Raw genomic sequence first — 144179 nt, 5'->3', positions numbered from 1 at the left:
TTTTTGTGCCAGTACCATACTGACTTGATTACTGTAGATTTGTAGTAGAGTCTGGAGTCCGGGAGCCTGATTCCTCCAGCTCCATTTTTCTTTCTCAAGATTGCTTTGGCTATTTGGGGTCTTTTACGTTTCCATACAAATTGTGAATTTTTCTGTTCTAGTTCTGTGAAAAATGCCATTAGTAGTATGATAGGGATTGCACTGAATCTGTAGATTGCTTTGGGGAGTAGAGTCATTTTCACAGTGTTGATTCTTCCAATCCAAGAACATGGTATATCTCTCCATCTGTTTGTATCATCTTTAATTTCTTTCATCAGTGTCTTACAGTTTTCTGCATAAAGGTCTTTTCTCTCCTTAGGTAGGTTAATTCCTAGGTATTTTATTCTTTTTATTGCAATGGTAAGTGGGAGTGTTCCCTTAATTTCTCTTTCAGATTGTTCATCATTAGTGCATAGGAATGCAAGAGATTTCGGTGCATTAATTTTGTATCCTGCTACTTTACCAAATTCATTGATTAGCTCTAGTAGTTGTCTGGTACTATCTTTAGGATTCTCTATGTATAGTAAGATGTCATCTGCAAACAGTGGCATCTTTACTTCTTATTTTCTGATTTGGATTCCTTTTATTTCTTTTTCTTCTCTGATTGCTGTGGCTAAAACTTCCAAAACTATGTTGAATAATAGTGGTGAGAGTGGGCAACCTTGTCTTGTTCCTGATCTTAGAGGAAATGGTTTCAGGTTTTCACCATTGAGGACGATGTTGGCTGTGGGTTTGTCATATATGGCCTTTATTATGTTGACGTAAGTTCCCTCTATGCCTACTTTCTGGAGAGTTTTTAACATAAATGGATGTTGAATTTTGTCGAAAGCTTTTTCTGCATCTATTGAGATGATTTTATGGTTTTTCTTCTTCATTTTGTTAATATGGTGGATCACATTGATTGATTTGCATATACTGAAGAATCCTTGCATTCCTGGGATAAACCCCACTTGATCATGGTGTATAATCCTTTTAATGTGCTGTTGGATCCTGTTTGCCAGTATTTTGTTGAGGATTTTTGCATCTATGTTCATCAGTGTTATTGGCCTGTAGTTTTCTTTCTTTGTGAAATCTTTGTCTGGTTTTGGTATCAGGGTGATGGTGGCCTTGTAGAATGAGTTTGGAAGCGTTCCTCCTTCGGCTATATTTTGGAAGAGTTTGAGAACAACAGGTGTTAGCTCTTCTTTAAATGTTTGATAGAATTTGCCTGTGAAGCCATCTGGCCCTGGGCTCTTGTTTGTTGGAAGATTTTTAATCACAGTCTCAATTTCAATTTAGCCTCCATGTGTTTGTACTTTTTACAGATTTTTTCCTGTAATTGATATCTAGTCTCATAATGTTGTGGTCAGAAAAGATACTTGATACAATTTCAATTTTCTTAAATTTACCAAGGCTTGATTTGTGACCCAAGATATGATCTATTCTGGAGAATGTTCCATGAGCACTTGAGAAGAAAGTGTATTCTGCTGTTTTGGGATGGAATGTCCTATAAATATCAATTAAGTCCATCTTGTTTATGTATCATTTAAAGCTTGTGTTTCCTTATTTATTTTCATTTTGGATGATCTGTCCATTGGTGAAAGTGGGGTGTTAAAGTCCCCTACTATGATTGTGTTACTGTCGATTTCCCCTTTTATCGCTGTTAGCATTTGCCTTATGTATTGAGGTGCTCCTATGTTGGGTGCATAAATATTTACAATTGTTATATCTTCTTCTTGGATTGATCCCTTGATCATTATGTAGTGTCCTCCTTTGTCTCTTGTAATAGTCTTTATTTTAAAGTCTATTTTGTCTGATATGAGAATTGCTACTCCAACTTTCTTTTGATTTCCATTTGCATGGAATATCTTTTTCCATCCCCTCACTTTCAGTCTATATGCGTCCCTAGGTCTGAAGTGGGTCTCTTGTAGACAGCATATATACGGGTCTTGTTTTTGTATCCATTCAGCCAGTCCATGTCTTTTGGTTGGAGCATTTAATCCATTTACATTTAAGGTAGTTATCGATAGTTATGTTCCTATTACCATTTTCTTAATTGTTTTGGGTTTGTTATTGTAGGTCTTTTCCTTCTCTTATGTTTCCTGCCTAGACAAGTTCCTTTAGCATTTGTTGTAAAGCTGGTTTGGTGGTGCTGAATTCCCTTAGCTTTTGCTTGTCTGTAAAGGTTTTAATTTCTCCGTTGAATCTGAATGAGATCCTTGCTGGGTAGAGTAATCTTGGTTGTAGGTTTTTCCCTTTCATCACTTTAAATATGTCCTGCCAGTCCCTTCTGGCTTGCAGAGTTTCTGCTGAAAGATCAGTTGTTAACCTTAGGGGGATTCCCTTGTATGTTATTTGTTGTTTTGCCCTTGCTGCTTTTAATATTTTTTCTTTGTATTTAATTTTTGATAGTTTGATTAATATGTGTCTTGGCATGTTTCTCCTTGGATTTATCCTGTATGGGACTCTCTGTGCTTCCTGGACTTGATTGACTATTTCCTTTCCCATATTAGGGAAGTTTCCAACTATAATCTCTTCAAATATTTTCTCAATCCCTTTCTTTCTCTCTTCTTCTTCTGGGACCCCTATAATTCGAATGTTGGTGCATTTAATGTTGTCCCAGAGGTCTCTGAGACTGTCCTCAATTCTCTTCATTCTTTCTTCGTTATTCTGCTCTGTGGTAGTTATTTATACTATTTTATCTTCCAGGTCACATCCATTTTTCTGCCTCAGTTATTCTGCTATTGATTCCTTCTAGAGAATTTTTAATTTCATTTATTGTGCTGTTCATCATTGTTTGTTTCATCTTTAGTTCTTCTAGGTCCTTGTTAAATGTTTCTTGCATTTTGTCTATTCTATTTCCAAGATTTTGGATCATCTTTACTGTCATTACTCTGAATTCCTTTTCAGGTAGACTGCCTATTTCCTCTTCATTTGTTTGGCCTGGTTGGTTTTTACCTTGCTCCTTCAGCTGCTGTGTGTTTCTCTGTCTTCTCATTTTGCTTAACATACTATGCTTGGGGTCTCCTTTTCACAGGCTGCAGGTTTGTAGTTCCCGTTGTTTTTGGTGTCTGCCCCCAGTGGCTAAGGTTGGTTCAATGGGTTGTGTAGGCTTCCTGGCAGAGGGGACTGGTGCCTGTGTTCTGGTGAATGAGGCTGGATCTTGTCTTTCTGGTGGGCAGGACCGCATCCAGTGGTGTGTTTTGGGGTGTCTGTGACCTCATTATGATTTTAGGCAGCCTCTCTGCTAATGGGTGGGGTTGTGTTTCTCTCTTGCTAGCTGTTGGCATAGGGTGTCCAGCACTGTAGCTTGCTGGTTGTTGAGTGGAGCTGGGTCTTACCATTGAGATGGAGCTCTCTGGGAGGGCTTTTGCCATTTGATATTACGTGGAGCTGCGAGGTCTCTGGTGGACCAATGTCCTGAACTCAGCTCTCCCACCTCAGAGGCACAGGCCTGACACCGGCCAGAGCACAAAGACCCTGTCAGCCACACGGCTCTTTGGAGAAATCCCTCAGAGCTATGTAGAGGCTGTCTCCCAGGCCTATGTCCTCAGTATGTCTGCTGAATAAAACGTAATTCTGAACTTTTAAGTTGTGCATTTTTTCAGTCGACACTGCCAATTAGCCATCTCCATTCCACCCTTGTGATCTGTGGCTGTTCCCCATACAGAGACCTGAATAACAGCTTGACTAGGAAAGGGATGCTGTCTGGGAGGGGGATGCAGGATTAGTGGAGCTTCATCCCAGAGCTAGCAGAAGCTTTCCCACTGCTGCAAGAGACCTACTAATCTGTTTTCGTAAATAAGGTTTTATTTGGACACAGCAGCCCACTCACCATCCCGACTGCAGCTGCTTTCCCATATCGTCTGCCTGGCCCTTTACAGGAAACGTTTCACACCCTCTGCTTTACTCCTTCTGCATTGTTTGAATGAGTCCTGTGGATGTGTTGGATTTTCATTAGAGAAAAGAGAGACACAAGGGAAAATATTGCCATTTGTGTTTGAGTTCATTTCCACAGTTTGTTAATACATCATTTTCCTTATCTTGGTGGTCCAGCCAAAGGTCGAGGTGGCTATAGAGGACCCCCTTGTCCCCTGAGTGCCTCCTTCAGTGTTGCTGATCTGAGGTCCCCCTGAGAAAGACACTGATGTTTTGAGGACCCTTAGCAAGAATTTCTTGGGAGACTTAAATTGATGGGGTTTGGAGGGGTGTTTATTTATTTATTTTGCTTTCATCCATATACCTTGTGGATCACAAAGGCAGTGGGCTTCACTCCCTGATTGGATGATTACTTAGAGGTAAACTTATTCAGTATTGGTCTCCAATAAATGAGATTCTTTCATACATCAGTGAGTTTCCTATAACAAATTATCACAAAGTGAACAGCTCAAGAAAATGTATTATCTTATAGTTCTGGAGGTCAGAAGTCCAAAACCCAGGTCAAAGGGCTAAAATCAAGGAGTTGGAAGGCTTGCATGCCTTCCAGAGGCTCTAGGGGAGAAGCTGTCTCCTTCCCTTTCCTAGTGTCCGAGGCCACCTGCTCTCCTTGGCGTATTTCACCTTCAGCGCCTGCAGCACACCATCTCCCAACCTGTCCCCACCTCTCTCTCTGACTCCAACTCTTCTTACTTCCTTTTTCTTTTTAAATTTATTTAGTTTATTTATTTATTATTTTTGGCTGTGTTGGGTCTTCGTTGCTGCACACGGGCTTTCTCTAGTTGGGCGAGCAGGAGCTACTCTTCGTTGCGGTGCGTGGGCTTCTCATCGCAGTGGCTTCTCTTGTTGCGGAGCAGGGCTCTAGGCGCGCAGGCTCAGTAGTTGCGGCTTGCGGGCTCTAGAGCACAGGCTCAGTAGTTGCGGCTCGCGGGCTCTAGAGCACAGGCTCAGTAGCTGTGGCTCGCAAGCTTAGGTGCTCCGCAGCATGTGTGATCTTCCCAGACCAGGGCTCGAACTGGTGTCCCCTACGTTGGCAGGCGGATTCTTAACCACTGCACCACCAGGGAAGCCCTGACTTCCTTTTATAAGGACCTTTGTGATTACACTGAGCTCACCCAGATAGTCCAGGATAATCCTCGCATCTCAAGATCCTTAACTTAATCACATCTGCAAAGTCTTTTGCCACATAAGGTCACCTATTCACAGGTTCTGGGGATTACAAAATGGACACCTTTGGGGGGTATTATTCTGCCCACCACAGCATGTACAGTCTTATTTCTGGCTTTGTTTTATATTTCTATTATATCCCTATTCTTCTTCATCTGTTTTCCTTTTCTCCTGACTTCTGATTTATGTTTTTACCTTATGTTTCATATACCCTGCAAGCATCTTTGCATTTTCTTAGAAGGAAAAGTAAAAATAAGTTGATAAATATTTCCAAACGCAGCAGGTACTTGCTAATTTGACACCTAACCACTTGCATTCCCAAGCTTGGTTATGGGGCTGTGAACGTCAGTTTGCTGAATCAGACTGTATGCTTGCCCCCAAGAAATGAGGTGCTGCTTGGGCACACCTGTCCACCAGCAGGCGTGACCTCAGGACTCCACAGGATTGGACCAGGTGGAGAGCTGGGCCACCCAAGCTTTGAAGTGGGCTATGAGAGGACTGCAGTGACTGCAGGCCTTGCTGGAGGAGGAGGACTCTGAAGATTAGAGGAGAAGGAGGCAGCCACGTGAAGGGCTGGCCTCCCTTCCCAGGCTGACATAAAATCAACCTCAATCATCAATGGCTGTTTCCTGAGCAGCTCCAATGTCCTCAGGAGAAGCAGAATGGTGGATGTGGGATGCTCAAGGCAGAAGAGGGCTCTGAGAGGAACTAGCCTTGCTCCAAGCCTGCTCTGCCACCAAGGGACGAATCCCTTGGTCCCCTTGGGCCTCAGTTTCTTCTCGTGTAGACTGCAGGTAATTACAATGATGCCTGAAAAGCTCTTGGAACTAAATCTGGCAAACAGGGCACAGAGGGCCAGCTCCAGGATTTGCAGGGCCCGGTGCAAACTGAAAACCTGGGCTCTTGTTCAAAGAGTATCAAGATCCATAAAAAGTATTGAGAATTTCAAGACAGCCATAGCAGAGCATTAAAATGTGTGGCCCTTTTGGGTTCAGGGCCCTGTCCCACTGCCCAGGTCACACACCCAAGAAGTCGGAAAAAAGAATTGGCCACAAAGAGATGCAGATGGGAATCCCTCTACCTGGCACTGGGCCTTCCAGGGAGCCAGGGGGCTGGGGTCATCAGGGGCCTGGTGCGGGGTGGAACCAAGTTAGGAAACCGCAGGGGGCATCTCCTCAAACCATTCAGCTCCACATTTGCACAAGCCCTCAGCTAAGGCCGTCTCAGCCTCTCGTGTTGCACACAGACACGGGCCTCTGTGGCTGGGGCGTCAGTGTCCAGAAAGGGCAAGTGACGTGCCCAAGTCACGATGCTGGTGATGGAGCCCAGCCCAGGACCCGAGTTCTCTCCTTCCTGCTGGCAGTGACCTTGAGCAAAGCGTATTAAGACTTCTGAGCCCTTGTGCTTCACCCCGTTGTTACTGCATCCATTAATACCACAGATTCCGATGGCGAGCCAGCCGTGAGCCTGGCACGGCTCCCTCCCAGTGAGGAACAAGGCAGCCTGGCCTCGTGGTCCCTACCTTCCAGGGGCAGACAGACGACAGATCAATAAACGAACGTGCAGCCAAGATCACTTAGGATGGTGTGCGGCGCTGCGAAGACAATGCAACAACGGGATGGGACGGTGAGTAACGCGGGATGTGGGCGGGCGCGGGGTGAGGATGCAGCGGCGCTGGAGTTATCCATGGGCCCTCTGGGGCAGCCACGGTGAGAAAGGCAGAGCATAGACTCCCAGGCGAGGTGGCGCCCTTTGCCTGAGAGCATCCCTCTGGAGAAGGAGACAACTGGCGGTTCTTAGCAGCCAACACTCAGCAGCCGGGTGCCTGAGACCCGTGGGCTCTGAGGAGGGGACAGCTGAGCAAAGGCATGGGTGCGTATCTGAGGGAAGAGCGACTCATGCAAGTGCGGAGGCCCTGCGGAGGGAGTGAGACTGCCGCCTCAGAACAGGGGGCAGCGAACCCCTCTGCCTGGCCACTTGACTTCATGAATGAAGTTTTATGGGCCCACAGCCACGCCCCCCCAGTTTCCTCTCTTTTCCAGCTGCTGCAGCATTTCAAGGGCACAGCTGAGCAGTTGCAACAGAGCCCAGAGGGCCTGCAAAGTGGGGTGACCAACCGTCCCTGCTTGCCTAGGACCAAGGGGTTCCTGGGGACGCAGGTTGCAGTGGTACCGGTAGGAGAGCAGCCACTAACCACGCCACCAAACATATCAACCATCTGGCCCTTTACAGAAGAACTCTGCCAGCTCCTGCCTGGGAGCCACTGAAGGCAGGCCGGTGTGGCTGCAGCAGAGCAGTGGGAGGTGAGGCGGCACAGACAGGCAGGTGGCGGCGCGGTGACAGGCCCTGCAGGGAGTGTGCGGTCACAGTGCTACCTGCCCCTCCTGGATGCGGACAGCACCACGTGAGCAAGCGTCCGCCAAGTATCCACCGGGCCCAGGCTCAGAGGAAGCCCCAGAGAACAAAGGGGATCCTGTCTGTATTATCACCTCCCTTGAGGGTGCTGTCCCCCGCATGCCTCGCCTCTGCCACTGCTCGCAGATCCCAGAGCTCGCTGTCAACTTGCATCCCAGCCGGGACACGAGGAGGCTGGGGCGCGGGGAGGGGGCTCACCAGAAACTGACTTCAGAGACCAGAATCCCCGAATCTGCAACATTTCACTCAACCTCTAAACAGGCCGCAGAGCCTGTCAAAAGCATCCAACTAGGAGAAGCTCAGGGGAGGGGAGGAAGTGTGCAAACGAGACACAGTCGTGGGAGGTCCGTTACCAGCAGCCTTTCCTACGCGATGTCGGCGAGGGGGCAGGGGCCGTCCGCAATGTCAGCAGTGTGGAAGGAAACACTGATGTTAATTCTAAAGAACAAGGTTTTGTTTTATTTACTTTCATCCAGAGCAGAGCATTTTCAACATAAGCTCATCATCCTGACCACCACTAAGCCCACAGCATTTTCCCACACACGGCCTTCTTCTCTGAAAAAGGGGGTGGGAGGGTGAGCGTGTGTGGCTCTTCTGTGTGTTTCTGGAAGGGCTGGCTTCAAGTGAGGGCGCTGACAGCTGTGTGGAATCAGGTTTGTGACTTCAGATGAATCTATTTTGAACTCTTAAATTCCTGTAAGGGGCAGGAAGGGGAGAGAAATGAACTTTGGAGTGATCTGAGAGATCAGGGGTTTGCATGTCAAATAAAAATTAGGGGGTTAAGAGGAGACACGGGATTAGCATTATAAACTGTCAGCTTCTGTTGTTCACTCACTCAACAAATATTGAACAAGCTGCTATTCAATGGAAGGTTCCAGAAAACAGGTCCTTTGGTGGACATAAGAATAAGTACATGAAGAAACCCATCCACACCTAGAGACTGTCATACAGAGCGAAGTGAGTCAGAAAGAGAAAGACAAATATCGTATAATATCACTTATATGTGGAATCTAGAAAAATGGTACAGATGAACTTATTCGCAAAGCAGAACTAGAGTCACAGATGTAGAAAACTTATGGTTACCAAGGGGGGGAAGACGGGGTGGGATGAATTGGGAGAATGGGACTGACCTATACGCACCACTATGCATAAAATAGATAACTAATGAGAACCTACTGTAGAGCACAGGGAACTCTACTCAGTGCTCTGTGGCGACCTAAATGGGAAGGAAATCTAAAAAAGAGGGGATATATGTATACGTATAGCTGATTCACTTTGCTGTAGAGCAGAAACTAACGCAACATTGTAAAGCAACTATAGCCAATAAAAATTAATAATCAATCAATAAATAAGTTCTTCCCACCCATCGAGGCTCAAAGGAAAAGAGGATCCCATCCACCCCTCGGTGGTCATCGCAGACTGCTCACTCCGAGGCTGCAGACTGGGGCCTGGGGTGGGCTTTCGTCTGTCTCACGTGGTATTGGCTGGCACTTTTTTAAAAAGTGGGTTATTTGGCAATGTGAAATGTGAGGAGTTTTGTAGACTCGGAAGATTCAGGAACGGTGAGCCTGCATCCCCACAGGGCAGCCGTCGCTGGAGGTGAGGAGGGACGGCTGCTCCCTAGAGACCGGTGTTTCTCAGCTGGGCGGGAGTTTACTCTTCAGGGGACGTTTAGCAACAACTGGCAACATTTTTGTTTGTTACAAATGGGGGGAGGGTGCTCCTGGCATCTACTGGGTGGAGTTCAGGTATGATGGTAAACATCCTACCGCACCCAGGCCAGCTCCCCAGAATGAAGACTACGCAGGCCCAAGTGTCGACAGGGCCGAAGGCAAGCAGCCCTGCTGCAGACAGTGTGCAGGGCCCAGTTTGCCACAGTCTGCACCGCTCCCTATTGCTTCCCAGAGAGCGAAGCCCAGAGTGAGTTGCCCTTTGTCATCTTACATGGGGTCCCGTCATTAGTTTTCATTACTGTCTGGCCCTATTTTAACAGGATCCTATTTTAACACATGTTTCTACTTTTGACTCTCTGGCCAGTTCCCACGCATGCCCCCTCTTACCTCCCACTGCAGGCCGCTCATCTTTCTATAACTTAAATCTGATCCTGTTACATCCCCATCCCTCAGGCTAGACTATGGAATGGATGTCTCTTATTGAAGATGGAAGAGGACAAAGGGAGAAGGAGCCTGGACCCCTGACCGCATCAGCCTGAACAACCGCACTGAGATACAGAAGGGAAACCAACTTCTATCCAGCCCTGGTCACTGTTAGTTTGACCTTTGGTACAGCAGCCACTGTAGTAACCTAATAAGGTAAGTTAGTGTCAGAGGCTCAAGGATGTGACCCTGGCTGATTTCGTGGCCTTAGGCTGACATCTCTGACTTCAGTTCCCCGGAAACTGAAATGGAGCATTTGTGTAATTTCTGGGGCCTTTCCAGTCCCAGTTTCCTAGGTCTTGCTTCATCGCCATTCCCATCCCCAGTTTCCATGAGAGAAACACACCGGGCTGTGTCTCCTGTGTCACTGGGGCCCTTCTCACGGCCCACCTGGGGGCAAAGAACACAATTTGGGAAGTGCTGCCTGGATGACCCCTTCCTTCTGACACTCTTACTCTGTCATCTTCCAAGGAAAGCTGTGTAGAAACGGCTGCACTGGAGACTTCTCCATCTGGTGTGGGAATCCTAAGGAAGACAGGGGTCTGAGAGGTTCCCCCGCAGGAAATGAAGGAATAGTGACACTACTTCATTTCTTCCAGGAAAGAAAGCTATGACTTGAACTCAAAAGATTGCCTCAAACTATAATACCTGCCAGGAAAACCTTGACATGCCGGAGCCTGGGGCAGTCTTCACAAGCTACCAGGGGTGAAGGATCATTTTTTTCTATTGTCAACACATTGCAGACCAATATGTGGTCCTACCGTGCGTGGCTACCAGCCGCACCATCTGTCTATCCTCTGTTCAATGAAACGAGATGCTGGTCGGAGGCTTCGATGTGGTACAGGGTCCGACAGCTGTACAGGTTTCTCAGCATTCTCCCCTAAATCCCTCAAAGACAAGTAGCCCACTTTTCTCCGATGGGCGCCAAAACCTCAAACCACACTTTGAGTGGGCATGGTCTAGGGCATTTGCTTGCCCTCGGGAGAAACTCACTGGAGCTAGAAGGTACAGGTCAGGGTGTAAGTTGAGCCAAGCTGGAGGCTGTCACTAACTAAGCTAACCATCTGTAACTTACCTCTTAGAGTAGAAGGTGTTGTATTGGATAAAACACATTTCCCCCCAAAGAGGTCAACACCACACGGAGCTTAAGCGAAAGACAGAACTCCTAAAGGAGTGGTGGTATCTGGGAGATCCAATAGCTGCGTGTTGCCAGGCCTGGGGAGAGGGCTTGACCAGGATGTAGGATCCCAAGCCTTTCTCTCTCCAGCTCAGGTCTGTTTTTCTCCCCATCACTGTGTGAAGCCCTATGACCCTGTTTCTCTGCTGCTCTTAGAGGTGACCACCCAGCTCCTACTGTGGCTACTTATGGCCTTTGAGGTTGTACCTTTGAAGAAAAGAGAACCCCCCTGCCCCTACCACACACCAGCAAACTGAGGCCTGGATCCTTGCCGTCATGCTGACGTCAGCCAGGGGTGGGGTGCTCTCAACTCCTAGAGGCCGCTCCCAGGTCTTTACCAGGTGGTCCCTCCATCAGCAACAAAACATGATCTTTCAATGAGTCCTTCTCACATGTTGGATCTCTCTCACTTCTTCTTCTGCTACCTGCCAGAGAAAGCTCTCTGCTTTCCAGGGGCTCATGTGATTAGAATGAGCTCGTCCAGGTAATCTCCCTTTCGATGAGCTCAAAGTCAACTGATCAGCAGCCTTAATTACATGTCAAAATCCCTTCTGCTGTATAAGGTGCCATGATCACAGGAGTGATAACTCAGCATAGTCACAGTTCTGGGGTTAGGGCAGGAAATCTTGGGGACACCATTTTGGAATTCTGCCAACCACAGAAGGACCGTGCCATCAGAGATGTGTCTTTTTTTATTACGGAGGGAAGGCTTTCCAAGGATACCCCTGCCAGATTCCCCTGGGGTCCCACTGGGCAGGACTGGGTCACATGCCCATCCTGGCTGCAGAGGAAGCTGGCAAACAGGCCTCTGGTACTTTCAGCCTCTATCACGGACTTAAAGGGTTTGGTCAGAAAGGAAGAAGATGGAGGGAGGAGATGGCTGTTGGGAGGCAGCAATCTTGTCGGCCACACATGCTCAGACCAAGGGTTTTCTAGTCCTCTTTGTCCAACTCATTTCCTTCATTTTGTAATGAAGTATTGACTGATTTACTCCTTCATTGTCTGTCTTTCCCCAAAGACTGGTCTTTATCTGTGGAGTCTTCCAAGGAAGCAGCACCAGTCACTCATGAACAAGGTCCTTAATACCCACCGCCCCCAAATGTAGGAGGAAAGTGCTCTGACATTTTGGTGGTAACTTGTATCAGTTAGCCTTTGCTGTGTAACAAATCATTCCACACTTAGTGGTATCAAACAGCGAATGTGTTTTTTAAACTTTTCATGATTCTATTGGTTGGCTGGGCTGTCTCTGGTCTGGGTTGGCTCGGCAGGTGGCTGGCTGATCTAGAATGGCCTCACTCATGTGCCTGGGGTCATGTCTGAGATGGCTGAGCATGTCTCCATGTGCTTGTGCTCCTGGTGGCAGAAAAGTCTCCTGCAGGAGCAAGGGATGGCAAACCCAGTGCAGAAGCACTTTTCAGTCTTCTGCTTGTATCATGTTTGCTAACCTCCCATTGGCCAAAGCAAGTCACACAGCCAAGCCAGATCCAAAGGGTGGACAAATAAACTCCATTTCTTGATAGGAGAAGCAACAAAATATTGTGACCATTTTTCCCCCTACTGGGGTCTTTATTTAGCACAGATTTCTGTGAAGCAGAACATTGTTTCCCAGTGGCCAAGTGATACTCACACGGATGTCAACTCTATTCTCATACATGAAAAGAGGCAAATTCCAACCATTCAGCCATCCAGCCCTGATGGAAATAGTTCTTAGACAATCAAACAGTAGGAGCCAGGAACACTTAAATGACTTTTCCTAAGAAACATTCAATCCTGGTTCCAATCATCTCTACTCCACTCAAGTTTTCCATTTTGGGGGAAAATCCATTTTATGCCCGAAGTTTTCATATCTCGACATTGTGAAGTCACTGTTGTTGACAACTAAACCGAACTTCTCACGAAATGCAGCCACATTCATCTGTCAGAGAGAAGGTGTCCTTTCAGACACCTTGACCACCTTTTCATCACAATCTGCAGGCATCTGTCAAAATGTACTGTACCGTATAAATATGTATAATGCCAGTTCTCATATTTTGTGCTAGGAGAGGGTATCAATGCTACAATTAATTAGTCTAATTTGCATTCAAGACTGTACATAATTAATTTCTTCATTAAAAGCTTTCAACATTTCTTTGCGGAAAGTGCAAAAGATCATTGATGAGGTTTGAAGAAGCAATTAGTTACAAAATACGTCAATGCCGGAATGGGAAGGTAGTAACAGGAGAACCCCATGCCATTCAAAGCCGAGGTGATCCTGTGACTTAGAGATGTTTGTTTTTCACCGGATCTGTTCCAGGTTGTCATTTTCAGGTGAAGACAATTCTTCTCATTTTTTCCTCCTCCCCAAGCTGTTTTTCCCCTTATGTGGTGTCTATGAGCTGCTGGTGAAGAGCTTTAATCAGAAATATCTGACAAATAGAAGATTCTTGGCCTATCCTTGTGGTGTTCTGTGGGGCAGACTCCTGGAAGAATCAAGTACATTCCTCCTCATATAACCACTGCCATAATGTTGATTAAGAAAATAATAATAAACTATACTGGGCGCTTGCTATTTCTAAGGCACCACTAGAAGTTTTATATGCATGATTTCATTTCACGCTCACAAAACATTTTACTATTATTACTCTCTATTCAATATGTTAGGACAGGAGTCGACACATTATGGCCCGGGGGCCAAATCTGGCCACGCTCATTCATTTACCATCAGTGGCAGAGGTTGCGAAAGAGAACATACAACCCTCAAAAATGAAAATATTTACCATCTGGCATTGTATTAATTTGCTGCTGCTGCTAAAACAAATTACCACAAACCTGGTGCCTTCACACAAATGTATTTTCTTACAGTTCTGGCGGTCAAAAGTCTGAAATGGGTCCCACTAGACTAAAATCAAGGCGTTGACCCAACATTGTTAATCAACTAGGCTGCAATATAAAATAAATTTTTTTTTAATTTTCAAAAAATTTAAAAATCAAATAAATTGAAATAAAATAAAATCAAGGTGTGGACAGAGCCGTCCTTCTGGAGGCTCTGGGAAGAATTTGTTTCCTTGCCTTTTCCAGCTTCTAGAAGCTGCCCACATTCCTTAGCTCGTGGCCCCTTCCTCCATCTTCAAAGCCAGCAATGGCCAGTGGAGCTGTTCTCCTCTTGCACTCTGACACTACACCTCCTGCCTCCCTTGTTCCCTTATAAGAATCCTTGTGGTTACATTAATCCCACTTGGATAATCCAGGATAATCTCCCCGTCTCAAGATCCTTAACCCAATCACATCTGCAACGTCCCCTTTTGCAGTGAAATGAAACATATTCACAGCTTCCAGGGATTAGGATACAGACATCTGAGAGCGACTGCTCCACTGAACGTTAAGTCCTTTGCAGAAAAAGCTCTCGATAAGGAAGCTGTTTAGTTAGTTGACGGTCTTATCTTCCGGGCGCATATATCTCTTGCAGCAAGCAATTCTGTTTGGCTTGGTCTCTGTATTGTTTAAAACAGACACAGGGAATTCTGTTGGCTTCATTTCTCAAATACCTAGTGTGTAGCAGGAGTTCAGTTAATATTTGTTGAGTAGATAGATGGATGGATGGATGGGTGGGCAGATAGACGAATGGCAGCATGACTTACCTAAAGTCCTATAACTAGTTAATGAAGAAACCAGAATTTGAATTCAGGGCTGTTTGACTCCAGACAGGTCACTCGTTCCAATGTTCTTACACCCTAAGCTGCCCACATTCCTTAGCTCACGGCCCCTTCCTCCATCTTCAAAGCCAGATGGCCTCTTAGGGTGGAGGAAAGGCAGTATCTCTCTCCCTCTACCTACTTACAGCTACTTACCATTTACATCTGAGCTATTTCCTTATTTAAACTGCAGTGGACTGGAATTTTGCTTCATAACTCATGGACAGTCGGGAGTGGAAAAAATTCTCTATCCATGCTAATTCTTGTTGTTCTTTGCTAACTTCTACATTGGTTAGGGCAGAGATGCCACTAGCCTGAGAGATACCATGAAACTAGAAATCAGCAAGATCTGATCTTGCCTCTGTTTCCCTTCTGCACATCTTCTTTCCTCCCCCTCCAATTCTTTCCTCTACAGTGTGTTGCAGCAGAGGCTCCAAAGAGAAGAGCGTGGCTCTGTCTCTTTAGTCACGCAACAAACATTTGCCCAGTCAACAAACCACCCAGGAGAAATGGACATTCAAGTACCTTCTTTGTCTCTTGATGGTGCCCACAACACACTTTCCCCTCCCAGGGCCCACTTATGGGAGGGAGGAGAAACGGTGACAGTCCCGAGCTCTCCTAAAACAGGCTTACCTGCTGCTTGTCGATTAGGAGAAGATAAATAAGCCACTTTACCCCTCTTGAACCTTTCTTTCCTCCTCACTTAAACAGCGATAACTGTATCTCATAGAGTGGACATGAAGACACCCTCCCTCCACTCCATTTTAAGTAAATTTTTTTTTAATATTTATTTTATTTATTTATTTGGTTGCCCTGGGTCTTGGCTGCGGCGGGTGGGCTCCTTAGTTGCGGCATGATGTGGGATCTAGTTCCCTGACCGAACTAGGGATCGAACTCGGGGCCCCTGCTTTGGGAACGCGGAGTCTTCACTGTTGTGCCATCAGGGAAGTCCCCATTTTAAGTAAACTTTTGATTGAAGCGTAGCATCCGGTAAGTCTGCACAACATTTTGAATGAATGACTCGGACTGACTGATGCATAAGCCACTGGGCACAGGTGCTATTCATTCATTCATTCATTCATTCATTCAGCAAATATCAATTAACCACCTGCCAGTACCGAGCACATTTCTAGGAGCCAAGCAAACATCAGAAAACAAAACGTTGTCATGAAACCTCGTCCTCCTGCGGCTTACAATTAAACAAAATTTTAAAATAAAGCAGGGGGTGTCTGATAGCAGTAAACTGCCTAGAGAAAAACAAAGCAGGGGAGGGGACTAGAGGTGAGCATTAAGGGCGGTGGTCAGGGTGACAGTCAGAGGAGACCTTCAGAGGTGAGTCTGTGGCTCCCTGGGACGTGCAGACAGAGGGGACAGCAGCCCACGCTGAGAGCAGGCCTGATGGGTTCCAGAAACGCAAGGAGGCCAGCGCGGCGGGCTGGAACGTGCAGGGGGCTGGTGTGAGCAGAGGGAAGGGGGCCAGGTTCCAGGGTCCTGGGGGCCTTGTTCTACCCTGTGTGTAAGGGGAGTTGCTGGAGCCGCAGTGAGATCCTACCTGGCTTAACAGGGCTCCTCCAGCTGCCAAATTAACAGCCAGCAGGGAGCCTGGCGGAGGCTACTCTGGAATTTCAGTGCTCTCTATGTACTGTTGCTGCTGTAACAGAAAACCTTGTGAAATGAATTCTGCATATTTACCGCTTGCAGTACGTAACACATGTCTCCACACATTATACGTTGATATATACCTATTACCCTACAGGACTGGGTGCACAAGCCAGCACTCTTAGGAGATCTCAGGGATTTTCAAGGCTACGTTTTGCCCTAGAAGATGTTCGCCTTTCTCGCTGACTTTAGCATCCTACCCTAGCGTTATGCCACACTAACTGTATACACCTGCCCAAGTTTATATGCCCTTGCCCCAAAGACAAGGGCTCTTCCCTGGCTCTAGCTCATCCAACTACAAAAAATCCCCGACAAATATTTGAATTGAAGTAGTCCTACCTCCTTGCACATTAGGGAGGCATTGTGCAGAGTTCAGTCATTAAGAGATCCTCTGGGTTCAAGCAGACCTTGCCTGTCTCATCATAGCCGTGTTCCAGCCCTAGAACAGTGCCTGCCACACAGAGACTCTCAACAAAGATCTGTTGAATGAATGGATTCCTTCAAAGCAAGAGGTAACGTGACATTCAGAACAAATGAAAATAGAAAACTGAAGAGTTTAGGATTTTATGCATCAGGGTTTTGGGGGGATAACAGTGACTTTTGCTAAGATCTCTTGAAATCCGGTGCAGCTGAATTAAACAACATGAAAGAGCAGGTAAAAGGGCAGGTGTGTGTCTCCAAGTTGAGGTCACACCTTGCACAAAACCGTAATGGTTTGACTGACAGTCTTAGGAGAATCCTTCATTCCCTTTGTAGCGAAGGAGGAGATTAAAAGATCCTGGCTATTAGTGGGCCTGGCATTTCAAATGCTTTCAGCCACTCTTCACAAGAGCTTATGCTTACAGGGGTCAGGAGGATCTGGGGTGTTGCTAGCCACTCAGGCAAGAAGTCCCTCCCTCTAAGAACATGCTGGAAGGCTGGTGATTGGGCAGGCAGTGAGGGGTACGGAGAAGGAAGAAGCTGGACCCAGACAGAATCGGGCACGTCCTGCCCCCAAAAAGTGTCTGGCCTGTCTGTGTACAGAGAGTTAACAGACTCATTCATACGTTGACTTGCTGCATGGTACCGGGGCCTTGAGTACTGGGAAAATACAGATGATTAAGAGACGATCCCTTCCCTGGGGGTTCAGGGACAATTTAGAAATACTTGATTGTTTATTTACACAAACGGCATTCATTTCTGAAGTTTTGCAAGGTTAAATAATCTACACAAAAAGGATTACAAAAATAACAAACAGAAACATCACAATGTGTGATGGGGTAGGGCTAGGAGGGGGTGATCTTCCAATGAAGTCTAGGGCAGACATGAAATCCCCAACAGCAGTCATACCCCACCTCCAGCCACATCCTCTAGTAAAACAACGAAGAGCCACAGCCACAAACCGCACAACACTGAGAAGCAGTGAGCGCAAGTCTCGGCTCCAACAGAAGAATCCTCCAGAAATCATCCTCTGGCAACAGCTTCTTTACTGGGGAGAGAGATTATTGGGTGGGAACTCAAGGCCAGCTCCGAGGACCTCATTAGCCCAGGGATCCCTGCAGCCCCCAGACCATACACCTTACTCTTTCTGCCCTTGGAAACAGTGAGGAAGTATCCCCAAAGAATACACTGCTCAGACTTTGTTGACGATTAAATTGCACCCCAAACCCAACAGAGTGTGAGCTCAGAATCTGGGGAGCATGCAAAGATCAGAGAAGATGGGGGATCATTCTAAATAGTGCATAATTAATCATGATGCTTCAGTTTTCCAAAACTCCTACTCAGACAATAAAGGGATTCATGTACTGGCTCAGAATCAGAAAAGTCAAGAGTAATGTTAGTTTCAGGCAAGGCTTGATCCAGCAGCTCATGCATATCGCCAAGGACTTGGTTTCTCTCCACCTCTTCTTTCTTCGTTCTGCAGTGAGTTTGTCTCCAGGCTGCACCGAGCAACTGCCAGCAGCTCCAGTCTCTCCCTCTTTGGTAGCTAAACGGTGCACTCAGTTTTAAACTCCAAATCTTTACACTGTACACATGATGCAGCACAAGAGAGCTTTCTTTTTCCAGAAGCCCCTATAAATATCACTTCATATCACATTTTTTAAATAATATTTTTTTAAACTTTAGGATAGTTTCAGATTTACAGGAGAAAATTGCAAAGATAGTACCGGGAGTTCCCATACACCCCACACCTTGCTTCTTCTATTGTTAACATCTTAGATGAGTGTGTGTCACGATTAATAACCAGTGTTGATACAAGATTATTAACTAAAGTCCAAAGTATATTCAGATTCCCTTAGCTTTTCCCTAATGTCCTTTTTCTGGTTCAGGATCCCACCCAGGACGCCACATGACACTTAGTTGTGGTGTCTCCCTTGGCTGTGACAGATTCTCATTTTCCTTGCTTTTGATGACTTTGGCAGTTTGGAGGAGAACTGCTCTGATATTCCCTAGACTGTCCCTCATTTCAGATTTGTCTGATGTTTTCTCATGAATATCCTGGGGTCATGAGTTTGGGGGAGGAAGACCCCACAGGTAAAGAGCCCTTCTCATCACATCATATGGAAGGTCCACACCAGAAATGTTGTTTATCACTGTTGTTGACCTAGATCACCTGGCTGAGGTCATGTTTGCCAGGTTTCTCCGCTCTAAAGTTACTCTTTTTTTCACCCTTTCCATCCTGTGCTCTTTGGAGGGACATCACTAGGTGCAGCCCACACTTAAGAAATGGGGGAGGGGCTTCCCTGGTGGCGCAGTGGTTGAGAGTCCGCCTGCCGATGCAGGGGACGCAGGTTCGTGTCCCGGTCCGGGAAGATCCCACATGCCACGGAGTGGCTGGGCCGGTGAGCCATGGCCGCTGAGCCTGCGCGTCCGGAGCCTGTGCTCCGCAACGGGAGAGGCCACAACAGTGAGAGACCCGCGTACCGCAAAAAAAAAAAAAAAAAAAAAAACAAACACACACAAACACAAAGAAATGGGGGAATTATGCTCCATCTCACTGGGGGTGAAGTATCTACGGAAATTATTTGGGATTTTTCTGCATGGGAGATTTGTCTATTTTTATGTATTTATTTATTCATTGTTCAATCATTTACTTATATCACTGTGGACTGTACATCTTTTTATTTTATACTTTGGGTTATAATCCAACACTACTTCACTTTTCTGTTCAAATTGTTCTAGCTTTGACCATTGGGAGGCTCCGGTGTCCCTTTGACATGCCCACATTATTGTGGGGTTCTTTGTTTGTTTGTTTTTTTAACAGTTCCTTACTTTCTGACACTGTAAGGTGCTGCAGGCTCATCTTGTATATTTCCCACCTGGGCCCTGGGATCAGTGATCTCTCCAAGGAGCCCTGGTTCCTTTTAGTTGAGAATGACGTTAGAAACTAAGATCTAGACTCTAGGTGAGCTTCTTGTTACTGGGGTGCCATTGCTTCTAAGCCCTCTCAGCTGACAGAGCAAGGAAATATATGTATTCTTCACATCGTCTTGATGTGGATTTGTTGATGTGCCCATCCACTGAACCAATCCTTGTGTCCTGGGGGGGTCGAACTTGACAACCGGTTTTAGCCAATCAGGGTCCACCCGGAGGCCGGTGATGGGATACTCTTGACTCAGAATTCAGGGCTAAGAACAGAGGAGGTGCGGTTTCCTCAAGAACACACAACATGCCCATAGGAAGAGTAGAAATTGACGTTCAAGGGCAACAACAGATAACCATCGCCCTGGGGGGAAATCAATAACAAACACCAGAAAGAACTACAAAGTCTCTTGAGCCTAATGGTCTAGAGCCACGTTCCTTTGGAGAAAGTGCTGGGCAGTAAGTGACTTGAGAAAATGATAAATTCCTCGGGCGTCTATTCGCATAGTCACATGTGCGTTAATGAAATATTTTTAATCTTGTCCTTCAAACCAGCTGGGTTGTCTCCTAATAGGTTCCAATTAAATCCTTTTTTTCAAATTCCATTGTTGTTAAAGACTTTGCTGTCTTCACATGATTTTCCCCCCACCCCTTCTGGCCTCAACCCTCTCAAAATTGCCTTGCCGTCCCCCCTTTCCTATTAAAAAATGGAAAATTGCACAGTTCACCTAATTAGTCAAATTTGAATTGTATGTGGCTATCACAGCCATTCCCAATGGCTGAATTTCACACACCATTTGAAAAGATGTGGTAGAAATGTCATTGTTGATTTCCACCCACACTCCAGTGATACTGTTCAATTACAAAAGGAATTATTTGGCTTTTTGCCATTGTGATGCTCCAGCAATATGCTATTAACCTTTATTGATTTTTGCTTAAATATATTCAAGATGGGTACATTTTTGCAAATCTAATGTGCTGGTATTTAAACAGAAGTATTTCATTAAATGGATTTTCTTTTTAAATGAAACTTGCCAAATGATTATAAATGACAGAAGATGAGTTTGGAACTTGAACGAGATGTGCGGAGAGATTCTAGGAAGAGGCTTTTCTGTGCTACCAAGTGGCTTGGGAAGTTGGAGAAGATTTTGAGAGGAATACGTGCAGCACAGAAGGAAGATTCTTGCCCCGACATGCATCTAGGGCAGGGAATGTAAAAACAGGTCCCTTGCAGGTAGCTGTGTGTCTTGGAGCCGACACAGGTGAGGGGCTGGCTGGCTGGCAGAAGATAGCCATCAAAGATGATGATGATGAATACTGGCCCCCATCAAGTACCAATCACTCATGCCCATCATGGACTATTACTAGTCAGGGTTTTAGAAGAAATGTCTACAATTTGAGGGAATCTCACAGAAGTCCAATCTGCTGTACTTTATTAACTGGACACACCACGAGGGCAGCCTCCTGGGGAAAGGACCTCCTTTCCACTTTTCCACCTCCCTCGTGGCCTCACCTTACATTTACAAAGATTCCTCTACCTTCAGGGAAGGTTTTTTTTGTGTGGTTTTGTGTGTGTTTCTTTGTGTGTGGTGTGTGTTTCTGTGGGCAATGATGTTGTATTGTTCTTCTGTGGTTTAGGAAATGTTTACCAAGGAAACTTCAGCTCAACCAACCCGGGTGTGGAGAGGACACAGTAAAACATTCTAATGAATTTCCATGCACCTGTATATACACCTATGTGCACCTGAAATACATTCAGGTCTTGATTAGCACCATCCAGAGCGAGGGGCATTGAAACTGAAAACTCCAAAGCCACCCCTTGGGTTTGACCTTGGGATGTACTAGGTATAAATGGGGTTGGAGAAGGAGCTGCTTTCCAAATTGCTCTAGAATATGCACAACTTGAGGAAATACTAAAATGGGTGTTTACAAAGTGGGAAGTCCCAGGGATACTGTCTTGGACAATTGACAACTTTCAGTGTTTGTCCAGAAAGTCAAGTTTTGGGACTTCCCTGGTGGCGCAGTGGCTAAGACTCTGCGCTCCCAATGCAGGGGGCCCGGGTTCGATCCCGGGTCAAGGAACTAGATCCCACATGCATGCTGCAACTAAGAGTTCGCATGCCACAACTAAGGAGCCCGCATGCTGCAACTAAGACCCAGAGTGACCAAATAAATAAATAAATATGAAAATAAATAAGTAAAATTAAAAAAAAAAGTCAAGTTTTCCATAGGTATGGACACAAAGTGATTCCCTCCTGTAGAAGGCGAACCAAACTTACCCTTGCTTGACATTTCTTATTCAGACTAAAACCCCTTGCCTTTGTGAGGGCTGACTTAACCCAGCCAGTGAGCTTGGGGCTTGAAGAGCTTGTATTACTCTGCCACAACTCTTAAAATAATTCAATGATAATTACCATTGATGGTGTTACACTCTGTGCGCTGCCCCCATTTAGGTAGTCGGCTCCGCTTTCACCTGGTTAGACCAAAATCTTAAGAGCTGCCATTGACCTCTCACTTTCATATGCTCTGTCCCATCTGTCAGTAGTTCCTACTGGCCACATCTTCAGAACGGATGCAGGATCTGACCACCTCTCATCACTTGCGTCATCCGGGCCCCTTTCGAAGCCACCATCACTTCACGTCTGGACCCCGCAGCCTCCCAGCTGGCTCCCTGCTTCTGCCCTAACCCCACATGCCTCACTCATGCAGCGACCAACAGAGCCTGTCACTCCCCTGCTCAGAAGCTCCAGTGGCTCCCACGCCACATGGAATGAAAGGCAAGGCCGGCAGTGGCCTGCCTCACTGGCTTCTGCCCTTTTCCAGCCTCATCACTTGCTCTCGCCTTGATCCCCAAGCTCCAGCCGCAACGGCCTTGGACTTGCACCTGACAACTGTGCTCTCGCTCGGGGCTTCTGATGAGCTGTTCCCTCTGCCACCAGACTCGCCTCCTCCCAAATGTCCACCGGGCTCTGTCCTTCCGTCTTATCACCTCCCCCAGGAAGCTTTCCCCGTCCTCTCTACCTAAAATAGCACCCACAGCGCCCTCTCATTCTGCCCAGTTGTGTTTCCCTGCTTTGTCTGTCCTAATAATAATAGTTCACCCTTACGTACCACAAGGCAAGGGATACACACCTACTAACTCATCTAACGTTCACCGTGATGCCATGAAGCAGGCTCTCTTATCACACCAACTTCACAGGTGAGAAAACCAAGGCTTGGCAAGGCCAGATATCCCGAGGAGGGTCCTCCATCCCCCCGGCATTTGACTGCAGTGTCTGCATCGTGAACCACTAAACACACCACACTTCCCACTGCCAAACATTCTCTTCTAGATCCATCTGTGGACTGTCTGTCCTCCAGCCAGGAAGTGGCTTTGTCGTTTTCGTTCTTGGATGTAGCTCTGCAGATGCAGTGCTCGGTGAACAGTAGGCGCTCACGAAATGTTTGTTGAATGAATACCGGACGCCATGGTAAGGGTGTGACACACACTCATTCACGTCATCCTCAGAACAGCGCTTTGGGAGAGGTGCAGGTTTACCTCTGTTTTACAGTCATGGAGATGGAGGCCCAGGTGGGTTTCAGGATTTGCTGTGCTATGGTCGGCCGGGGCTGGGGTGGAAATGCTCCTTGGACTCCAGACCCTGCTTTGTCCACAGGCCTGGGGCCGGGGGTGCCGAGTTGGATGGGGCAGCTTCAGGGCCTCCCCTCAGCGGCCTCAAACTGAGAGAAGTGGCTGAAGGAGAGGCACGTGGGCCCAGAAGGGGAACTTTCAAAGCTGAGCTAGACCAGGGGCCCCGGAAAGTTTCCCTGGGGTCAGCGTATAGAGAGCACAGATGGGCAGAGCAAAGGTCCAGTGTCAGGAGTGGGGGATGCAGCCCAGGAGGGGGCAGTGTGGCAGGCGAGTGGTGACAGGATGAAGCCCCGGGAGGTTGTTGTCCTGCAGGCTAGGCTAAGGTGCTGGCCTTCCTTCTAGGAGCACTGAGAAGCCAGGAAGGGATTTTCAACGGTGTTTAAGTTGGGAGAGGATCATATCTTGAAAGTTACTGGCCCTTGCCTTGCACCTCTAACTGAGTGTTACCATGGAGAAAGGCAGGTTCTTACGATGCAGAGTCCCAGACCAGCTCCTAGAGTCCCCCCCGGGAAGGGCTGGGGAGGGGCCCTGGAGTCTGCATTTCAGAACGGCATCCAGGTTCTCCCAGATGGGAGGTTTCAGTACAAAAGTGCCCTTCTGGCCCCAACTGGCTGCTTTTCACCCCTTTTCTCTGAACTAAAGTGGAGAGCCGGTTTGGAAGAGAAGTGGAGGAGAAAAGCAAGGCTCAAAGCCAATTTCAAAGGTGCTGGGGGACACTCAGACCATAGTCCCCTTTTCTTCTCACCTACTTCTCGAAAGTCAGCACAGGATCCCTTCTTCTGAATGGCAAAGTAAGGGGCTCTCCAATTCCTGGGAAGGCCCGGGAGCTGGGAAGGTGGGAGGAGACCCCCCACTGTCTCTCGAGTTGGGGTTCTGGGCCACATGGCTCTGAGTCTGCTCTACCCTTAGTGGTCCCCCCACTCCTGCAGCAGGCCCAGAGTCTTCTGCTTGGGGCCCCTTTTACCCTCCCCAAAGCCCCAGGAGGGCCTGAGATGCTTGCTCAGTATGTGTTCTTTAAGAGGTACCACAGGCATAAGCATTCGGACGGGTCCCAGGTAGGGGGGGCGGGTCTGATGTCCAGGAGGTCCATGGATGGGTCTCCTAGCCCAGCCCGGCTGTGCAGATACAAAGCGGGAGGCCAGGGGAGATTTTTAAGCTACCGCCTACTGAGCACCTAACAGGTATCTTCCATTCCTGGCACTGAGTGCTTTCAATGATGGCGAGGAAGATGAGCCTTACAGACGGCACAGTGCAGGGGCTGAGCGCTTCACGTGTGATTGGCACTGGCTCACCCCTTTACGCGAGCTACTTCTGTTCATGCCCCCAGCCTTTAGATGAGCCCCACCCAAAGCCAGATCCAGAGTCACTGCAGACACGCAACACTGGATGCTAAGTCCTGAGAGGCAACTAGAAAAGCTGGAGGATTTCTGAGAAGGTGGAGATCATAAGAGGTTAAAATAGGCAAGATTTTTGTAGGACAGAATAGTGGACAAGGGCAGGGGTTGGGGGTTTGCCCTTCCCAGTTCCCACTCCTAGCTCTGCCTCATATCAGCTGTGTGACCTTGTGCAAGTCACTTGGCCTCTCTGAGCCTCCGATTCTGCACAGTAAGAACTGAGGCCAAGGGACTTCCCTGGTGGCACAGTTGTTAAGAATCCGCTGCCAATGCAGGGGACACAGGTTCGAGCCCTGGTTCTGGAAGATCCCAGATGCTGCGGAGCAACTAAGCCCGCGAACCACAACTGCTGAGCCCACGTGCCTAGAGCCCGTGCTCCACAACAAGAGAAGCCACCACGATGAGAAGCCTGCGCACCGCAACGAAGAGTAGCCCCCACTCGCCGCAACTAGAGAAAGCCCGTGCACAGCAATGAAGACCCAACGCAGCCAAAAATAAATAAAATAAATAATTTTTTTTTTAAAAAGAACTGAGGCCAAATGCTTCCTCCGGTCCTCACCCTGAGAGGCTGCTGTTACTATTATGACTAATTGCAGCTGACAAATCCGGGTTCCTAGCTGGACCCTGCCTGCTCAGCCCAGTTTGGAAGCTGATTCAGCTGTGTTGCCCCGTTTTGGAAAATAATGCCCCTAATAATTATTTTAAAAATTGAAGGAGGGCAGAAACCCCTGGTTGCAGGTCCCCTTTGCAGCAGCCGTGCCTCCATCTCAATTTCGGTTCATTTCTAAGCCTCATCGCTTCTCCCTTCTGCCACCCGGATTAGGGCCCAAGCCCTCCACGATGTTCGTTCCATCTTGTCACCTGTCAAAAGGCATTTTGTCTCCTGCTCCGTTCCCCCGAGCAAGAAATATAACAGAGTGAGACAGGGAGTCCAGAGAGAATGAGCCAGAGAGGAACACAAGGGCAGAGGGGCTTGGAGAGGAAAAACAGATCTCAGCTTGTGAAATATCAAACGAAACAAAACAAGGATGATTTTTTTTAAAAGTTTCTGCTGCCTTAAAGCTACAGACTTTGCATTCCAGAAGTAGATTTTGGGATGCTCCCTTGGAAAATAGCTCACCTTTGTTTGGGCACTGAGAGGATATCCTACTTTAAAACCACTTGGGAAAGGGCCTTTGAAACTTGCTGTGGCTACAATTCCGGGCTCTACCATGGAAACCGATCCACCTTGGAAAAGTCTGGCAGTGATGAGGTCCCTACAGGTCTGAGCTTCCTCTCGCTGCCTCCAAATTAGCTCCCTTGTACTATTTCCAGATAAAACACAAGAAGCTGGTTAAATTGGAATTTCAGATAAACAATGGATAAATTTTTTTAAGCATAAGTATGTCCCATGAAATATTTGGGATATACTTACACTATTTGGGGCATAATAAATTTGGAATTAAGTATAATAATTTCATAATTTTAGTAGAAAATGTTTTTTAGTAAAGTATGTTCCAGAAGTAATTTTGGGGATTTACTGATACTAAAGATTTTAGTAAAATAATTTAGAATTTAGTACAATAATTTCAGAAATTTAGTAGAATAATTTTTAGCATAAGTATGTCCCATGAAATATTGGGGACATAACTTATCCTAAAGATTTTGGCATAATAAATTTGGAATTTAGTATAATAACTTCAGAAGTTTAGCATAATAATACTAGAGTCACTTTTTAGTATAAGTATGTCCCATGTAATAGTTGGGACATACTTATGCTAAAAACTTATTTGTTGTTTATCTGAAATTTGAATTTAACTGGCTGTCTTGTACTTTTTTTTTTTTTTTTTTTGGCTGCGTTGGGTCTTCGTTGCAGCGTGCAGGCTTTCTCTAGTTGTGGCGAGTGGGGGCTACTCTTTGTTGCGGTGCGTGGGCTTCTCATTGCAGTGGCTTCTCTTGTTGTGGAGCACGGGCTCTAGGCGCACGGGCTTCAGTAGTTGCAGCACACGGGCTCAGTAGTTGTGGCTCGCGGGCTCTGGAGCACAGGCTCAGTAGTTGTGGCGCACGGGCCTAGTTGCTCTGCGGCATGTGGGATCTTCCCGGACCAGGGCTCGAACCCGTGTCCCCTGCATTGGCAGGCGGATTCTTAACCACTGCACCACCAGGGAAGTCCTGTTTTGTACTTTTATTTGTAAGTCTGGCAACTGCTGGCAGCATATGCAGAAGAGGCTTCTGCCAGCACATCCTCTCTGAGAGAGAGAGGGGGCAGTGCCCAGGCCTCCTGGGGTTGTGGCGTCTCCCCTCAGGGAAGGGGCATTTGTTCCAGGCCAGGGAAGAATTAACCACCTGCTCTAAAGGCCCACTTCGTGCTGGCCCCTGGGCTGGGCCCTGCACAATCAAGGTGTCTTTCCAGAGTCACGCCCCTGCAGACAGAAGCTGAGAGCAGGTGCCTCAGGGTCAGCAATCCTTTCCTGTGAAGGGCCAGACAGTCAATACGTTAGGCTTTGAGGGCCATACGGTCTCAGTGGCAGCTACTCAGTTCTGCACTGGAGCAGGAAAGCAGCCACAGGCAATCTGTAAACAAAGGGGTGTGGCTTTGTTCTGTAAAAATGTATTTCCCCAGACAGGAAGAGGGCCGGCAGGACTGGGTTCTCGGGCCCTAGTTTGAGCCTAGGGCCAGCATGTGTGCTGTGGCTGCTTGAAGGCATAGCAAAAACATAAAGCTGAGTGTGTATTAGCTTGGACTTAGGAGTGTTTAGGATTCACAGGGCCCTGCGCTCTGAGCCAATGAAGGGCAGTGGTAAAATTAGCCTGGGGTCAAATCCCAGTTTTTCCATTTTCTAGCTGTGTGACCCTGGACAAGTCACTAAGCGTCTCTGAGTCACTTTCCTCACTTGTTAAATAGGGCTGATGACAATCTAATAATAACAATAACAATGATGATGGAGTGAGGGAGGAGCACAGAGACTGCAGCCATCAGATTCCCTGAGCTTCTAACTGTGCGTCTGGATGCTACAAAAGTGGTCCTTGGGGTTGGGGCACAGCTGTGGAGGGAGTGGGGCCCAGGGCTGGGATGAGCTCTGAGGAGGCGCCCGCACGGGGTGATGCGGCCCTGCCCCTCCCTGCTCTCGTGTCCTTCCTCTCCTCCAGCTCACTCAGCTGCAGCCACACTGGCCTCCCTGTGTTCCATGAACACGAGCCAGGCTTGCTCCCTCCTCCAGCTCTGCTCTTGTTCTGCTCGGAAAAGCCTTTTCCCCAGAAACCCACCGGCTCCCGCCCTCACCTCACTCTTGCTTCTTGTGCAATGTCACCCGCCTGGACCACCAAACCAGAGCGGTCTCCACCTTATCACTGTGTTTCCCGTCGTCCTGTCTCATTTCCTTTGGCGCACCTGTCATCACCCACAACTGCCTCATTTCGGGGGTTGTTTGCTTGCCCACTATCCGACTTTGCTACTAGAATGTGAGCCTTTGAGCACAGGGACCTTGTCGAAGCCGTTCACGGCCGTGTCACCAGGACCAACACAGTGCCTGGTGCAATGTTGGCACTTGGTAAATATTCCTATGACCCACAAATAAGTGTGAGGGGAGAGAGAAGCAGCAAGGGGCTGGAGCTGGATTCCAGGCCCACTTGCAACCTCCAGCACGTTGTAGCTGAGAAGCGGTGGGCAACCTGCTTCACCTCTCTGAGCGTCACGCAGGGGTGGTAGAGTGTGAAAACAGATGGTGTGGACTTCTGGCTTCTGGTAATAACTGTAGATGCTGGACAAACACAAGCGACAGTCACCTGAAGGCACTGGACGGTGAACAAAAGCAGGCGATACTGGAGGGGAATTGAAGCTTGGAACGGCACAGGGTAAATTTCCCATTTTTATAGTTCAGGGTAGAAACTGGTGTTTGCCCTACGAGGGATGGAGAGCTGGGATCAAAAACCCAGTCCCGGGCTTCCCTGGTGGCGCAGTGGTTGAGAGTACGCCTGCCGATGCAGGGGACACGGGTTCGTGCCCCAGTCCGGGAAGATCTCACATGCCGCGGAGCGGCTGGGCCTGTGAGCCATGGCCCCTGAGCCTGCACGTCCGGAGCCTGTGCTCTGCAACGGGAGAGGCCACAACAGTGAGAGGCCCGCGTACCGCAAAAACAAAAAACAAACAAAAAAAACCCAGTCCCACGATTGTAAAAATTAACTGAGTTCTTGGCATGTACTAGGCACTTCCCACGCATTAGCTCAATTAATTCTCACAAAATCTCTACGAGGATGAGCCTGTTTTTATCTACAGGCGTAGAGAGGGTGAGTGATTTGCCCTGGGCCACCTCGCCCGTAGTGATGGGCTGGGATCCGAGCCCAGGTAGCAGAGCTTGAGTCTGCAGGCTGCGCATCCCTAGGTATCCTCCCTCTGCACTGTATCTTGCAGTCTGGGGGTGGTGGGGGGGAACCAGTTTGGTCAGTGTGTTTCTCACACTGACTTAAACACCCTTTCTCCCACCACTCCCAGGAAAGCCAGGCACCCCAAAGGCAGGCGGGCAGCAACCCAGGACCTGCTTATTTTGCAAAATCAGCAAACCAGGAGGCCGGCAGCCTCTGAGTCAGGGAGCTGACTGCACACCCTGCAGGGCGGCCGCTCGGAGAATCCCAAAGCTAAAGGACCGCTTGCCTCGTCCTGTCTGCAACCCCAGGGTGGGGTCCCCGGCCAGACCAGCTGCCCCGCCAGCTGTTTTCCTGGAGGGTGCCGCCCCTGGAGACAAAGGCCAGGCAAACTCCCACATGGAAACGTCAAGGTGCTGAGAGATGCTGCCGTGTCCTCTCCCTTGGACCCCTTCTGCATTGAGGGAAGCAGGATTGTGCAGCAGTGATGTGTGGAGCTCCAGAGTCAGATCTGCTTGTGCTCAAACTCCTGCTCTGCCGCATCCAACATCTGGGTCCTTAACCTTTCTAAGCCTCGATACCCACATCTGTAAAATGGAACAGTAGCAATGAGAGAACCTACCTCTCGGGGCTGTTGTGAGGGTCACACGAGAGAGCGTCACTGCGCACCACCTCGTGCCGCATTTTCTTTGTCCCCTTCCCCCCAGCTGCCCCCAGCTGCCTCCAGCTGCCCCTGTAGCACAGATTCTTAGCTCCCTGCCCGGAACCCCAGCTGTGAGCGCTGTGGCTGATGGCTCCACACGCAGCCCTCTCGAGAGAACTGTCCTGGGTGACGGATGCTGCCTCGCGTGGAGATGCCTGGGAGGAGGCATCCCCACCCCTCGCCACCACCAAGGACCAGTGAGTGCCTGGTGTGGCTACAAAAGCCGGGCCCCCTTGCCTCAAGCTCGGAAGACTCTGATGCCCCTCATACTCCAGAGCTCCCCGTGGGTCAGGCTGAGGCTGAACCACAGCTTTGCTTGGTCCGTCCCTGTTCCTGTCCTGCCTCTGGCTCTTTCTCTTACAGGCTTTTCTTCTGAGAGCACCGCCCCCTCCGTAAAACACTGGCTCCATGTTTACGGAACCTGACCTAAAATAGCTCCTCGTATTTCTCTGCGTTTAAAGAGGGACTCGCATCCCTTAACAAACAGTTAATTCCCAAATGGGAACTGTAGTGCACATGATTAAACAGGAACACATTACATGTTGAATGGAGCTAAAGTTTCCAGAAGGAACTTGGGTTCAGCAGTGGCCTGAGTCCCCCTGAAAGCGAATCCAGGAGCCTGCACAGCCGGCCGTGCTCCTGCCTGCTCAGGGCAGACCACTGGCCACCTTCCTGTAGCTGGCTCTACAGGATGCAGTGACTCCGGGCCCCAGGCTCTGCCTTGTGGCCATGAAATCCACTAGGATGATGCTCCGGTCCAACAGGAGAGAGGCCGGGAGGAGCCACACCGCTTCCCAGAAGCCTCGCCCCAGTGTGGCCCTTCTCCCTTCCACTCCCACTTCACTGGGGAGAGTTTGTCACCTGAGTGCAACCAGTTGTGAAGCAGGCTGTGTAGTGCATCACAGTAATAACCTACACCGTGGAGGAAGAAAGTTAACTTTGGTCGGCAGCTAACCTTCTCTGCCTGGGACCTTCCTTTCCTCTTTCCCTCTCTCCATTCCTTCCATAAATATTTATTGAGCTTCTACTAAGTACCACACACTGGGATAGGTGCTAGGGACCCAGTGTTGCCCTAAACTAGACCAGTCCCTGCCCTCGGGACCTTATGGTTTTTTTGATTGGTGGTGTCTGCCTAGAACCTTCCACTGACATTTGAGGCTGCATCTGGGCTGAGAGGAAAAAGTTCTTAGACCCATTCACAACGTCTCCTGTGAACACAGGAGTAGGGTGGTGGCCTCAGAGCCCAATGTTTAAACCAACTCCATTCCTGATTCAGCTCTCATCTCTGTGGCTTTGGTCAAGCTCTCTGCTTTCTTTGCATGTTGGTTTCCATGTGGCAAACACTGGTTTCAAGCAACCTACTTCTTATGATTATTTCATAGACAGAATGTACGTAAAGAGAAGGGGAGTGGCAGCACATCGAAAGGAGGGCCTCTGGAGTGTGGGTTCCGGAGTTTGCAGGACAACACAGGGTGGCTGACAGGGTCTTGGTGCTCCGGCCGGGTGTCAGGCCTGTGCCTCTGAGGTGGGAGAACCGAGTTCAGGACATTGGTCCACGAGAGACCTCGAAGCTCCACGTAATATCAAATGGCAAAAGCCCTCCCAGAGAGCTCCATCTCAACGGTAAGACCCAGCTTCACTCAACAACCAGCAAGCTACAGTGCTGGACACCCTATGCCAACAGCTAGCAAGAGAGAAACACAACCCCACCCATTAGCAGAGAGGCTGCCTAAAATCATAATGAGGTCACAGACACCCCAAAACACACCACTGGATGCGGTCCTGCCCACCAGAAAGACAAGATCCAGCCTCATTCACCAGAACACAGGCACCAGTCCCCTCTGCCAGGAAGCCTACACAACCCATTGAACCAACCTTAGCCACTGGGGGCAGACACCAAAAACAATGGGAACTACAAACCTGCAGGTGAAAAGGAGACCCCAAACACAGTAAGTTAAGCAAAATGAGAAGACAGAGAAACACACAGCAGCTGAAGGAGCAAGGTAAAAACCCACCAGACCTAACAAATGAAGAGGAAACAGATGGTCTACCTGAAAAAGAATTCAGAATAATGATAGTAAAGATGATCCAAAATCTTGGAAATAGAATAGACAAAATGCAAGAAACATTTAACAAGGACCTAGAGGAACTAAAGATGAAACGAACAATGATGAACAACACAATAAATGAAATTAAAAATTCTCTAGAAGGAATCAATAGGAGAATAACTGAGGCAAAAGAATGGATAAGTGACCTGGAAGATAAAATAGTAGAAATAACTACCGCAGAGCAGAATAAAGAAAAAAGAATGAAAAGAATTGAGGACAGTCTCAGAGACCTCTGGGACAACATTAAACGCACCAACATTTGAATTATAGGGGTCCCAGAAGAAGAAGAGAGAAAGAAAGGGATTGAGAAAATATTTGAAGAGATTATAGTTGAAAACTTCCCTAATATGGGAAAGGAAATAGTCAATCAAGTCCAGGAAGCACAGAGAGTCCCATACAGGATAAATCCAAGGAGAAACATGCCAAGACACATATTAATCAAACTATCAAAAATTAAATACAAAGAAAAAATATTAAAAGCAGCAAGGGAAAAACAACAAATAACATACAAGGGAATCCCCCTAAGGTTAACAACTGATCTTTCAGCAGAAACTCTGCAAGCCAGAAGGGACTGGCAGGACATATTTAAAGTGATGAAAAGGAAAAACCTACAACCAAGATTACTCTACCCAGCAAGGATCTCATTCAGATTCAACGGAGAAATTAAAACCTTTACAGACAAGCAAAAGCTAAGGGAATTCAGCACCACCAAACCAGCTTTACAACAAATGCTAAAGGAACTTGTCTAGGCAGGAAACATAAGAGAAGGAAAAGACCTACAATAACAAACCCAAAACAATTAAGAAAATGGTAATAGGAACATAACTGTTGATAACTACCTAAAATGTAAATGGATTAAATGCTCCAACCAAAAGACATGGACTGGCTGAATGGATACAAAAACAAGACCCATATATATGCTGTCTACAAGAGACCCACTTCAGACCTAGGGACACATACAGACTGAAAGTGAGGGGATGGAAAAAGATATTCCCTGCAAATGGAAATCAAAAGAAAGTTGGAGTAGCAATTCTCATATCAGACAAAATAGACTTTAAAATAAAGACTATTACAAGAGACAAAGGAGGACACTACATAATGATCAAGGGATCAATCTAAGAAGAAGATATAACAATTGTAAATATTTATGCACCCAACATAGGAGCACCTCAATACATAAGGCAAATGCTAAGAGCCATAAAAGGGGAAATCGACAGTAACATAATTATAGTAGGGGACTTTAACACCCACTTTCACCAATGGACATATCATACAAAATGAAAATAAATAAGGAAACACAAGCTTTAAATGATACATTAAACAAGATGGACTTAATTGATATTTATAGGACATTCCATCCCAAAACAACAGAATACACATTCTTCTCAAGTGTTCATGGAACATTCTCCAGGATAGATCATATCTTGGGTCACAAATCAAGCCTTGGTAAATTTAAGAAAATTGAAATTGTATCAAGTATCTTTTCTGACCACAACACTATGAGACTAGATATCAATTACAGGAAAAAAGTCTGTAAAAAAAAAAACACATGGAGGCTAAACAATACACTACTAAATAACCAAGAGATCACTGAAGAAACCAAAGAGAAAATCAAAAAATACATAGAAACAAATGACAATGAAAACATGACATCTCAAAACCTGTGGGATGCAGCAAAAGCAGTTCTAAGAGGGAAGTTTAGAGCAATACAATCCTACCTCAAGAAACAAGAAACATCTCAAATAAACAACCTAACCTTACACCTAAAGCAAGAGAAAGAAGAACAAAAAACCCCCAAAGTTAGCAGAAGGAAAGAAATCATAAAGATCAGATCAGGGCTTCCCTGGTGGTACAGTGGTTAAGAATCTGCCTGCCAGTGAAGGGGACACGGGTTCAAGCCCTGGCCCAGAAAGATCCCAAATACCTTGGAGCAACTAAGCCCATGCGCCACAACTACTAAGCCTGTGCTCTAGGGCCCGTGAGCCACAACTACTGAGGCCCGTGCACCTACAGCCCATGCTCTGCAACAAGAGAAGCCACTGCAAGGAGAAGCCCGTGCACCACAATGAAGAGTAGCCCCTACTTGCTGCAACTAGAGAAAGCCCACGCACAGCAATGAAGACCCAATGCAGCCAAAAATAAATAAATAAAATAAATAAATTTTTAAAAACTTAAAAAAAAAGATCATATCAGAAATAAATGAAAAAGAAATGAAGGAAACAATAGAAAAGATCAATAAAACTAAAAGCTGGTTCCTTGAGAAGATAAGCAAAATTGATAAACCATTAGCCAGACTCATCAGGAAAAAAAGGGAGAAGACTCAAATCAACAGAATTAGAAATGAAAAGGGAGAAGTACCAACTGACACTGCAGAAATACAAAGGAGCATGAGAGATTACTACAAGCAACTATATGTCAATAAAATGGACAACCTGGAAGAAATGGACAAATTCTTAGAAAAGCACAACCTTCTGAGACTGAACCAGGAAGAAATAGAAAATATGAACAGACCAATCATAAGAACTGAAATTGAGACTGTGATTAAAAATCTTCCAACAAACAAAAGCCCAGGATCAGATGGCTTCACAGGCAAATTCTATCAAACATTTAGAGAAGAGCTAACCTCTATCGTTCTCAAACTCTTCCAAAATATAGCAGAAGGAGGAACACTCCCAAACTCCTTCTACGAGGCCACCATCACCCTGATACCAAAACCAGAGAAGGACAACTACAGGCTAATATCACTGATGAACATAGATGCAAAAATCCTCAACAAAATACTGGCAAACAGGATCCAACAGCACATTAAAAGGATCATACACCATGATCAAGTGGGATTTATCCCAGGAATGCAAGGATTCTTCAGTATACGCAAATCAATCAATGTGATACACCATATTAACAGATTGAAGGATAAAAACCATATGATGATCTCAATAGATGCAGAAAAAGCTTTCGACAAAATTCAACACCCATTTATGATAAAAACTCTCCAGAAAGTAGGCACAGAGGGAACTTACCTCAACATAATAAAGGCCATATATGACAAACCCACAGCCAACATCATTCTCAATGGTGAAAACCTGAAACCGTTTCCTCTAAGATCAGGAACAAGACAAGGTTGTCCACTCTCACCACTATTATTCAACATAGTTTTGGAAGTTTTAGCCACAGCAATTAGAGAAGAAAAAGAAATAAAAGGAATCCAAATCGGAAAAGAAGAGGTAAAGCTGTCACTGTCTGCAGATTACACGTTACTATACATAGAGAATCCTAAAGATGCTACCAGACAACTACTAGAGCTAATCAGTGAATTTGGTAAAGTAGCAGGATACAAAATTAATGCACAGAAATCTCTTGCATTCTTATACACTAATGATGAAAAACTATAAGACACTGATGAAAGAAATTAAAGATGATACAAACAGATGGAGAGATATACCATGTTCTTGGATTGGAAGAACCAACATTATGAAAATGACTATACTACCCAAAGCAATCTACAGATTCAATGCAATCCCTATCTAACTACCAATGGCATTTTTCACAGAACTAGAACAAAAAATTTCACAAGTTGCATGGAAACACAAAGGACCCCGAATAGCCAAAGCAATCTTGAGAAAGAATAATGGAGCTGGAGGAATCAGGCTCCCAGACTTCCAACTCTACTACAAAGCTACAGTAATCAAGACAGTATGGTACTGGCACAAAAATAGAAATACAGATCAATGGAACAGGATAGAAAGCCCAGAGATAAACCCATGCACATATGGTCACCTTATTTTTGGTAAAGGAGGCAAGAATATACAATGGAGAAAAGACAGGTTCTTCAATAAGTGGTGCTGGGAAAACTGGATGGCTATATTTTTATTTATTTATTTATTTTTTGGATGGTTATATTTAAAAGAATGAAATTAGAACATTCCCTAACACCATACACAAAAATAAACTCAGAATGGATTAAAGACCTAAATGTAAGGCCAGACACTATAAAACGCTTAGAGGAAAACATAGGCAGAACACTCTATGACATAAATCACAGCAAGATCCTTTTTGACCCACCTCCTAGAGAAATGGAAATAAAAACAAAAATAAACAAATGGGACCTAATGAAACTTAAAAGTTTTTTCACAGCAAAGGAAAGCATAAACAAGACGAAAAGACAACCCTCAGAATGGCAGAAAATTTTGCAAATGAAGCAACGGACAAAGGATTAATCTCCAAAATTTACAAGCAGCTCATGCAGCTCAATATCAAAAAAACAAAGAACCCAATCCAAAAATGGGCAGAAGACCTAAATAGACATTTCTCCAAAGAAGATATACAGATTGCCAACAAACACATGAAAGAATGCTCAACATCACTAATCATTAGAGAAATGCAAATCAAAACTACAATGAGATATCATCTCACAACAGTCAGAATGGCCATCATCAAAAAATCTACAAACAATAAATGCTGGAGAGGGTGTGGAGAAAAGCGAACCCTCTTGCACTGTTCGTGGGAATGTAAATTGATACAGCCACTATGGAGAACAGTATGGAGGTTCCTTAAAAAACTACAAATAGAACTACCATACGACCCAGGAATCCCACTACTGGGCATATACACTGAGAAAACCATAATTCAAAAAGAGTCATGTACCAAAATGTTCATTGCAGCTCTATTTACAATAGCCAGGACATGGAAGCAACCTAAGTGTCCATCAACAGATGAATGGATAAAGAAGATGTGGCACATATATACAACGGAATATTACTCAGCCATAATAAGAAACAAAATAGAGTTATCTGTAGTGAGGTGGATGGACCTAGAGACTGTCATACAGAGTGAAGTAAGTCAGAAAGAGAAAAATAAATACTGTATGCTAACACATATATATGGAATTAAAAAAAAAAAAGGTTCTGAAGAACCTAGGGGCAGGACAGGAATAAAGACGCAGACATAGAGAATGGATTTGAGGACACAGGGAAGGGGAAGGGGAAGCTGGGACGAAGTGAGAGGGTGGCATGGACATATATACACTACCAAATGTAAAATAGATAGCTAGTGGGAAGCAGCCGCATAGCATAGGGAGAGCAGCTCGGTGCCTTGTGACCACCTAGAGAGGTGGGATAGGGAGGGTGGGAGGGAGACGCAAGAGGGAAGAGATATGGGAACATATGCATATGTATAGCTGATTCACTTTGCTATAAAGCAGAAACCAACACACCATTGTAAAGCAATTATACTCCAATAAAGATGATTAAAAAAAAAAAAGAATGTATGTAAAGCTCTCAGCCCATTGCATAACCTCTGAGATTACGGCTGAGTCTTGAAAGATAATAAATCAGGGAGAATCAGGTCAAATGAGACGGAATCAGTGAGGCATGGAGGGGCCTGTGGTCTGGTATCTCAGCGGTGAGGCAGTTCCTGGAGGGCAACAGTTCTCTGTCCGGCTCTCCGTGCCCATGACAACAGGGTCCCGTAGGTCGGTGCCTTGTCTTTCCTGAAAGTGATGCTTTTGCACATCTATCCAAACATCCAAACATCTATCCAAACGTCTCCTGGGAAAACAGCAATGCCGGCAAGGGGGAGGGTCGGCTGCAAAGGACACGAGTATCCAGCCTGAGGCAGGCCGTGGGGAATGTTAGAGACTGTCCCAAATCGGGGTGTCATGCCGAGCACCCGGGCGCCTGCTCACCCTCTGCATGGACCGTGCTCAGCTGTGAGGGTGGCAGCCGGCGGGGGTGTTTTTCTAATGACTGTGGACACCGGTGTGGCGGGAACCACTGTGAACGCATTACAGTGAACGCTGACCCTCCCCAGAGGCACCTTGGGGTTGCTGAGGGGCTACGTGGAACAGCTCTGGAGGGGCTGCTCTGAGGACACGCGTGCCATCTGAATGTCGGCTAGCCCACCCTCGGAAGGGGCTTCAGAGGGAAACCAGACGCTTGATGTAAACGGAGGCAGGTGCCCCTCCAGAAATGTGGGGAAAACCCCACACCTGCGCTCACGACATGCTCTCAGAAGGAATATTCCCCCCCAGGTGTTAAAAGGAGCATCTCTCCTAGGCCCCTGAGTTGTTTCTGTTTTATCTTTTCTGGACACATACATCTGTTAATAGTACATGTATATACACACAATAAAATTTCAAATGCATTGCAAAAGGCTGTGCAGGGAAATGTAAGCCTCTCTCCCACCCCTGAACCCCCAATTTCTCTGCTCCCTTCCCTAGAGACAAACGAACCCTGTTTCTGAGTTCTTCGGCAACCATCGTGAGATTGCTTACGTTTCTTACAAACGTGCACATGATGTTCCGTATTCCCCGGGCACAAAGGGTTGGGTGTCCTGCACACTGTTTTGCCTCTTGCTTTTGTACTTGCTCTATCTCAGGAGACTTTCTGAATTGGTACATACAGAACATCCCCGCTCTTTTCAGAGCAGTCTAGCATCACGCCATGCAGATGTCCATCAACTGCATGACCTAATTTAAGCACACTGAGGGACATTTGTGCTGTTCCCATACTCTCACTACCCAAAGTCAGGCTGCTGTGAATAACCTTTGCACATAGATCAGTCAGACCTGTGTCCAAGGACATCCGAAGGGCACTATTGCTGGCCCCGAGAAAAGCATTCACTAGATACCCACAGAGATCTATAGGTTCGGAAACAGACAACGTGGAACTACACACCAGAGATGCTGACACGTGCTCCCACAGAGCTACAGCAGGCGCCTCTTTTTTTTTTTTTTTTTTAATTTTATTATTATTATCTTTTATACAGCAGGTTCTTAGTAGTTATCTATTTTATACATATTAGTGTATATATGTCAATCCCAATCTCCCAGTTCATCCCACCACCACCCACCCCCCCTTTCCCCCCTTGGTGTCCATACATTTGTTCTCTGCATCTGTGTCTCTATTTCTGCCTTGCAAACCGGTTCATCTGGACCATTTTTCTAGATTCTACATAGATGCGTTAATATACGATATTTGTTTTTCTCTTTCTGACTTACTTCACTCTGTATGACAGTCTCTAGGTCCATCCACGTCTCTGTAAATGACCCAATTTTGTTCCTTTTTATGGCTGAGTAATATTCCACTGTATATATGTACCACATCTTCTTTATCCATTCATCTGTTGATGGGCATTTAGGGTGCTTCCATGACCTGGCTACTGTAAATAGTGCTGCAATGAACATTGGGGTGCATGTGTCTTTTTGAATTATGTTTTTCTCTGGGTATATGCCCAGTAGTGGGATTGCTGGGTCATATGGTAATTCCATTTTTAGTTTTTTAAGTAACCTCCATACTGCAGGTACCTCTTTAAAGGAGTTTTATTTGGGTAGTCAAGATAGGTAAGGCCTTTGTAGGACCCAGTAGAGAGAAGGACTGAAATGGGGCAGGGTAAAGGCAGGGGCTGTGTATCTGCACAGTCAAACCCCCTTCTCAAATTAGCTGCCCTGGCTCTGCCACATACTGCTGATGCAACTTTGGGCTGGTTACTTAGCCTTTCTGGGCCTCAGTTTTCTCATCTGTAAGATGGGAAAGTGCCACCACCTGCTGCATGGGGTGGTGGAGAGGAGGAAATGAGTTGGTCCAGGTGAGGCTGAGATCTGGTTCTTGGCAGAGCCGGGCTCTGATAGCAGCTGTTTATTATTACTGTATTGTTTTCACTGTTGTTAGGATTATGTGTCAGGCACTGGGCATGCCACACGTTATCACTTTTAACTTGCACTTGTTTCCTGACGTATGTGCATAGTTAATAAGTAAATCTGACCTGATGTGGGGAGAACTGTGTCCGGGGAAGACTGGAATCACACGTCGAGGGCAGAGCTGGGGGTGGGTTCCTTTTCCTCCACCCTGTAGTGGGGAAAATAAGACTTGTCCCCTTCCCCTACAAGCGCTACTCACTCCTCGTGTTTTGCTTAAATAGCGGTTCCTCAGGAGGCCTTCCCACTCCCACCCCTTCTGGCCTAAGTCAAGGTCCCCTTTTATAACTCTGACCATCGCTTACCTTCTCCTTCAGAGTCGAATGGGGAGTTACCTCTTAATGGAGGTTTGGGGAGTTACCTCTTAATGGAGATTTGGAGAGTTACCTCTTAATGGAGGTTAAATATGATAAATATTCTAAATTTAGCTCCTATTTTGTCATCATTATCACTTCTCACTGTACACTGTAGTGTTTTGGGACATGCTCCTCAAATTAAGCATTTCTTTCTTCCTATGACTGCGCATAACAAATACGATACACTTGGGGACATTGCCTTCCACGCTGCAATGTTGACCCCAGCCTTCATTACCCACGGCGTGTTTGCTGGGAGTAAAATCTCTTTCATTTATATTTACTTCCTTCATCTTCAGTCCTAAACTCCAGACCACTTCTCCTCCGAAGGCCTCTGCAAAGGTGTTGAAACAACAACATCAGCTGAAACCCGGCCAAGTTCACGTGCAGAACCTCACACAGCAAAGAAGCGTTGGGTTGGGGGACTCCAAGTACTCCAAGCTCCGGGAATCGCCTTCCGTGCCCATCAGTTGGGAAGCTGTTGCCTGATCCCCAAACATGATTCCAGTGGTCACCCTCTGCTTTTGGCTGTGTCTGCACGTGCAGACGGGGCTGGCAGAACGCCTCACGCTCCCATCACTCGTTTTGGCATTCTGTACAGCCCTGATTAAACAAATGTTTTAGAAAGTCATTTAAATAGCTACAAGTTGCCTTTCCTGATCCTTCTTGGCATTTGTTATATTTCCATAATATTCCCATCTGTTTTCCAATGGCAGATTCTGTGTCTGGCAGTAGAATTATTTTATAGCCTTTTGCCAGACAAACTCATTTCCTTTACTTCCCACTCTAATTATAAATTCCTAGCTCGTTGTCTCGGGGACTAAATCAGCTTGGGTTGGTCTCTCAGGTCGTCTCCAACAGAGGGTGAAGTATGAACAGCAAAGGCCTCCCACCACGCAAGGAAAAAGACGCGTGAGGTGTTAAAAATAAGGTAAAAATGATCAAAACCGAAAGACAAGCCATGATCTTCTTGACTGGGGACACCACCCAGGATTTTGTCACTGACCAGAGTTATCCATCAATTCTGGCCCACCTGGCGAGAAAATGAACTCAGTGCATCTGGTGGGGTGAATGCCTCCAGAATGGCGTAGAGCAATCCTTGCCTCCTGGCATTCTCACCTTTGTGTCGTCCCTCTCACACTGAACTGGCCTGTGTGACCGTAGATACTGTGGGAGTTTGGGACTTTTTTTTTTTGGCTGCGTTGGGTCTTCGTTGCTATGCGCGGGCTTTCTCTAATTGCAGCGGGGGGGGGGCTGCTCTTCATTGCAGAGCACGGGCTCTAGGGCACATGGGCTTCAGTAGTTGTGGCACACAGGCTCAGAAGTTGTGGCTCGCAGGTTCTAGAGCGCAGGCTCAGTAGTTGTGGTGCACGGGCTTAGTTGTTCCACAGCATGTGTAATCTTCCTGGACCAGGGCTCGAACCCGTGTCCCCTGCATTGGCAGGCGGATTCTTAACCACTGCGCCACCAGGGAAGCCCTGGCTCTTATTTCTTATGCTGAAATACAGTAGGTGTCAGTAAATGCACAGTCAGTCATTTATTGAACGTCTACTGTGCGCCAGACACAATTGGAGGCACTAAGATACATCAGTCACCAAACAGACCAATCTCCCTGCCCTCATTAGTATCTCCTGCCTTACATTTGAGGGAGGGAGAATAGTAGAGCAATACGTAACCAAACAAAACAAATAAGCATATATGCAAAAAAGCAACTGCTTTCAAAAGCTATTAGTGGTGAAGCAAGAAAGGCTCAGTGGTAGAAATTTCTAAGAGAAACCTCCTTTAGTTGGTGTGGTTAGGGAGGTTTTTTGACATAAAGCTTTGACCTGGGAAAAGGGAGAAACCAGCCATAGGAGGAGACAGAAGGCCCAGCACGTGCAAATGTCCTGAGAGCTGCTGGAGGGACTGATGGAGGTCAGCGTGACTAAAGAAAAGCCAGCAAGGACGGACCATCGGGGGAGAAGGGGGGTCAGATGGGTGGACAGGCACAGACCGTGTCAGCCTTTGGCCAGACGAGGCAAAGATTTGGGATTTTATTTCAAATGTCAAAGGATGCCATTGATAGACTTGGGAATGATTTTTAAAAATCATAAATTAATAGATTTTGGGGCTTCCCTGGTGGTGTAGTGGTTAAGAATTCACCTGTCAATGCAGGGGACACAGGTTCGAGCCCTGGTCCGGGAAGATCCCACATGCCGCGGAGCAACTGAGCCCACGAGCCACAACTACTGAGCCCACATGCCACGACTACTGAAGCCTGTGCGCCTACAGCCCGTGCTCCGCAACAAGAGAAGCCACCGCAATGAGAGAAGCCCACGCACTGCAACGAAGCGTAGCCCCCGCTCGCTGCAACTAGAGAAAGTCCGCGTGCAGCAACGAAGACCCAACGCAGCCATAAAAAAATTAATTAATTAATAAATTAATAGACTTCATTTTCAAAAATAGCAGTTTTAGGTTTACAGTAAAACTGAGCAAAAACTACAGAAAAGTTCTATATACCCTCACTTCCCCCAGCTCTAGTTTCCCCTATTATTAACATCTTGCAATAGCGTGGTGCATTTGTTTCAACTGATGAACCAATACTGACACGTCATTAACTCGATCCTAGTTTCCAGTAGGCCTCACTCTTGGTGTTGTATACTGTATCGTGTGTAATGTATGATGTACAATGTATAATGACATGTACCCACAGTTACAGTGTCATAGAGAATAGTTTCTTCCCCCTTAACATTCCCCCTGCTCCCCCATTCATCCTCCGCCTCGCCCCCCTGCCCCCAACCCCCGGCAACCGCTGATTTTCATCTTGTCTCTATCGATTTGCCTTTTCCGAAATCTCAACAGCTGGCATCACAGAGCACGTAAGCTTTTCAGACTGACTTCTTTCACTTTGCAAGACGCACGTAAGATCCCTCACTGTGTCTTTTGTGGCTTGAGAGCTCATTTCTTTTTATTGCTGAGTCATATTCCATCGTCCAGCTGTGCCACAGTTTGTCTATTTGATCCTTTTATAAAGAGCACATAGTGCTGTGTGAGCATCGGGCATTTGATCGATTGGGTGATTGTCACATCCTGTGAGGAAGGGGAGGAAGCGGGCTGAGCAGAGAAGTCCAGCTGTGAAGGCACGCTGTCCTCCTCTGGGCGGCTGGCTGTCTGCCCCGTCCTGCCCCTTTCCCCCCAAAGCCGTCCATTCACTGGACGTGGCCGCCGACAGACCGATGGAAATCAGCCCACGAGCCCCGGGTTCTCACAGCCTCTACTGAGCATGTCGGAAGCCTGAATTCACACGAGCTCCGAGGGAATGACAACACAATGAAAAATAAAAATACAAAAGGGACTCCTCATGAGGAAATCGTCCTCAAAACCATTGCCACATTCGAAAATAGCATTCAGTCAATATTTCCGCGCTGGTTCCCAGGCCGCAGTCGCGTCTTGCTGGAAACCCAGCCGACTGGACTTTGAAGATTCTCCTGCAGATCTGGAGGCTGATTCAGAGCTGGGCTTGGTGATTGTGTGAGCCTGTTTCCAGACAGGCCACCAGAAGCTCTGCATTGTTTGAGGATCCCTTCAGACGCAGGCAATAAATCAAACTCATCCAATGCACGTTGGCCAAAGGTGCAGCCTGTTCGGGGTTTTGCTCTTGGTGGTAAGCAGTTCACATCACAATGTTTAGATCAAGGGCAGCCGAAAGCGGGTGGGAGGGGAAGCAGGCTCCCTCTGCATTGCTGTTTCTCAATCCATTTTTTTCAGCTCAGTGTTTGCCACCCAGGCTGGGAAGCAGGGCGGGAGTGACTGATTCGCAGACGACAGACTCGGAAGACAGGAAGCGGGTGGGGGGGGGGGGATTGCCCCAACCGTCAGGGCTTCCGTCCTGCAGACCCCATTCCGGGGCGAGAGCACGTCACAGCTTAGTGGGGCCTGACTCCAAGCCAGAGAAGTGACCTCAGGCAAGCGACTGACCCTCTCTGAGCCTTGGTTCTCTAGTCTGTGAAGGGGGAATGATGTTTCAGGTAGGACCATTCACACTGTAGCCCCCAGGTTTGCACCAGGTTTACGGCCTGCACAACCATCCATGGCAGCCTTGTTTGTGTGCCTCACTCACTATCAGCGACTTTTCCCTGAAAATCGTATTTCCTGGGGGAAATGCTCAGGACACAACAGAAAGTGAAATGGAACTGAAAAAAGCATCATCTTAATTTGTTTAAAATCGTATGTATACACACACAAATAAAAAATAAAAGACTGGAAGGAAATATGTCAACCTTTTTATAGCAATATCCTTGGAGTGACAAACTTAGTTACGATATTAAGTTTCTTTTGCATTCACCAAATTTTCTATAAGATACATGCAATATTTATAATGAAATGGCATATTTAGTTGGAAAATGGAGGCAATACATTCGTCCTCTTTTTTCCATACTGGTGGACTGATTCCTATGACGACAAAACACGCTTTAGGACCCTCACGTTAATTTTGTTAACAAAATTTGAGCAAAATGAGAAATTATAAATAAAATAGCCCACGGCTCTGTTTTGCACATGTAAGGACACACATGTGCGCGCGCACACACACAAACACACACACACGCTATAGTAAATAAGCCTTCTTCACAAGATGATTTGTTGAGCTTGGCCAAATGAGATTCTGCAAGACAAATCTTATTTGTCCAATTGTAGTAAACGTCTTTTCATTTATGGATTCCCAAGGCAAGTTCAAGAATAAAAAGCCTCCTGGTTCTTCAGAGGAGGTCGCCTCCCCATTTGTAGGAAATTAGAATTTCTCCTACTAAAAGCTCCCTGTACATGGTTCAGTTTCATAAAAATCAGTTGGCCACTGAGTGAATAAAATACCTATTTGTGAACTGTCTCAAAAGCAGTTGCTATTTCCTGTAGGGTATCCCCATCTGTAATGTTCTGGGGCAATTCTTCTTAAAGAGCTATTTTCTGTTCATCAACAACCATTTTTCAAGTCTGTTGGAAAAGCTCTCTTTATATCTGATATGTAATAGTATCCTTCAGTCAGGAAGCTGGTCATGTAAAAAAAAAAGAAATAAAAAGCTTAAATTACCCCCAAAGCCCCCTTTCCTTGGTTAAATGAAATTAGTAACGTAATAGTAAGTGTAATGCAATGCTAATTGTAATTAAATGTAATGGATATTAAAGCATAAGTACGCACACACACAAACACCAACCACATGGGATATAACATTAGCTATATTATTAATGCTCTCATCCTCTTGCTTAATTAGCTATTTTCTTAAGTGGAATCCCTTAAAAAAAAAAAAGAATCATCACATAGACCAGTATCATAAACTACACTTTGGGCTCTGTTTATGCTTGAGGAGATGCAAGGTTGTGTCTTCCAGGAACTTTCTAGAACAGCAGTCATTTTGTCCCACAGGGACATCTGTCTGCAGATGATTTGGGTTGTCATGGGTTTGGGAGGGGGGGTGAGGAGAGGTTTCTGCTGGCATCTCGTGGGTAGAGGCCAGGGATGCTGCTAAACATCCAACTATGCTCAAGGTGGCCCCATAACAAAGAACTATCTGGGGCTTCCCCGGTGGCGCAGTGGCTGAGAGTCCGCCTGCCGATGCAGGGGACACGGGTTCGTGCCCCAGTCTGGGAAGATCCCACATGCCACGGAGCGGCTGGGCCCGTGAGCCATGGCCGCTGAGCCTGCGCCTCCGGAGCCTGTGCTCCGCAACGGGAGAGGCCCCAACAGTGAGAGGCCCGCGTACCGCAAAAACAAAAACAAACAAACAAAAAAGAACTCTCCGGTCCATGTGTCAATCATGCTGAGGTTGAGAAATCATGTTCTAGAACAAATGAAAAATAACATTGCAAAAACCGTTAAAATATTCACAATTTGACTGCCAGCATGTCAATTTCCTGAGAAAAAATAAGTATATACTCTTGAAAAACATCAAAAATGACGACTAATCTGTTTTGGGTGGGGGGGCAAGTATGCTTTTAGGACTTCTTTTAGCACTGCTCGTTTATCGTTATTTGGAACTCCAAGTTCTCAAAAAACAAAAACAAAAACAAAACCTCTATCCTCTTCACACCTCACCTCTCCTTCAACCTCCCAAACCAGGCACAGCTGCCAAAGTTCTTGGGACAAAACCACAGACAAGCAGCGGAAACTCTGCGCTGCGGATTTCTCCTCCCCTCTATGGGTTTATGCCTCAGGTTCAGCAAGAGACCCCAACTGTCTCTTGCCATGTCTGGGAGGTGGGCTACGGATGGTGCTGGTTCTTTCTGTCTAATTATGTGCATTTCCTAGACCGATAACTACAGACGTGTTACTTTGTGAAAAAGGGAAAAAAGTTCCTCGTTAACATAAATCCATCTCCTCTGACTTCTTCAGAATACTCCAAGGACCACTTCTGGCCAACAAGAAAGAAAGAAATGCCATAAAAAGTTATCCCCGGTTGGGTACCAGGGGGTTAGTCTCCTTCCTGTAGTTGGCAGGGTTAGAACCGGAACACTTTCAACTTCAGCTGTGAGGGGCACAGACCCAGTGACAACCAGGCTTTGCCACTGAGGTCACAAATCCAAAGGCCGCAGGAGCTTTGCTTACCATGGAAACGATGCTGGAGAACCAATCACTTAAGATGTCATGTGATGCCCCACCCAGCTGATCCAGGGAGCTTTCACAAGAGTTTACAATGCAGGTATCATTGACCCCGTTTTACAGCCAAGGACTCCCAGACTCTGGACAGAAGTGCCGTGTCGTGCTGAATGAAGGTCGATCTATTTCTGCCAGTGCCCAGCACCGTCCATGATTCTCAGCGACAGGTTTGGAGAAAGAGGGGCCTTTTCTGCAGTATTCTCTTGATGTTGAACACATGGGGTAGCCCGTGATGGGTCCTCTTTGCCACCCTTTCTACAGAAACACTCCATCAAGCCAGAGTACCTTATGCAGCCCCAGAGGCACTTCCCGAATCAGAACCCCCGGGGGCGGGCGGGCTGAAATCACATCAAGGTCACCAAGCCCTGCGGGGGATTTGGACGTGGGCTAAAAGCCTGAGACCCCCGGTCTACGATACTTTTAAATGCTTTTTAGTTTTCAACCCAGATTTCATAGACCAGTGACACATCTGTGGGTCAGTTTCCTTGTCTGTAAAGTGGGGGTAACAGCATCCACCTACAAGAGTTACGTCGAGAATGAAGTGAATTTTCACGTACCAACCCCTTCGACAGGGCCTGGCTCATAGTAAGTGCTCAATCAACAGGGAGGCTTTAGTAAATATTATCCCAAGAGCCTCTGACAGGGAATCAACTACCAGCTTCAACAGGGGCCAATGCACAAACAGTACTCTCAGCCCCTCTCCTTCTTCCTCATTCCTCTTCTCTCCTCCAGCACATGTTCACCTTCCTTTTCTCTTTTAGCCAGGACTCAGGCTGCCCATCACAGCCCAGCTCCCAGGGTACTTCCCACTCCCGGTGTTTCCTTTCTATTCCTGCCTCAAAGTATGTCTTAAAAACAAAACAAAACAAAAAAAACATTTGCAGTGGAAACAACTCAAGTGTCCACGGAGGGATGAGTGGATAAACAAAATGGGGTCCATCCATACGATGGAATATTATTCATTCCTTGAAAAGGAAGGAAATTCCGACACCTGCTACGACACGGATGAACCCTGAGGACATTACGCGATGTGAGATAAGAGATAAGATGTGAGATAAGAGGACATTACACGATGTAAGATAAGAGACGTATATTATACAATTCCACTTAGACGAGGTTCCAGAGTAGTCAAGTTTACAGACACAGAAAGTAGCATGGTGGGTGCCAGGGCCTGGGTTGGGTGGGGTGGGGAATTGTTGTTTAATGGGGCAGAGTTTCAGTTTTGCAAGATGAAAAGAGTTCTTATAGAGCTCACGGTCGGATCAACCCATACCTGAGCTCTCCGTGCCACACTGAGATGATCCTTACTGAAAAAGAACAGATTGTTCCTAAACCAGAAGAGGAGGTTGCCCAGAAGAAAAAGATATCCCGGAAGAAATTGAAGAAACAAAAACTTATGGCCCAGGAATAAATGCTGCAAAAAATAAATGCAAATAAAAGTAAAAGCAGGAAAAAAAAAAAGAGTTCTAGAGATTGGTTGCACAACATTGTGAATGTGCTCGACACTGCAGAACTCTACACTTCAAAACAGCCAAGATGGTCGATTTTATGCTTTGTGTATTTTACCACAAATTAAAATAAAGTTACAAACAAAAACAAACTTCCCAGCAGATGCAAACCCCTGGCTGGCAGCACTCTGTCCCGGCAGCTTTATACAGATGCAGGTAGGGATCCTGGGATGAACCCTGATTTCCCCACCAGAGGTTCTTTGTCCTCCTGTGGGCAGCCTGGGGCCCCAGAAGGGAAATAGGACACAGTGACATCTGCAGGGGGCAGAAGAAGCCCCCTGTGTGTGTGGGTCTAGAGATGGCACTGGAGCCTGCTCCCTGAGAGGGGAGGGGAGTTGAAGGGTGGGAGAGGGGCCCTTAGAGAAAGTCAGGCCCTCGGGATGGGCTCGAGGGAGCAGCACAGGGAACGAGCTTGTTTGGGCTCGTTTTAGGGTTTGCCTGGGACTAGTGGGCTTCCCAGGACGAGATTTTGAATGCAAAACCTGGCAGAAAAGCCCCAGGAAAACTGGGACAGCTTGTCACCCTACTCCCTCAAGGTCAGAGTTCCTTCCCCAGAGAGAGGGGACTTAAAACCAGTCCCCATCCTGCCTCCTCCACACACCCCAAAGGGCTTCCAGCCCCCAGCCCGAAGCGATTTCCAGTGTGAGAAACTACGTGCCAGTATCGTGAGAACCACGTCTGCGATCTTTGCTCAGCCTTGGGCCCCTGTTCCCTTTACTTGCTAATAGAGCTCTTTTAAACCCACTTCTAAACATTAATAAATTCAGCCTTGCTCATTAAAACAGAGAGATGAAAAAATGAGCAACTGTGCGGCAGCTCCACTGTCTCACCTCCCCACGGGGTGGCCGTCCCACACCGTGAGGACACTAGTGAAAGGGTCCAGAGAGGAGGAAACGTGAAACCACGATCATATGAAACGTCCTGGAAATTGATCTGAAAAAAGGGACTCCTAGAGGATCCTGGGAGCAACGATACTGGAAGGGCTGGGGGATGGGGGGCGAGAGAGCTGGGGCGGGAGTACCAGGAGGGAGGGGGGGCGGGGGGCCCTGGGCAGTCACTGAGCCGTGGGACTCCAGGGGTCGGGGGCGCACACCGGGTCGGGGGCAGGGGGATCTTTTCCTTCGGGATGAACAGGGTAGGTTTCATTCCCAAGACAAGTGCTTCGTGTGTGTGTGTGTGTGTGTGTGTGTGTGTGTGTGTGTGTGTGTGTGTGTGTGTGTGTGTGTGTGTGTGTGTGTGTGTGTGTGTGTGTGTGTGTGTGTGTGTGTGTGTGTCACGCACTCAGCCTGCATCAGCGACAAGCAGAACAAGCTCCTGCCCTCCTGTCACTCCACGGGGCCAACCAGGCGATTCCAAATAGTGCCAAAAAGGGAACACGATGGGAGGGGCTGGCCCTGGGGGTGCCTTAATCAGTGATCTAGGACAGAAGGGCCCCCCTGAGGAGCTGACATTTGAGCTGAGACCTGAAGGATGATGAATGGGTCCAATTAAAGCAAGAGGGGAGGAGCCAGTGTTCCCGGCACATGGCTCAGCAGCGCAGAGGCTGAGCCGGGACCCTGAACTGGCAGGGGAGCAGCACGAGACCTGTGATGGAGGAGGGGACAGAAAGAGGGCGGTCCTGCCGAAGGCGAGGCTGAGGTTCGGGTAGGACTGGCGACACGATTCAAGTCATCCGGAGCAAAATTAAAATGTGGGCCCTTGGGCAAAACTTATTAAGAATTTCAAGACGGAGGCAAAGGAGCATGTAAATTAGGCACGAGGTCTGTCCGAGCACTGGCCTGTGCTGCTGCCCAGGTCGCTTGTCCGTGAAGCCAGCTCTGGCTACAGATCCCCAGGGTCTTGCTAGCTCAGGGGTGTGGACTTGAGCTGGCTTTTAAACCGGCTCTTCCTGGAGGCTGTGGCTTTTGTAGGGTGAGAGGTGGTGGTAACCTTGGCTTTGACCTTGAGCCTGCCGGCGTGCTGCATGAATGGACAAGTTGGTGGAGTCTGCAACTGTGCTCTTCTCCACAGCGCACACTGAGGGTCCAGGGTTCCACAGAGTCCACATCGGGAAACCCGGGATGTACCAAGAAACCCCTTAAAGACCAATACTCTCTCATGTCAGACGGGGGAAACTGAGGCCCAGGGAAGGGCCAACGTGGACTGAGGGCACACAAGTGTGACAGGGGCGGGAGCAGGGTGGTTGCCTACTGGTCCCCACTTGGGGTTCTTCACTGAGTCCACTAGCGCCCACAGAGCTTGGGCAGTCACAGGGCCTGGAAACCGGCCAGGTGGCCCCAAATGTCACACTGGATAGGTCATGAGCTCAGATGGGGGAAGGGGAGGCAGTGGGCGAACACCGGAGCTTTGGGACTTTTGAGAACAGACAGATGCATGCGTTCCATTCAGACAGAGGCTCCAGCCCGCTGCTTCCGAGCGAGCCTGGGTGTGTAATTTAAATCTTATTAAATCATGAATCTGGGTCAGTGGTAATTTATAGATTACCTTCATTAACTGGATAAAAATAATCACCAACTCAACAGTGAGTCATAACAGCAATTTAAAAAAAAAAGTACAGCTTAGCGCTGGCTGGGGTGTGAGGACACGTCTCCAATTATTTCCCGAAGATTCTGGAGACTGGCAAAAATCAACATGCGTTTGGCCCAAGACAACTCCCTTTTTTCCCCTTAATTTTTAAACCCTTCAGGAGAAATTTAATCCACATGGTCGGATTTGTTTACATTTAAACCATCAAAACAGTGTTTGTAAGAAGCATTTGATGTCCAAGAACTGTTTTTTTCCCTTCTTTTTTTAAAGGCCTTTGGTCTTTGAACCAGGAAGCTGTCTTGTGCCAAGATGAAACAAGCCTGTCTCCACGGAATGCTGAGTGCAGAATGGGCGCCCCCTCCCACCTTCCCACCTGCCCTCCTGCCCTGGGGGTCTGCCAGGGTCCCAGGGAATCCTCCCCAACCCTTGGGAAGCTCTGAGGGTGGGAAGGCAGCCTCAGAGGATCGGGTCTCCACTGAAACGACCCACCAGGCTCCTGTCCCAAAGGTAAGAACAGCAGCTTGAGTCTAGTGAGCAGCTCCTAGGCGCCAGGCCCAATACTGAGCTATCACCAACTCAGTGAGACAGGTGTACTTATCACGCCCACTTTATAGATCGGGAAACTGAGGCCATTAGAGACTAAGCCCATGAGCACAAAGCTAGAGGGTGGCCAGGACTGGAGGTAGAGATTCAAGCACTTCAGAGAAGGGAAGTGGAGCTCAGAGTACATTAAAGCTGACAAATGGATTGGGATAAAGGATGTAAAGTATGTCGAAGGTATTACTTGCTATACATACACCATAGGTTAATATCACCTCAGTGAATGCAGTGCTGGCCACACCCCCTCCCTCCTGCTCTGTCCTCCTTCCTTCCTCTCTCCCGCCCACCCTTCTCACTCTCTTTTTCCTTTCCGTCTTTCCTGCATTTATGGATTTAAATGGCTTTCCTCTGACCTTTTCTGGTGCTTCAGTCCTTTTCCTCCATTTATTTCTACATAATTGTAATCACTCTGCACATACAATTTTACATTCTTCTTTTAGCCACTTAACCTTATCACTCAGGATGTTTCCACATTATAAAAAATGTTTCCTAAATGTCCTCTTAGTGGCTGCACATCATTCCTTCTCACCATATCTCCCTCCCACCATATCTTACGTTATTCTGACCCTTTGGGCAAATACTGGTTTGTTTCCATATTTTCATTGTTGCGCTGTGAGCAATGGCCCGTGGACATCTCTGTGCACAGAATCTGAGGAATGTGTTTTGGCCTCAGTTTTTATTCTAACATGGGACCTCTGGGGACACTTTCCAGACTGATAAAAGAATAAAAATAATTAACATTTATTGAGCAGGCCCCCAGCTGAGTTCTTACATTTGTTACTTTATTTAATCCTCAAATAGATGTGACTAGAATCCCCATTTCACAGATGAGAAAGCAGAGGCTCAGGGGCAGAAGTAACCCACCAGGGTGCAAACCACATTGCCCGCAGCCATCAGCTGGAATGTGGAAGCAGCAATGCTTTGTTCATTTCCTGAGGCAGCCATAACAAATTACCGCAATCTTGGTGGTTTTTAAACAACGGAAATGTATCCTCTCACGGTTCTGGAGGCCAGAAGTTCAAAATCAAGGTGTCGGCAGGACTGGTTCTTTCTGGAGTCTCGAGGGAGACTTTATCCCATGCATCTCTCCAGGTTCTGGTGGTTCCGGCTTCCCGGACTTATAGATACATCACTCCAATCTCTGTCTCCATCACCACGTGGCCTTTGCCTCCATGTCTATCTGCTTTTTCTTCTTTTCTCTCTCTGATAAGGATACCTATCACCGGATTTAGGGCCACTCCAATCCAGGATGATCTCATTTCGAGATTTTTACCATAATTACAACTGCAAAGACCCTTATTCCAAGCAAGGTCCCAGTCTGAGGTTCCAGGTACCACTTTTGGGAGGTACCTTTCAACGCACTGAAGCTGCATTGTTCCAAAGGGGGGGGGGCTCTCAGAGGAGGGGACAGTTTGGCCAAGACCTGAAGGATGAGGGAGGTCCTAGGCAGGGGACCAGGACCTGGGGACCATGGCCCTGAGGTTCCTGCTCCTCCTTTACTCAGTAGTTGGACAAACAGCCCCACCCGCCATTCAGGAGGACAGCTCACGGCTCTGACAGTGATGCTGAACACGCCAGCCCAGGGGGAAGGCACTCAGCTCAGTGGGCCCCTACGATCTCTGTGTGATTCAGCGGCAACTGTCTGAGGGGTGTGGGGGATGCTTGGGTGTGCAAGGAGCGAACCATCGGAAGTGTTTCCGAGAGAGCACAGCTGGACTACAGCCCCTCCTCGCCTCCCACACAGAGGGTCCCCGTGCTCTGCCTACGAACTCTCAGAAGGAACACTGTGTCATCATTCTGGTTTTGTTTTCATTTTTCTGCTTATAAGATGAATTCAGGACACGGTTGGAGGGAGTGCAAACTGACACGCCTTCAGGGAAAGCACTTGGATGGCGTCCCTTGAAGTTTACAACGCGTGTCTACTTGACCCTACGACGCAGAATTTATTCAAGGGCTTTCCTCCCACAGACGTGCAAGGGCCTATGCGATCTCGAAGGTTCGTCTTCGCTGTGTTCAAAGAGCAAATCCCACTCAGCCACCTCAAAAGATGGGACCTTGGCCAGAAACATAACCTTTTTGATCTCAATTTCCCTGCCTGTAAAACAGGGTAATAACAGAACCCACCTCCCAGGGTTGTTGGGAGGATTACATCAGTTAATAGAAGTAAAGCACTTACAACAAGGCCTGGCACACAGTAGGGGCTCAAGAGTGCTAGCTCTGGTCTATGGTATTTATTAATTCCATATACATTGTTGAGCACCTACTGTGTGCTGAGCACTGTTCTCCGCCGAGAAACACAGAAGGGAACTCAGCAAAGTCGTTGCCCTCAGGGAGCTTCCAGTCCAGTGCAGGAGACAGAAAAGAAACAGACAGAGGCAGTAGGACAGCAGGGGTGCTAAGTCCAGTAAAGAAAAATAAAAGAGGACGAGGGATAGAAGTGATCGGATAGGAGTAGGGTGTTGTGTTAGACAAGGTGGGCAAGGAGGGCACTCAGGAGGTGACGTGAGCAGAAACCGGAAGGAAGAAAGGGGGGATGAGAGGGAGGGAGGAGGAGAGGAAGGGAGGGAGGGACCCAGCAGTTTTCAACCCGGCAATATGGTCCCCCAGGGGACATCTGGCGATGATTGGAGATACTTTTTGTTGTCACAACTGGGAGGGTGAGGGGCACGATAGAGATGTCACAGGTGTTTAGTGGGTAGAGTCCAGGGATGCTGCTAAACATCTTGCACAAGACATACCCCCAAACAAAAAGTGATCCGGCCCAAAATGTCAGCAGTGCCAAGTCTGAGAAATGCAGCTCTAACTTCCATTTTTTAAAAATAACGAAAATGACATCATACAATAATTTGTAACCTGTTTTGTCTATGCAATAATATATGGGAAATGACATGTATCAAATGAGTATTATTTTATAATTCTTTAAAAGCTGTATAAAAGTCCAGGATACGCAAATACTGTAACAGAATTCACCGATTTTCCACTGATGGACTTTTAGGTTATTTACGTCTTTTCATGGTTAAAAACGATCCTGTGAAAATACTTCCGTCCCAAGCCTGTTTGCCCATCTGTAATACTTTCCTTGGGATCGGCTCCTAGACAGGGACTTTTTGGGTGGATGAATAAGCATGCCTTGAAGGCTTTCACTTTAAACATTTTGCAAGGCAGCTGATAGGATAAGCAGGTGGTCTGGTTTACACTTACTAGACGCCTGACCTTGGGCAGGTTACTTCACCTCGTATGTTAGTGTCCTCTTCTGTGAAATTGACTTAATAATAGTTCCCACCTCTTCAGGCAAAACCACAGCACAGTGACTGGTCCCCAGCATCGGTGTGACACCCAGATGGCCCTCTAGCAGCACCTTACCACTCCATTTCCATGCTCAAACCAGCAGGGATCAAGACAGCCCTATTACCTCTATGTCTGCCAGCATCAGGAATTGTAGATCTCTTTCATCTTTGCCAATCAGATCACCAAGACTGACAATGATTTTAATTGGTATGTATCAAGGGATCTCTACCAGTCATGTGAATAAAGTGGTAATTTGCTGGCTGGGAAGGTGGGGGACCAGTGTGGTCACAGCTGTGGAATGGGCAAGTGACAGAGGCTGGCATAACTGTACCCCCAGGAAGTAAATGCCTAAGAAACTCATCTTTCAAAAATTCAGACATATCCACTGGACACATCCATTGACTGAATGGTGAATATATATAGGTATATGAGACATATCTACATCTATATAGATATTGATACAGATGTGTAAGCTATATCTATACCTTAGGTGACTGAAAGACAACTGGTTTACAGGCTGAGCTGCCCAAGTGGATACTGTGAGGACTGTGGCAGCCTGTTTTAGTCAAGGTGCTCTCAAAGAGTTTTTCGTAAGAATGTAGTAGACCTAGTGAAAAAAAAATAAAGTGAGATCCAGGGACTTCCCTGGTGGTGCAGTAGTTAAGAATCCATCTGCCAATGCAGGGTACATGGGTTCGAGCCCTGGTCCAGGAAGATCCCACATGCCACGGAACAACTAAGCCTGTGCGCCACAACTACTGAGCCTTTACTCTAGAGCCCTCGAGCCACAACTACTGAGCCCGTGTGCCACAACTACTGAAGCCCACGTGCCTAGAGCCTGTGCGCCGCAACAAGAGAAGCCAACGCAATGAGAAGCCTGCACACCGCAATGAAGAGTAGCCCCCACTCACCGCAACTACAGAAAGCCCACATGCAGCAACAAAGACCCAACGCAGCCAAAAAATTAAAATAAATAAATTTATTTAAAAAGTAAATAAAGTGAGATCCCTGCCTCACACCATATGCTAAAATTATTCCTAGTGAACCAAAGATTAATGTTAAGTAAGGTAGTGGGCAAATGAATAAATTAAATAATAAATCTAAAAGGACTAGAGAAATAGGTATGAATTAATATTTTATAATCTTGGAAATACTCTTTTGAGGTATGGCACTAAAGAGTGAAATTATAAAGAACAATTTTGACTACCTAAAAATTAAAATTAAAAACTATGAACGGCAACTAAAACGTTATAAACAAGTTGAGAAATAACAAAATTGGTGAAATTAAGGAAAATACGTAAAAAGTGACAAATGTATGGCACAGACCTTAATCTATAAAGAGTAATTGGTAATCAATGAGAAAAAAGCTCAATATACTGATACAATATAAACAGGCACATATCTAAACAAGAAATGCAAACAACAAACATGAAATTATAACCACCTCATTTAGTTTGGTGCCTGCCACATCGTAGATGTTCAGTATAATGGTTGTTTGTTGTCTGAACCTGTCCTGAGTCAAATAATCATAGCTCACTAAGCCCTAACCAGGGGAGGCAAAGAGTGAGGAAAAGCACAGAACTCAGCTCTGTCCCCAGCCTGCAGACAATGCACTCATAGCAGCCACTGAGGAAGTTCCTGCCACTTACGAGCTGTGTCACTTTGGCCACGTAGTTGAACTTCTCTTTGCCTGGCAAGTTGAGAAAATGAGGATAAATGAGGACAGTATTAATACCTACCTCATGGGACTGCTGCAGCATGAAACAAGTTAATACACGTAAAGTACTGAGAACAGTGCCTGGTTCGTCATGAAGGTTCAACAACGCACTCCAAAGTTCAGAAATAAAGCTACAAAGGGAAGCTAGGATACGCCCACCATTCACTGATCTGTTCATTCAACACATACTTAGTCAGTGCCTAGTATGTGCCAGGCATTAGTAGAGTCATGATAGATGCTCATTAAATATTAAGACAGAAACTGAAGCAGTCACAGTAAAGGGGAGATGATCCGTGAAGGGTAAACACCTGGTTGGTGGAGGGACCCCAGACTTGGGGCCTGACGCAGGCTCAACGGCCAGGGGAAGAAGCTTCCTGGAGAAGACAATTTTCAAGCTCAGCCTGGGAAGATGAGTGAGAGTTTTCCAAGAGAGGATAACTCCAGGCAGAGGAAGCAGTAGATTCAAACTCTCAGATGTGCGAGAGATGTAAAATCAGTTCGGTCCATATTTTCTCACAGCGTTGCCCTGTCATTAAGGGGGCGGGCTTGGGAGCAAGTCTGTCCTGAGTTACATTTGGGCTCTGCCAACTTTCTGGGGTGTGTGTGTGTGTGTGTGTGTGTGTGTGTGTGTGTGTGTGTGTGAGACTCTGCTTCCATCTCCTAATCTGTGGAATGACGATAAAAGTGGTGTTAATCATGGGGTGTGGGAGTTTGGTGATTTCAGGCATGTGAAACACGAACCCAAGGCTGCCCTGTTGGGAAGGCACACAGGGCAGGCCTCTCGGCCAGAAATCCATCTCTTGGATGGGATTTTCAATTGGTCACACAACTGACCCCTAAAGGCCATTGCTCAAGAGTTAGGACTTTGGGCAGCCCAAAGCCGGGCCTCCCAAATCATCTTCGGGATGATTCTCGTTCAGATTTCTCACTATTGACATTTGGAGCCAGACAATCCTTTATTATGGGGGGAGCTGTCTTGTGCGTTGTAGATGTTTAGCAGCATCCCTGGCCTCTACCCACCAGCTACCAGTAACAACCGCCCTCCACGACCCGCCATCACCACCAGCCAGTTTCGATAATGGAAAATGTCTCCAGATGTTTCCAAGTGTCGCTTCGGAGACAAGCTCACTCCATTGAGAACCACTGTTCCAGGTCAATAAGGGTCTTCTGGGAACAGCCCAGCTGGGTAGAGCAGTCCCTTCCCCACCAGGGAGAAATAACTACACTCCACTGGGGTCCACAGGCCAAATTCCAGCCTTGAGTATGTTTTGTTTGAGCCAGGGGACATTTTAAATCTTCTTGATGAGCTGACAATAGTCTTAAAAATCAGGACATTCCATATACACCCTACTGTACACAAAGATTACCAACAAGGACCTACTTATAGCACAGGGAGCTATACTCAATATTTTGTAATAACCTATAAGGGAAAAGAATCTGAAAAAGAATTATATAGATAGATAATATACATATATAATACATATATATATATATATATATATATAACTGAATCACTTTGCTGTACGCCTGAAATTAATACAACATTGTAAATCAATTATACTTCAATTTAAAAAGTAAAATTAAAAAGAGAAACACTGGGCTTCCCTGGTGGCGCAGTGGTTGGGAGTCCGCCTGCCGATGCAGGGGACACGGGTTCGTGCCCCGGTCCGGGAAGATCCCACATGCCGCGGAGCCGCTGGGCCCGTGAGCCATGGCCGCTGAGCCTGCGTGTCCAGAGCCTGTGCTCCGCAGCGGGAGAGGCCACAACAGTGAGAGGCCCGCGTACAGCGAAAAAAAAAAAAAAGAGAAACACTAAAAAAAAATAAAATAAAAATTTTAAAACGAAAAATCAAGATATTTCACAGAAAAATCCAACTTTCTGGCTTCTCTTGAAGATGGGACCGTCTGGTATCACTGCGCCTGCATCCAACAGGCAGCAGGTGCTGAGAACTGAGTCGCATCCTCCTCCTTCAGGTGGACATGGGCTTCCTGTTTGCTACAGTCCCGACCCCTTTCTATTCTACCCTAAATTCTGAGGACCAAAGTCCGTTTCCATCTGGCCTGTTCCATTTTCACAACCCTGCCAGCCCCTGAAGGTGTTGGAATTTGGAGCTCTTGATCGAATGTGCTTGCATGCACACACACACATGCACATACATACAAGCACCAACACACACATCTACACATGAATACGTGCACATATACACATGTGCACAGACATGCAGACACATATACACGTACACATAGGTACACACGTTCACATCCACTCACAGATACGCACAGGCCCACACGCACACACACAGACCCCCGTAGCTCGCCTACCCCTGTAGGCCGCAGCCCAGGGCACCCTGCGTGCCTGGTGTGCACACCTGGCTGCGAGGCTCTGTGCTTTGAAGTGCTGCCTTCCTCCCCACGGGGACTCTTTGGGTGTCACGTGGATTGATGGATGGGACAGCTCGGCTCTCAAAAACTGCCACATGTGTTTATTACGGCGATGAGTGTGGGCCAGCCCGCTTCTGGCTTGTGTAAGTGTCAACTGGTGACAACATGTGCTCCACAGAAGGCAGATGTCAAAGCGGGCCAGGGCAGCCGAGCGCAGGCGCCAAGACCACCCAGGGGCAGCGCTCACACTGGCCGGGCTCCGGTCACCGTGTTGTTTCCTTGGCCTTTGGCGAGAGAACTGAAGGACATGGAGAGTGACACCAGCCACCAGGACAGGTCTGACATGAAGATCGAAGCCACTCAGGTCAGTGCCACCAGCTGCCGGACGTTGCCCCTGTGATCCGTTTCACCTGGGAGAGCCCACGTGCTGCACAACCGTTCCATTTGGTTCTCTCCCGAAGATTCTCATCCCCTCGAGGCCACAAGATCAGACACCAGTGGGGCAGAACGATTTCCTCACCTCTATTTGAATAATAATAATTATGCACTGAGGTCTAAGCGGTCCCAAGCACTTTTTGGTCACTTCAAAATCATTACCTTGCTAGGGCTTCCCTGGTGGCACAGTGGTTGAGAGTCCGCCTGCCGATGCAGGGGACACGGGTTCGTGCCCCGGTCCGGGAAGATGCCACATGCCGCAGAGCGGCTGGGCCAGTGAGCCGTGGCCGCTAAGCCTGCGCGTCCAGAGCCGCTCTGCAGCGGGAGAGGCCACAACAGTGAGAGGCCCGTGTACCGCAAAAAAAAAAACCATTACCTTGCTAAAGTTTCACTACAATCTCATATGAGGAAGGTGGCTTCTTACCCCCATTTTGTTGAAGCTCTAAAGACTGTATCAATTGCTAAGATTTATCCAACACTTAGTATGCACTGAGCATAATTAACAGACATCCTATCAATTGATCTTTTCTACAGTTTTATGAAAGAGGTTTCATTATTGTTCTCACTTTATAACTAAAGAAACTGAGGCTTATGATCTCTTTCTTCTCCTCTTCCTCTCTCTCCTCTCCTCACCATCACTCTTCAGGCCGAGGTCTAGCGAGCCTCATATATGCCAGGTACCACGTCAGGCACTTGACTGCCACTATCTCCATCCATCGCCCCAACAGCCCTGGGAGGTGGGTGCCTTTGTGACCAATCCCCAGAGGAAGGAACCAAGACTCAGCATCACACTTGGAAGCCTCAGACCCAGCTGGGACTCAGGAACCAGTGGGGACTGTCCACCCTGCTGGCCTCAGAGGATGTGCGGTTCTCTACAAGGACCAGCACAGCATCCACTGGACCAGAGCTGACCCCAGAAGCCTCATACACTCAGCAGCCTGGAGCACCAGCAGAGGGTCACCGTGCTCGGACAGGCACCGGGCCTCCAGGAAGAATCTCCACTGTCACTTAGACCAGGATTTTGGGACCCTCCACCTGGGAAGTCACCGGGGTCTCTTTATAAGGTGCAAAACCTGCCTTGCAACTTCTAATCTGTGAAATTGGCCCTAGAAAACTGGGCAGTTACAGAGAGGCCAGGTGCCAAGCAATCTCAAGAAGTAAGCAGAAATATGGGACTTCCCTGGTGGCACAGTGGATAGGATTCTGCGCTCCCAACGCAGCTGGTCCAGGTTCGATCCCTGGTCAGGGAACTAGATCCTACATGCATGCTGCAACTAAGAGTTCACATGTCACAACGGAGGAGCCCATGTGCTGCAACCAAGGAGCCTGCCTGCTGCAACTAAGACCCGGTGCAACCAAAACAAATAAATATTAAAAAAAATACGATGGCATTTGTTATCTTAACAACGTGGGGCATTTTGAAGTGCCCGATGCATTGGGAAACATAAATTGCCGGGAGTTACAAACTGCTTTCCTTCATTCAACCTGAAGGATGCTGCTAAGACAGATCTGGGTGCAGTCAGACATCCTTCTTTTTTTTCTTTTTCCTACAAACCTATGTAATAGCTTGGCTAAACCCAGCTCTTTCCAAGAGGCAGTATATATAACCAGAGTCTGGAATTAGCCAGACATGGGTTTGGATCCCAGCATCACCATCCACTTTCTAGCTGTGTGGACTTAGCAATCTATTCAGCCTCTGGAAGCTTCAGTTTCTTTAGCTGCAAAAGGGAGCAGAGAAGAATCATGAAGATGCAGCAAGCTGAAGGTGTAAGTTAGCCGAGCGCCTGACACGGGAAGTGGCTGATAAATATTTGCCGGCGCTTTTTTTATGCTGGTCATGGTTTCTCCCTGGCCGCCCCACTGCGTGAGCAAAGAGGCCCCCGGCAGTGTTCAGGCTCCGTTATAAGACATGTCTGTTATCCTAAAGGCGGGTGCTTTCCATTTCCCACTCCTACATCTTTCCTCTGTATCTGGAGACTGTGCCAAGCCCAATATCGTGTCTTTTTAGCGAACATTAGAAACTAGAGTTTTAGTATTTTTTTAAAAATCTGAACTTGGGAAAAGGAGGGAAATGTTTCCCTGAAAGAGAGAGGTGTACAGAGAAAATTTGGAAGCCTAACTTCATTCCTAATTGAGGCAGAGTTTTCTCAGCCACCTAGATAGGTATCAAATAATTACAGCTCAACTGCTGTAATTCAGCACCTGGGCTTTGGTGAAATTATTTTTTAATGTATCACCTGGGCTGTTTGATGTTTGATTTACGCCCAGATGTCAAGGTATTAGACAAACATCCAACACCCTGTTTCTAGGGCACAGCCAAGGAAGGTTGGTGTGTCAGAGGATGGAGGTTTCTTACCCATAAGGTGACCAACCATCCTGTTGCTGGAACCAAGGGCTTCCTGGAATTCAAGACTTTGAGTACTAAAACTGAGAAACTTCTGGGCAAACCTGGACAAGTTGGCCAACTCAACTATCAAATACAAATTCTTGCTTTCTTCCAAACAAGCAAAAACACATTTTAATCAGGGCAACGAGGCATACGCTAAAAAACTATATTTCCCTTGCAGTTAGGGATGGTCATGTGGTACATTTCTGGTCAGTGAAATGTGAGTAGAGGTCCCAAATAGGGCTTCTGGGGAAGCTCTTTAAAGGGGACTAATTCAATAGGTACCAGCCCTTTTAAACCCTCCATCTCCCTGCATCTCCATGCCTGGGATGTGGATATGATGACTGGAGCTTCAACCTCCATCTTGGGACCATGACGCAACCTTGAGGCTAAAAACTATGCTGTTAGGATGGCAGGACAGAAAGCAAGGAGCTTGGGTCCCTGATGACATAATGGAGTCACCATCCAGCCCTGGATTTTTTTTCTTTTATGTAAGAGATAAATAAACCCTGCATTGCTTTAAGGCCCTCTAACAGGCTTCTGTTCGTAGCAGCCAAATTAGTAAAGTGACTAAGCACCCTGGTTTCCCTGGGATTGTCCCAGCTTTAGCTCTGTAACCCCTCAGTCCCGAGCAAACCAGGACAGTTGGTTACTCCACAATAAGAATCCTACGGATATGACTGGGGACTTGGGGAGGAGGAGGCTTCATTTGTGGGAGGTTTCTGACGAAAAGATGATCCTGGATGAGGCCCATGGGTGTAACAGGATTGAACACAGCCTCCTCTGCCCTCAGCACAGGGGAAGGGATAAACCAAAGAGAACACACCTCAGCCTGTGCTGGCGTGACAACAAAAATTATAAATGAGTACAACCCCTGAGGTATGCAGAGCGTTTTGTTTATCACAAAGCACCCTCCAAGTAGGCTGTAAGGACGCAGGTCTCTCTCCCTCCTTCGATCCATTTGAGCTCCTACCATGTACCAAGCAGGGTTTGGCTCCGGGAACAGAGTGAGATACAAAAAGTCGATGGTTCTTGCCCTCTTGGGAAAGACGGGGACTATAAGATCAACAGGTAAATAAATACGTAATTATAACCAGTTGTGAAGGAAAGCATATAGAGGAGATAAGGAGTGGGGGGCACCCACGTAGATGGGGAGAGCGGGGAAGACTCCTGCAGACTCCAGACATGACCAGTAAGTGGGAGATGGAAGGACAAGAGGCGACTGTGAACAGCGCTCCAGGCAGAGGCACTGACAAAAAGGCCTGGAGGGAGAAAGTCGCTTTCTGGGTTGAAGACACAGAAAGGCATCCGTGGGGCTGACACCCGTTCAGGGGCGGGGGCATGAAGTCGGACAGGGTGGCAGGGACCGAGTCCTGCCCAACTTGAAGGCCTGGCTTTGAATTTCAGTCCTGCCACTTAGCAGCTGTGTGACTGTGAGTAAGTCAGTTAACCACTCTGAGCCCTGATTTTCTCACTTGTACAGTGGATCATCACAGGGTGGTTTTGAGAGGCGAAGAAACAAAAAATATTGAGTACTTGGCCCATAGAGGAAATGGTAGCTATTGTGACTGTCAAAGCCCACGGGGGAACTGTTTCTTCCCCAGGTGATCATGATCGAATCAATGATATGGACGAAGAAAAGGATCCGGCTCTGAATCCAGCCGAAGCAAGAGCACTTTCATGCAAAGGACCCTTTATGAACATCGAGCTCATCTTTTCAGCCCTAGAAAGGCTCTCCCTGCTCCTCCCACCTTTCTCTGCCCAAGTCGCAGAGCAAGTGTCTGCAACACCTGAACAGGTACTTATAGCTGTGCGGACAAGGAAGGACTCTGTCTCATTTCTGGAGTATTTCCCCCACCCCCTCATCACTCACCTCTGTGGCGGCAAAGGGGTGGATTTTCCACCAGTCATTAAATGGACACAGGACAAGGCCGGGATGTCATTTCATCGAAAGCTCTGACATCCGTTATGTCCCGCACAGCCCTGCCCCCAGCCCGGACCCTCTGGTTTTCCTGGACACAACCTGGGGGCAGCACAGCTTCCCCGCAGGCACAAGAGCCACGGCTGTGCTCCTGCGGCCTCGTCGTCATGTCTGCTAGGCTGTGCGAAGCCACAAAAAAATCTCTGGTAAACATTATAAGCCAAAACCTCTACAACAAACTCAGTTAACTTTCTCCATAACAGAACTTATTAAATATCTCATAAAGGGCCCATGTTGCTTTTGCATCTCAGCGATCTTGCTTTCCGGGGGCGGAGAAGTTTCTGAGGGGCCTGGAGGGAGACCTCTCTAGAAAGTCACTCCTGCAACTCCCAGAAGTTAACTATCCTGACTCCAAATGCCTTCCAGCACCTCTTCTGGGCACCTGGCCCTGGGCACTGACCCCGATTCCCATCATGTCCCCCTCAGAACTCCTGCAAATGGCATCTGTCTTAGGTCAGCTTCCCCAGAAGCAGAGCCTGACGCCAGGATTCATTAAGGGGAGACCAAAAGGACATGGGGCAGCGGGCCCCGGCAGGGGGAGCTGAGGAAGGTGTGATTGCAGGGGAGTCCGGGAGGGTGGCTTTGACCTGATCCTGTGGGGTAAGTTACCCCGTATGTTTTCCTGGCTTGGGGGTAAGAGATGCCAGGCTTTCATAACCCTCACCCGCCTGCCTCTGGCCAGGGGCCGTCCTGGGCACGCAAACTCCCAAGTATTTCTGGATCTCCGGGCCTGCCCAGGCGTCACACGGCTAATCTCAAGGCAAGTCTCCAAAGACCGGTCATTGGAAACGGAAGTGCTCAGGAAAGCAACACACAAATCCTCGGGGACCCAAAAGGACAACCACTGTCGGCCGCAGACACTCCTCCTACTTGGATGTTTCATGAAGTGAATATACGCCCTCATCTCAAGTCAACCACAGGCCTGCGAGCACCGGGCTTACATCAGACGTTGATTTTCTGCATCCCAGAGCCTAGCTGACCCTCGGTCTCCAGTGATGAGTGAATGAATTAATCATAAGAGGACTGGCCCCGTGACTGTCTGGGGTCAAGGACCCACACAGGGATGCCCTCCTGGCCCCAACCTGCCAGCCTCTTGTCCCCAACTTCCCTTTCCCCATTGTTTCTCAGCTGGATGATGAGAGCCTTGGGTGACGCTAGGTCTTATAACCCTCTTGCACCGCAACTGCTAGGTGGGGTCTCTGGACCAGCAGGATCACATCACCCGGGAACTTGTTACAAATGGAAAAATCCCAGCCCAGACTAAGAATCAGAAACTATGGGCATGGGCCCTGAAGCTTAGACCACACCCAGCCCCTCAAGAATAAGGGCCTCAGATCCCTCACAGGGCTAGGGACACAGAGGACACAGTTGACACTATTGTAGCTGAGGCATCTGTAGTGGCTTCTGTTGGGGATAGTAACCCATGGTCAGACCCTGCCTTTCTGCCTCTCCTCCAAGGCCAAGGCTCACCTCACCCATCGTTCATTCACCCATCGTTCATTTTGTACTTATCCACCCCACACTCTGTGCTGGGCACCGTCTTGGGTGCTGGGACATCGGGAAGCACAACACAAGGTCTGGTGCCAAGTGTTCTGGTCACAGTGATTTCGAAGGAGGAGCAGAAGCCCACCCCCCGTCAGCTCAGGTGAAAAGGGAGTTTGTCATAGGAACGCACAGGACTCTCAAAGACGCCAAGGACGAGACGTACGCTGCGCCTCCGGAACTGGGACTGGGGACCAGGGGCCGCCTGTTCGCCCTGCGTTCCAAGAGCAGCGTCTTTCAGCTCTGCCCACTCTCTCTCTCTCTCTCTCTCTGAGACACGGTTCTTTACATTTCTGCACTCTGCCAGCCGTGGGGTCTTGGCTTTGCCCTCAGTCTCCCCTGGAGGTCAAAAGATGGACCTTGAAGTTCCAGTTTCTAGACAACGACATCAGTGGAAGAAGGACAGCCTCGTCTGTGCATCTCCCTTTTCTAGGAGCATGTGATGCTTTCCTGGAAGCTCCCACAACTCCTTGAAGGAAATGGATCACATGTTCACTCCTTAACCAGCCTTGCCGGGGCAGCAGGACCACAGCAAACCTGCCACAGACCCATCCTCTTTCTCCCAGTGTTTCCCAAAGCCCCACATTACTGCCCGGACCATCCCTCCAAGCGGCTCTTCCTGCCTTCCATCTCCCCTCACCTGTGTCATCCTACAAAAGGCCGTCAGACCAGCCTCCCAAGAATATTATTTTCTGCATGCCACTTCCCTGCTCAAGAACCAACTATGACTCCCTATTACCTACTGCATTTAATTGTAACACCTTTGTCTAGCCTGCAAGACCCTTCAAGACCTATGACCATTAGACACACCTGTCTATTGACAACTATCCCTGGCATATCCTAATGGCTACCATTTGGTCAAATCGGATTATTCTTTTTTTTTTTTTTTTTTTTGAAATGTGATTTATTTCAATGTTTTTTTTTGGCTGTGTTGGGTCTTCGTTTCTGTGTGAGGGCTTTCTCTAGTTGCGGCGAGCGGGGGCCACTCTTCATCGCGGTGCACGGGCCTCTCACTATCGTGGCCTCTCGTTGCAGAGCACAGGCTCCAGACGCGCAGGCTCAGTAGTTGTGGCTCATGGGCCCAGTTGCTCCATGGCATGTGGGATCTTCCCAGACCAGGGCTCGAACCCATGTCCCCTGCATTGGCAGGCAGATTCTCAACCACTGCGCCACCAGGGAAGCCCCAAATCAGATTATTCTTGCATAGTGTCCAAACACATGCCAGTTTCTACTTCTTGACTTTTATCAAGCTTGTCCTTCCACCTGAAATGCCCTCTTCTCTTTTCCATCTAATAAAAACCTACCCATCCTTTAAATCTGGTTATACATGGTGCTGACACAAGAGCGGCATCCAGGATACCACACAGGGACAATAGATGCGCGACTTTGACACACGTCATGGGTTCAAGTTCCATTTCTACCAGGACTGTGTGACCTAGGCATGCCAACAACCTGCCTGAGCTGTTTTCGCATCTTTAAAATAGCAACAATAAGACATAGCTCACGGTGCTGCCTGGAAGTTTAAAAAGGCAAAACACACAATAAGCGCCTGGCACACACTAAATGCTCGATAAACAGTACAGGTAATGAGAAATCTCCCAAATACGCAAACTTTGGCATCACTGTTGCAGCTGCTGTTAATACTGGGAACCTTTCTTTTCCCCGGCCAACTTCTTGACCTCTTATCTCATCTGCCTCAAAAGCTGGAGTCAGTCTGCCTCTCGCCTCTGGGTGACTTTGTTCTTGGGTGTGGAGGAGAGATGCTTCCTAACGGATGTGCCCAGGCCTATGTTCACATTTGGGCTTACCTATGAGCCTGGCTGAGGTATGTGGTCTTGGAAGCTGGTTGAGTCCAGCTGCCCCGCACCTCCGGGCCGTCTGCTCCCCTTACATGATCATCGCTGGATGTCCTTTGCCCAGGGTCTGGCTGCCAGTCCTGCCCAGCCAGGTGACAACTGCAGACTCTGAAATTCACAACCTGTAGCAACCAGGTAGGACCAGTTCCTAGGAAAGAGCACTGGGCAAAGGTGAGACCCCTTCTTAGCAAATCAAAGGGCAGCTGGACAGTCCTGACTGTGGTCCACCTTTCACAAGAAGACAGAAGCTGCCCATCTCGGAGGCATCCCAGGATGAGGCAATGGCTCTCATTTCTCACTTTTCTCTCTACTGCCAAGGTCAAACCCCAAACTCGGAGGTTGACAAAGGACAGACATAGTACTGCCTCCAGAGACCTCGCCTGAATGGGAAGATGAGAGATTTATGAACGTGTTCCCAAACTCCAAAAGCACCTCAGGTGTCCTTATGACCTCAGCACCCAAGCCCACATGGAGAGCCTTTCTGTGTGTTTGGAATAGAGGTGAAATGGGGTGAGGAGGGTAGTGGACTCATGGTTGAACCAGAGCAGAGCCCAAGGCTTCTAGCTCTCTGGGAGATCGTGGGCTCATTGCTTCAGCTTTCTGGGTCTGTTTTCTTATCTGCAAGGGGTGGATCACAGCAGAGATGGCAAGCAGATTCCACCTCCCCTGCCAGCTCAGGCTGATCAGTAGTGAGTATCTGCTGTGCTGGGTGGAGAAGGCTTCTGTAGCTGAATCTAGCATTGGCAGTGTTGCTGCTACTGCTGCTAGCTAGCAGGCGTGGAGCATTATGATACTCCAGACAGTGTTAAGCACTTTACATAGATCTCATTTTATTCTCACAGCAACTCTGTGAGGTAGTACTGTTTATGTCTATTTTGCAGATAAGGAAATGGAAGCTCAGAGAGGTTACGTAACTTGTCCCAGGACACACAGCTAGAAAGTGAAAGATCCTGGATTCAAAGCCAGCCAGTCTGGTTTTGGAGCAGAAGCTTCTTAACCTCTGCACTTTGTGGAGTGCTACAATCCATTAGTGATGTCTGCCACGGGTGCCTAAGTGGCAATGATGGTGCATGTGCTATGAAGAGCTAGTGGTGAAGTTTGTACTTTTTAAAATTTCTCACAGTTAATGTAGTATGGTGTCTTAGAATTGAATCAGTTGGGGAACTGGTGTTATTTAACTGAAATGTGATCACTGGAGTTTGTGCATAGCAGAACCGAGCAAAGTGAGGACCTTTCCAAAAGGAGCCCATGGAGAAAGACTGACTCCAGAAACAAATCAGTCAATGAAGGCTTGGTTCTCTGTTCTGCATATCCACACCCTGCCCTGATTCCAAGGCCTTTCAAGCCCTGCCTCCTCCAGGATGGCTTCCTGGCTTTTTCTATGTTCTCCCACTCTTCCTAGCCCTACAACTACTTCCATTCCAAAGCACCTGGTGTTCTTGGGGGGGTGATAGTTGTTTTCTTCTGTCTCCCCATCTCAAGGCACACCACATCTGGTGTCGAGGGTACAGAAGGTGATGTTTGCAGCAATGGGGCACATGAGATGATCTCTAGGTGGTACACAGATGAACGATTCTTTTCTTGTAACAATTTTGCTTATTTATTTTTATGGCTATCTTCTATGTGTGGGAACTAATACTGGTTTTCCATTTACAGTGGTGATAGAGAGGTTCTTTTTTTTTTTTTTTTTGCGGTACGCGGGCCTCTCACTGTTGTGGCCTCTCCCGTTGCGGAGCACAGGCTCTGGACGCGCAGGCTCAGTGGCCATGGCTCAAGGACCTAGCCATTCCGCAGCATGTGGGATCCTCCCGGACCGGGGCACGAACCCATGTCCCCTGCATCGGCAGGCGGACTCTCAACCACTGCGCCACCAGGGAAGCCCAGAGAGGTTCTTTTTAAATAAGTGCATTTATCTGAGAAAGGTAAGTTGGTTATTCGTATAGATTGTATGAGAATATAGCAAAACTCCTGAAATGCCAGGCAAACGATGAAGACTGGGGAATGCTATAGCCTGAATGCACCCCACCAGAATCCATTGGTTGAATCCCAGTCCCTAGTGTGATGCTGTTTGGAGGTGGAGACTCTGGGACGTAAGTCATGAAGGTGGAGCCGTCATGAATGGCATTAGTGCTCTTATAAACGCAATCCCACGGAGCTCCCTCACCCTTTCCACTGGGTGAGGACACAGCAAGAAGACAGCCATCTGTGAATCAGGAAATGGGCTCTTACCAGACATTGCATATGCCAGAGTCTTGATCTTAGACTTTCAGGCTCCAGAACTATGAGAAATACATTGCTGTTTGAGCCACACTGTCTCTGGTGCTTTTGTTACAGCAACCAGAACGGACTAAGACAGGAAACAGGGCTCTTGGCTGATTCTGGGGGGAAGGAGTTTGTCTCACACAGGCCCATCATCATGCTCTCTGTGACCACCTGGTTCAGCCCTACCCCCCACCACGGTCCCACCTCGAACCTCTCTTACAGTGACCAACTTGTCTATTTGCCTGGGATTCTCTTAGATTTAGAACTGAAAGTTCCAGAACTCAGAAAACGCTCTGTCCCGAGCCGGCCAGGATGGCTGGTCAGCTTAGTCTTTGCCTACATCCTGGTTGTCACCTCCTACAGTTCTAGACCCGCCCCGTCCTGCATCCTGAGTGGAGGGCGCTGGGGAAGGCCCAGCGTGGCTGCATGATTTACCCCACGACGTGGTCACAGAGCTCTGTGCCCGGGAGACCGTGACGGTGTGTGTGTGACACAGTGAGGGCACAGCCCAGCATGTGGATTTATCGGGACTCTTTCATGGGTGCTCTGACTTAAGGTAAGGCACCACGCCACGGTTCCAACCCCACTCCTGACAGGCGGTCTCTCTCCACGCCTTGCCTGCACTGCCCCGCCCTTGAGTCACTTTACTCGTCCTCAGTGTCTCCCCTGTAGAGAGGGAGCAATTCCAGGCTTAACTTATGTTGTTTCCCAAGTATCCATTCCCCCAACTGCCTTGCAAACAGATCTCTGACTTTACTAGGGTTAGCACTGTGCCCAGCTAAAAATACCTCCACAGTTAGGGTTACTAGGTGACCCAGTTCTGTCAATAAGATATAGGCGACGGGCTTCCCTGGTGGCGCAGTGGTTGAGAGTCCGCCTGCCGATGCAGGGGACACGGGTTCGTGCCCCAGTCCGGGAGGATTCCACATGCCGCAAAGCGGCTGGGCCCGTGAGCCATGGCCGCTGAGCCTGTGCGTCCGGAGCCTGTGCTCCGCAACGGGAGAGGCCACAGCAGTGAGAGGCCCGTGTACCGCAAAAAAAAAAAAAAAAAAAAAAAAGATATAAGGGACATTTATAGGGTGGGCCACAGGAAAGCTCTGCTTGTGATGCAGATGCGACAGGACATCACAGGGGTCAAAAATGGAGGCTTGGGAATGAGATTAGCTCTGTCCTAATCCTGACGCCCTGCATGATCTTGGAAGGGTTGACAGATTCAGCAAACAAGAACACAGAACATCCAGTTAAGTGTGAGTTTCAGATAAACAACCAATGATTAGTTAGTATACGTGTGCCACAAATGGCACGTGTCCTGTGTTTCATCGGGCAACCCTAGCGAGTGCCTCGGCCCCACTCAGCCTCTTTTCCTGGATCTGGAAAGGTAACCTCATGAAGTGAATCCCTAACCTGGTGAAGAGTAAGTGACAGGACATCCAGTCTCAGGCATACAGTCGGCGCTCCGTACGTTATTTACTTTATGTTGCCGCACCCGAAGTCTTGGAGGTTATGAGTAAGCTTTAGCTCCCTTCCACGTACAGGAAAAGGTTTACTCAACATTTATTGATTGACTCATTGAGTGATTTTCACAGAAAATGGAGACCGGAGCCTTCTGCTCGGCTAGAACTCAGGAGATACTAATGAAATTGTGGTTGAAGAGTTAACAGCCCATTTTTCTAGTTACCAGCGTAGAAAAACCAGCCCTTATCCAACTCTGCCAATGGTGACAGAACCCGGATTATTGCCTCACTGGGTAAGAGGAGGCCAGAGAGGCACAGAGCTGAGACCTGATTCCACCGATAATTAATTCCCTGGCCTTGAGCAAATCATTTCAACTTCTGTGAACCTCAATTTTCTCATCTGTCAAATGGGGATAAATGAGGGTTGCTCAGCCTGCCACATTGCTCAGACAGGCGAAATGAAGATTGCCCCAGAGGGAGGCAGTGAAAGCGTTTGGGAAATAAACGTGCCAACAGACATCCCTTATCACTGGTCATCTCTGAGGGAGGCGGGCAGAAACCACGTGGCTTCGGAGGGTTTACCACTCGCATCGGCTTTGTGACTCTCTAGCCTTCTCCGTAAAAGACTCAGGAACTTAACGAGGGCCATTGCTCTTTGTTCCAGAGCCTAGCGCTGTGCCTGGCATTACTGAATGAGGGAAACAGAATAGTAAGGATTCAGGGGCAGAGCAGTGAGAATCACCCAGTGCCTTTAAGGTTCTTGGTTCAGATTCTCTGGTGGCGCTCTGGAAGAAAGTGAAGCCTGGAGGGGTTACGTGCTTACCCAGGATGATCCAACTTGATTAACAGAGATCTACTGCCAGCAGCATCCTGTATCCGGAAGGAGCACAGCTTTTGAATCGGAATAATAATAATGGTGATAGTAACAGCCAGCTTTGAACTAGGGTGGATCAGGTGACCGGTGAGCTGGGCAGAGTTTTAACACGGAGAATCTCCTTCAATCCTTAAACCCCACTAAGAGGCAGGAACTGTTACCCTCACTTTGCAGGGGAGGAAGCTGAGGCACAGAGAGGGGAAGTCGCTTGCCCCCGGTCATCCCTCTGAAAGCAGAGCCAGGCCTCACACGCTGGTGACCAGAACTCCCACAGCACAAATTCTCCACCATTCTTTGTGCCTCCTTCTTCCCGGAGCTGGAGGCCACGTGCGTCAGGGCTCCACCCATTCTCGCTGGGCGGCCTCCCGCTGGGATGGAACCCTCTGAGTCTCGGTTCCCTCACCTGTGCAGTTGGCCAGTGATGGTGTTCCCATAGCGAGGCTGCCCAGCACTGCAGCCAAAAGCAGGGACACTGGAGCTCGACCAGCTGGGATCAAATGCCAGGACTGCCATTTACCTGCTGTGTGACTTTGGGCACATGACTTAACCTCTCTGAGCCTCACTTTTCTCCTCTATAAAAATGGGAACTGTGATAAGAGTGCCTACCCCATGGTCTATTGTGAGGACTCGGTAAGCTACTCCACATCTGACACAGCAGCCTCACAGCTAAACACAGATTGCATTGTGCAACCAGCACATAGTGGGTTCTGGAGAAAACACGGTTCAGGGCAGCCCCCTCTCACCTTCCCTGGCTTCTCAGGTAAAGCTCTTCCTTCCAGCACTCTGCCCTCCCCCAAAGGAGGAACCCCCATCTACCTCTTCTGAATATAGTCTGTGGACGTAGAATGTGCATCTCTGCTGATCAAAACCACATTTTCCTACATGGCAAACTTGATCAGCATCTTTATTTTAAATGCTGCAGAAAATGCTAACTGTCAGATGCCTTTAAATACTCAGAATATGGAAAACATTTTTTGATGTATCAATGCTATTCGATTGACCAGGTAATTTTCATTGTTTAAGAGCAAAAAAATATATATTTTGCTTGAAATGTAGTGCCTGGGAATCAGAAGACTTTTAATCTGGATTCGTTTTCGTTCCAGTGGCAACAATAAGTGCCTCGTGGGGAACTGTTCTCCATCCCAGCACTCAGCTTTCTTCTAATTAGCACCGAATAACAAAAGTATAACAGTAGCACCTCTCCTCCCAACTTTTCTAACAGCCTGTCAGAGACGGAACAGTGTGAAAAACAGCTCGGGTTTCCGAGCGACTTTGTCATTTTTTTTTCTATTGAGAATAAAACGCGCCCACCCAAGGAAAAGGCCCCGAGGATCTCACTGCAGGAAAACGGGCCCAGGGGGGATGCCGGGAGGTATGGGGGCGAGAAGGGAGGTGTGAGGCAAGGCGGGGGGGGGGGGGGTTGCACCTGCACCCACCATTCAATCGGAAAAGGCTGACTTGCTGTGTGACCTTGAACGGGCCACCTTCTTCCTCTGGAGGCAAGTTCCCTCCTCTGGAGTGATGGATGGATGCAGGGATGCACAGACAAATAGAAACAAATGTATCAGGACAACTCTGCGCTAGCACACCTGGATACTTCTAGGCCTGTTCCATGCTTGGCCTCAGTTAATGTTCACAGTTGCCCTGTGATGGGGGTGCTGGCGTTCTCCCTGCTTTCCAGATGCGTATCTGAGGCCCAGGACCGTGATGTCAGGAAACAGCAGAACCAACGCCCCAGTTCTCCCCTCCCTGGCTTCATGCTGTCCCCATCCCCCCAGTCCTGCCGGGAGGCTGAGAGTTTGAGCCCACAGAGAGTTTTCTGTTGCCCTGGCTTCCGCAGAGACTAGCATGCTATTAGAAATCCTTCATTCAGGAATTCCTTGGTGGTCCAGTGGTTAAGGCTCTGTGCTTTCACTGCCGAGGGCCCGGGTTCAATCCTGGTCTGGGAACTAAGATCCCACAGTCTGCGAGGCACGGCCAGAAAAAAAAATCCTTCATTCATTCAACACTCAGGCCTCATTACTGGACCCTGGGGGTTCGAAATGAATATGACAGGCTCACAGTCTGCAGAGGAAACCAGACACATAAATAACTCATTCATTCATTCAACAGATATTTATTGAGCATCTACTATGTGGATGGAATTTCTAGGTGTGGGGGACAGAGCAGTCAAAAAGGTAGAGTTTACATGGTGGGGTAGAGGGAACTGACAGTAGGCTGACAAACTTCGGATAATTTCAGATGGTGATAGTGGCCATGAATGAAATAAAGCTGATATTAAGGGGGCTGCCAGGGGTGATGAGCAAAGGCCTGCCAGAGGTGGCAGCACTGAGTGCAGACTTGATTTGTAAGGAGTGAGCCACGAGAAGATATGGAGAGGGTAATCCAGGCAGCGGGACCAGCAAGGGCCACAGCCCTGACACGGGGACTGGGCTTAATGGGAACCAGCTCTGTGTTAATCACAGCACAGAGGGCTGTGCTGGGGCTAGGCACCAAGCACCAAGGGGCAATGGCAGGAGAGTGGAGGCAGGGAAGGGAGGACCTGCAGTGATCCTTCATTAGAAGCTTCTCAGATGGAGCTAGGACAGTGTTTATTTTCCTTGCTTCCGACCGACCGACCCACCGTGCACCTTTCTTGTTCATTCATCTACCCACCCATCCATCCTTCACTTCTTTATCTATCCATTCTGATCCAAGCCCCCAGGGGCCTGGTGCACCCACCAGAAAGCCAATGGGAGAGAAGAGATGGCCTCTGAACTTGAGGACACTATAGTCTAGTTGAGGACATCCACAGCAACAACAATACCTAACATTTACTGAACACTTAGCGTGGGCGAGGCTGGCTAAACCCTTTCACAAAAGAGTCAGTTGGTCCTCTTTTGCTGGGTGGGGCTGTAACTCCAATTCTAATTTAGGTAAAGAGGGGATTTATTGGTTTACACAAAGAAAAGTCCAGAGGCTTTGGCGGGGGTGGGGGAGTCCCTCCATCAGAAATCAGCTTTCTTCCCATCCCTCAGCTCTGCTTTGCTCTGCATCAGCTCTCCTTCAGGAAAGCCCCCAGCAGCTCCCATCTTACAGCTTCCAAGATCAGGTTCACGGACAAGAGCATCTCTCATTGAAATCTCCCAGCAAACCCACTGTAGCTCCCATTGGTTCTGCTCAGGTCACATGGTGTCCCATGAGCCAATCGCTGTGCTTGGAGGAATAGGATTCTCTGATTGGTCAAGCCTGGAGTCAGGGGTGGCTCAGCTGCTCCCCCCCACCCCCCCTCCTCACCAAGTGGGCCGAGATGTATGCTGGGAAGTCAGGGTTTAGTGACTGGACAGCTGTGAGTGGATTCCTGCTCTCGCCCGGACTGTGAAGCCTTGTCTTTAGAACCTTCTCAACAAGAGATGGGAGCAGACATCATGACCACTTTTTACACTGAAGAGGGGAAAGCTCCAAGATTTTAAATGGCTTTTCTGAGATAAAATGACCAAGAACGGGGCGAACCAGAGACTAGAAGCAGTTATCCTTACTTGTTTTTTCCCCTAAGTCAGCGGGTCTCAAGACAGGGTAGAGGGCAGGGATTGGTGGAGAGTATTGCCTTCCAGGTAGGACTGCCATATTTAGCAAACAAAACTATAGGCTGCCCGGTTGAATTTGAATTTCAGATAAACAAAAAATAATTTCTAAGCACATTCCAAATAATGCATAAGATATGCTAGATAAAAGTATTCATTGTTTATCTGAAATTCAAATTTAACCCTGTATTTTATCTGGCAACTCAACCCCCAGGGAATGTTTGGCAAGGTCTGGAAATACTCTATTGTCATGCCTTGGGAGGTGGGAGACTGTGCTCTGTCATCTCGTGGGTGAAGGCCAGAGACGCTGCTACACACCCTGCAATGCCCAGGACGGTTCACAGCAAAGAACCATCCCACCCAAATTGTCAGTAATGCTGAGGTTGAGAACCTCTGCCCTAAGTGATGTGGCTGCCCTACATCGCCAGCGTTGAAGATACAAATGCAGCGGACAAAGCCGCAATTCTTGGACAACCCAAGCGAACCCACATGGGCATTTGTGAGAACACTGTGTCCACAGTCAGCAATGAATGAGGCAGAGGAATGAGGGCGTCACAGCCGCGGCCATTAGCTTCGTCCTAAATGGGACCTCCAGTTTCACTATTTGGGTTCCAATTTGGAAATGCTCAGAGGAAGTTAATGAGAATCTTTGAACTGGGTTTTGGCATCCACACCCTGGCAGGCTGAGATAAATATGATCTGCTGATGCTCACTGGAGAAAGGAGAACATTAACAGGAAATTAAAAAGTTGTGCTGTTCTATTTGTTGTCAGAATCTCCAAGAGACGGCTCTGAAAATGAATCACCATTTGCTGAGAAACGTGCCCCAGCCTCTCCCTCCTGCGTTGATCACCAGCCCCTGTGGTCAGGATGGATGTGCTGTGCCTTGTTCCAGGGCTGGGCTGGACGGGGGAGGTGGCAGGTGAGGACGGTCGGGTCCTCCCTTCCCACCCAGCCCACCTGGCCAGCTCTGTACGGGGAGGAGGAACAAGGAAGCCGACCTTTTAGGCTGGGTTGGCGTCACTGTCTTAGGGACTGGAGAAATATTTATCCCGTCTCCAGCCAGCCCTACTAATTCTGCCCCATGTTTCACAACGCGCAAAAGCGCCGGCAACATCGTGGATTGTGGCCACAATGCTTCAAACTGGCATCCACAGCCATCCCCAGGTTGCTAAAGGAACTTTTTATTAGTTGGGGTTTTTCTGTTTTGTGCTGGGCTGTTTGAAGAGGAAGGAGACAGAGGGACATATTGGTTTTGTGTGTATGTGTGTCGCATGGATGTAGCTTTGTCTTTGAAGTTTAAGACCAGTTGTAAATTCCTTGAAGTTTGTCCTATTTCCTTTTATATTAGCATGTTAACAAGCTTTGGAAAACTGACAGAGCTTACAGGAAAGCACAGCTGGGTTGATCCTTCAGCCTGGGCTTTAATTCAAACCAGAACCTTGCCATGGCGCTGTGGCCGGGCTGGTGTTTACAAATGCAGCAGGAAGAGCCCTCTGCACGGTGATGAAGCCATCAACCGCGGATGCTTGCTCTAGACGCAGCCCCAGTTGGGATTAATTAAGAAAGGAAATGCCACAATGCTCTAAATTACTTCTCTAGAGGAAATCTTAGCACCAGATGAAGTTCAACAATAAAAATGGAAGAAGAAAAAAAAAGAAAAGAAAAAAAAAAACACCTCCCAGAAACGTGTTTAATATGACTTTCAGTCTTCATCAGTAAGGGCAACCGAGGCAATAAGCTTCCAATTCCTTGCATGGGAGTCATATGACACACGTGGCCAGAAAGGAGAAGGCACTGAATACGTGACAAAGGTTTCCACTTGCGGTTTGAAACAAACCTCTGTCGAAAAATACATTTTGAGCTCCATTCCTCAAAGGCTCTTTGGTGGCAGGGAATCAAGGTCAGACATCTTTTCACCTTGCAAGTCCAGAGGAAGGATCTTCCTACCTGAGGATCACTGTTCCCTGCTGGCACAGCAGGGGACTTTTAAGAAAAAAAGTGGCCCCACTCACTATTTGTCTATTTGCTCATGACAGGTCTGATGGGGTTTGAGGACAGAGATGTGTAAAAATGAAGTAGCTCGCATGGCTGCAGAAGTTAAAGGTCAAAATTCAAGTGATGCTGGAAACACGTTTTCCAAAAGAACTCGTCCGACTCTGACATTACGTCTGCTCCCATCAGCCACCCTGTAGACACGCCCTCCTCTCCAAAGGGCATCTGAGTTAAGAGAAAAGGTCCCTCTCCCAATGGCCCGTGCCCCCCACCCACCCTGCTGTGTGTTTCCATTTTGCTGCTTTCTGTTCCCCTAACAGAAAATGATGTCCAGGGCACCTCCCCCACATCAGAAAGGGCTTCAGGGCAACGTGGTTGATTTTTATTTTGATGGGATTTCAGGAAAAATAAATAAGTCAAATGTAAACACTGATGACGAACGTATACTTTCCACACGGCCCAACCTTAGCCAACATGTGCTGGGTTTTCACGCACCCTTGGACTTTTTGATTGTTACCGAATTCCACGTGCACCTGGTTATGGGACCAAAATATTCCACCAGAAAGATACACAATAGCGTTAGAGATCCAAGCTCATTGGAGCCGTCATGTTGAACAGTCACCTCCTCATTCCAGGGGACCCAGAGGGGAATTCTCGTTCAGGCGAGCGGCTCCTTTACCACAGCTTCTACCTTCGAGGGGTTATAGGGGTGAGTAGTTAAGCTGGGGGTCCCGGATCAGACAGCTCTGGATTAGACTTGAACCCCCCTTACCGGCTGAGTGACAAGTGACCTTCTCTGTCTGGGCCTCATATTTAAAAGGGTGGTGATGACATAATCTACCACGAAGGGTTATTTTCAGGACTAAATGAGGGCGTGCGTGGGAGTCCTTCCCAGGGCCAGCCACTGAGCAAGTGGCAGCCACGACAAGGCAAGCCCCTGGACAGGGGCAGAGTCCACGGGCCCCGGCCAAGGTCAGACTTTGTAGGAATAAGGCCGTTTCAGTGTGCCCAGAAACCTGGAGGGGATTCTAATTTTTCCATGCTGTCGACTCTGAATTATGAATCAAGGAAGGTTAATTTGGGGCCTATTTATGTGAAATGAAACTGGTGCGGGCTACCTGCACTTCCCTTGCCTTCTCCTGCCCACCACTGAGTTATTTTTCAGTGTGTGTGTGTGTGTGTGTGTGTGTGTGTGTGTGTGAGAAATATCTTTACTCAACTTTGTATTGTAAAAGTCTCGCCTGTGCATAATGATTTCAAAACATTGTAGAAACGTAAAAGATTCCCTCCCACTAAACGCTTTAACCCTAAACCCTCAAGGTAACCACTTAGGGGGAAAGGGGGAGCACCTTAGACTCTATGGATACTTCCATAAACATACACATGCAATTTTGTTTTAAAAAAATGGGATCACTGTTTTCCTTCAGTCATACATCTTGAACTACCTTCACATCCATCCATGAATTTCTCTCATTTTTTGCAACAGACTTTGTTTTTTTTTGAACAGTTGTAGATTTACAGAAAAATTGCAGGGATAATACAAAGAGTTCCCGTATACCCTACCCCCTACTAATGATAATTTCTCCTATTTTTAGGAACTGACGTTAGTATTGTACTTTTGCCATAATTAACAAACCAACATTGCTACGTTATTATTAACTAAAGTTATAGCTTATTCAGATTTCCCTAATGTCCTTCTCCTGGTCCAGGATCCCACCCAGGACACCATATGACATTTAGTTTTCGTGTCTCCTGAGGCTCCTCTTGGCTGTGGCAATTTCTCAGACTTTCCTTGTTTTTTGTGACCTTGGCAGTTTGGAGGAGTGCTGGTTAGGTATTTTGTAAAATGCCCCACTGTTAGAATGTATCTGATTTTTTCTTGTAATCAGACTGGAGCGATGGGTTTGGGGGGAGATGACCACGGAGATGAAGCGCCCTTCTCATCACATCCTATCAAGGGTGCAGGCTATCAATGTGACCTATCACTGTTGCTGTTGACCTTGATCACCCGGCAGAGGCCAACTTCATTTTTAAGCAGCTGCAAAGCGTTCCATTGTTGGGAAGTATAATCATTATTTTAAACCAGTTGGGGGTTAATGAAGATAATGCATGTATATCTCAAATATACACCTATATGAAACCATGCCACAGGGCACATTCTTGTAACCACATCTTTGCTCAGTATTTCAGATGTTTCTGTGATATGATTCCTGGAAATCAACTGCTTGATTTCGAAGGACAAGCTTCTTTTAAATTTTGCCAGATACTGCCAAATTACCATCAGAAAACAGTGTTCCCATGTATCCACCCACTAACAGGTGCTAGTTGCCCTCATCTTCCCCAGCAACAATCTTTCCATCTCTTTCATCTTTGCCAGTGTCGTGAGGGGCAGGGTGGAGATAAATAAATGACATGCTCAGTCTGTTGGCTTCCCAACAGAATCTGACTACTTAGGTTGGTACCCCCAAAGTCTGACTTCAGAAAAGAATAAGTTATTGGAGGCTGTCCCCAAAGAAAATCCTCTTAATGCTAAATATCTGGAAAACATAGGAGAAATATAAGAAATAAAATCAAATTGTATTTTTAATCTAAGAGTTCCAAACCATGAAATCTCTATTTCTAAGCGTTTCTACTTTTCTAAATGGGGGCTGTGCCTGTCGGATGCGGGACACATTTGATCTTTCTTTGTTATTCTCCTTAATTTTAGCTCCACCTCTAAAATGAGTTCCCATCTGAAAGGTTTGTATCTTTGAAACCCAGGATCCATCCCCGATGTGGAGAGACCTGGTTTTCCGTGTGTATGGCTTCTACTGTGGTCCAAAATTTATACAAATCTCAGGGAACCAGTCCTTTCAAAATTGAAGATTTGACATCTATTTACATGCTGAACGAGAACCAAGCTATATCCACTTTTAAATGTTTATATCGGCTTGACAGCTGCTCCAAAGCAAAGGCAACGTGGGCACCCTGGAGGGCAAGCCCAGAGACGGCCAGCCCGACACCCCCCGGTCCACTGTTTGACACGTGCCACTGGGGTCGAACAAAATGAAAGTCCCTGCACTCCCCCACCCCGACCCCGGGCCTCCCTCGTCTCTCTCTGGGATTATGACCTAGGCTAAGAAAGCACCCACCACCATCACCCTCTCTGCCCTGCCTCTAGGACATTTTTCTTTACAGCCCTTACTGAATGAGGTGAATTATGCTGAATCTATCTACTCGTTTACTGGATTTCTGTCTGCGTCCTTGCTAGAAAGTCTGCGAGGACGGGGACTTCATCTTGTGCACTTTTGTATCCCTGATACTTAAAACAATGCCGGGCACACAGTCGGTGCTCAACAAACATACGTCCACCTCCAAATCATTCCCCACTTGGCAGCCAGCGACGCCTTTCCAACATGCAAACTGACCCAGAGGCTCTCCCACTCAGCTCACATCCTCAGCGTCCCCCTACTGCTCTGAGGGGTAGATTCCAGCCCCTGAGACTCTCTGGGTCCCAGGGGATTTGACCATTGCCACATGTTCATGTCATCACTCCTCCTTCCTGTGCTCCCGACACAGAGAGTATCTTCGGTTCTGGACCTCAGGGCCGTGTTCTTGCCTGGACCCAACTTCTGCACAGGCCAGCCCAGCCTCACCCTGTGCTGCCAGTGAGGTACCACCTCCTCCAAGAAGGCCTCCCTCTGCCCCTTTTCTGTGTCTCCCAATATGCCTCCCACTCCTGTCCCCTTAGCCCTCTCCAAGTAATCAGGGTCAACAGGGGGGCCAAGGACCGGGGGGATGTTTCTCTGGGACAAATCTGAGATACACAGGAGGCACTAAAACATGGAGGTTACAAGTTAGAACTCTGGAGTAGGAACTGGGCTCAGCTAATCCCAAGGTGCTTTAAAAAATTCTCTGAGCCTCTGTTTCCTCATGTGCAAAGTGGAAATAATGATTTCTTCCTTGTAGGATTATTAAGTTTTCTTTTTTTTCAGGTATTTAGTTCAAAACAGCCAATATATATGGCAATGGTGGACATGTTCCAGAAGGATGACTAATTCAAACCTGGACCCACATCTTGGTTCCGAGTTAAGTAGCTGTTACTTTTGGCCGCTGGCACCCATTCCCCCGTTCGCCGTATTTTGGTAATAGATCCTGCCCCCGTGATCCATGACTCAGGTGAGACCAATCAGAGTGGCTTATTTTGTGGGCTCGGTATTGGTTCAGAGATGTGCGTGTGATTTAAGCAGAGCCAATGGGAGTCCTTCCCTGGGACATGTAGAGGAAGGTTGGGAGAGGGAGCCTTGTTTCCAATACTGTGACACATGGGATGCAGGCTGCTGGGGAGTGTTCCCGACAAGAGGAGAAGCAGAGAAGGAAGACGAGGTGGGATGAGGAGACAGCATAGTCCCAACTCTAGTTCTTTTCTTTCTCACCTGCTTTCCCTTTCTTTGAGCTTCGCAGTAAATGTCCCCATTCTCTGAGCCAACACATCCCTTTTAGTAAAACAAGCCTTTGTCAGGCTCACGACACGCATGACTGAGAAGGCCCCAAGCCCATTCCATTTGAAGCAGGTCACTGAGACTCAGCCTCCCCATGCTTAAAATGGGCACTAATTCTAAAGTCTAAATGTGATTCTGCAAAGGTTCCTAGACAGGACCTGGGAATACACTGTACCCCATCTACACAGGTTCATTTAAAATTGGTATTAATTTATTATTTTTATGATGAGATCTTAAAAGCCTATAGTGTGATTTTCAAGACTTGTTGTATTGAATCAAAGGGGAAAAAAAGACAGTAATGTTTTTCTTCCTCATGAACAATTTAATGGCACTGGGACACTTTGGAAACCTCAATTTCATAGCTTCAACTGAAACGTGGGTTGTCTTTTTGTTTGTACCCCAAAATACCTTTGACTGGAAGTTCTTAAGAAGACAAGAGCTCCCTCACGGCTGCCACTTGCTGGATGAATAATTTACTGAAAGTCAGGGAAAAGTCGGGGACACTGGGCCGGCTTCACCCACAGCTACATCCTAACTCCCTAAGACAGTGAGTCGTTAATTACATTGAGAGTGCTTCTCAGCCAGGACGATTTTGTCCCCCAGGAGACATCTGCACCGTCTGGAGACATTTTTGGTTGTCATTCCAGAAGGATGCTACGTGCATCCTCCTACATGCATGTAGTCAATGGAGGCCAGGGATGCTGCTACACACCCTACAGTACACAGGACAGCCTCCCACAGAGAATTATTCAGCCCCGACTATCACCAGTGTCATGATTGAGAAACTCGAGTGTAGGTTAGTTATCCTGGCAGCCAAATGTTCAACTTAGCCTTAAGACAATGGCCATCAGTCAATTTATCACAACAGAAAGGATCAGAATAATTCCAGTAGGTGTAGTGTAAGTGGGGGAAAGTTCTTAACCCAAGACGCCCTCAGATCTGAAAGCAAGTATAAGCTAGAGGCAGAAAAATAAAGCCAAACAAAGAATAAAGTCTACTCTGGCTTGGGCATTTGCCATTTCCAATATGGCAGGCTTTCCCACCCGGCAAAGCTCTCATACTAAATAAGCTTAATGGTACCAGCAAAGACTGGAACTTGAAAACCTGGGGTTCATTTCACAGGTATAACTGAGAGCCTGCTGTGAGTCAAGTTCAATTTCAAGAACTTTCAGGACTGGCAAGGTGGGGAGGCAGTGGGAGACTCTATTGCTATTGGAAATGTTATTTATCATAAACTTTCCTGACTAACATGACAGTACTTATCAAAAGTCTTACTATGGGGACTTCCCTGGTGGTACAGTGGTTAAGAATCCACCTGCCAATGCAGGGGACAGGGGTTTGAGCCCTGTTGCGGTAAGATCCCCCATGACACGGGGCAACTAAGCCCATGCGCCACAACTACCAAAGCCCACGTGCCACAACTACCAAAGCCCATGCGCCTAGAGCCCGTGCTCTGCAACAAGAGAAGCCACTGCAATGAGAAGCCTGCACCGCAACGAAGAGTAGCCCCTGCTCTCTGCAACTAGAGAAAGCCCGCACACAGCAACAAAGACCCAACGCAGCCAAAAATAAATAAATAAATATATTAAAAAACAAAAAAAGAATACACAGTGTTGGTGGGCAAAGAGGGAACAAAAAGTGCACATCAGGCAGATGGAACACCACGTGCAAAACTGAGAGACAGGAGAGGGTTGGTCTCCTTGGAGGAACCAGAGGTGGCTCAGTGCTGCTGCAGTGGAGAGTGCAAAGGGAAGGATGGAAGGGTTAAGGTCAAAGAAGACATACAGAGGCCAGGTCGAATGGAGTGTATAGTTAAGGAGCCTGACTCAATCTCAAGGGCTATGGTGAGCCATCGAAGGTTCTGAAGCTAGGAAGCGATGCATCAGATTTACCTTTTAGAGAAACAGGCAAGGAGACCCATTAGGAGACAGCTGTGGTTATTCAGCAGTATTGAAAGATCCCAAAGTAGGCTGCAGGTGTCACAAACCTGCAGTCTCTGACCCACCTCTGCCTGTCCTGCTGCCGCTCTTGTTTTGGGTCTAGACACCGTTTTTCATTGGTTTTGTTTTTGTTTTTTAATGTCTTCCCCAAGCATAGCATCCGACCATGGCCCCTGAGGCTTTTCAGTTTGCATCTGAGGAGCTGAGAAACTCGAGGGCAGTTCCAACTGCCTGGCCTGCCCCCTGCCCCTCCGTGCCCCTCTGCAGCCTGGCTGGGCTTGCTGCTAAGCCCATCCCTCATGAGGCCCCAGCCTCAAGAACAAAAGCCCCAAACCATTTCCAGTAATACAATTTCATGCTCTGAAGTCTTTCACCACCCTCAGAGTCTTTTGATTCCAAAAAGAGCATGTTCTTGGGAAAGACAAAACAAAGTTCAGCATTTCTGTTTAGTTCCAGTAAGCGCTTTGAAAAGTCCCAGCCCTCCTTTTGACAACTGTGCTTCCTTTGTGAGATGCAGCCACCAGACCTAATTGGTTTTTGTTTTTTTTTTCTCTTAAAATTAAGTTTCCTTTGCTGAAAACCTTTTTTTAAAAAAAATTATTAATCCTCTCTCCCTCTCTTTTTCCTTATCACTTCTATTCTTATGTGACTCTCCTTTGCTCTTGCTACTTTCTGAAGCCAAATAACTGGGCTTCGGGAAGGACAGGAGGGGACAAGCAGAATGTTGGCTTGGGTGTCATGCTGCCTATAGAAATGAAAGTGGGCACACTCTTGGCTTAAAAGGCATTTTGCCCTGGAAACAACCCACGTGTCCATCAACAGATGACTAGATAAACAAAATATGGTATATACGTACAAAGGAATATTATTCAGCCTTAAAAGGAATGAAATTTTGACACATGCTGCAACATGGATAAACCTTGAGGACATTATGCTAAGTGAAATAAGCCAGACACAAAAAAGACCAGTACTGTAGGAGTCCACTTATATGAGGGACCTAGAATAGCAGATTCATAGAGGCAGAAAGTAGAAGGGTGGTTGCCCAGGGCTGGGGGAAGGGGGATGGGGAGCTGTTGTTTAATGAGGACAGAGCTTCAGTTTGGGGAGATGAAAAAGTTCTGGAGATGGATGGTGGGGATGGCTGCACAACAGGGTGAAAGTAATTAATGCCATGGAGCTGTCTACTTACAAATGGGTAAAATGGTCAATTCTATACTACGCGTATCTTACCACGTTTTTAAAGGCATCTTCCCTTGACAGGTTTTCACTGAGGAGTCGAATGTAGCTCAGGGCTTGTCTTCTGTGCAACTGCTTCTCCTAAGGGTGGGCGCAGGGCCATGGAGGCGATGGCTGTTGGAGTCCTTGTTGCAGACGCTGCTGTGTTGTCTGCCCAGCAGTCACCCTCTTTTCTTCCACTGACAGCTCTCCAGTTTTCCTCGAAGCCCTTCCCAGCCCACACACACAACATGCTCCAACGTCAGCCCACGTAGGGGAGTGGAGCTGGCCCCATCTCCACATCCAGGACTAGGCACACCTGACCCAGGGCTGGCCAGTTAGCATAATCCATCTCCTTGGTTATACAAGAGGTGTAGGAATGGGTACAGGACCCACCAGGTTGGCTGGTCAGACCAACAAAAGGTATTGTCCCCTTCGAGCCTGCGCAGAAGATGCAACCATAAAGAGAAGGCTTAGTTGAATGTGTTGCCAATGGGAGAAAAAGAGACAAAAGGTATATAAAGATCAAATCCTGATGACATCGTTTGAGCCCCTGGATCCAGCCACACCTGAAGCCTATTACTCAACCTTTTAGAGACAGGAGCCAAAGGAATCACTCTTTTGCTTAAGCCGGTCTGAACTGAGTTTCTGTACTGACAACTCGTAGAGTCCTGTCTCAATTCCTTTCAGCAGCCCTTTGAGATGGGTGTTATTATCATCTTTCTCTATTTTACAAATTAGGAAACAGGTTCAATTTGCTTAAGTAATTTGCCCAATATCACCCAGATAGAAAGTAGTGGAGTCAGAATTCTAACTCCAGAGCTTGCATGTTTAATCCCTGTCCTGTGTGGCCTCATGGGATGATGTGAGGAATGTGGTTCTAGGATCAAGGAGTGGTACAAAGAATGTCCTGTAGCCTTGAACTCTCCACCACCTCCTCCCAGGTCTTCTCTGTCCAGTTTCTTTTGTCCTAATTTCCTTGTCTTTACGGTATAACCTTCTTTATTTCTTCCCTCACTGGTCTTTCCTCTTGATTTGTTTCCTTTCTTTCTTGACCTCTTTCCTCCACCATCAGACTCCTGGAATTCCCATTCTGCGTACCTCTTACTCTGGGTTTAGAGGCAGAAATCCTCTTCTGTGTATAAGAGCTTCTTTAAGCCTTCTCTGCCCCAAACTCAGGGATGAGCCAGGGCAGGGGAAACGTGGGTTGTGAGGGGAAAGAAGGTATGTGACTTGGAAAGTAAGTGGAGGTCAAACTCAAAATGCTTTAAACTGGGATTCCCCTGGTGGCCTAGTGGTTAGGATTCCAGGCTTTCACTGCTGTGGCCCAGGTTCAATCCCTGGTCGGGGAACTGAGATCCTGCAAGCCTCAAGGCAAAGCAAAAAACAAAACAAAACAAAACCTTTAAACAATAAGAGGGGCTATTACTTCACAGAACTAGGATGGTTTCAAGATTGGCTAATCGGTGTCTCATAACATATGGCCCAAGGATCTTTCTCTCTTCCCATTCTGCCATCTTTGGACCACTCCCTCATAGTCACAAAATGGCTGCAGTTGCCCAGGCATTATCTCCTCACCAAGCTTTATCTGGAGGTAGAAAAAGACTGCATCTTCTTGACAATTTTCTTTCAAAGTCAGGAAACCTTCCTCAGAAGTTCGCTCAGTACACATCCCTTTACTTCACATTAGCCAGGATTGGGTCCCAAACCAAACCCCAAACCTTAATCCCTGGAAAAGGGAATGGGCTTACCAGATAGGTCATGGTTTACCACAGAAACCCAGTTACTATGGCAGTGTAACAAATGACCGCAAAATCTGGTAGCACAAAGACATCACTTATTATTCTAGTGGATGCTGTGTCAAGAAGTTGGATAGGGTACAGGAGGGCCAGCCTGGCTCTGCCTCAGGATGTCTGGGCCCTCTCAAAGGCTGGGGGCTGGGATCATCTGAAGGCTCGTTCACTCTCGCGTCTGGTAGGGATGCTAGCTGTTGGCCTGAGGCCTCAGTTTTTCTCCACGTGTAACCTACCCACACGGGCTTGGCTGGGCTTCCTCATAGCACGGTGGCTGGATTCCAAGGGTAAGTGTCCTATGAAAGAGACTGAGAGCTCTCCAGCCACGTCACCTTTTTTGACCCAGCCTCAGAGATCATATGGCATCACTTTCACTGTGTCATCTTCACTGAGGCAGTCACAAAATCACCCAGATTCAAAGGACCAAGAAATAGACACTGCCTCTTCACTGGGGCGTGGGGAGATTCTGGAAGAGCGTGTAGGACATAGTTGTAGCCATTCTGAGACGGTATCAGAGTTGGAGCCTCCCTCCCGTGAAGCACAGCCTCGCCTGGGTGCTATTGGTAAGGTGGACGATGGGTGAATGACTGTCCAGGAGGTAACCACATCTACTACCAGGAGGGAGCCAACTCGTGCACTGGGCTCCAGCCACAAGGACCTTCTTGCACTCCTCCAGCATGCACGTTCCTCCTGCTTCAGGGCCGTGGCACCTGCAGCTCCCTCTTCCTGCAACATACTTTTTCCCAGTCTTTGCGTGTCTGATTCCTCCCCATCTTTCCAAGTGCAGCATCAAGGGCATTTCCTTAGACAATCTTTTTTATTATTATTATTTTATTTTATTTTATTTTATTAGGACTTCCCTGGCGGTCCAGTGGTTAAGACTCCGTGCTTTCAATGCAGGGGGCACAGGTTTGATCCCTAATTGGGGAACTGAGATCCCACAGGCTGCGCAGCCAAAAAATAAATAAATACAAAATAAATAAATCTTATTGAAGTACAGTTGATTTACAATGTTGTGTCAATTTCTTCCGTACAGGAAAGTGACTCAGATGTATATATAGGTATATATATAGATATATTCTTTTTCCTATTCTTTTCCATTATGGTTTGTCACGGAATATTGAATACAGTTTCCTGTGCTATACAGTATGACCTTCTTGCTTATCCATCCTATATATAATAGTTTGCCTCTGCTAATCCCAACCTCCTAGTCCTTCCCTCCCCTCCCCCCCACCCCTTGGCAACCACAAGTCTGTTATCCTTAGACACTCTTTTTTTTTTTAATTAGTTTATTTATTTATTTATTTTTGGCTGTGTTGGGTCTTCATTGCTGCACACAGGCTTTCTCCAGTTGCGGCGAGCAGGGGCTACTCTTCGTTGCGGTGCACGGACTTCTCATTGTGGTGGTTTCTCTTGTCGTGGAGCATGGGCTCTAGGCGCGCGGGCTTCAGTAGTTGTGGCATGTGGGCTCAGTAGTTGTGGCTCGTGGGCTCTAAAGCGCAGGCTCAGTAGTTGTGGTGCACGGGCTTCGTTGCTCCATGGCGTGTGGGATCTTCCCGGGCCAGGGCTCGAACCCATGTCCCCTGCACTGGCAGGCAGATTCTTAACCACTGCACCGCCAGGGAAGTCCCTCCTTAGACCCTCTTGATGACCTCCAGACTAAATCAGGTCCCCTTTCTAGAATTACCCAGAATTATCTAGAATTACCCAGCCCTTCTCATGGTTAGTAGGGTCTTATCATTGGGGTTCACAAGGTCCTGGTTACAGGTGTGGCCTCTGGAGCCAGGGAGCCTGGGTTCAAATCCAGGCCCTGCTACTTACCAGCCATGTGATGTCAGGCAAGTCACTCCACCCCTCCTGGCCTCCGTGCCCCAAATGAGGATAAGAGTAACCAACCTACCGACTGGGTTTCTACAAAGATTAAAGGAGGTGCCGAGGTGAAGCACTTAGTTCCTGACATGCAGCGGGTGCCCAGTTCACGCCTGCTCTGTGTCTGTTTAAAGCCTCCTCTCTCCTACAAGCTGGGTGAGTGTCTGATGTACTCACTTCCTTCTTCTTGATCTCAGGCTTGACCCAGTGGCCCACACAGTGTTGGCGGTAAATCAATATTTACTGAATCAATTAATCAATAAACAAGTGATTCTACAACACGAGTGGATCTTCTTCTCCAGAAATGAGCTTGGACTTGACCTCAAGGAGAAGCCCAGATGAACATACGTGGGCAGACAATGCATTCTTGCCCACCGTGTGAATGTGCAGGAATACATGAAGCGCGGGGGTGCGTGGGGGTGGGGTGCGGTGCAGGTGTATGTGGGGAGGAGAGGGCTGGAGCAGGGGCACTCCACTTTTCCTGGGGAAGGGACGGTGGTGGGTGGAGCCTAGTCTGGAAGGTGATCTCACCTCTAAAGGCAGAGACTGAGTGGCAGGCGGAGACATGTCCTGCTCCTTCACCTGGCGGCACTCCCAACTCCCACCTCTCATCCCAGACTCACTGCCCTAAAGTGGGGGATGGCAGAAGCGGCTGGCACCCCAGGGTGAGGGGCTTGTCCTGCCCCACCCTCGCCCCAGACCAGCACTCAGAAGTGATTATCCGATGACCCCTCCCGGCCATAAAATGAGGAAAGAAAGCCTTTTTCACCAAACAAGTTATTCCACAGAGGGAAGGTTTGTGAAATGGACAGATAAACATCTGAAGGGAACCAAGGGCTCTTACTCATACCAGGCTCTTGCCTCCCCTCTTCCTCACACACCCCTCCCCGTGCCAGCCAGTGATGGGCACAGATCCGAGGAGATAAAGGCCCCGGGAGAAGCTCCAAGAACAGACTGGGGAGGACCTGGGAGGGCAGGTTAACCTGGGTGCGGGCCTGGGAGGTTGCGGTCCCCAGTGATGCGGGGGGACCACATGTTCCTTCTTTGATTCAATTACTTTGTGCAGGCACCAGCGACAGACACGACCGGTACACGAGGTATAGGGGGACGGAAGTCCCCACTCCCATGGCTTGTGGAAATCTCAGCAGGCAGGCGGGTAAGGATTCGGGGAGATAAGCACGGGCCTGTTAGGGGTGTCAGAGAGCCCAGCCGGGAAGAACCGTCCTCACCTTTGCCCCAGCCCACGGCTGCTCCAGCCACTTCCTCCCGGCCCTGGACTCTCACTCTGTCTTGGACAAAAGCGCTTGGGAATTTGAACCCTTCACGCTGAACCTTCCCCCTGGCCGCTCCTCTGAGCAATAAGATGGTAAAAGCCTTTTCCAAGAGGGGCAGGGAAACTCACGAGCAGTTTTTTTCAGAAGCACTGAAAAGAAGCAGCAGAAGCCCGGAAGGGCTGCCGCAGACAAAGCAGTGCTGCCTTCGCTTCCCCTTCAACAGACACACCCCCGCCACCTCCCCAAGGAGGCTCCCACCTACCAGCACGGGTCGGGGGAAGCGTCCCGTCTGCACATGAGTAAGCAGAGGCTCAGCCACGTTAGCAAAGGATTTGCCTAAAGGTGCAGGGATGTTTGGGGACCAGAGGTGGTGGAAGAGGTGGCCACCGGGCAGGAGCTATTCCAGAGGGATTTGTGAGTTTCTAAGGGCAACTGGAAAGTGAGTGAGAGGGACAGAGGAGAGTCACGGCTCCTGAGGTCAAGTCTAGCCAAAGGGGGTTCAGAATTTCTACAGAGGAGGGGCCCAGGGGTAAGTCAGATGGAAGCGAGGCTGGGGCTTGTCTTAAGACTGCGCTTGCAGAGGAAGCCGTTTCTACTTAGAGAGTATGTTCATTGGCAGAAGCTGGGGGAAGGGTGCGAGTGGTGAGTGTAAGGTAACATCCTCAGTAAGGTTCTGGGGATGAGGGCATGGACATCTTCGGGACTCATTATTCTTCCTACCACAGAGGCTGGAGCCTACGTGTGTATTTATCCTGTGTCTTATTGGAGGATTTTGATGTTGCTTCCAGCTTTTCCCTGTTTGACTGGGAGTTCCCTCCTTCTACCCTTCCTCTGGGGGGCCAAGAGCGATGGCTTATTCAGGAAACGGTCAGCGTCCCTCAGGTCAGGGACCTACGGCCCCGCCGACACCCATTCTCAGCTTCTCGTGCTCCAACCATGGGGGCGGCCTCAGGCACGCGTGGCCTCAGCAGGGTGGTCAGAGCAGGCACCTGACCCCCTGGGCAGGTCCTGAGATGAGCAGTGGAGGAAACCGAGGCCCATTTGCCCGCATGAGCCTGGATGAGAAAGTGCCGATGTTCACTGCGGCCTCTTTCCTCTGAGCCAGCGGCAAGGAGAAGCCCGAGGCATCAGGGGTCACGTGCCGGTGGCGTCCTTGCAGCTGCCCCTGTTGTTTCTCATCCTCTAATGAGCAAGGTGACAAGAAACAGTCCCAGGCCTCGAACTTCAAACCCCGTGAGGGTCACAAATTTCCCTTCATTGCAGAACACTTACGAGCACATTTGATCACATCCCTCCCTTGATTAAATGTCTTGGCTGGCACCCCACTGCTCTATGGATAAACTGCTACGTCTCCATGTGTGTGTCCCAGTGTGCCCCAAACAAGGGCCTTGTTGCCTGTTTTCCGGGGTGATGGCATTTCCTTGCACTCTGAGAATGTCCAGTCCCCCCACCCCCGGCTCTAAGGCCCCTTCTCCCTCCTGGGGACCCTCCCTAGCCTACCTCTTTCTCTTGACACTGACTTTCCAACTTCCCTGATCTCCCCCACTCAGGTCCTCACGGTTCCTGTGCCTCTCCCAGCCTCAGGACGCTCACCCACTCTGTTCCCTTGGCCCTCATGCCCTTCCAGTTGTCCACCACCCGGCCAACATGAGGTGGTCCTTAGAGAAGCCGCTTGACCCAAACAGGGTGGGCCCCCCCCATGCCCTCTCTTCACAGCCGACGTGGCCCTCCTGACACTCAACCCAGACATTCTCTTGTTTACTGTCAGTCTCCACCCGATAGCAGCTGGATGCCACGAGAGCAGGAAACGGGTGGGCCCTGCTTTCACCGCTGCAGCCCAGAGCCCGGCACACAGGAGGGACATTTCTTGTGCAATTGATGAACTGTGATTGCTGGGGGTGAAGAGAGGAGAAAGAGCTATTTGGGGATCGAGACAGTGGGCTGCTGTTGAGTCCAAGCCCTAGTTTTCCTCCCATATTTGCACATCTCCCAAGGAGCTTTGGGCCCTACTGGCTCTGCTCTGAAGAACTTGCCTCTCTTTCTATCCATCAAGGTCACTACAAAGCGCTCTAGCATCAAAGTACTGAGCACCTACTGTGTGCCAGACACACTGCCAGGCTCTGCGGGGACACCATGCAGAGCAGACATAGTCCCTGCTCTTGGGGAGCTTACAGTCCACTGGGGAAGAAAAGATTAAAGGGATAAATGCCCACATAAATATAAAGTCCTAAGTTGTGACTGGATGCTATGAAACATAAGGATGGGGACAAGCCATGTTAGCCAGGAGGTCAGGGTGAGCCCCTCCCGGGAGGTGGGTGTAAGCCGACGTGTGACCGTGTAAAGGAAGCAGTCAGGGGACAGGCACAGAGAGGTTAAGCAATTTGCCTAAGGTCACCCAGCTTGCAAGTGGCAGAGGCAGGATTCAAATGCAGGCTGCCTGGCCCAGCGCCTGTGTCTTAACCACTGAACCATGGCACCCCTGGGCGGCAGGGCCCAAGCGTTTGGCTCAGCAGGTGCACGTGTGAGGGACCAGCTGCCTCCCAGCCACTCCCCTGCTCGATTTTCCCAGAGCAAGCGAGGCAAGGCTTCACCTTGGATCTGAAGGCGCCCGTCTCCCCGGAAAGGAGCTTCTTGTCACCACAGGATGGAAGGGGGTGAAGGGATCGACTCATTACAAATGGGAAAACTGAGGTCCAGAGAGTGCTGGGAGATATGGGTCCCGATCTGCCCATCAGTCTGTGTTCCCCTCACCTCACTGGCTGCTTCTCTCCTACTTTGGTCCCCCTGGGCCCCTGCACGGAGCCTGGTACCTGGTAGTGGCTTCTGGATGAATTCAGCTGGATTCAGGTGAGCCGAGGACTGACTGATGCTAAAACACATCCTGCCCCACGTGCAGTCCCACGAGGTTTTTGACTGTGAATTCCAAACGCACACATCTGGTCACCACTTTGAGTGCATCTGTGTGTGTGCACGTGTATGGGTGGGTGTGTCAATGACTACGAGTGTGAGCGCGAGTGTGCATGTGTGTGTCCATGTGCCTGAGGGCACTGTGAGAATGGGGGCACATGCGTGTGTGATGCGGGAGTGGGGTGTGTGTGTGCACGCGTGCGTTGCACGGCCTGTTTTCCAGGGCTACCAGACAGGTCTTGGGTGTGAACGGGCCAATTGCTGATCCCAAAGGAAGAGGAGGGAAAGACGCTTCCGTCCTGTGCAGAGTCTGAGCGCTGGGAGTTGAGACTCTAAAGAGAGCGTTTTGAGGGGAAGGGACTCCTTTCCTCACTGCAGATGCCTTGCCTGAGGCTTCAAACATTAGTGAGAATGCGGTTGCTTTAGAACTCACCCCACAGACGGTAACATGTTGTTTTCTCAACCATGATTGATCAAATCACCTGTGCTTTACCTCCATCATTATTTCCTAAATGTAGAAAAGCAGGCTTTTCTGGAAGAGGGACCGTGAGCTCTGCTCTGGTGTAGAAACCAGTACAACTATGATAAGCAGGGGTTTAAATAAGCAAAATCATAGAATGGGTTCAAGAAAAAGGACTGAAAAAACACAAGGGTCATGAGCTGACAGAGTGATTAATCAACAGGTTTCCTCTGAGCACCTCCAGGGATGGTATTTGTAAGGAGAAAGAAGCAGGATTTATTATTACCGGGTTATAAAAATCAACCACTGGGCTGATGAGTGTTGAGTAATAGAGTTAAGCTCTTTGGTATTGGTTTCCTCATCTGTAATGTGGGGATGCTGGTAGCCTTTCATAGGGCTCTTCAGAGTCTTAAAAGGAATATATATAGAGAGATGTGCATGTGTGTACATAGATTCATACAAGCGTACATGCCTACCTAGCAACATGCCTGGCTTGCAGCAAAGCCTTCACAATTAGAGATTATTGATATTTCTATTAGAAAAAAATAAAACCAGAACCCCAAATCATGGGTTTGGAGCGCTAACGGTGTTTTCACCAATATGCATTTTTCTAAATGAAAAATGTCCATCGGGGGACCACCCCAAATTACACTGCGGTTACCAGCCGCAGTTGAAAGACCACCCCTGGGGTCATGCCTCTCTTGGAACTCTCGACCCAGGGGAGGCAGGTGCCCGGCTCCCAAGAGGATGCTCTGGCGGCACCGCCCTCTTGGGTCTCACCTGAATCCTCTTGACGTGCCCTCATCAGAGCCTGTCCCGTTCCTTTCTCCCCACTCTGGTGCAGCCAGCCCTAGCCCCGAGCTGTCTGCTCCCGTTAGTGTTTCCTGCTGCTGCTGAGACACCAGAGCGGACCGAAGGCCCTGTCAGGTCCTTTCCCACTACACTGGGCAGGCGGATGGATCATTTCTGATTTCTCCCCACCTCGCTGGCAAATCGGAGCTGTCAGCACTCAACTCGGAGAGCTGCCAAGGGGACCATCCATGGGGAGGCAGGTGCTGTCAGGGCAAAGGGCAAAGGGCACCCCAGTCCCCAAACCCACTGGTGGGGTCCAGCCCCGGCCCCCAACAAAGAATCTGGCCAGTGGGGTCTTTTCCTTGGGGGAACATGAAGGGGGTATAAAGTTTTCAGGCAAAATGTGTTGCAGGTGAGTTATCATCCCAGCGGAAAATTCTTCCCCATCATTAGAGCAGAGTTTTCTAAATCACTCCTCCTTCATCAAACAAATCTCTTCATGTGCCTTTATGTCTAAAAATCACATTTAAATATTTGATCCACTGCCATGAGCCGAGAAGAAAAACTTCTACTGATGGATGCTATTCTGATGAGCTATTCGGAGAATGTGTCCTCACTATTCACCCGGCACGATTATGGACCTGCCTCTCCCCACTTGTGCACTTTCAAGAAAGTAAAACAAATAAATGCCAAAGAGCTCAAAGTGCATGGGCTGCTGGCAGGGATTAAGGGGCACAGTTCACAAGGAAGTCGCTGAATGATCTATTTTATCCAGATTGTGTCTATTGATTTTACTTGGGGCTTTTTTTTTTTTTTCCCCCAGTAAACATCATTACATGGCAATGTGTGTTTTCATTTCTTTTGGGAGAAATGAAAGACATTTGTAACCAAAGAGATTAAATGACCAGGTTTTTAAAAAAATTTTTTTTCTTTTTTTAAGTGCCAGGAACACAGGCAGGGACAAACAAAGCCAGCACGCCACGGAGGTGCCCAAAGCTCCCAATCTCCCCCCAGGCCCCCCAGGGTCCTGCCTGTCACGGCGAGAAGAAAGCTCTCCAGTGGCAGCCACGTGAATCAACTTGAACACACTAAGTAAGACCCCCGGGATGAGATACCGCACTGGGACATCCACCAGTCTGGCTTCTCTTCATTTAATTCTGGTGACCAAACGTGAAATTTCTCTCTTCCTCCAAAAGGGTCAGCCTTTTGTGGCATTACTAAAATTCACAACTGACCAGAAAATCCATAGGGAAAGGAAATGTTTGTTTTTCCTATGTTGGATGTGGCTTGAAAGAACTTGTCCTTTTCCTTTTTTTTTTTTTCCTTCTTTTCTTTTCTGATTTGATCTTTTGGATGTTGAATAAACTCAAAACTCACCCTGCCTGGGAAACTGTTGGCCTGCTCCCGGCAGGAAGAGCCCCAGGGGTGCATCAGCTAAGTTCTTTGCCCACAGCCAGCATCCAAGGTACCTGGCGGACTGAGCCATCTGCCTGGAAACAGCTTTAAGTCTGAACAAGAGCAGACTTCCCTATTGTCAATGGTTAGGTACACCCACCCCTTCTGCCCATTTGAGAAAAGTTATGGATGGTAGGGACGTTTGCTCATCTGGGGATCCCTGGGCATAGCACCAGGCTGGGGGGCACAGTAGGTTGCCAATAAATGGTGAACCCATGGCATTCGCGGATCTGCCAGTGTCCAACCCCTGGATACTAACTGAGAAGGGAGTTTCCATCTGCAGCCCAGGAAACAACCACTCTCAGCCTGTCGTGCTGGCCCCTCAGGGCCGTTGCCATGTGATCCCCCTACCCGGAACACATCCTCCTGGCCCCTTCACCTGCTGTCCTCCTGTTTTCCTTCCTCTCTGAACTTGGTCATCATAGCTTCCGGGAAGCCCCTTCTAACCTCCCTGGGCGATGTCTGTCTGCTGGGCCCTCCGGCACCGTTTCCTCTCTTTCCCAGGACTTGCGGTAGTTGTGGTTTTACATTTATTTATGTCTTTGACTGACGCCAGTGTCTGTCTGCCAAACCAGACTACCGCCCCCAGGGGTACGAGAACTGCCTCCGTTTTGTGTCCCCCCGTATCGGCATAATCACATATTACCAGGCACTCGACAAAGATGCACGGTGTGAACACGTGATGTTACTTTGTCTGATGGGAAAAAAATATAAAACCCACGGTAAAACAACCGGATCAATAAATGGGCACAGTAAGGAAACCCGGAAGTCCCAGCTGGCAGGTAGGCAGGACAGGATGAGGAGGCAGGGCCCTGCCTGCTGTCCCAGGAAACTCAGAACCTGCATCCTCCCAGAGCCCAGAACCTGCATCCTCCCAGAGCCCAGAACCTGCATCCTCCCAGAGCCCAGGGGCAGTCCCACCAGGAGCAGCCTCTTTTCCCAGTGCCGTATCTCACAACTGATCTGCATACAAGTTTCCGCTCCTTATCAGCACGTGGCCGACAGACGTGCAACTGAAACCTGCTCCAGAAACTGAGGTGGACCTGCTCCAGAAACTGAGGCTGGGTGGACCTGCTCCCAGAAACTGAGGCTGGGCAGAAAACGTGCCAAAACAAGGCCGGCCACTGCTGGGAAAGCTGATGACGGAAAGAGGCTGTCTTTCCGCTCAGAGGCGACAAAGGTCCTGGGCCGGACAGGGTCAGGGCCTCTCTGTGCTCTAGCAGGAATTATTTGGCAGCAGGAAGTCAAGAAATGGTCATTGTGGGCTTCCCTGGTGGCGCAGTGGTTGAGAGTCCGCCTGCCGATGCAGGGGACATGGGTTCATGCCCCAGTCCGGGAGGATCCCACATGCCGCAGAGCGGCTGGGCCCGTGAGCCATGGTCGCTGGACCTGCGCGTCTGGAGCCTGTGCTCCACAACCAGAGAGGCCACAACAGTGAGAGGCCCGCGTACCGCAAGAAAAAAAAAAAAAAAGAAAGAAATAATCATTGAGGTCCTACTGTATACCAGGCACCGTGCTTGGGCCAGAGAAATAGGAGTGAACTCACTAAATCACAGACCGAGAAAACAATCAGATGCCCATTATCAAATACACAAGTAAATGAATAAATTATAGTTGTGATAAGGGTATGAAGGAGAGGTATAGGGTGCTAGGAGAGCATATAATGGGAGTAGCTGACCTCACCTAGGCAATCAGGGGAGGCTTCCAGGAGGAAGTGACATTTAAGACAACACTTAATGGATAGCATTCTCAATTCCATTCTCCTTTACTTACTCCCTCTATCAAGGCTGCAAGAATTAAACGCCTACCTTCTCAGCCTCCGTTGCAGCATGGATTGCCATGGGACAATTGTGACTAATGAGATGCAAGCTGAAGTCTGTTGGCTCCACTGTCCTACTTCTTCCTGCATTAAATAGGGATGAGATGTCTGCAGCTCAGGCGACCAGTCTTGTGGCCCTGAGGGAAAGGCCAAGAGGATCCCAGAGATAACAGCCCTGAGTCACAGAACCAATACCCAGAAACCAACTGCCTCCAGACTGTCTGTTTTTGTGTCATTAAAACTAAACAAAAGCATTCCTAACTGAAACAGGTCTCAAAGATGAGTAACTGTTAACGAAACAAAGAGTGGCAGGATGAGTGTTCCAGGCAAAGGAAACAGCAAGTGCAAAGGCCCAGGGGTGGGGAAATCCATTGGAAGAATGTGTAGAAGTTCGGGATATGGTTGAAGCGTAGAGAATAAGGAGAAAGGTATTGGGGTACGAGGCTGGGGAAGTCGGCAGATCTCAGAGAACATGGTGAGTGGTTGGGACATTGTCAAGGACCTCTGGAGAACTCCAGAAGCGTTTTTTAGACAAAGGGGTGCCAGGACACCAGATTTGCTTTCTAGGAAATCTCTCTCCAGCTGGTTATGGTGAATAGACTGGAAGGGTCAAGAGGGAATGGAAAGACCAAGGAGAGGATTCCTGTAGTTGCTGAGATGAGAGAATGGTGGCCTGGATCCGGTGGTGGTGGCAGAGGTGATGGATAGGGACAGAAGTAATGCTTCAAACCAGTGCTTCTCACCCGGGGCCGGTTTTGCCCTTGATACTTGACAATGTCTGGAGACATTTTTGGTGCCAGAATGTGGAGAAGGAGGTTACTGGCATCTCACAGGCAGAGGCCAGGGTTGCTGCCAAACACCCTACAGTGCACAGGACAGAGAATGATCCAGCCCAAAATGTCAGCAGTGTTGAGGCTGAAAATCCCCATTTGAATATGTTTCTATTTAAGAAAACTGGACCCATGCTGGAAAGGTGGGCGGCTGAAGAGAAAAGACCCAACACCAGGCCTGGTTAGGAGGTGGGTGCTTTAGTCCCGGCAAGAATCAGCATGGGGCTGAGACCGCAGGCTAAGGTCACAAGGATTGAATAGCCTCCTGGAGGCTGAGAATTCAGATGTCCAACTAGAAGGCACCCAAGGCTGGGCTTGCCAAGGACGGAATAGAGCTGGGAATATTTTAGGCCATGCTGGAGCATCTGCCCAGGCCCCCGTCCTTGTAGAGGGGTCCCCACCGCCATATCTATAGTCTGTGGCTCCATCACTGCCCAGAGCTGACTGGGCATGGAGGGACGAGTCACTCAAGCGTGGCCCTGGTTTTGCTTTGGGGTACTCCATTCCAGTGAGGCGGCCAGTTTGAGGTGACCCAAGCTCAGTCAATCAGAGCCTCTCCTAGGAATGTGAAATTTGAGCAGCCTTAAACAAGGATGGGAAATGCTGATTTTATCCCAGCAGAGGTGCCCAAGGGATCATCCCTCAGATTTGCTCTCTAAAATCCCAGAACTCTCCCTGACTATGGTCTTTCCTGAGTTTCTGTTCTTTTTTTTTCCCTCGGTACGCGGGCCTCTCACTGTTGTGGCCTCTCCCCTGGCGGAGCACGGGCTCCGGAGGCGCAGGCTCAGCGGCCATGGCTCACGGGCCCAGCCGCTCCGCGGCATGTGGGATCTTCCCGGACCGGGGCACGAACCCATGTCCCCTGCATCGGCAGGCGGACTCTCAACCACTGCGCCACCAGGGAAGCCCCCTGAGTTTCTGTTCTGAGTTGGAGCTGGAGGCTACTAAAAGGCCTTTCAATAATTTGTTTTGTTTTGTTTTGTTTTAGCGGGTGAGCTTCCTGCGGCTGCTGTAACAAATTATCATCAACTTCATGACTTAAAACAACACACATTTATGATTCTGTGGTTCTGGAGGTTTGAAGTCCAAGATCAGTCACTGGACTAGAGTCAAACGATGGCAGGGCTGCATTCTTTCTGAAAGTGGCAGAATCTACTTCCTTGCCGTTTCCAGCTTCTAGAGGTTGCCTTCATTCCTTGACTCATGGTCCCTTCCCTGCATCACCCCAAACTCTGCTTCCACCTTCACATCTCCTACCACTGACTCTGACCCTCCTGCCTCCCTTCTGATGACATCAGCCTCACCTGGATAATCCAGAATAATCTGCCTATCTCAAAATTCTTAATCACATCTGTAAAGTCCTTTTTACCATGTAAGATACCATATACACAGGCTCTGGGGATTAGGGCATGGAGATTGTCAGGGACTATTATTCAGCCTACTAGAAGAGTCTGTTTTTATTGCTTGCAACCAAAGAATTCTGGCTGATACAGCAATAGTCACAAACCTAAGGTCTAAAGAGACTGCATTTTGTTTTTAATTTGAATTAGAAGGCTTTAGGAACAGCTATAACCCCACAGTTCACTGAAGCCCTGGGACATTTTTTTGCTTTTAGTTATTTAAGGTACCTGCCTACCCCCTGAGGGCACTAGGTTTGCCATCCCTGTAGTAGATTTATGGCTATGGGTTCCAAAGACTAACTCCATCTCACTACTTGAATACTTTAGGACTCGGCAGATGGATACAGTGGGATCAGTATCCCTCTTGGAAATTCCAGCCAAGGATAGAAGGATGTATATGGACAGAAGGAAGGATGGCTGGATGGATGGAGGCATGGATGCATGGATGGAGGCATGCATGGATGGATGGTGGGATGGACGGTTAGAGGGATGGATGGATGGATGGATGGAAGGATTGATGGAAGGATGGTGGGATGGATGGATACTGGGATGGATGATAAGATGCATGGATGGATAAGTAGAGGAAAAAAAAAGATTATCAGGGGTTTACCAGAATGAGGCCCAATAAGTAGGAAAGATATTGAAGAAAACACAAATAGAATATGTTTATGGCATACACAGAAATAAAAGGAGATGGAAACTTTGCTGTTTTGGTTTGTGTTGGAAATAAAAATTCTCTTCAGCATAAATCTCGGTCGGTTTTGTTTCTGCAAAACAAACAGGCTGCTGCTTACAAGCTCGTTACAGAGAGAATCCACGCCACCCACCCACAGCCTCTGCAGTCCATTTGGAAGATCCGGTCCAATGAACCAAGAACACAGAAAGGAGACCGGGAGTGGGAAGAAGACGGCATCAAATGCTCTCAAATAACTATAAAAAAACTCGAGGTTCAGGGAGAAAAAGTAATCATCCTGTAATTGACTGTTTACTAATGGAATCTATTAATTTATGGCCACAAAAGAATCAGCTAATTTGTGGTTAATGGTGTGTAAAAGATAAACAACATAGATTAGCTCTATGGAGCACCACCCCAGTTCTTGAGGACCTGCCTGCACAGACAGCTCTCGACTTGGAACAGGGAGGATGGTAGTGGTCGGTGGTCAGCTGGGAGGGGAAAGATTCAGGAGGGAGCAGTGAGTCCCAACCCCCAGAGGAGCCTTATTCACCTTCTGGGGTTTCCATTCAAATGGTACATCCTCCCCTCCGGACCCCAAATCACCCCTGCTGTTCTTCCACAAGATCCCACACGCACAGCAGGCCCCAATCTGCCATGTCCATTCCCACCTCTGGGCCTTTGCTCCTGCCCTGCCTGCTACCTGGGCTGCCTTCCCTCCCTTTCCTGTGAAAAATAACAGATTACTGATAGCTAACTGAATGACCCTTCACTCGCGTCGGACACCACGCTAAGTGTTTCACACATATTATCTGTCTCAAGGGTTCCGCCACAGCCCACGAAGCTGGTCCCAGTCTCAGCCCCATCCTACAGGTAAGAAAGCTGAAGATTCAGAAAGGTGAAGCCATTTGCCCAAAATTGCATTGCGGACGCACGGTGGGTCTGACGCTGGAATCCAAGTAAGATCCCAGAATCCAGGCTCTAGACCAGCATTTCCCAGACCTGACTCATTCTCATTACGATATTTTTCACCATTTCTGCAAACCATTTAGGAGCTTTCTTTAAATCGACTCTTCCCCCTCCTTTTTGCTTTTTAATTTTCACTTCACCCCTGTCCATATTAACCAGGTCTGATAAGTTAATAACATATTTGTTTTGAACACAAATTTGGAGTAAATACTTGACTACTAAAATACACGTTTGTCTGGTTCCTACCTTATAATCTTGTAAAGTACCAGTGGTACAAGAACTATACAAATCCCAACCATGTATCACAACAAACCATCATCAAATGGCTATGCGTGCAGTTGACCATAGCTGGCATCCTGCACACACTGTCGAATTTTACCCTCTGCAAACCCTTGCCCGATACAACACCCCCCCCCCCGCCTTTGAAATGCACTAGAAGCCTCCTTTGCCTGACTTGACTCCTTCAGCCCACAGACATCCTTCCCTTTGTGGACAGAAAGTTCATGGCATTAGCAAACCACGAAAGGACAGGATGAAAATAAGGATATAGGATTTGTCTCCTCAAGTACATTGCAAGATCCTGGAGGACTGAAAAAAAGAAAAGTATCTTCTATATCCTGAAGGCTGAGCTCTGGGAAACAGAGATGGAAGCAAACAGTCAGCGACCAACACAGCCTGGGGAAGTGGCTGGTGGGGCTACCGCGTGGACAGCAGGATGACATCGCTGTCATGGCTGGGTTTGGGCTGGCCTGAATCCATCCTCCTCCTTTTGCCAACAATGCTCAGAATTCACCTGGGAACACATTCTCCCTTCTCTCAGCCCAGTGCTCCTGGGTGGGCCTGTGACCCAGGCCCGGACAATTGGTGCAGAATGTCCCCTAAGCCACTGCCAGCAGTTCAGAAATTGGTCTGTGGCCCAAAACTGGCCGAGGGAGTCAGGCCCAGAACTTTCGTTCAAATTGCTAGGGAAGGAGAAGCAACCCGTCCTGCTGAGCCTGACTCCCAGGATGCAGGCCTGGAGCTGCTGGAGTCATCTTGCTCCCACAAGGAGCCTGAGAACTAAAACCCCCATGGAAGAGGCAGACACATGGGCTTGGCGACATTGTTTGAGAACCTGGACCAAGACATTCCTGATCTACCCTCAGATTTTTTAGTCACTCAATTTTCTTTGGGCATAAGCCTTTTTTGAGTTGAGTTTTCTGTCACTTGCAACCAAAACACCCTGGAGGAGCCAGAGGAGCCATTGACTAAGAGTCAGGAAACCAGACTCTGACTGTATCTCCGTGAGATCTTGGTGAGTCATTTCATTTTGCATTACCGCGACCACTCCTTTAAGGATGCTTTCCACCCCTCCTCCCCCATTACTTCCTGTCCCAGTCCAGCCCCATCACTCCCCAACATCTAACTCTGTGTCCCTGACCTTGCTTGCTAGTCATCTGTCTCACTTACTGCTATACCCCTAGTGCTCAGAACAGTCCCGGCACACGGAAGGTCCTTGGTAAATATTTGTTGCACGGTCCTGCCTTGGTTTCTCCACCTGTGAAATGGGAGGGAGGTGCTGCATTTTCTCTCAGGAACCTCCCAGCAGGGCTGTGCTTTGTCTCCACTGCTGCTTCCCAGATCTCTGGGAAGGTGGGGAGAGGGTCTCACCCACAGGCACTGGAGTGTCTCCAAGCTAACCGCCTCTTACTCACAGGGAAGGAGGTGGTGTGACTTTCCTCCTTCGCTCTTTCCTCTACCCACACAATCTCATAAACCAGGAAGTCCCTCTTGACATCTGACCCAATCTTTCATGCTGCAACTCAAGTCCTTCCTCAGGCCTGTAGTTCAGCAGACATTCCAGGCCACACAAGAGCAGAAAAGAACCAGTTTAAAGTGAAAAGGAACCCTGTGAAAAAAATAAAAGCTCCTTTGCCTCGACGATGCCCCCATTTCCTTCCCACAACCGGTTTCTGACTTTGCAGAAAGTCCCCTTCTTGTGTACACCTATGAGCAAAGCTCTTCTGGACATGTGGGTGCAAACGATGAGAGTAATATAAATAAACTATCTGTTTAATCATTCCTATGGTCAAAACAATGGCTGGGCCAAAATACCTATGCTCTGATTCATCCAACTGACATCCCTTGGGAGGGAGGAGGCTGGAACTGAGGGAGTAAACAGTTCTAAACCCATTTTCCAGATGAGCTCAGAGGTTCTGCAGTGACCCCGCAGGAAACAACAGAAGTGAAACCACTTCCTTCCCCGGCCCAGGCGTTCCATCTCCGTTCAATTTAAAGGAAGGCGCACACACCGCCTAGGATGCAGGTTTCATCATTGATTCGTTCATTCCTTCATGAGAATAAGAAGCCTGCATTGAGCCCTGCAGTGTGCCGGGCTCCTTTCACCCTCCCCCACCCTCTGAGCGAGGAAGAGTAGGAATTATCTGTCCATTGGCCGGGTCGGGGAGAGCTAATGATGTAATGGTTGAAAATATTTTTCCTAGCTTGTTCTTTCTCTTTTCATTGTACTTGTGGTCTTTCTTGACATCCAGGAATTTTGAATGTTTATATGATGTCATCATTTTATCTTTCTTTGGGGGGTCTGGCTTTATATGCCTAGAACAGGCTTCACTGGGGAGTGATTTTTAGGGCCCTGTTTAAGGTCACCCTATGATCAATTAGGGGTGAAAGGAAAAGATCCTGATCATTCCTTCATTCTACAAATGAGGGGACGGCGGCTCCATGGTGAGTTAGCAGCACGGCCCAAGGTCAGCGGCCCTGACTCTGCCCAGTGCTCTTTCTGCTACATAGTTAGGGACAGATTCCTAATAAAAATTAAGAAAGACAGAGGGCTTTTGACTGACCGGCTGCATTGCCAAGTGATCGACACAGCTCCTCCAAAGTCAAAGGCCACTTTATTCACTGTACATGTGTGACATCATCTAGTTCAGTCTGGATATCTGTCTAACTGTCCACGAGTCCTAAAAATCATTCCCCCAAAAGACACCACAAAGGAAAAGACAAAATGATTCAACATAAACATTAAAAACTCCAGGACATCAAACACCACCACTAATAAAATTTTTAAAACACATAACAACTAGGAAGAATAGTTCCAACATATATGACAAAGTATTAAGACTCAAAATATACAAAGCTCTCACAGATCAGTAAAAATGGCTAAAGAAAAATGAGAGACAAATCTCAAAAGTAGAAATGCACATGGGCAATACACTTATGAGAAATGTTTAAATTCATTAGCAGGCAAAGCAATTCAAGTGAAAACTATAATGAGATAACTTTTCATGCCGTTCAGAGTAGCAATGTTAAAAAAGAACAGAAACAGTGATGCAACTCCCAGATTACTGGAGGGAAGATGGCCTTGGTCTTTCTGAGTTTTGTAACATATATTAAAATCCTTACAAGGTGCATTGTTTTTGTTCTAGCATTTTCTGTTTCTAAGGAATTATTTAGAAACTATGGATAATGAAGGAAATTTACTCCCATACCATTTATATGGGAAAAGTCGGAAGCAGTCTATACGTTCAGCATCAAGGAATTGGTGAGGGATGCTACAGTACAGATTTCCAGTATAATAGGATGGAGTCAAGGAAAAGAAGGATGTTTCATAAAAGATAAGGACAGTATACTGAATTCAAAAATCAGGGTACAAAACACTATGTATACATCATTCCAGATCTGAAAAACACACAGATATCTATAAACATATGTGCACAAAAAACAGTCTGGAAAAAACATTCACCAAATTGTTAACAGTGTTCTTCTCGAGGCAGTAGAATTATTTATTTATTTTTTTTTTCTGCGTTTCAATTGGTATCTACCAGGACTGGCAAAGTCGCAGGGGAGTGGGAGAGAAAAGACTCTATTGCTATAGGAAATGTTATTTATCATAAACTTTCCGGACTAACATGACAGTACTTATCAAAAGTCTTACTACAGGGACTTCCCTGGTGGCGCAGTGGTTAAGAATCCGCCTGCCAATACAGGGGACACAGGTTCGAGCCCTGGTCCGGGAAGATCCCACATGTCGCGGGACAACTAAGCCCATGCGCCACAACTACTGAGCCTGTGCTCTAGAGCCCGTGTGCCGCAACTACTGAAGCCCACGTGCCTAGAGCCCGTGCTCCGCGACAAGAGAAGCCACTGCAATGAGAAGCCCGCGCACCGCAACGAGGAGTAGCCCCCGCTCGCTGCAACTAGAGAAAGCCCGTGCACAGCAACGAAGACCCAACACAGCCAAAAATAAATAAGTAAATAAATTTTAAAAATAAAATAAAAATAAGGGTGCTTTAAATTTAAAAAAAGTCTTACTATGTGTGAATCATTTCACCAGTAATTTTTCTTCTAGGAATTTACCCTAAGGAAATAATCAGAGATGTGTGCAAAGATTTATGTACAAGGATGTCCATTGTAGAGTTATTTACAATAGCAAAAAGTTGGAATCAGCCTAAATATTGGGGAGTTGTTTAAGTAGGTGTTGGTTTGCTTTCCTAGTGAAGGGCTCTGCAGTCATTTAAATTGATGTCGACTATTGAATGAGATGTGACAAAATGTTCTTGATATACAGCAAAAAAAAAAAAGTTTCAACTGGCACAGGCCGTTTGATAACAATATTGGAAAATACTATACACAATAAATTATGAATATTTATGTACAAGAGAAGGCTGAAAGATATCATGTTTGCAGTGATAATCATGGGGTCATGGGATTCTGGGTAAGTTTTATTTTTTCTTTGTATTTTCCTACATTTTGCCATTTCACGTGCATGTTTTCTCTCACAGTCAGACTTTTTTTTTTTAAAGGGGAAAAAAAATCCCAGGAACATTTAGATGAAAACAGACTTGTCATTTTTGTCTGTAAATTCCAATTTCCAGGCCAGGCTGGTAGGTGTTGCCAATCGTGTAGCGACTTGGTGTTCCTGATTAAAATGGATCCCCTCTGGACATCCTCTCTCGATGCCACCTAGAGTCAGTCGTGCCCGCGATGCCATGCCCAGCCCATCCACAAATGTTTAGAGGGCTGAGAAGAAAATTGACCTGTTTTTAATATTCGGGGACAGAATCCAGTCAAATCCAGCTGGCGTTCACTGCGGCTGACACTTGCTCAATCACCTCTGTGTTGTGTAATGATGAAGAATTAGCCGTATTCTCAGAAAGCCCATTATCAGGACAGGACAGACGATTCCAAATACGTGTTCTGGGGCTCATAGCTTTTTCCTGTGGGGATGATCAACCCATTTGCTAGAGATAATTAAAGTCACAGAAAGCCTGCGACTGCTTCCCTGTTGTCTGGATGTAGAACCCAGAGGATCCTGGCTCAGACAGATAGCTCTAAAAATCTAAGTGAACCTCCTGCTGATGGGGACCAGAAGGGGGGCAGGTGGCAAGGGGAGAAGCTACAAAACAAGGGATTAAGTGACTCACCCAAGATTACTGTCGGCCAGGTCGAGTGGGAGGAAACAGGGCGAGAAGACCCAGAGGAGGGCCAGGCCAGGGAACCAGGGACAGTGGGCATCCAGGGCACCTTCTAGAAGGAAGCAGCTCTCCTTGGCAGCTGCCTTAAATACCGGATTTGGAGGGAGAATTCTGGGCTCACCAATGGGTTCTTGGCGGTCCTAGCAGGGCAGCTCCTGGGGGTGTTGACCCTCCCTTTCTTCCTTCTTCCCTTCCTTCCTTCTTCCCTTCTCCCACAACTATCTACCAAGCACCCAGCATGTGTCAGCTCTCTGCTTAGTGTTGCATTTACAACGATGAGCAAACCCAGAGAGATGCAGACAGACCCCTGCTCAAATGGCATGTACCGTCTAGCACAGCGCTGCCCATTCAAAATGTAACGTGAACCATATATGCGATTTAACATTTTTTAGTAGCTACAATTAAAATCATTTTTTAAAATAGGTAGAATTAATTTTCGCCATCTATTTTAACACAATATATCCAAAATATCATTCCACAGGTAGTCAACATTTTTAACTTATTAATGGGATATTTTACATTCTTATTTTCATACTAAGTCTTTGAAATCTGGTGTCTTCATTTGGTCCAGCCACATCTCAAGTGCTTAACAGCTGCTGTGTCTAGAGCAGGCACTATTGACATCGGGACCAAATACTTCTTTGCTGTGGAGGCTGCCCTGCGTATTACCGAGTCTTTAGCAGCTTCTCTAGATGCCAGTAGTGTCCCAATCCTCCAGTTGTGACAACCGCAAATGTCTCCAGACACTGCCAAATGTCCCCTGGAGGTGGAAGCAAAATTGCCCCTGGCTGAGAACCACTGGTCTGGTGGCCACCACACAGGTCCAGCGGGAGAGACAATGCAGTGAGCAACCATGACGCACTGGGGATGCTCAGACGGGGAACGTGTCGGCAGTGTGATGGAGGACCAGCGGCTGACCGAGGCTGGTCCAGGGAGGCTCCCCAGAGGGGTAGGGTCCCGGCCAAGACCTTTCTAAAGCGTGGCAACCATATATGCCCCAGAACGCTGAGCAGACCCATCTCTGTTCTGAGCCTCAGTTTTCCTGCCTGTGAAATAGGGACAGAGATGTCCATCCCACGTACACATCACCTATACACAGGGGCTCACACGTGACTTTGGATGTGAATATAATTAGTGAAGAATAAAAGCGTGCTTTAGACAAGATGCATTAGCATTGTTGTTCTCATGGGGATACGCAAACACTCTTTTTTTTGGCTGCGTCGGGTCTTTGTTGCTGCGCGTGGGCTTTTCTCTAGTGGCAAGTAGGGGCTACTCCTCGTTGCGGTGTGTGGGCTTCTCACTGCGGTGGCTTCTCCTGTTGCAGAGCATGGGCTCTAGAGTGCAGGCTCAGTAGTTGTGGCACACGGGCTCAGTTGCTCCGCGGGATGTGGGATCTTCCTGGACCAGGGCTTGAACCCGTGTCCCCTGCATTGGCAGGTGGATTCTTAACCAATGTGCCACCAGGGAAGTCCGAGATTTTTTTTTTTTAATATTAAAAACTATCTGTCATCTGTCATTGGATTTTATGATTATTTAATCTGTGTTTCTATAAAATGACCTTCCTCCAGAGCAGACTTCTTCGCTAGACAGTCGGCCCGTGAAGAAAGTTTTAAAGAGCCTTTTAAAATCAGAAGAAACAGGGGCTTCCCTGGTGGCGCAGTGGTTGAGAGTCCACCTGCCAATGCAGGGGACATGGGTTCAAGCCCTGGTCTGGGAAGATCCCACATGCCACGGAGCAACTAAGCCCATGCACCCCAGCTACTGAGCCTGCGCGCTAGAGCCCGCGAGCCACAACTACTGAGCCCATGCACCACAACTACTGAAGCCCGTGCGCCTAGAGCCCGTGCTCCACAACAAGAGAAGCCACCGCAATGAAAAGCCCAGGCACCACAGCGAACAGTAGCCCTCACCCGCCTCAAGTAGGGAAAGCCCGCGCACAGCAGCAAAGACCCAATGTAGCCAAAATATAAATTAATGAATTAATTTTTTTAAAAAAAGAAGAAGAAACATATACAAAGGGCTTCTCAGACTGCCAGGCACATAATACAGTAAAGCTGAAGCAGCATCAGCCTTGATTGCATGTATTTAAGCTGAGATGCTATACAGCTATCCATTCATTCATTCCACAGTCATTTACCGACCACTTACTGTATGCTGCCACTCTTCCAGGCACTCAGGGGTATGCATAGTGCTCCTGAAAATGGAAATTTTCTCTGCTGGGGTGGATCGGAAAATACACAAGCAAAGGGATGAATACACTGAATAATTTCAAGAGGGGATAAAGTTTATAAAAAAAATAAAACAAGGTCGTGAGAGAGAAAGTGTCAAGGCTGGGGGTGGGCGAAGGCCTCCTGGAAGAGGTGACCTCTGACCTGACACAAGGAGAAGGTGAGGGTCTGCCTGGCAAAGATCTGGGGAACTCTTCCCAGGAGGAACCAGCAAGGGGGAAAGCCCTGAGGCTGGCACAAGCCTGGTATGTGTCAGAAAGGGAAGAAAGGCCAGTGTGGCTGCAGCAGTGAGGGACAGGGCCAGCGGGGAGGACAGGCCAGTTCACACGGGCCCTACGATGTGATTAGTGACCGCTGACGTTTGCTGAGTGTGCACCGTGCGTTCGCTCATTTCACTCTCATGACAACCCTGTTAGGAAGACACTACCATTGCCCCCAATTTACAAAGAAGGAATCTGAGGCCTGATGAGGATAAATTTCTTGGCCGGGGTCACTTAACCAGCACAGGATGGAAGAAAATGAGAGTTTGATTGCAAGCACTCTAACTTCAGTGACCTGACTCTTCTGTTAAAAATAACAGGGCAAAAGGAGGCCCCTAGAAGTTTCTTCTGCCCTCAGTGTCTCCCCCAAAGCAGGCAGAGCCTTTGCTTTCCAGACGTGTGTGAGCTGGTGGTGGACAAGGCTGGCATTCCTGACCCTCCCTCCATGCCTCTCAGAGCCTGAGGTGGCTGCTTGGCAGAGGTCACGGCCAGGTGACTGCACAGCGCCTCCCCGTCAAAGCTGATGGAATGAAGACAACAAGAAAGAATCTGTGTCTCTGCAGTCGGGCTTAAGAACCCCGGACCCTCAGCCTCCCTGTTCGAAAAGGCAAATGGAGTCAGCTAGTTGGGCTCAAACCCAGAGGCTCTTATCCCCAGACCAGAAAATCAAGGCAAAGAAAACCAGTGAGAGTTCGGACCTGGCGTTTTAAAGCCTGAGTCCTTGACCCACACCTGGCTGCCTCCACGGCCTCTGGCCGAAAAGATAACAGCGGAGGCTTTGCTTGACGGGAGGCAACACCTGGCAGAGAGGCAAGGTGGGGGAAGCCCAGCGAATTCTCTGCCTTCACGGCTATTCTGCTCAGACAAAGGCAAAGTTGAAGGTTGTAGGGGGGAAAATGTAGCAAAAACAAAGACTTCACACCTGTCAAGGCTAACTGGGCTTTCGAGCTGGGCTGGGTGGATGCAGGCATTGGACTTGGAGGGGAAGGACAGAGGTGTGACTTCCCAGGGAAAGTGGTAAATCAAAAGCGTGAATGGATAAAGAAGATGTGGCACATGTATACAATGGAATATTACTCAGCCGTAAAAAGAAACGAAATTGAGTTATCTGTAGTGAGGTGGATGGACCTAGAGTCTGTCATACAGAGTGAAGTAAGTCAGAAGGAGAAAAACAAATACCGTATGCTAACACATATATATGGAATCTAAAGAAAAAAAAAAAGGTTCTGAAGAACCGAGGGGGCAGGACAGGAATAAAGACCCAGATGTAGAGAATGGACTTGAGGACACGGGGAGGGGGAAGGATAAGCTGGGACGAAGTGAGAGAGTGGCATGGACGTATATACACTACCAAATGTAAAATAGATAGCTAGTGGGAAGCAGCCGCATAGCACAGGGAGATCAGCTCGGTGCTTTGTGTCCACCTAGAGGGGTGGGATAGGGAGGGTGGGAGGGAGACGCAAGAGGGAGCAGATATGGGGACATATGTATACGTATAGCTGATTCACTTTGTTATACAGCAGAAACTAACACACCATTGTAAAGCAATTATACTCCAATAATGATGTTAAAAAAAAAAAAACAGTTATAATAGTTGAAAGACAAAAAAAAAAAGGCGTCTATGGAAGGCTCCAGGGCTGGAGCTGAGGATGTGGAAGCGCCTACACCTCCCTGGGCATCTCTCCTGAACTGAGGGCCTCAGTTTCCCCGTCTGCAGCAGGGGGTGATAATACAGTGGCTTAACATGTGCCAGGGACTTTGTCTATATTATTCCCTTTAACCTTGATGGCGACTCAACAAGGTGAGTCTTTTTGATTCCTTTTGTAGATGAGAAAATTCAGTATTGCAAAATTTAAGGGAAGTTCTTAAACCCAGTTCACCTAACACCAGACCTGTGCTCCTTAATTTCCCAAAGCTTACGAAATGCTCCTAAATATATCAACAACCACAACCATGATAATAACCAACACAGACATACACTGTGGGCACTGGACAGAAGCTGAGCCTATCAAAACCCTTGACTTTCCATCAGGCCTGGAGAGAGGAAAACTAATTTCTGTCCTCACAAAACAAAGAATGTATGCAAGCAACGGCCTCAGGTCATGATCTCAGCTCCTCTGGAACAGTCTGAGAAAATAAATACAGGCCGAGAGAAGCAGGGGCAACAGGAACAGCCCTGACTGGACTGGGTTCTGGATCCAGTACCCCTGGTGCCCCTTCACTTCCCATATCTCAGTTTCCTTACAGAAGCTAACAAATTCCCCTTCCTGGTTTCAGCTGGTTTGAACTTGGTCTCGGTCACTTGAGACCACAAAGTCTCAACTGATAAACCTCAGCATGAATGGACCTTGGCAGGATTTGAGCAAACCTCCTGTAAAAGGAGTTTTTGAGATAATGGGGGAAATCTGAACGTAGACTGGATATTATGTGATATTGAGAAATTATGATTGTTTTAGTTAAGTGTGATGGTGGAATTACGGTTATTTGAAAAAATACTTATCTGTTAAGGATACATACAGAAGTATTTTGGGGTGAAATGATTCAATGTCTGGGATTTGCTTTAAAATATTCCAGCAATCGCTTCTCGGCCTTTTGGCTAATATCAAGTGTAAAATATTCCAGCACCTCCATCCCCACTCCCCTGATAAAAGAGGGAAGGAAATATGGGAAAAGAAAGTCAGAATGATGACAGTTGTTGAAGCTGGAACAGCTGCATGGGAGTTTCTTATCCTATTCTCAGGTTTTAAATATTCCGTTAATGAAAAGTTAAAAATAAATAAGAAAGAATGGAAAGAAAAGGCTGCAGTCTCCAGAGAGAAAGCAGTGATTTAGCATCCATGGAAAAGGAGTAGGAAGCAGAACCCCTCGTTCATTCATTCATCAAATTAACCACCCACTGAGCCCTGTACTGGACACACGGGGGCAAATATGACATTGGTCTCCCTGCCCTCAGGGAGCTGCCAGCCAAGCAGAGACCAGATAGATGACTAGAAGTAAATTATCCCAGGTTTGCACGACTCACAGGCCAGGCACTGTGAGGGCACGACGAGTTTTTGTCTCTCACGTCCAGTTTGAAAGAGAAGGACTTTGATTGGCCCAGCTTCTGTTCAGTGCCCAATCACTGTGGCCAGGGGGTGGGGCTGGGGGGGGCCAGCAAGGGCTGAGTAGGGAACTGGATGAATCCTGCCATGTGAGGTCCGTGGCCCGTTTGCAGTGCATGCAGGAAGGAAGAGGGACCTAGAGGGAAGAGAGACGGAACAGCCTTTGCTGGGGCCTTTGCCTTCTGGGAAGAAGAAAGCCATGTTGCTCAGGAATCATGACAATTCATGATCCCAAGAGCTTACCTGCCGCTGGCGTGGTGTTAAGTGCTCCATGTACATTATCTCATGTGATCCTCCAAATGCAACCCTGTAAGGCAGAGACTGACACTATCCCTACTTGGCGAAACCGAGGCCCAGAGCAGTGAGGTAGCTCTGCCTAGGGCTGCAGTGTTTGCACCTGGTCACTGGGTCTTCCACACCCAAACTCTTGGCCTCTATCTTCCACTGCTGCACAGAGGTAGCTCTGCAAGGGACCAGATGCGTCCAGATGCTCTCATCAAGGTTTCTGCCCTCCACTTCCCTAAATCCTTCTGTAAGAAAAAGTGTCCTCGACAAATAAGCAAAAGAAGCGGGCGGGGCTGGTGGGGCTGAGGGACACCCAACCCACGGCTACCATGTGCATTTTTGATGCACAGACAATTCCCAGAACTGGCCCGAACTGCTGAAAGGATAAGCAGGGCAGTGGCTGCAAGGGGCAGTTGCTATGCTCAGCTCTGGGTGGAGCAACTCTGGTCCCTCCTCTTTAGCCGTTTCCCTTGGGGAATCTCCTGATGGGGCGGAGGCTGTGGACACTGGAGGCTTGGACCATGGAAGGTACGCTCAGACCAGGAACCACGGCTGCTGCTCGTATGGCAGTGGCACGTGGCCGAGGCTGAAGCTCTCCAGCAGGCTTGCCCTTCACCCCCTTACATGTCCCCATTTGTCCAGGGAGAGTCAGAGAGAGGCAGTTATGGAGAGAGGAAAGGAGCTTGCCCAACTCCGCACCAAGTGACCTCACGGCTGTGAGCATGTTTGGTGGTGGTAAGGGGGATAGGGTTGGTGTGGTGCGTGCGTGGGCTCTGGAGCCAAACTGCCTGGACCCCTGTCTCAGCCTTGCTGCTTTCTAGCTGTGCGATCTCGGCCAGGTTAAACAGCCTCTCTCTACTTCAATTTCTCTGCAAAGTGAAGGTAACCCTGGTGCATCCTCCACACGGTTGCCGTGGGATGACAGAAGCTAACCCGTGGAGCACAGACGCAGTGGCACCTGGCTGTAGTAAGTGCTCCATAAGAGACCCCACTATTATCAGTACCTGCTTGAGTCCACATTTCAGCACTGAGCCCAGGGGTCCGCAGAGATGTCGTTACCTGAGGAACAAATGAATGAACTAGCTCATTCGTCAGTGTTTTCTGGATGAAGATGCTTTGTTCATCTATTCAAAAGTACATTCAATGCCAACGTTTGGTTGGATAGATGGGATCTTTCTTTCCAAGTCTGAGTCCTTGGAAACAGCTTAAGTTTCTCTAGTTTGCCCCCAAACTAAAACACAGGAGGGCCTTAGGAGTGCTAATTGTGGTAAGCAGAATTCTAAGCTGGCCCCAAGATTTTCTTCCCTGCGGTAAGTCCTGTGTAAATGCCTTGCCTTGAGTGTAGCGGGACCTGTGAATATGATGGGATGTCACCCCTGGGATTATGTTACATGATAAGGCCAAGGTGAGGGAATTCCCTGGCAGTCCAGGGGTTATCGCTCCGTGCTTCCAGTGCAGGGGGCACAGGTTTGATCTCTGGTCATCTGCCCCCAGCACCTGCTGTCAGTTACTAAGGCTTGCAATATTTTGACATATGCATGAAAATATTAAGTGTTTAAAGTTCTGAAAGGGTGGACATTCACACGTTGGTGGTCTGGATGGTGAGATGACAGGGGATGTTTTGCTTTTGTACTCTTTCTACAATTTCTAATTTCTTTTATGGCAAATATTTTTTAACAGAAAAAGATAAATAACAAATTTTTCTAACAGAAAAAGAAAGGTAAAAGTGCTCAGCGTCGGTGACCATGTCTGAGTGGTGGGGTTACAGGCCACGTTTTAAATTTCCTTCTTTGTTATTAGCTCAAGTCTGTATAACAATCTCAACTGTCCACAAGAAAGGTGTGGCTGGTGCAGTTTTGAAAATGCGCCAACCAGAGAGGACCAGGGAATGCACTGCAGGATGTGAAAGCAAAAGCAGAAAAGGGGACTCTGCCGGGGTCTGGCCCCAGACACTCAGTGAGGACAGGGCCAGGGTCTGGAGCTTGAGCAAAAATAGTGTCTTGTTCTAACAAGAGCAAATTCGCTGGCCAACTAGAAATGTGGCTTCAGGTCTTCTTAAAAGAGGTAGCTGTCTCACTCTCCCAGCAACTGGGCTTTTATTAAACATTTGCAGCTTTTTCTGCAAATGTTGTCACCCGAAACTTGGTTATTTTAATTGGTAGCTATTCCTGTGGGTTCCTGCTGGGAGAACAAAAGCTGCTAAGAAATCAGGGCTCCCAGCAACTTTTCTCCAATGTAGGGAAGGGTAAGGAAAGGTGTGTTCACCAGCTCCCAGCAAGCAGGCTCTGGATAGAGATGACATTTTGATTTAACGCCAGTCATTAATTACTAGTTCTGTGCTGGGCCTTCTCCATGGAGGCTCTCATTTTACCCTCCCACATGTGTATGAAGTGAGCCTAGCATTGTTCCCATTTTACAGATGGGGAAGTGGAGACTTAAGGAGACCAAATAATAATACTAATACCGGGACTTCCCTGGTGGCGTGGTGGTTAAGAATCCGCCTGCCAATGCAGGGGACACGGGTTCGAGCCCTGGTCTGGGAAGATCCCCCATGCTGCAGAGCAACTAAGCCTGCGAGCCACAACAACTACTGAAGCCCGTGTGCCTAGAGCCCATGCTCCGCAACAAGAGAAGCCACTGCAACGAGAAGCCCACGCACACCAACGAAGAGTAGCCCCCGGTCACCTCAACTAGAGAAAGCCCGCATGCAGCAAGGAAGACCCAATGCAGCCAAAAATAAATAAATAAATAAAATTTAAATTAATAATAATACCATGTCTCATTAACCCGAAGACATTCTATAATCTTATGAGCCACACTAAGAAAAAAAATACACCCAGCTATCATTGTAAGACAGTATTGACTGTAAGATGAATCTTGGTTCTAGAGACGTTAAGATACGCCTCTAGAAAGCCCATGGCTAAATGCAGTGTGGTGTCCTGGGTCAGGTCCCAGAACAGGAAGAAAGTACGTTCATGGAAAAACTGGCGAGGTCCAAGTAGTTAACAGTATTGTACCAACGTTAGTGTGTTCGTTTTGACAAACATACCATGGGTGTGTAAGATGTTCATGTTAGGAGAAGCCAGGTGAAAGGTAGAGGGAAATTCTTTCCACTATCTTTGCAACTGTTTTGTAAATCTAAAATTATTCTAAAATACAGTTTACTTTTTAAAAATTAATAAAATATGGTAAGAGCTAACACTGATACAGTACTCATGCCTGGGCACTAGTGTGGTATCGATAAAAGGGCAACACACAGACCAATGGAACTGAATACAGAGTCCAGAAAGGGATCCACACATACAATGTCAAGTGATTTTCAACAATACTGTCAAGGCAATTCAATGAAGAGGGGAAAGTCTTTCAACAAATGGTGCTGGAACAATCGCACATCTATATACAAAAAATGAACCTCAATCATCCCTCACACTACATACAAAAAATAAGTTAAATGGAACATAGCTCTAAATGTGAAACCTAAAACTATAAATCTTCTAGAAGAAAACACTGGAGAAAATCTCTGTGACTTTGGATTATGCACAGGCTTTTCGTAGACAGAACATGAAAAACAGAAACCATAAATGAAAAAATTGATAAATTGGCCTTTAATCAAAATTTAAAGCTTCTGCTCTTCAAAAGGCACTGCTACAAAAATGAAAAGACAAGCCACAGATTGGGACACTATAGTTGCAAAAGACACATCTTATAAAGGACTGGCAACCAGAATATATAAATAACTCTCACAACAGAACAATAAGAAAACAAGAGACTCCATTAGAAATGGGCAAAATATGTGAACGGACACGTCACCAAAGAGTATATATGAATGTCCAAATTAACACATGAAAAGATGCTCAATATCACCAGAATGGCTAAACAAACAAAACAACCCACCTGACAACACCAAGTGCTGACGAGGTTGTAGAACAACCAGGACCCTGTCACATTCTTGGAGGGAAGGCAAAACTGTACAGCCACCTTGGAAACCATCCTAGATCTATCCTCCATATTTACCCAAGATAAATGAAAACATACGTTTACACAAAGTCCTGTATGTGAATGTTTATAACAGCTTAATTCATAATCGCCCAAAACTGGAAACAAACTAAATGTCCATCAACAGGTGAAAGGATACACTAACTGGTATATCTATACAACGGTAAACTATTCAGCAATAAAAAGGAACAAACTACTGTACACACAGCAGCATGGACGAATTTCCACTGCATTGTGCTCAAAGGAGACTCAAAAGTTAGCTACTGTACGTTCCCATTTCTGTGACATGCTACAGGAGGCAAAACTATAGGGACAGAAGAAGATTATTAGTTGCTGAGGGTAGGGGTAATGGTTGACTAAAAAGTGACACGAGGAAACTTTTAGGGATGATGGAAATGTTGTATAGTTTGGTTGTGATGATGGTTACACAACTGCATATGTTGCAAAATTCGTAGGCCTGTACACCTAAAAAGGGTGGATTTTATTGTTTGTAAATTATGCCTCAATAAATCTGACTTTAAAAAGAAAAGTAAGATCCATCTCATAATTGTGTGTTATTTGACCCATGTAATTTGGGGGGGGGTAAATTTGAATTCATTATCATCATTTAAAAATCAGCAGATTTCATCGAAAACTGTCTCTATCCACTTTTTTTGGATAAATCTGAGGCTCTGCTAACACTGAGCTCCTCTTTTTCATATGACAAGTAGCAGCTAGATCTGATTTGTAGGCAGCTGGAGACAGAACACGAGTTCCCCCGTCTGCCACAATCCCCACCACTCCCTATTGCCTCTCTTCATCTGAAGCCTACCTCATGCATTTAAGGACACCTGTTCATGGGCATGTAAGTGTGTGACTCTTGCTTTAAACCCTGCATTCATGATGGCTTCATTAAAAGAAAAACAAGGGACTTCCCTGGCAGTCCAGTGGTCAGGACTCAGCACTTTCACTGCAGGGCTCGGGTTCAATCCCTGGTTGGGGAACTAAGATCCACAAGCCATGCAGCACGGCCTAAAAAAAAAAAAAAAGGCAAAACAAAAAAGCTCCATAACAGACTGCTGGATGCCTTCCCATTATCCAGCTTCCTTCCTCATCTCAAACAGAAATCCTGAATCATCAAAGCCTGAGACGAGTTTGGCTGAAGGACCACATTTTGATGCCTCCTTTGCAAAGTGTGTGGCCAATGTTATATAAGCAGAAGTCAGCGGGTGTGGCATCCGTGAGAGTTCTTTAAGGGGCTGACTCAGTTGGAAGGTAGCCCTTTTGCCACTCCCCATTCGTCATTCTTCTTGACTGGTATATGGATATGATGGCTGGAGCACCAGCAACCATCTTGGGACTGAAGGGAAAGGCCAAAGGAAGCACAGCCACCTCGGCTCTGGTACCAGGGAGCCTGTAACTGAATGCCAGCAACTGCCCGCCCCTGGGGATTAAGTGGGAAAATAAAGTTGACCCTAATTTCTAACTGATACAGTAGTAAAAGTTAATGGTGCTTGCTGTGTCCCAAGGATGATTCTAAGACTTTTCATATAATAACTCAATCTCTGCCACAATCTCATTAGGTAGGTGCCCATTTTACAGATGATGCTTACCCATTTTACAGTCCTTACCCATTTTACAGATGAGACAACCAAGATGCAGAGCCCAAGGTCACACAACTAACAAGTGGCTTGAGCCAGAAGTTTAACTGTAGCCCTCTGGGTGCAGAACTCACGTTCAGGATACTTAAGTCTAGCCATGGTGAAACAGGAAAAACTGGTACAGCTAAGGGTCAGGAGCCCAGGTGCCCATTTGGGTGTCCCAATAAGCTGCACTGTCACCATGTCACATGCTCTCTCATTTCCCCCCTATGGTGACGGGGCTGATCATCCGGGCTCTTATGAGGCTGTTATGAGGCTCCTCATAACAGTTCCCAAATTTCAACATTTTAAAAAATACCAGGATCAGTGCAACTAGGAAGCATTATTCTCCTTAAACCTCATAAAGCACAGCAGAAATGTGAAGCTCTTTTCCTGCCACACCCCTGCCAACGTAAGGTCCTCTGAGGGATGGTCCACACCCTCTTTCAAACACATTTGCTCCTGGAAATCCCAGTTCCACCAAACCCACGAGAAGACTGGCCATAGAGAATTTCCTGCATAAGCAGGGAAGACAAGCTCTGCTGACATTTTTTGAATCCCTAAATCCAGCCAATCCTGAACCCCCCAAATTAAAAACATGGGTCCAGAGTTATTCAGACCCAGGCTCAAAACCAGCACCTGCTACTTATCAGCTGTGTTATGTGGTGTGACGGTCAACAGCCATCCCCCTTCTTCTAATAACAGCATCTGACTTGCTTTGGAGAAACCATTCCCCTTTTACTTTTGGTCCATGTGGCATGCGGGGTTTGACCTTATCCCCTGGAACCAGGCCAGACCAGTCACAATGACTGGGTCACAAATGGGTACATGACCAAGCTGGACCAGTAGGAGTCAGGCCGGGGGTCTGGTTGGGTGCTTTGTCTGCCGAGTTTGCCAGGCTAGAAACTGCATCTAGAGCTGCTGGTGGCTAAGAAGGGGGGCATTGTGGAAATCAGGGTCAAGGGACAGACACAGATTCTCCCCATGTCCCTGAAGCACCCAGGGGCTGACTTTTCAGTGTCATAAGCCAATGTATTCCTTCTTTGTTTTTTTTTCCCTTCCAGTTTTATTGAAATATAAATGACATACAACCCTGTACAAGTTCAATGTGTACCACATAATGGCTTGACATATGTATACATTGCAAAATGATCACCACAGTAAGTTAAGCTAATGTCCATCACCTCATATAGTTACAAAACTTTTTTTTTCCTTTGTGATGAGAACTTTTAGGATCTACTCTCTTAATAATTTTAAAATGTACCATCGGCAGTGCTGACTATAGTCACCCTGTTATACGTGACCTCCCCAGGGCTTATTTATCTTACAGCTGGAAGTTTGTAACTTTTGACCACCTTCATCCATTTTCTCCACCCCCTACCCCCCACCTCTGGCAACCACCAATCTGATCTCTTTTTCTGTGAGTTTGTTTTTTGTAGATTCCTTATATAAGTGAGATCATACAGTATTTGTCTTTTTCTGTCTGACTTATCTCACTTAGCACAATGCCCTCCAGGTCCGCCCAAGTTGTCACCTTCTTTTGTTTGCTTAACCCCGTGAGGGTTCACTTTCTGTCACTTGCAGCCAAGAGTCCAGACTTGGATGACATCCTGCCACTCAGCTAGACACCAACCGCCTCTTCAGTAGCATGTGATTTCACAAGCTCGCTGACAAGTCTGCTGCAGACTCTTTAGAGGCTGAGCTTCAGCTCTCCTCGCTGGAGGTAGGGATGAGCTAGCTGTGCCCAGGAGGCTCCTTCTCATAATCCCCAGAGGAAGGTTAAGGACCTATTTCTGCAACATCAAAGCAGAAATTGCAACTAAATGTGTCGGATTTTGCCGGAGGAGATTCCTCAACAGGCAGAAGCACCGAACTTCCAAGCAGCAAACCTCCCTCCTGTAAGAGGTCACTGTGCACACAGACCTGACCAGATGGGCTGCCACTCACTGATACATGGGCCTTTTCAGGTGCTGAATAGGCCTCCTTTATTCAAGGCCCTTTAAGGAAGACACACCCTTTTTCTCCTGGCTGTGCCCTTACTTGGATGAAGTCCCTTGGCCAGCTTCATAGATAGGGCAGCAAAGGATTGTTCCTGTGACCTGGCCCAGCTCTGCTGGGGACAGAAGGAGACATGACAACTTGTGAGCTCCATTATAGCCCACGATGACCAAGTCCCAGCATTGCCAACCGGTTGCCCCAGCCCACAGTCCCTGTTCAGCATGCAAACTCTCTCTTAAATCTTGAAATTGTAAGCCAGCACCATTCACACAACAATCTGCATTCCTGCTCTCTCATAAAGCAGAGATCTGGCAACATCAAGCCCGTGTGCCCAGGTGGCTGCCAGCTTTCCGGGGGGCGGAAGTGCCCCAGCTGGCCACATCCCCCCTGCCCCCCCATCTTCCTGTCCAGCACCCATAGGAATTTGGACCTGTGGTCTAGATCCCGCCCATCCCAAACTCATCTCTTGCCTTTCAGCCCCAAACCCACCAGGTTCAGTCATGGTTCTCTCAGCTGCTCCTTAAGCAGCTCCAGGGCCTTTGCATGTGCTCCCCTACTGGACCACTCACCCCCTTAGCCTCCTATGGCCCAAAGAGTTTTCTGCTTAAATGTCATCTCCTCAGAAAGACTCTCTTGACACTCTGTTCTTTTCTTCTTTCCCTTCTTTTTTTCATTTTCTTTACCTTTTGGTCTTTTGTATTCCTTCCTTCTTTCTCTCCCTCTTTTTCCTCTCTCCCCTTCCCCTCCCTCCCTTTCTCTCTTCCATCCTCCCTTCCTATTTTTTTTCTCCTCCTTGTCATTATCGGAGGCACTAAAGGTATACATTTCCATTCACGTCAGCCCACTAAGGAAACACTCAATCGTCCCCGCTCACATTCATCTAATAAAACCAACATATTCCACTTTTATAAGGAAACTTGCCTTTTGCAAAGGAATCCCTGGCTTTTCTCTGAAATCCCTCCAGCTTCCACAGGCGCCCAGAGCCTCTGTGCTCCCCAGATCCTGGGGTCAGGACCCCGAAGGAGGGGAGACCTCCCGAAGACTTCCCACTCCACAAACGAGGCAAAGGACATTAGTATCTACAGTCACCTTCATGCCACAGCCCTCCCACCAAACACATCCAGAGAAAAATGGCCTCCAACACCCACCCACCCGACCTGAGTATTGTTTTCTCTCTGAAAACAGTAATGGGGCTCCCAGCTGTTCTCCTGCCACCTCAGGAGACGGGAAGACCCATGGGGTGGACGTGGGTGAGGGTGGCAGGAGGGCGGGAGCGCAAATTGAAATGGTGGGGAGTGGGGCCCCCTTTTCAGCAGAGCTCTGTTTAAAGGTGAGAACTGACTTCACAACTCACCCCCTTTCCCTCTTGGCCACACTCTCCCCTCCCGACGCACAGAGTAACCATCAGAGGCCGGGTCCACCTTGGAGCGGGCTTGCCGGTCCAGGGGGTGTCACGGCGGCCGGCTGGATCCCCCCAGTGCTGCCAGGGAGCCCACGCATGGCCCCAGCTCCCTCCACGGGTCCCAGCCTGCCCGCAATGATGGCAAGCTGCAATTTCCTTTTCCAACGTTTTGTTTGAAAGAAGGAAAGAGAAAGGTGAACGCAGCCAGAGCCCTGGCCAGCCCCCAATGCACGGCCTCCGAGGCTCCCACACCCCCTGGAGAGGGGCTGGTGGGCCTCGCTGGGTACCCCCATTCCTCAGGACCCGCCGGACCTCCAGGGCCGGGTGCACCCATCGGCTCCCCGGCCCAGCACCCGCCAGGACGACCCCTGGGTGAGTCACCATCCTCGGAGGTTCAAAGAGGCGCAGTGGACAAGTCCACCGGAATTTCCACAGCACCGATGACAGCCGCTGTGACAGCGGCCCGGTGAGCAGTGCCCGGGCCCGCAGAGGGCAGGCGCATGACAGGTCCCCTCAGTTCCTCGGACCCCCACTGACCTGCCTCGGTGAATGGGTTCAACAGCAACCCCACCACCAAAACATATGTCAACCTGGGACCTCAGAACAGGGCCTTATTTGGAAATAGGGTCTTTGCAGATATAATGCAAGTAAGGATAGAAATAAGATCACCCTTGATTAAGATGGACCCTAAATCAAACGAGAGTGTCTTTAGAAGAGACAGAAAAGGACACCCAGAGACACCCAGAGAGAAAGGCCAAGAGAAGATGAGGCTGAGCCTGGACAGATCTGGCCACAAGCCAAGGGACTCCAAGACTGCCAGCGGCTACCGCAGGCTCGGGGAGAGGTACGGGTGGGTTTTCCCTCAGAGTCTCCAAGAAGAATCAATATTGCCAATACCTTAATTTTGGACTTCTGACCTCCAGAACTGTGAGAAAGTAAATGTCTGTTGCTTCAAGCCACCCAGTTAGTGGTAACTTGCTGTGGCACCCACAGGACATAAATTAACTCAAGGAGCAAAAGAACATTACTCCATATATTTCTGTGGGACAAAATGACCTTTTAGTGGGGTGGATAAGGGTCAGCAAAATTAGAGCTAGAAGCAGTACAAGATTTGGTGTTATCCTCATCACCACCACCACCACCATCATCATCACAGGTTACCATCTAGTGAGCGTGTACTACATGCTGTGTGCTAGGCACTGTATATCCCTTCTTCAGTCTTCTCAATGATGCTACAAATCAGCTTTAATTGCTTCAGTTTTTCCAGACTAGGAAACTGAGAGATTATCCAGGAGTTCTGAGCTCAGACCGCATCCCCACTCCACATGGCTCCTAGCTGTGTGACCCCTGGCAGATTCCTCACCTGGCTGATTCTCAAATCCCACACAAGGTGCCCACTTCACAGAGTTCTCCTGGGGGTGAATGAGACGATGCCCCCTGAAACGATGCAGTTGTTGTCCTGCTCTTGCCCCATCAGCTGCCAGAGGAGGAAGGGGGGTCCTTTTTGTCTCCAGCCCCACATTATTAACTCCCTTCCCACCCCCAGAAATCTCCCGAGTGCAGGAACCGGGAGCTGTAAGGTCCCCTAGGAAACCTGGTCACTTCCAATTCCCCCAGTACCCCCTGCAGACCCACCAAAACCGGGATCTAAGCAAGTCGCACACCCCCAAGGTCAGGACTGGCTACATAATTTGCAGGGCCCAGTGCAAAATGCAAATGTTAAAAATTATTACGAATTTCAAGACACTGACAGCAAAGCATTAACAGAGCAGGGTCTCTGTAAGCACAGGGACTGGGGTAACCACGCAGGTGCCACGCTCATGGAGCGGGCCCTGCCCGAGGACTCTGCTGACCTTCACGATTACCCACAGGACTCTTTGCTGTTGCTACATGTCCTTGGGCAACACCTGCTTTCTCTCTGTGACCCCACCCAGGCCGAAGGTCTGTGCTGATGCTGTTGGGGTGAAAACGAATCTTCCCAAGCGGTTGAGAGCGGAAGTCTCCGGCACATGGTCGGGCTGTGGGAGCTGGCACAAGAGTAGAGCCACTGATGAGACCATGAAACCTCAGCAAACCTGCCACACACCCCATCGAAAAATGTAAGTCAACACTGATGCAGCCTTTTCTACGTGGGGCTTCAAGCTGCGGCCTGCCTAATCCTGTTTTTGATTTGGTCTGATTAACCTGATTCGACACGCAGAAAGGGATAGTGGGTGAACCCCAAGCCTGCCCCTGACTAGGGCCACATTAAACTTTCTACGAAATCTGTATGAAGAAGTAGCCAATATTGGTTCTGCAGTTTTTTGTTTTGTTTTGTTTTTGTGGTACGCGGGCCTCTCACCGCTGTGGCCTCTCCCGTTGCGGAGCACAGGCTCCGGACGCGCAGGCTCAGCGGCCATGGCTCACGGGCCCAGCCTCTCCGCGGCATGTGGGATCTTCCCGGACCAGGGCACGAACCCGTGTCCCCTGCATCGGCAGGTGGACACTCAACCACTGCGCCACCAGGGAAGCCCCAGTTCTGCAGTTTTACCTGAACAAGGAGCACAGCTGCTAAGCAAGCAAACGGAAAGGTCGCCGGGGAGGGGAGACATAGTGAGGAATTAAAGGCTCCCAGCCCTGGAGGATCAGCAAGAGAGGCAGGGAGAGGGACCATTACTAATAATAAATTGGAATTTATTGAGTTCCTTCTATTTATCCAGGCTTTGGGCTAGGCAGGAGCTGGCAAACTTTTTCTATAAAGGGCCAGATAACAAATATTTTAGGCTTCGCAGGCCCTACGGTCTCTATTGCAACTACTCAACTCTGCCATTGTACACAGACAGCCGTAGTGCTACACATCCAGATGTAAATGGTGGGCGTGGCCGGGTGCCAATGACTATTGACAAAAGCAGGTGTCAGGTAGGTGGTTCCACAGGCCGTAGTTTGCTGACCCTGGACTAAGTGATTTAGATACAGTACGTCACTTTGTCACCTCCCCAACGTCTGCTTCCCACCTCCTTGCCTCACTAGCACCTACCCCTGTCTGCCCCCGCCATGTCTACTTGTTCACTGCTACAAACCAGCACCTGGAAAAACAGATGTTTAGTAAGGCTTGATTAAACGAAGTTAGTATTTCGTCCCCAACTTGCAGATCAAAAAACTGAGGTTTAGAGAGAGGAATTAACTTGCCTAAGATCACAAAGCTAGAAAAAGAAAAACCTACTTCTTCAGAGATTTTGCTCAGGGAATTTGTTGTTGTAAAACCTAGGACATGGGTTTCCCTGGTGGCGCAGTGGTTGAGAGTCCGCCTGCCGATGTGGGGGACACGGGTTCGTGCCTCGGTCCGGGAAGATCCCACATGCCGCGGAGCGGCTGGGCCCGTGAGCCATGGCCGCTGAGCCTGCGCGTCCGGAGCCTGTGCTCCGCAACGGGAGAGGCCACAACAGTGAGAGGTCCGCGTACCGCAAAAAAAAAAAAAAAACCTAGGACATGCAAAGGCAAATGCTTACAGAGGCCAAACAGGAAATGGGAATGAATGAATGAAGGGGGCCAGGCGTAAGGTGACAGGGGGTGGTGGAGACGGTGGCCGATGAGAGTCCTACATTCCGTCTAGAGGGGTCGCCGCTGCTCCTCTCCAGCCAGTGGTGACCATGTGCAGCTCTGGGCCCAGCAGGGCCAGATCTTATGGTTTTCCTAGAGAAACCGGAAATCCATGCTTTCATATGAAATATTCCAGTTTGTCAATGTTGGCAGGCGTTTGTATTTTTTTTTCCTAAATTACTTGCCGGCCAAAGAAGGCATGCCATCTCTTTGTGGCCTCTGGCTTCAAACTATTAAATACTTGGAAAGTTTTGCTCACGAACCTTTCTTCTTTGGTGTACCCGTCAAGCTGTGCAGCCAGACTTTGGACTGCCGGATGCACAGAATTAGAAACTGGCACCAAGACTGACCCACGGGCTCCAGAACATTCTCCCACCCTCTTAACATGTAGAGAAACCAGAACCAAAGTCAAGCTCTGGTCATGAAAACAAGTTTCCTTTTCTAATTTTTAAAAAATATCTTATTATTTATTTATTTTGGCTGCACCAGGTCTTAGTTGCGGCACGCGGGACTTTTGTTGCAGTGTGCAGGACTTTTAGTTGCGGCATGTGGACTTCTTAGCTGCGGCATGTGGACTCTTAGCTGCGGCATGTGGACTGTTAGTTGTGGTATGCATGCGGGATCTAGTTCCCCGACCAGGGATCGAACCCGGGCCCCCTGCATTGGGAGCACAGAGTCTTACCCACCGAACCACAGGGAAGTCCCTCCTTTTCTAATTTTTAACATTCTCCTGAGAAGGCAGTTAGGGTCCCTGAATATGTGGAACCCCCTGTAATTCCCTGTCTTTAAATGAAGCCCACACCTACGTGGGCTAACTTCACAAGAAGATGCTGGGTGCCTTCCCATTTCTCCAAGTGAGAATACCTTCTCCTGGGTGGTGGATATCTTGCTTTATTTCTGCCCAATGCTCCTCCCCAACTCTGGTAAATGACTCCCTTCTACCTCTGGGGAGTTTGCCCCTCTCTCCATGTAGTTCTGGTTGGGCTGTCCATTATATACCCCCCTACCACGCCCCTTAAAGAAAAACAGTAATCCAGGCCTGGCCAATCACAGTGCACCATCTCCCTGGTCATTCTGATTGGCTTAGGCATATGCACATGATGCAGGCAAGACCAATCAGAGCCCTGCCCTGGGATTTTATAGGCAGACCCTGAGAAATCCAAGCTCTCTAGTGCCTCTGTGATGGCCATGGGCAGGGTTGCCTTGTGTGTAAGTCTGGCTCTGTCAATGTCTATGACCCTCCCCGCCTTTGCCCAGTTGCAAAGGAAGGTGTCTCTGGGAAAATATGAAGAGACCAGATAGAGAGAGAAAGAAAGAGAAGAGCTTAAAAAAGAGACAGAGAGAGAGCTCTGATGGAAACATATGAATCCATGAATCCATCCTTCTGTTTCCAAATTCTGTGAGCCAAACAGTGTTCTTTTTTGGCTTTAACTAGTTTTAATTGCGTTTTGTCCCAGAAACCAAAAAACTCTCCTTCTAAATGCCCCATCAGCGCTAATAATAGCCTAACTCTAGCCTGCTTCTCTGAGGGAGTTCAAGATCAAAGATGTCAACTCCTTCCAGAAATCAGTCTCACAGTAAGAATTAAAGAGAGATGACCAATTGGCTGGGTCCCACTTCAGGGTTTTAAGAATACCAGTACTTCATAAATGTGTCCACCAAAATATTCCTAATTGCAGAGAGAAATGCAAACAAGTTATCTGAGGGTCTAGATGAATTGCCTGGGGCAGGCTTGACATTTTTTTGAAGTCCTGTGTTTTAACTTAAAAATCTATGAAACCGTTTGTCATTCTACTCCACGATATATTGATACTTGTATTAAATTGACTTAAAAGGGTTACTAAACAGCTTTGAAAGACATGCCATGTTTAAGCTATGGCTGTACCCTGGCACATCACTACCTGTCCCAGACATGACCACTTTGGGAAGCGGGCTAAAAGTTCTACTGGTTTTCAAGCCTAGAAGCAATGCCAGACAGGACCCCAAGGTTTATTCTCTAGAGCAGTTCAGGTCTGGCCCACACTTGCATGCCCCACTCAGCAACCCCACAGCTCACTGGCACACCCTTCTATGGAGGCAATCTGGTGACAATCAATTATTCTTTGAGGGAAGGTTTCATCATGACAACCTAAGTTAGTATCTGAGGAATGCTAGCAGCCTCTGTGGCTCCTTAGCTAGCCCATCCTCTAGTCCAGCTCTGCCCCCCAATAACCTGTGTGCCCTAGCCTGTGTGCACCTCTTTCTTCTCCCCTTCAATCAGATGTGTGAACACAAAACTCCATCAAAATAGCATTACTGGGTGCCATCTACATGCATCAATACTATTTCATCCACCCTCCCTGGGAAGGCCCTAGAGATGCAAATGAACTGAACACAGTAAGTCTTCAATGAGATTCCAGGCTCCTGAGCCAGTGGTGACCCTGCTGGGAGATGCATGGTGGAGACGGTTGGTGTTTAGCGCTGTGAGTTCACAGGGAACCAAGGAGCCCTTGCTTCCCATTTGCTGAGTATTGTGTATAGTCGGGGCAAGAGACTGGAACATGAAAGGCACCTACTTGGACTCAGGGGAGAGGGGCTTCTATTCTAGATGTATCAGAGTGCCTATAGAGAGGCTCAGGATCTTTCCATCTGCAGAGAAACACAGGAATGATTCTTTACCTTCCATTTCATTTATTCAACAAAGTTGGTGAAATTTTATTGAGCACCTACTGTGTGCTCAGCACTGTTGTAGACACTAGGGATATAGTGGAGAATAGGACCAAGTCCCTGCTCTCAAGAAGAATACACTCTAGCACTAGAACAACAATATACTACTCATAATAATAAAATAGTACTCATGTAGTGCTCACCCTGTACCTAGCTCAGTTCTAAGTTCTCAGTCATTTAATCGTCATAATAACCATGTTTTACTACATCTCCATTTTGTAGTCAAGAAAACTGAGGCTCAGAGAAGTCAGGTAACTTGCCTAAAGTCACAAAGCTGGTAAGCGGCAGAGCCAGGTAATTGAACCTAGAAAGTCTGGCTCTGGTATCTGCCACTCACTAGCACTACTGCCACACTAGTTATTATTGTTACGCCAATAGTTTAAATCTCATGACCTGCTCTCATGCCCCAGCACTATCCCAAGCACCTTTTGGATATTCTAACAGGCACTGAGCATCTACTATTTGCCAGGGACAACACTTTTATGAGAAAGTTTTATTATTTCCATTTTTTTAGCATGACTGCCTTTATTTTTTAAAAAACTAAAAAGTATACACATATATTGACATTTGAATGTGTATTTATATAAAAGAATACCTAGAAATTGGTCTTATTTCCATTTTTTAATGCAAGTAAACTGAGGCTTATAGGGGATAAGGAATTTGCCCAAATTCTCAGGGCTGCTAAGAGGCAAAAGGAAGACTAAAACTCAAGTGTTCATGGCCCATGCACTTGACCATTTAAATATACACTCGACAGCCTCCCCAGGATATAATTTTGGTTATCTGGAATGTTTAAACAGACGCAGTGAATATTTAAACAAATCATCCATATTAATTTTTAGGTTGCTGCCCTTCAATTATGGCATCTCTCGGCTCTCCCATCCCGGAAACTGATATTTTCTCATTTGCTTGCCTGGAGGGCCACTAAAATGAAGATCAACACAGCTCAGAGAGCAAATATCAGTTTTCACTTTTGGAAAACAACCTGACATTGCCTCCAGGATAAGGTGGTGCCTTTTGCTCTGAACCGGAATGAGGAAAAGAAAGAAAAAAGAAAGCATTTTATAAGGGACTACTCATGCTTTCTCAGCAAAGCGTGCCCTTCTTCCCTCCCGGCGTTCTGAGCCTCGCAGCTGGGCAGGCTGCATCCCTCCCGGGCTGTCTGCCTCACAGGCTGCTAAGCCTGAGGGTGAAGGCAGCTAGTAAGCAAGCCCTGGAGTCCCCGTGGAGGGATTGTCCGCCGCCTGCCGCCAACAGTGCGGTGTCGCTTTGGACCCTTTGTTTGGGACGTGAGTGGAAGGGAGTCAATTCTCCCTCCCAACTTGCAACTTCCTTTCCTCAGGGAGAGCAGGGTGACACCTACAGCGTCAGCCACCACCACCACCACCACCACCACCACCCAGCTGCAGGCCGGAAGGATCATGTTCCTCGGCCACTGAGTGGACCCCCTGTGTCACCAGGCTGGAGAGACTACTGGGCATAGACTCAGACTACGTCATATCTGACAGTGGCGGAAACTCTCATGGGCTTAGAGACATTCCAGGTCATATAGTTCCTTCTTCCAGCGGGGCCTTCCCTCCCACTTCCCCTGTCCCTCTTGTCTGGCTAGCTCGTGCTCATCCTCCAAATCTTAACACCTGCTGCTCCGTCTGCCTGCAGTATTCTTTCCCCCAGACTCTCCCAAAGCTGGTTCTTCCCCCTCACTCAGGGGTCCACTTAAGAGGAGTCTCCTCAGAGAGGTCCTGCCTAACCACACCTGAAGTAGTCCCCTTCTACCACCTTATCCTCCTTTCTTGTCTTTTTAGCACTTATCCCTGGGGGAAATTATCTCGACTCTTTCCTGTCTGCCTCTCCCCACAAAGTCAGGATGAGAAGGAACTCTCATTCCTCCCCCAGTCCAGGGATCTTGCCCATTGTAAGGGTTAACAGTACACTGCTTCACTCTCATCTAAAATACCTCAAAAGATAGATGATTCCGGGCTTGCTGGAACCAACTCACTTTGTGGAGGATCCAGGGAGCCAGAAGTAAAAAAGAATAATTCTCCTTCTCCAGCCAGCTTGAAATAGACCTACGGGAACCAAACCAAAACCCAACAGAATATGGAAACCAGAAAGGGAGGCTCTGTCTGCCTCAAGGCCCCATCTCACCCCAGAAACCACACTCTGCAAACCTTCTCAAATCCCAGACCTGAAGGGAGGCAGTGAAGGGCAGTGGTTAGAAAGCTCTGGAGAAAGAAACACAGGTTTGGGTGCCAAACCCACGACTGCAAACAACGTGCCCTGAGGCAAGCCCCTTGGCCTCTGTGCCTCAGGAGCCTCTTCTGTACAAGGAGGCTTTAGGGAAGATGACAGATAATAGGTATCAGTGCACAGCGTGAGCCCTCAATAAACCACGGGTATTGACAACAATTGCTAAAATCTCTGCCTCAGAAGCCTCCAGGGTCTTTCCCCTTTTCCCTAGCCCTAACCCTGCTTCCATTCTCCCTTTGGCTCTGTCTTTATGAGCAACTTAATTCCGATGCATCTGGTTGGCTCTTGTAGGACGGTTTCAAGTCTATAGTTTGTTAAGAGATATTTGAAGTACAATTTATTACTGGAGTTGGGATTTGGGCTTTTCTTTTTATGAGTTTTTCCCCCTCTTTCTTTCTTCTTTTTCTTTAAAAAAAGGGGGGGGGGTCTTTTATTTTAAGAGAACTCATGTTTTGCCAAGGAGAAAACAATAAAAACCGTCCAGCCTCCAAACTGCAGCAGTTAGGGCTGTCCCTGAGTTCGGGAGAAGGTGTAGGCTGAGAACGTGGTGGAACCCTCGCTTGGGGATGCGGTTGGGGAGTAGGGGGATGCGGTGAAGGAGGTGTTGGGGGCAGCAGAGGACACGGGTCAAGGCCCCAGACCTTGGTGAGGAAGCCAAGCTGAGCCCCAGACCGCGGGGAGGAAGCCAAGATGGCCCAACGGCTACTCCCTTCACTCTAAACACTGCACCGTCCCACAAGGGGAGAGGGCACAGCCTGCCCTCAGCTTGGGGACCTCATAGGCCAGCAAGACTCCCTGCCTGCAGCCACCTCCACCTGCCTAAGCCAATCAGAATGCTCCCCCCCCAGACTTCCACCATGATTGGTTCAAGTGACTCAGACCTAAACCAATCAGCACATGGCATTTCCCTGGCCACGGGCATTGGTCACAGGTGGTCCAATCAGCATGGAGCTCTGGGCTTTCGGTCCAAGGATGGAGAGGATTCTTTCTCTTCCTCTTGCCTTCCCTCTCACTCAAGGTGGCACATTTTATAAGAATAAAAAAGGTAGAATTCAGACCCAAGTCCATCCGGCTCCAAAGCCCATACATCACCGCCACAATTACACTTGGTACAGAAATGCTTTGGTACCTAGTCAAGAAGATACACCCCAAAATGATAGCAGTGACTGTAGTAACTTGATAGGATCATGGGTGATTGGTTTGTGTCTGTTTTTCTACATAGTTTCAAAGAAACAGTCCAGTAACGAAACAAAAGTTGAAAGCAAATAGAAACTTTACAAAAGTCTCTTGAAAATGCCCAAGGGAAGGATATTGTCAGAGCGATAAGCAAAATTCTTTGAAGTCCCTCACTATCTTTGTGCCTCTCAGAATTGTTCTCTCAGTATTTTTGTATATCTATTGGGAAAAAGTCATCTTTCTCTTTAGACTGCAAAAACCTCTGTGAGCCCCTGAAGGCTGCTTCATAGTCTAGAAGGCAGAAGAGAGAGAGAATACTTGAGGAAGTGAGAGAGAAAGAGCGTGTGTGTGTGCGCGCACGCGAGAAAGAGAGAGAGAGAGAGAAAGAGAGAGAGACAGAGAGAGAGAGAGAGACAGAGAGAGAGAGAGACAGAGAGAGAGAGAGAGAGCGCTGGTGACATCACTTAAACCCATGGAACCAGACATGCCTGAAGGCAGATCTACCTCCTGGATGTTCTTGTTTATGGGAGCCAACAAACTACCATTTTTGCTGAAGGTCCTTTTTGAGTTAGGCTTCAGTTAAAAATCAAGAAAAAGGAGAATGACCCAGTGGCAATATCAGTGTTTCCTTAGCCAGCTGTATTTTTAAAAGAGGTCATGTGTTTATATGTTGTTTTTTTCCAGTCCTATGTAAAATGTGATTTAACCAGTTTTATAACAAAAAAAAAAAAGCTTATTTTAAGGTAGAAGCTCTTCCTCTTCTTTGGAACCACTGTTGAGCTCTTCCCTGGAAGCCTGAGGCTCGACGTGTTCAGAAACCAGCCCTCTGAGGCAGGACTTGTCCCCAAGCTCCAGGGTCCCTCTGGCCTTAGTCTCTCCATCTTCAACAGAAAGCCTGATCTCCACGGGAGATGGTACAACTGGAGGCTTGGGAATCCTCCTGAATTCAAATTAATTAAAGCATGGAGCAAGCGGCAGATGAAAGAAGCTTGTAGAACTCTTCAACAATCCTAATAAAGAATTTCCCCTTCAATTACAGGATAATTTTCTTCTCACGGCATTCGCAGCCATCACCAAGCAGTTTTCTGGGCCGCTTTCCATGTGGCTGGACCAGTCTTACTGGAATTCCTGCATTTTTTTTTTTTTTTTCTATAAGAGACTCAGAGGAAGGCAGGGGGATGAAAAGAAAGGAAGACAGTGGGTACATTTTAGAAATGACTATTTCATGGGATTTGAAAGGCCGTTGGAAACAGAAACAGATGGAGACAATGTGAATCACTGCAGCTAATAGGTTTCCTGCACATCCTGGTAGAGAAGGATTTCCTTCATTTCTATGCTGCTCCTCTACCGTCTCCCTTCATTCTCACACACCACTCACAGGCCGTTGGTCACTTCTAGACGAAATCAAGAACTTTCTTCTCTTGTGGTCTTCGTCCTTGTTCCTGTGCCTGAAATTCTCCTCCCTCAACACACACACATCACCGGCCTAATCAGGTTAACTAACTCCTTCTACTTCAGATTTCAGCTAATCAGTCCTTCTTCAGTCCTTCCCTGGCCTGCCCCAGTTAGATTAGGTTCCCCCACCCTAGGCATTCATAGTACCCCATACTGCTTCACAGCACAAAGTACAATCGTAATTAATTAATTACTTTTCGCTAGTTCTTTTTTTTTTAATTAACTAATTTATATTTTATTTTTGGCTGCATCGGGTCTCAGTTGCAGCCCGCGGGATCTTCGTTGTGGTGCATGGGCTTCTCTCCAGTTGTGGTGTACGGGTTTTCTCTCTCTAGTTGAGGCGCGTGGGCTCAGTAGTTGTGGCGTGCGGCCTTAGTTGCCCCACAGCATGTGGGATCTTAGTTCCCTGACCAGGGATCGAACCTGTGTCCCCTGCGTTGCAGGATGGATTCTTTACCAGTGGACCACCAGGGAAGTCCCTCGCTAGTTATTTCTTACCTCTGTTCCCTACTAGCCCTGAGCCCTGTGAGGACAGCTTGCTGCTGCATCTCCAGGGCCTGGCACATGGCAAATGACTGATAAATACTTGAAAAGGTAAATCTTTAAAAGAATGTATTAAGCATCTAGTACAGAAGGTCAGCAAGTTTTCCCAGAGGGCCAGATAGTAAATATTTTAGGCTTTACTGGCTAAGAAATAACATGGAGGCTGTTATGTTACGTTCTCATGTAACCATTTAAAATGCAACCACTGAAAAATCGAAGAGCTGTTCTTAGCTCATGGACTGTAAACAAACAGGCAGCTGGCCAGATCTGGCCCACGGGATGTAGTTTGCTGACTTCTGATTAAGTACACGCCAGGCCCTCTGCGGGCTTGGGGGTGTGGCAGAGACTGCTGTTTACCCCTTAGAGTGACCATTCTCCTCTTCAGCAGGAACAGAATCCCTGCACTTCAGGTGGGCACATGGTCTCTTGGAATAGAGACTACATTTCTCAGCCTCCCTTGCAGCTAGGCATGGCCATGTAACTAAGCTTACCCAATGAAATGCAAATGGCAGTATCATGTGAAAGCTTCTGGGAACCTTTCCCAAAAGGGAGCTAAGATATAGCCTCTCCTCAATTTTTAATTTGTCCTTCTCTCTTTCCTGGTGGTTGGAACATGGAAATGATGGCTGGAGCTCCAGAAGCCATCTTGGTCCAAGAGTTATCCTCAGGAAAGGAAGTCCTATGTAGTAGGACAAAAATACAGAAGGGTTCACTCCATGGAGTGCTGGTCACATCAGACATGGATTCCCTTTCTGGTGATCTTGTAAGCATGTGACAGACGTAAACACTTCTCTTGTCCAAATCTCTGTGATTTGGGGGCTTTAAATTCCTAGCAGTTCATTCTAGTCTTAACAAGAGAGGGGGGAGGGGAGAGGGGAGAAGGATACCAAAGTTAAGTAGGAAACATTCCCTTCTCCGTTCATACCCTAATTAAGAGAAGACAAAAAGGCACCTAGGTCTAACCAGTGGCCCAAACTATTGTAAGTGCCCAGTACAATTTACTGGGTTAGCTCTCAGGGATTAGGGAGGTTTCATAGAGGTAAAAGTCAGGCAGGAAGTTCCCCATGTGTCAGATGATTTAATGAAAATGTCATAAACTAGGGGGCTCATGAGCCAGATATGTATATATGTCTACTGAGGACATTCTCTTACGTAACCATAGCATAGTTTTCACACTATTCAGTTTGAAATATTACCTAAATGTTGCACATATTAGTATGATAATAGCACATGATTATACTACTATCTTACCAACATAGTAGTACACGTACTATTGTTACCTAATACACAGTCCATGTCCCCATGTCCCCAGCTGTCCCAATAATGTCCTCTGTAGTCCCTTGCCTACAGCACCCAGCTGTCATATCTCCTCAGTCTCCTTTCATCTAGGACTATTCTTCTGTCATTTTTGGTTTTTGTCTTTTAAGACATGGGCATTTTTGAAGAGTCCAGGTTAGTTTTTAGTAGAAAGTCTCTTAATTTGGATTTGTGTTTTTTTAAAAATGTGAATTGCTATCAACCTTTAAAAGTCTGACATTGGGGGCTTCCCTGGTGGCGCAGTGGTTGAGAGTCCGCCTGCTGATGCAGGGGACACGGGTTCGTGCCCCAGTCCAGGAAGATCCTGCATGTGGCAGATCGGCTGGGCCCGTGAGCCATGGCCGCTGAGCCTGCGCGTCCGGAGCCTGTGCTCCACAACGGGAGAGGACACAACAGTGAGAGACCCACGTATCGCAAAAAAAAAAAAAAAAAAAAAAAGGCTGACATTTATCTTAAAATCTGCTGTCGATGAGAAGTCAAAAGGGTATAGCTGGATCTGAAGGGCGATGGCCCCTTGAGACAGAGTTTGGCTTTTCCTGGGAACCCCAGTCATCCCCACTCTTGCTTTTCTTTCCCCAGCTCCTCTGTACTCACACCTGCAAACCCTGTTTTAAAAGAAGAGCCAAGGGGTTCCCTGGTGGCGCAGTGGTTAAGAATCCGCCTGCCAATGCATGGGACACGAGCCCTGGTCCAGGAAGATCCCACATGCCACAGAGCAAGTAAGCCCATGCGCCACAACTACTGAGCCTGTCCTCTGGAGCCGGCGAGCCACAACTACTGAGCCTGCATGCCACAACTACTGAAGCCCACGCACCTGGAGCCCATGCTCCACAACAAGAGAAGCCACCGCAATGAGAAGCCCGCGCACTGCAACGAAGACCCAAAACAGCCAAAAATAAATAAAATAAAATAAAAATTTTTTTAAAGTTAAAAAAAAATAAGAGAAGAGCCAAGTATTGTGAACACATGTTCAGCGACCCTGGAGGTCTGAGAGGAGGGAGTCAAAACCTCAAGGTGGCTGGAGATTTGGCTGGGAAAGGAGGAGCTGACACCAGGTCTGGCCACAGAATCTGCGGGGCCCAGTGCAAAATGAAAATGTGGGGTCCTTTGCTCAAGAGCTGCTAAGAATTGCCACCATGCCAACCACTACAAGATGCATAATGAGTTGCTTCAACACTTAGCTACCAGAGAGTCCCAATTCCCCCTCTGCTGCCAGACACGTATCCTAAATGACTTAGTTGAATATTCAATTCTTGAATAATTTACCTTTTGCTTAAGTTCACTGACAACACATGTGGATACATGTGAACTTTTCATTGACTAAGTCATGGTGTGTTATTTTCAAATCCAGCGGTTTTCAAAAATTTATTTCAGGTGTGGAGACATATGTAATGTGACCTAACCAAGAAAAGAGCAAGTAACGATATATAAGGAGTGATGTGAAAATAAATAAATAAATCTGAATTTCCAGATGGCAACAGCAGAGCCTTTAACCAGCACTGGGCCCTTCTGAGTGCTGAGCCCTGTGTAAACATCTGGGCATGAAACCGGCCTGGGTAAACATGATAAATGGCCTTAAAAATCAGTCCAAGAGGTTTGAATTTTCTCAGTCACCCATTTGGAGGTAGGGTGCTTCAACGGAAGAATTTTATGAGTGGGAGAGCTCCAAGCTCAGTAGGGCACTGCAGTCGTTGATGATGAGGAAAGCTTCATCTTTGCGCACCAAAGGTGAGTGCCCTATCGTGGCACAGTCAGAAAATGAGCCCAGGCTAAGGCCACAGAAAACATGCCAGCTGTTGATGGGGAGTTTGGAAGGATTCTAAGAAAGCAGCCCTGGGACTTCCCTGGTGGTCCAGTGGGTAAGACTCTGCGCTCCCAATGCAGGGGGTCAGGGTTCCATCCCTGGTCAGGGAACTAGACCCCGCACGCATGCTGCAACTCAGAGTCTGCATGCCGCAACTGAAAGATCCTTCATGCCGCAACTAAGACCCAGGGCAGCCAAAATAAATAAGGATGGAAGGAAGAATGGAAGGAAGGAAGGAAGCCCCTTCTCAGTGCTCAGAGGCAGGAATCAGAGGGAAGCTGCCCTGCCATGTGTCCTGTACCTGGAGCCTAATACCCTCCGATCACAGTGAGAATCTGGACCATCCAAGCGCGCCAGCCCTTGGAGAAGATGTAGTGACGGGCAGACTGGGCCCCAGAGATAAGAAGGGAGTTGCCAGGGTGCCAGGGTCACACTGCCATCAGCTAGGGTGAGAATGGGAGACGTCCGCGGTCAGTACACCAAACATTCCCCAGACTTTGGACATCCCAGTCCCCTGCATAGCATTTCCCCCATACCTTGCCACCTACACTGTATTTACTTATTTTTCTTTTAAAATGACTTACTTTAGGGAGTTAAATGTATTTTGAAAGGAAAGTTTACATCACTGCTGTTAACCAGTGTCACTTGCCCTTCGCGGTGACTATTAACTAAATGAATACAACAAACCCGAACACTGTTGTTAAATCCTAGCTAGTCAAGCACTGCCAGCTGAAGGCTCTAAGTTTGAGGCCCTTTTTGTTTCTGTTAAAAATAATAATAAGTAAACAAGGAGAAAGATTAGCAAATGTTAGAGAAGCATGAGGGCAGACTAACCCCAAGCTGAAACTGTTTCCTTGATATAATCAGAAGAACTGGAAAAGAATTTGAAAACAAGAGTAACTCTTTTGATGCAATGCAGTGTCACTTAATACCATGCCTGTAAACCACCTAAAACGGTCTCAGATAGATTCTGTAGTGTCTGACACACACGCTTTGAGAAACATGGATCAAGGTCAGTGGTTCTCAATGTCTTCCCCGGATCACCAGGGAACTCACCAGAAATGCAGATTGTCAGGCTCTGCCTGAGACCTCTGAATCAGAAACAGGGAGTGGGCCCGGCGGCCTGTGGTTTAACAAGCCCTCCAGGTGATTCCGATACACACTCAGGTATGAGACCCACTGCCCTGAGCCTTAAGGGACAGCAGTGACATAGCCTATCATCGTCCATCTAGGACCCGCTCTCATTAGGCAAGAGAAAAGCCCTCTCTGTGCCTAGCTGTCTGCATCCACAAACCAGAAGAAAAGTGAGCACACACTCGTCTCAGAGGGCTGCAGTGAGACGGGTGTCAGGGGCTCGGGACCTGCTTAGTGGCACCAAGAAAGCTTTGTATAAATAGTAGCGCCACTGGGACTTCCCTGGTGGTCCAGTGGTTAGGACTTGGTGCTTTCAGTGCTGGGGCCCAGGTTCAAACCCTGGTCAGGGAATTAAGATCCTGCAAGACTTGCGGTACAGAAAAAAAAAAAAAAAACAAAGTAGCTGCCATTAATAGCAATAACAGTAGCAGACAAGTGAGACCCTAAGTAGGAGAGGAGGGACATTTCCTTCTCTACAGTGTGTTGTTTGACCTGTTAACACTAAGCATGTATTCCTTTCGAAGTTTTTCAAAAAACTTAGTAAAATAAAAATATTATTTAAAAGAAAAAACATATAAAACAGTATAAATATGATCATCGGTATTAAAAATTAAATTCATACGTGTTGTTTGTGCATGTGTGTGTACTGCGTATTTGCATAGAAAAATTTCTGTAAATATATGCATTTAAATGCAAGCATGGCTGCACTGGAATTTCTGGATAGTTGCTTCTTCTTTGCATTCTTCTATACTGTGCGCTACAGCGTTTGGTCTGAGTTTTGCCCGCAGTGGGCATGCATTTCAGTTATAACTTGGTTATGTGGGGGGTGGATTTTGCCCCGCCAGGGAAACCTGGCAATAACTGGAGACATTTTTGGTTTTCCCTACTGGGGGGTAGGGGGTGGCGCTACTGGCATCTGGTAGGTAGAAGCCAGGGGTGATGCTAAACACCCAGCAGTGCACAGGACACCCTACAGAAGAGAAGGATCCAGACGAAGCTGTCTATAGGGTCAAGGTTTAGATGCCCCGGTTATCATCAGAAGACAGCTACAACGCGTAACTCCATTCTGAAGTCCCAGAGCTGCTCTTAACTGGGCGCGGTTTACCCCACTAGCTTGTTTCACCTTGTTTCACATCAACATTATGAGCTGAAAGTCACCCTCCTATTACAGATGAGGAAACTGAGGCTCGGAGAGTTATATGCTTTGTCCCAAGTCCCGCCATCATGCCCCCGCCCCCATCCTGACCCTCAGGAAGTCTCCCCAGCAAAGGGACCCCCATGCATCTGTGGGCTTGAGCCCCCTCTCTGAGCCCATCAGCGACCAGTGCCCAGCCTAGGCCTGGGTGTAGAATCCTGCAGATCCACTTCCCCAGCTCCTCACAGGGGCTCCTGGTATCCTTTGCTCTCTTGTAAAGAACAAGCTTTGATGTCGGCTTTCGGGTCAGGCATTAACCCCGCCTCGCCCCTGTTCATAAACATCCCCCAGCTCCTCGTGACACCCTCCTGGGTTATCAGCTGAAAGGCCAGGGATGCAGCCACCTCTGACTTGTTTGGGGTTTAAGTCTCAAAGATCACAAGTATCTCTTGCCTCAATTCTTATTAAATTTACATCATTTTTTTCTTCTTCACTCCATTGTTCTTCAAAACAAGGACCAAGCTGTTGGCATCAAAAATTAAACACTGGGGGGCTTCCCTGGTGGCGCAGTGGTTGAGAGTCCACCTGCTGATGTAGGGGACACAGGTTCGTGTCCCGGTCCGGGAAGATCCCGCATGCCACGGAGTGGCTGGGCCCATGAGCCATGGCCGCTGAGCCTGCGTATCCGGAGCCTGTGCTCCGCAACGGGAGAAGCCACAGCAGTGAGACGCCCGCGTATCGGGAAAAAAAAAAAAAATTAAACACTGGGAAGATTCCCCCCAAGAAATCTAGTCCCCCACGGCCCCTCACACTCACCCCAGCCCTCTCTCAACCGGGCTTGTAAAACATCACGGTGGCTTTTAGCAAGGAATTCTACAGGTCTGATTTCTTCTAAACGATATCCCTTACCCAGCTGATCCAGGACACGCTGCAGAGTGTTCCCCTAAAGATATACCGCTTTCCCAAGGGACAGGGTGGACCCAAGTTTCTCTCTGCGTCATTTTTTCAGGGCAATTGTTGGTTCCAAGAGCATGGTTTGTGAAAAGCCCACCTGATTGGCAGCGGTAAACAGCCGCCGCCCAGGGAGTTTTAGGAACAATAAAAGGAGGGAAGACAGGATGAGACTGGAGTGTCTCATGTGGAAATAATCATTTCTAAGAAAAACAACAAATTAAACATTTAAAGGAGCTTCCTGCTGCATGTTTTAAGATCTGGTTTGACTGGAATTACTTCAAAAGGCACACAATATAAACATTTCACAGAGTGTCTTTCCTGGCCTCCGTCCCACCCACCCATACTCCCCAGAAACACATACAAACACACACACACACACACACACACACAGAGCCACCGACAATCCAATGTCAAGACTGAAAGAGAACTTTAAAGTCATGTGGGCCAGCCCCCTCCCTGGAGTGACAGGGAAAAAGGCCAGGGTGGGGTGGTCGATCACAGGTGGGCAAGGGACTTGCCCCCACAAAGAACACCTAGTTATGGGCAGGGATGAGGACAGATGCAGGCTGGCCAGACAGCAAATGTTTCCTCAGTGCCAGGCATGTGGCCGGCACTTTGCAATGATCAACTCCTTTACTCTGATCTGCCCCACAAGACAGATATCATTCTCACCCCTATTATACCAATGAGGAAACTGAGGCACAGAGAGGCCCAATAACCAAGCTAAGATGCACTCTGGGACCGGGAACCATGCTCTTTCTTGCTATACACACTGTGGGAGGTGGAGTCATGGCTCCCCAAGTTGTCCACGTCCCAAAGCCTGAAATCTGTGAATAAGTCACCTGACATGGCAAGAGGGACTTTGCAGGTGTGATTATGTTAAAGATCTTGGGGTGGGAGATGATCCTGGATTACCCCAGTGGACCCAAGGTGATCACAGGGGTCCTTATAACAGGGAGGCAGGAAGGTCAGAGTCAGGAGAGATTAGAAGATGCTACACTGCTGGCTTTGAAAGTGGAACAACGGCCCACGAGGGAAGGAATGCAGAAAAAAGCTGGAAAAGGCAAGAAACAAGATTCTCCCCTATAACTACCAGAGGAACACACCTGCCGACACCTTGATTTTAGCCTAGTGAGACCTTTTTCGGTCTTCTGACCTCCAGAACTGTAAGATACTAAATGTGTGTTGTTTTAAGCCACTGAGTTTGGGTAATTTGTTACAGCAGCAAGGAGAAACTAATACACACACTTCGGGGCTCAGGCTCTGAAGGACACAGGGTTTCTATCTTGCTTCTGGTACTTTCTAGCTGCGGGACCTTGGACGAATTACCAGTTTCCTTGTCCATAAAATGAGTATAAGGAAAGGAGTTTGTCACTGGGTTGTTGTCTCCCCAGTACTGAGAGTGGTGTCTGCACACAGCAGGTTCCCAATTAATCGATCTGAATGAATAGAAAATCAAGAATCCAAGAATCTTGATGTTGAGGGAAACCAATACGAATCTGTAGGTACCTGAAATGTACCTTAGCCGTTGAGTTGACCTCCACCGTGACTCCAAGTCAAGTGGGATGTCCTTTTCAAGGACAGGACAAGCAAGGAGGCATTTCCGACCACATCCCCCTGAGGAACAACCACTGGATGGGAAGCACGCGCCTTTGCTGCCCCAGCTTGCTCTGCTCTCTTGCCTTTACACTTGCCACCTTTTCTGCCTGGGGTGCCTCTCCCCACTCCCAGCCTCTTTACCTGCAGCGCACACCTGCTTCCTGGAGAGGGACTGAAAGTTTTCCCACAGGTAAGGACACCTCTGCAAAATTCCTGATCAGCTCCTCCATTCTGCCCCTTCCCTGGGGAACTGTCTTATAGGGATCTAGAAAATGCAAGTATTCATGGGTCCCCTGAGATCCAGGTGTGAGCCTCCAGGAACAAAGGTAGGAGAGGGAGGGGGAGAGGATGGCTTGCTCACTGAGCATCCCTCTGTCCTTGGGCACCGGGCAAACAACTTGCACATGGGATCGCATTTCATCCTCCCAACCCACTGTGCAAGTCAATCTGATTACGATGGTTGACCAATGAGAAAATGGGGTCAACAGGTCATGTTCACCCAGCTAGTAAGTAGTGGCCTGCACTTGAACCCAGCCCCCAATCCCAGGCATGGGCTCTGTTCCTCAAGGCCACACTGCAGGGTGGGTTTAGTCCGTCCCTCATTCAGCATGAGAGAGTGATGAGGGTAGGGGGCGGAGGAGACCTGAGAGGAAGGATTGTCCTGGTGAGTGTGTGTGCGTCTGTGTGTGTGTGTGTGTGTGTGTGTGTGTGTGTGTGTGTGTGTGAACATCACTGACTCTACTCAGCACCATTACATACCACGGAAACAATATAAAATACACACAGTTCTGAGGTTGACTTCACTCATTCATCCATCCGTTTAATGGGAGCACATGGCTCCCATTATCTCATCATACCCTCACATCCTATGATGCTGAGACTTTGGGATTCTCATTTTACCACTAAAGAAACTGAGGCTCAGAGTGACTGAAGACTCCCCCAAGGGCATACAGCTAGGAAGTGCCCAAACCACATATTGAAGTCACCCGTGCTGGTCATCACCAGGCCCTGCAGCCTTCCACGCAGGCTTACATCATCCCAGAGCCTGTGCTTGGAGCTGGGGTCCAGGGGCTGCCCCCAGGGACTTACAGCTTAGAGGGGACAACAGTCAAGGAGGGTCCAGGGATGCTGTTGGTGACATGATTACCCAGAACGGTGAACAGTTCTTGATAAAGCTCCAAACAGAACAAAATATACTTCCCTTCATTTTACACAGTAGATATATTCCTGGAAAAGCCAGTGGATATTAACACTATGCAAAAAATACCTTGTGTTTCAGTGACTTATGGAATGGGGTTCTAGACCTGGGTAATGACAAATGGTTCTTTGCCTACAGGAGTGGCTGGGGGGTCGGGGTTCAAAAGCACGTGGGCAGCAGGACAGGTCTCCTTGGAGAGCTGCTCTGTGTCTCACAGGACATCTGGCATCCCTGGCCCTGGCCCACAAACGTCAGCTGCCCTTCAGCCATCGTGACAAGCAAAGATTTGTGCCCCCCAAAAGTTGCCAATGTTCCCTGAGAGGAGGTATCGCGGCTTTAGAACACAGTTGTCAAGAGTCCCTGTGGAACTGAGAAAAGAAAGAAAATCAGGCCCTATGGAAGTAGACCACGCCGTATCGATGCCAAAGGGTCAGGCCAACACGGATGCCGAGGCCTTCCAGCTGTCCTTCCATGAGAATGAGCCTTCCAAATTCCAGGGTCAGTTTCGTTCCTGCTCTGACATGTATGCTTAACGGTCCCATCCTGGATGAAATGCCAGTGAGCGCAGGTGGTAACTGAAGAGCTGGCAACCCACTCCCACCCCCAAATTTTAACTGTTTAAACAAATTATTCCGGTCCACAAAATCCCAAATCAGGGACGCCTGGGGTATAATGGCAAGCACAGAGTATTTGTCGTCGGGAGAATTTGTTCAGCCCCGTTCTCCCGTTAGCAAAGTAAGCAGCCCTGAACTGGCCTCTGAGCTTCTTGCTGCCTGTGTTTCTTCGCTAACAAAACAACAGCAGCTGCATTACTAAAGCTCATGGAGGGTGTTAGGTGCTGTTCGACTTGAGTTTCGGGTCTTAACTCCTTACCATCCTCACAGCAATCTAAGGTACGTTTGATTATCCCCATTACTCAGGTGAGAAAATCGAGGCACAAAGAAGTTAAAACGAGGGAGTCGGGGAGCCCAGCACAGGCACGTGTCCCCTGAGCCTGGGCCCTAACCTCCGGAGAACACATGGCCTTTGGAGAGAGCACAGTATCTGAGAATTAGCCACAATAACAGATATTAAGATGTCTTTGCAAAGGCAGGAGGCTCATTGTTCCCTTTAAGAGTTTTATGCAGAGCTTACTTACGGAATAAAGAGACGAACTAAACCTTTTTCCAACCCAGCTGGGAGGCTCACACATGCAGATGAGGGATGGAGCCGAAAGGACAGTAGACTCCTGGGGGGTGGGGGCGGGGCCCGGTGTGCCGGTGGCCCTGTGATGTCACCTCATCCCTCAGTCAGCTAAGGTTTGGGGGCACCCGTTTGGTGCCAGGCTAAGTAGTCAGGAGTCTAAGGAACCCGGAGGCCACGGCAAGCACTGTACCAGCTTTAGAAAGCTCACCCAAACGTGGGGACAGAAGGGGGGAAGGGGGTAGAGGTACAGCGTGAAGATCAATAACGTGGCAGAGAAGTGATGGCAGCGGGGGGGGGGGGGGGGGGAGCGGTGGAGGGGGGAGTGCAAACCCTAGTGCCCAACGTCAGGCCCCAAATGAAAGGGCAGACCCAGAGGTCCCCAAACGAGAACACCACTCATCCTGCTTCCTGCCAGGGTCTGTGCCGACCACACCCTCGCCACGCTCACTCTCCCACGCCCCACCATGTAGGTTTTGTACCACAGAGAACACTCGTGCACCTTGCTTCTCAAAGCGTGGTCCACCTCCCCGCATCACTGCAACCTGGGAGAGGATCCTGGGCACCGCCCCATACGTACTGAACCGAACCCTCGATTTTAACAAGGTTCCCCGCTCGGCGCGTGTTCTCTTCAAGCCGAGGAGCACCGCTGGAGGGCATGTCAGCCACTGCTGAGCGCCAACTAGCTGCAAGGCACTGGGTGAAGAAGGAAGGACAGATCTAGGAGCAGAAAGTGAACAGATTTCAGGGAGCGGTAGTGTTGGGAAGAAAAATTAAACTAGGTAGTCGGAGAGTGAGGGAGGCTTTTCTGAGATATTTGACCTTGGAATTGAACGTCAAGAAAGAGTCAACCAGTGTGAGGGCGAGCAGTTCCAAGCAGAGGGAACAGCACGACCAAGGCTCCGAAGCTGTGTGGGGCATGTGGTGTTGGGAGAACGGGGAGAGGGCCGGCGCTTCTGGTACTGAGGAGTGATGGGAAGATGCTGTGTGCGGGGCTCGCTGCCTCGCAGGGAAGCCTTGGCCGAAGCCCCCAGCACCCCCAATCTAAGCGAGAGCCTTGTTTTAAAATCACTCATGCAAGGATTTGAGCATGACGCCTTTTACTGGCCTCATTTTATCTAATCTTGCAGGAGCCCCTGAGGTAAGT

Source organism: Pseudorca crassidens, chromosome 15, assembly GCF_039906515.1.
Source record: "Pseudorca crassidens isolate mPseCra1 chromosome 15, mPseCra1.hap1, whole genome shotgun sequence".
NCBI lineage: Eukaryota > Metazoa > Chordata > Mammalia > Artiodactyla > Delphinidae > Pseudorca > Pseudorca crassidens.
This window is presented reverse-complemented; position numbering follows the sequence as displayed.